A 139789-nucleotide genomic window follows, 5' to 3' on the forward strand; every position below is an offset into this window, starting at 1 on the left:
AAGTAACTAGAAGGAAAAAAAAGTAGTAACAATCAAAACAAACCCTTCAGAACACTTCTCCTCCCCCCACAACCTTTTCTTTCCCACTGACAATGTAAAGAAACCATACCTAAGATTTCCAGTCAGTTTACCACCTCTAAAATAGTCTTTCTTCAGTTCACTGAGGGAGAGAAGTCCCTCTTGTTTAGGTTATGGAGACTTCTCCACAACTGGAAAAAACAGTTCTCTCGTGGTTCTCAATGTTGTCACAAATAGCAGCCGCCCAGGGAACCCTGCCATTGTGAAACCCTTCCCATGTCCACAAGCCTTCCCACAGCTTGTCAATGGGCCACGTCGACTTACGGAGTATTGTTTTAAATATGAGCTGTTCAAAGGCAAAAGTTCTCATTGTCTGTTTCTAAAATCATCTTCATCCCTGGGAACAGAGATCTTCTCTGGGAAGCACAGGACTGCCCGCTTTCTCAGTTCAAACTTCTCATGGGATCACAGCTATTTCACCATCTGCTTATCTTAGCATGGAGGCTTTTGCTCAATATCAGTTTGAACACTTTCATCTCCCCATAGTTTTGTTATAGATGGATAATGAGATGATTGGATCTTACAATTAAGGAATAACTATTGTGTGACGAGTAAGAGAAGCTTTATTGATGTATAATTACGTTATTGTAGTTTAGATGTCCTCTGTCCTCCCCATAGTCCCCTTTCCCCCCCCCCGTATTGTTCCCACCAGACAGCCTGGGTTGTCTAGGACGGGTAGAAAGAAGGTGAGCACATGTGCCCCTTCCATTGGGCAGCTGGGAATGGAAGAGCTTGTTGCTCAGGGGGTGCGGCATGACAACACCTGACCTCCAAGCAAGTTACAAGAAAGCAATCTCCACTGATAAATGGCAAAGAGCTGCCTGACAGACGTCAGGAGGGGCCAGGCTTGGCTGGTGCAACCCCCAGGGGTATAAAAGACTGAGCATCCCTCTTGAAGATGAACTGACCACGTGGTGTCCACGAGGGCAGTTCCCAGCGCTGCAAATTTTTCCTTATGTAGTCCTTTTGTTGTATTTTTGTTAAAGTTTAATAAACCTTTTACATTTTTCAAAGCGAGCAGTTGTTTCTCACAGTTTCATGTGTTATAAGGAAAAAAGAGTCTTTTCTCCATAGCTTACAAGAGGATTTCAGCTCCAAAGCAAGCCTGTCCTCATCCCTCCCATCTGGGACTTAACTCCTTCGTCACTGACCACGACGTCTTCATGCTGTTCTTGTTCTTCATCTTGTTCTTTTCTCTCAGTCGAGGAAGGATTGAATCACTGAAAGGGTTAACATCCCCCCTGAGTCCTACCTGACCGGCCTCAAAGTTGGTCTTTGGTTTTCTGCACGGGCTGCAGACGTCTCTGGTCTCAGCCGCGCTGGGGGAAGGGGGTCTGATGATCGTCACAACCGCAGCCAGCCTGGCTCTGGCCAGGGCTCCGCAGCCTCCCCCGCCTTCCTGCCCGGCAGCTGCTGGGGCCCGGCCCGGCCAGACTGGCGAGCGGCCCGGGGGAAGGCAGGGAAAGGGGCCCGGCCCACGGCAGGACCGCCCGGCGCAGCGTGGCCGAGACGGAGGGCCGGTGCCGGCCGGGGGCCCGCCACCTCCTCAGCGACCGCAAAGGAAAGAGACAGGTCCCGGCTATTTTGTCTTCAACATGTGTGTTTCACAGAGGAGTGTCCGGCTTCTCAGTGGTTCAACAGACTGGCAGTTACACAAAAAAGCTTTGCATCACTTCCCTGCATTTCCTCCCATTACCAAACCAGGACAGACACCTTCTTCCACAGGAAGGCAAAATCTACTGAAATCATAGTTTGTATCAAAATTCTTTAGGATACATTGCTAGTTCTGTTTATTCACACTAACAAAGACTGTTGTTGTGTAGAAAAGAGGAAGAGCAAAACAGTGTTTGTGGTATTTGATTCAAGTCTGGAAAGACTCCGTCCAAGTCAGAAGCACCTGGAACGTATATATTGAGGAGCCAGAGTGTGGGAATCCTTAAAATTAGAGGGTTTTGGGCACGTTGCAAAAGGCAGGCCTCAGAGACAGCAGAACTGCAATTAGAGCTAAGCAGTAGCCGTAAGATTTGTCAGCAGAAAAATTATATAAGAAGTAGAAAAGTAAGGATAAATAGAACAATGGTCAGTGTATTAACACTTGGCTAGAATAACTCCCTAAGCTACAGAAAAGTATATCTAGCGAGATATTAGGAAGTTCTAAGCTTAATAATGGAGCTCTGTGCATTGTATCTTAAGGCTTACAAACAGGTATTGTATTGGAAAGAAGCGAGCATTGTTTTAACCAAAGGTACGTGTGCTCATAGTGGTTGGACGGAACTACTGTCAATATGCTTTTGCTTTGTGTGATTGGTCAAAAAGCTTTTAAAGTAAGTTGTAACATTGAGTTCCGTAACATTGAGTTCCTTGTCTGCTGCCGGGGATGTGAGCTGCTGGCATCTTCCCGTTGTCATAACCATATAATGAGGCTGATGCTGGAAAATAAACAGCTCGAGACGTGTTCCTCAGCAGTCTCATCCTGTTCGTGTTTTGTACACAGTCCCCTGGTTGGCGATACCAGAGTATCATCTGACGTGTGATATTCGTGGTTTGAAACCCACATCATGTCTCCTGATGTAATTGGCTGGAAAACAGGGAAAATTTGATCCTTTTTACACACTGCCTCTGAACTATGTGGCTTTAAGGTTATCTGTACAGAAATTATAATTTAAGAAGTTAATTAAAGCTTTTTGCAATACATTTTCAGAAGTAGTTCTTTCCTTTTTTCATGGAGAGAGGCTATTTCTTTATTTGTAGGGTGGCTTGTTGTCTTAGGGGTTCTTTGTAGGTAATTCTTGTTACTAGCTCTTATGGGAGTTTCATCTTTGCTTATTAGGTGAGGTAATCTTCTTCTTGTATAGTCCACCATTTTAGTAGGAGCAGCAGGGGTAATACCTGATGGTAAGGGGATTTAATTAACAATGGAATTATTGAACAAACAACCACTTTGTAACTGACATTGGAACTTCACATAATGTTAGAGTATCTAACAGGTAATTAATATTGAAACTTTATATCGACTCTCTTAACAATGTATTATGTATTCTCTACAATAGGAGTGTAAAAATAGCTGGCTATGCCTTTCGGAACAAAGGGCAGGACTGAGGATGTGCAGGTTCCAAGAGGGTGCACACCAATGGTTCCCCGGGAAGGATCGAGCCCCTCGGAGCCCCCCCGGTACCTGCATGGAGCGGACGGTGAGCAGCAGGTGCAGCCGCCCCCCTCGCACCACAAGCGGCAGCAGCACGGTGGCTCTGGGCAGCGTCAAGCAGGAGAACTTGTCCCTGACATAGAACTCCCTCAGGCGGTGTTGGGCATTCTCCATTACCCCCTGCTTAGGAGTGGGCAGAGCGGAGCACCGGCACCCTCTGACCATACCCCGCTCATCCCCCGTGACCCCTGGGCAGGGACAGGGACAGGGGCCTGGCTCCTCTTCCCGCTCTGCCGCCATCTCTGGCACCGCCAGCGGCTGCGCCCTGCCCGGCCCCCTCCCCGAGCACCGACGTGACTGACTCTGCCAGTCAGTGCTCGATCGTTCCCTTTCCCTTTTCTTTTCCCTTTCCCACACCCGGGTGTGTCCCTGGGCTGGGAGCCAAGGGGCCGCTGGCTTCCTGGCCAACGAGGGGCCCCACTGCCCCAGACATGTGGTGGTTCCATTGATTCCATCCAGTCCTGCATGAACTCCAGGACCAGAGGAGCTTGCGGTGGGAGAAGGACCGTGAAAGTGCTGCATTCATGCCCAGTCACAGAATCATAGAACATGGAAGGGACCTTAAAGATCACCTTTTTCCTCCTCCATGGTGCTAGAACTGCACTAACTTTTAGATACAATTCAATGGGAACAAATTGATGAAGCAACACAAAACTCTTTTATTAGTAACGATTCTGCTGAGCCAGCTGTTGGCCTCCCTTCCCCAAGAGACGAACACACACCCCCTCTGAGAAAATGGTTTCTTTTTATATCCTTTCCTGGCTGGGGTGGTCCCTGTCCCCTTTCCCATTGGATGGGTACGCGGGAACTTCCATTCTCTCCCAACCGCCAAATTTTCACAGAATCACAGAATGAATTATGTTGGAAAAGATCTTTAAGATCATCTAGTACAACCTATGACCTAACACCTTCTCACCAACTAAACCATGGCACTGAGTGCCATGTCCAGTCTTTTTTTAAACATGTCCAGGGTTGGCAACTCCATCACCTCCCTGGGCAGGCAATTCCAGCATGCAGTCACTCTTTCAGTTTTTTTTCTAATGTCTAACCTAAACTTCCCCTGGCACAGCTTAAGACTGTGTCCTCTTGTTCTGTCAGTTGTTGCCTGGGAGCAGAGACCGACCCCCACCTGACTACAACCACCTTTCAGGGAGTTGTAGAGAGTGATGAGGTCACCTCTGAGTCTCCTTTTCTCCAGGCTGAACAACCCCAGCTCCCTCAGTCGTTCCTCACAGGACTCGTGTTCCAAGCCCCTCACGAGCCTTGTTGTCTCCTCTGGATGCGCTCAAGAGTCTCAACGTTCTTCCCAAACTGAGGGGCCAGAACTGGACACAGCACCCAAGGTGTGGCCTCACCAGTGCCAAGCATAACGGAAGAATGACCTCCCTGCTGCTGCTGGCCACACTATTCCTGATCCAGGCCAGGAGCCATTGGCCTTCTTGGCCACCAGGGCACACTGCTGGCTCATGTTCAGCTGGCTGTCGGCCAGTATCCCCTGGTGCCTTTCTGCCTGGGCACTGTCCAGCCACTCTGTCCCCAGTCAACGTGCAAGCCAATGTGAAGGACTCGGCACTTGGACTTGATAAACTCCATCTCAGCCCATCTATCCAGCCTGTTCAGGTCCCTCTGCAGAGCCCTCCTACCCTTCAGCAGATTGACATATGCTCCCACCTTGGTGTCATCTGCAAATTTATGGTCCCCTCCTGTGGCAGCCACTCTCTGGCCACAGAGAGCACCACTTACCCAGGCATTGTCCTGGGGAAGGCTGTGAGAAGAACAGAGAAAAGAATGAGAAACAATTCTTATCTTCACTTGCTGCACCTGTTGTTGTGAACATGTGGAATATGTTATGGAGATTTTTTTACCAAAGGGCGATTTCATAATTGGCCAATGGTGATGGTGTTTGGAATCAAGGACCAATGAGGTCAAACTGTATCGGACTGTCTGTAAGGGCTATGGGTTTCTTAATAAGTATAGTATAATAAAGCAATTGATCAGCCTTCTGGAATCATGAAATCAATGCTCATTATTACCCGGCCAGGGACACTGTGCTACGACACCCTCCCATCTCCTACTTCTTTTTTAGTCACTTCTTCAACTCTGCCTCTCTCTCAGCTCATGGCAACACTCAGCAAATCAACCAGAAAAAATCCAAACAATCCAAACAACAACACATAGGACCAACAACTTTAATTCTTTAACCTAATAACCTTTTGGCTTCAGCAAAATATCACCTCATTTCTCACAATCCACCCTTTCCTTTTATTATCCTTTCTAGCTGAAGCACTTGATTTAATTATCCTGTCTGGTCAGCACAAACTGACTCCTTTTGTGAAGCAGTTATAAAGAAGATTAATCAGTCTTTATCAGGTCGGTGTTAAATTCAGTCTATTTAAAAGTTCCTGATTTGTCAGTTTACGTTGCTGTCCATAGTTCTCCTCCAACTCAAGTAAAATAAGTTGTAGATACACTTGTGTGCAGTGCCTCCCATCAGCAGTTCCATCCCTGCTTGCTCGGACGATGCAGACCTCAGAGTGTAACTGCAGCATCAAAGATTACCTTCTGTGTTACCCATACCTGCTTCCTGTTCTTCTAGATCTGTGCACTAGAACAGCACACTGCAGGATGTAGAGGTGAAGCACAGAAGCTGTGATCCTCCATCCAGCAATTTCCAGTGTCTTAGAACATAATTTCCTATTCCTCTTTTATCAAGGTCTGGTTTGATTTATATTCTTACTGCTTAACACCTGAGGTATTGCAGCCCACACTGGAGCAAAAGTCTCTCTGGTGGCAAATACAGAGGTCAGTCCAGTCGTGCCCATGACTGTCTACTATTAAATCATCTTTTGAGTATTAACTTTAAAGGGTCACTTCCTTGTACCACTGCCCAAGTTTGGGGAGGAGCTTCCACTGGTCCTTTGACTTGAGAGGCGTGAGACCGACCACTCCTTTTCTGCAGTCCTGGTAACTGTTTCAGTTGTTAAAAGTACCTGAAAGGGACCTTCCCATGCTGCTGTTAAGGTATCATCTTTCCAGGATTTTATTAGAACCAAATCTCCTGGTTTTACCTGGTGTATAGGAAAGTCTAGAGGTGATGTTTGGGGTAACAACTCTTTTATTCTAAGATCCATGAGAGAAAGTCTAATTGCCTGCAAATAATTTCTGAGATTAGTTTCAACCATAAGAATTTCTGAGAATAGTTTCAGCCATAGGCTGTCGGTGCTGGGATGCTGTAAGAGACAGTCTGAAGTTCCCCTCATTTTTGCCTCACGTTTGCTGCAATGGCAGAGACTGAGATCCTGGAGACCTCGATTGGAATTCTGGCTTGGATGAGGTGGTTGGCAGGTGTGTTTGCTGTGCCACCATGGAACACTGCTTCGAGCAGGGCCTGGCAAGGACCTGGCAAGGAGCAGCTTGTTCTACATGCTTACACCTGCTACATGATACCTGCTCAACCCACGAATTTTCCCACCTCTTGGCCAAATGAACTTTCTGGGGTAACTCTGGTGATCTCCCATGGAAGACCCCTCATGTGCCTCATGACCACTGTGATGGACAGAGATTGAAGCCCCTCCCAAGGACTGAGACTGAGACCCCGATCACAGGGAGGAGGGCTGGCCTGATCAATGCGAGATGTTTGCCCGGATGTGGTTGTTGGACCAAGAAGACAATAGCTCTCGCTCACTGCTGATAACATGACCTGTTCCCCCTCAACGATTTCGATAGACTTTCATTGTCTTTTGCCGGTCACCCCCCTCAACAGAGGACTATAAAAGACCCCTGAGTTAACCAAGACTTCAGGATTCTCCCTGATGCGACAAGACAGATCTCCATTGTCCAGACCAGTGAGGATTTTGTCTGTGTTGGTAGCCTTACCCTTTCCCCCTCTTTCTCTCTCTTTCTATCTTTTATCTCCTTTTCTAATCCCTCTATCACATTTGCTGTTGGCCCTTAATAAAGGTGCATTTGTCATGATTAAACTGATGGTCCCCTGCTGTTTGCCTTTTGCACTTTTGGGATCGGTAAACGAACCATCATGACACCCCGCTTGTTCCACACATCCAGAGCTTTGAGGGTGCCACAGGGTATGAAATTTCCAATTTATTCTATACAACACATAGAATGTAAAATTTTTGAAGTAAAGTGTGTTCCCTTATCTGAGTCCATTCTTTCAATTGTCCCATATCTGGGAATGATTTGTTCTAATAGCATCTTAGCCACTTTGGAGGTAGTTGCAGTTGAGGTAAGAAAGGCTTCTGCCCAGTGGGTGAGGTGATCAACTGTTCCAAGAAGATATTTCCATCTCTGTATTTTGGGGAACTCAGTTTAATCTATTTGCATATTTTGAAAGGGTCTAAGGACTAGGGCTCTTCCCTCACTAGGGTATTTTCTCATCACTTTCTTATTTATCTTTTAGAAACTCAAACATTGTTCAGTCACTATTTGGCTGCTGTGTAGACTCCCTCACAGCAGTAAATTCTTCAGAATTGATCACACAGTGCTTGAGCTCTCCAGTGTACTCCTTGGTGTAGCTTAATTAAAAATTCTCTAGCAATTGCTTTATTCATTATTTGCCTCCCTTCCCTGCCTGGCTGTGACCAGAACTACACTGAAGGGGAAGGGCCTGCAGCTGAGGGAAGGCTGTGGTCGGGTAACTGGTTCTGTTTGTTGTTGCTGCCAGTGTTGTTGTTTGTTTGCCTTGTTGTACATAGTGGCAAAGAACTGTTACTCCTTTTCCCATATCTTTGCCTGAAAGCCCCTTAATTTTGAAGTTACAGTAATTTGGAGGGAAGGGGGTGACATTCTCCATTCCAGAGAGGTCCTGCAAACACCTGTCTTTCAAACCAAGACAAGCTGACACGTAGGGATTTATTAATGATTGTTTATCAACAATTAACAAATAATTGACAATTATTAATTAACTGTCAATTAACTATCAATCTAATGAACAAGTAGGTAATTAATGTAGGTAATTAAAAGATGAGCTAGAGGTGTTCACTGGAGCTTGGCAGGGTAGCTGCAGAGGTCTCTGGTGTAGGGTGGGAGACCATCAGCAGCAGAAGGTACGATGTTGCCAGCTCCTGCCAGATGCTCCAGCTGACACAAATGCTCTCTCTCGGGTGTTGGTTTTCAGAGCACCTCCTTCTTGGGTCCCTGGCCTTTCCCTGTCTGCTGTAATGGTTCACGAAGACTCTTCTGCTCCAAGGCTCTGCCTTTCAAAATCACCTGCCCCATCTTCTGAGCCGGATTCAGGTTAGGAATCCTAGGAAGAAAGGAACTGGTATTAACCAGACGAACATTCCCAGCCAGCTGCTTTTTTCTCTCCTTGCAGAGCACGCAGTGTTGCATCCTCCCTCTGTGCAAGCAGCAAGCAGCAAATTAAATAACTGCACTCGCTGCACAGAGGCTGCAGAGGTACAAGGACAGGAACATGACCAGTTAAGTGCCTGGGGACCAACGACAGCACACGGGGTTCCATGTAGAGAAGCAGGCCTTGCTTGTTCCAAAAGGAAGCAGAGCTAGGGACTGGCTGGTCCCCAGACCTCTCGTTCCAGATTTTGCAACCCTCCAGGAGACTGATGCTTCATACAGTGTCTTTTCCCAGTGTCTCCCTACCAAGGCCAGGTGATGATCTTTCTGTGCTCCTGTGGGTGTTTCTGCCGTCTCTGGGGCTGCCTGTCTGCAGGCCCACCTCCCCATCCCAGTCAGAGGGACTGATGGGAGGGTGTTAGGGGATGAAGCAGGCTGTGCTTGGTGATGCCCAGCAATAGGATGAGAGGCAATGGGCAGAACCTGAACAGGAAATGCCACCTGAACCTGAGGAAGAACTTTCCTGTGTAGGTGACAGCTTGCCCAGAGAGGGTGTGGAGTGTCCCTCACTGAAATTATTCCAGAGCCCTCTGGACACAACCCTGTGCCATGTGCTCTGGGATGACCCCGCTTGAGCAGGGAAGTAGGACCAGATGACCTACTGTGGTCCCTTCCACCCAGTCCCACCCTGTGATCACTCAGTGATACCCATCAGAAGCATGAGTTGGCAAGTGTGTAGACATTTCCCACCTGCACAGTATGGTGGTCTGAAACATCCCCGCGCACTTTGGGGAGAACTGCACGTGAAAGGTCTGCTTCTGGCCAGGAGCAAGGATGCCATGGTAGGGGTTGATGGAGAATAGTGGCAGGTCATGGATGACATCTGCGAAGATTTCCAGGGAGGAACCGACATGCTTTGAATAGAATAGGTTCTTGGAACAGTCCTGCTGCTCAGGCTGCTGCAGCTGCTGCTTGGAATCCTGCTGCTGCTTGGCAAGCTGCTGCAGCTGCCGCAGCTCAGAAGGATGAGTTTCAAAAGGATGCTTCTTCTGCCACCCAAAACGATGCAGCAGCTTTATGCAACGCCTTACAGCAGCAGAGAGGAACTGACCTGCAGAGAGGAAGAGGACACCTTTCAATGACAAAATCCTGTGTTCCCAGCAACTCTGCCTCCTGTGCAGGTAGGTGGAAGAGAGCTGGGATGCACTTGGAGCATCCCTGGCCAAGTACTTTTAGCAGGAAATAGAGCGTCTGGGAGCAGAGTCTCTGCCTGCAGCACACACTCCTGCACCAAAGCACAGGAGAGTTGGTTTTAGACAGTGACTTTGCATTTGCCCTGGAGTGGGGAACTGCACACAGACAGTGGCTACAGGTCAGCTCACTTGTTACACCATTGTTTTTCCCAGTCTCAGACTTCTCAAAGGGATGACATGACGTCCCCCTTCCCAGTCCTGACCCAGCACATGGCTCTCCCCAGAGCCTGGCTCAGTCCTTTGCAGAGCAGAAGTGGCAGAGCAAGAACAGAAGGGGCTGAAAGGCAGATGGGGACAAGGAGAAAACTCTCCAGCTGTCGCTGGGAAGATGCTGATGAAAGTGGATGTGTGGACAAGGATGAAAAAGCAATTCATATTTTGGAGTGAAGTGGCAGAGTCTTCTCCCCAGGCCCTCAGCTACCAAGTGAAATGCCCTTACTTGTCAGAGCCGTTGAGGATGACTCCTTCACTGCTTCACTGTCTGCAGCTTTCTCCCAGGAGTATTCCAGGGCTACCTTCCCCGTGTTGCATAGTCTGAAACTGAAAAGCAAGAAGGAGGAATAACAAAAAATATCCAATAAATATAAACAAATAGTACAGTAACATTGTCTGATGGACTCCTGGTACTACTTTCTGCTGAGGAGCATCTTCTTCCCCAGGCAACTCTGCCATGCTCAGACTGCTGTCCTGGGTGGCCCAAGAAAGTATTTCAAAGTCCAGCAGTTTAAGAGGAAGGGGCCAACATGGTGCCCAGGACATCAAAGCTAAGGGGCTTACTCTGGACTTTAGGTCTTGGTTTGACTGCAGACACATTCTTGAGCAGATGAGGACAGGTGACATGCAGTGAAAGCAAACCCATGGCTGTTCTCAGCAGAAAGGTATGGCAGCATTGAGCCTCTCCTGCCCACCATCTCCCGCTTGGCTTTGCGTGCACGTAAAAGGGCCTGTGTCGCTTTGGGCTGGGGGAGAGTTCTGGGAAGCAGGCACTGGGCCAGCCCTGGGCAAAGGCAGCTCCCGCTCGCAGGGCCCTGCTTGGCCTCCAGTACTCACATGGCTGTCCTTGTCTGGAAGGGCGAGGTATCACCGAACTGAACCATGGTCGTGTTCAGCTCGAACTGGGTGTAGGTAACAACGGCACTGAGGTACACCTCGACCTCCTGGCTGCTCTCCTCCATCACAGTGTGAGCCGGTTCTGGGGCTATCTTGACCACCTGCAAACAGAGAAGGGAGGAATCACTGAGCAGAGCCCAGAAGGTCAGGCTGAGAAGGGAATCTTCTGGCCTCCAAGATCAGCCTCATAGAGGGACTAGAAAGGACCATTCACTTTTACTTCCCTGGAAAGATGACAAAATTGGGACTGCTCTGCTACAGTAGTTGTTTCTACCCACTGATCAAAGCAGAAAAGAAGAGACAGAGTGCAGCAGACTTAACTCCTTGTTGGTGAAAAGGCACCAAATGAGGTGAAGAGATTCCTAACACCATAAAATGGGATAAAATAATAAAACATTGCCCCCCATTCAACATGGGCTGCAACACTTGTGCTTGTGGCACAGACTGATGGTTTGTGCGTGGCTAAAGGTCTCTTGTCAAAAGGCTTCCCCCTCTCTTGTGTGAGTGTATCTGGTCACTGTGCATCCACCTCTCCCCTGGAATGCACTGCTGGTGAACCTCACAGCTGTCCAGTGTCCACAGGAAGCAGGAGCTGCTCAGCCAGCAGTGATGGTGTTCTGGTGGTTCTTTTTGTAAAAGCTGGATTGGCTTTTTTTTTGCCATTTTGCTTCTTACCTTCTCTTTTTTAGGCCACCTGGCTGCCGGGTCTTTCCTGGTGGTATCCTTCCACGTGACAATGCACATTTGGTCATCCCAGTCAGGAACCTTCTTTCGTGGCAGCTCAAAGTTGATCCTGGTCACTTTACATTTCACAAGGTGCCCCCTGAAGGTGGCTGAGTCATCTGATTTCAAGATCACTGTGATGTTCTTGGCACAGCCAGGATGGAGGTGTCCCACCTAGGGAGAATCAGGGAGTCAAGACCAAACTGGAAGCGCTGCCAAGGCCAAGACTGTCAGCAAAAGGGATTGATGTGGTGAGCAGCTGTGCCAGGAATCTGCACCTCAGAGTGGATTTATGTGAAGTTTGATAGACAGAAGTATGAACAGAAGGTGCCACCTCCCATAACATGAAGCCTTTTCTGCAAGGCTGGCAGCCTTGGCCCAGCCAAGCCAGGGGCTGCATTTCCTACGTGGCACTGCAACGGGCTATCACTGGTATGTGAGGGTTCCCTGTCAGCTCCCGGGAACACCAGGGCAGGGCTTGAGACACGGGAAAAGGCAGAGCAGTCCACGCTCACCTTGGGGGAGAACTGGAATGGGGCGTCTGCCTCCCACTCAAAGCGCATGACCTTTGTACGGGTGTGGTTGGTGATGGTGAAGGTCCTGCGGCAGGGCTTCCCGATATGACAGTGCCCAAACTGGATGTGATTCACTCTGACAGCTGTTAAGGAGGAGAGCAAGAGATCTCAGCATTCAGGGAGCTCCACCTGCTCCCCTCACGTGCACAGACACCTACATGTTCAAAGCTTCCTTGCTCCAAGCCTTCCTCCCTCTGGAGGGAGTTCCCCAGGCAGTTCCCCATCCCACCACTTCCAGGAAAACACCCTGACACATCCCTAAGCCAGTGACGTGCAGCACAGCACACACTGCTCTGCATGCATGGCTGCCACCCCCACAGGCCACCAAGTCCCGTGGGTGACAGCCCAGGCCTGGCTAGAGGGAGGACACACATGATCAGACATTTTCCTCTTCCTTGCTACACCTTGGCAGCCTCTCCTCTCTTACCGTCAATGATGTCTTTCTTCAGACTGCTCTTAGCATTCCTCTCCTGGGTGTCTTCCTCTAATCCACTGAGGGTGAATTCATCCTTGTGGCCTTCACCAACCAGCTCTATTAGGGTCATGCAGATGTCCCCCACTAACAGACAAATCTTCCCTTCCAGACGTTGAGCCAGGGTGGGTTTGAAAATGACATCAAACTTTGTTGATTGCCCGTGACGCAGAAAGAAGAAAGACTTCTTTGTGGGCTTGCTCTCTGCACAGCAATGGAAATCAGAGTTAAGTGATACAGCTGCACAGAGGAAATATTTCCATAGGATAGATGAGGAATAAGAGGTTGAAACCCGCTGCCTTCTAAGCACAGGTTCTACCCCCAGTGGCTCCAGACCTTCTTCCTATGTTCACAAGACTGCCACCTCCAGACACAGCACCACTTAAGCAGCTTAACCTCAGGCTGATGCCCAGCCCTCATTCCATCTGCTTCCAGCCAGCTCCAGCCATATGCAAAGCTGAGCCAAAGAGTGCTTTTGGTTTCTGCTGGCTGGCTGTGTGCTTAAGGGCTGTGTCTGTTCAGGCTGGTACCTTCCCACATGCAGCAAATACCTCAGAGGGTCCACTGAGGTAGTGACAGTCGCCCACAACTCAACCCACCATGTCTAGAAGAACAGAACTTCCTACAGCTTGCTCGGAGGAGACCCTGCAAAAAGTCCCCAAGAAAAGCTTGGGAGACAGAGAGCCCAAGAAAAGAAACTGTGCCTAACATCTGGCTGCTGCTCAGAGAAGCCAAGAGCAGGGCCCACATTTTCCCTCTGTGCATGATCACACTTCATGGTTAATGAATTTACCGTTTCCAATGGAGTCCTCCTCTTCCACATCTCCAGTGTGGAATATCCTCTGTGTGGAGGTCCTGCCTTTCAAGAAGAACGCTCCATGCTCATCCTCCAGGTGTAACATAAACTGAGAAAAGGGAACCCAGAGCACAACGATACTGGTGAGTACAGGATGGCACAGGAACTGACACCGCAGTGCTGCTGGTCCCACATGGGAACCCAGCACCTCTTCCACTACAAGCAGCACTTAGCACAGAAGTTAAATCAAACCAGCCTGGAAAAAAGGGTGTTCAGAGGCATCTGGATAGAACTGATACACAAGCAAACAGGACAGAAAGTAATGAGCAGAATGTAACCACATGAACGAAACCACATCTAAGTCTACTTAAAATGTAGGAAACGGGGATCAAATACAATCTAGTGGAACTGGGAAATCACACATGTCCATGAGAACAGAAGGAGACCTGAGAGACGGGGGAAAATACTCCACCACCTTTCTTGTGTTCAACTTAAAGAAGAAAGACTGGATGGAAAATTTCCAAGAACTCCCTTCTTGGAGAACAGATGTCAGTTACTCGCTTAAAAAGAATTTCTGACACCTCTTCCCAGCTCTGTCATGTTTTTTGGGAGCCTTCCCCTGTGCCACAAGCACTTGTTCCCAAACCAGACCATTCCTTGAGCAGGTCCTCCTCACCTTGACAGGTATGATGCCATTGTTACGGACGACCAGGGGCAGCGTCTCTGAATCCCCCAGCCGGAGCCTCTTGAAGCGCAGCACGGCGTTTCCCCTCTTGCTGCGAGCACTCGGGCACACGACTGTCAGCTGCGGCTCGTGCCCCTTCCCGCTGATGGTGAAGGTCAGGATTTTGGGTTTAATTTCCGCAGAGCTGCAGGAGAGGCACAGAAACAATTTCAGCTGGCACTAACCCATTTCTCACTGGGCAAGTGAAGCAGCAAGGGCCACCCACAGTGTTTTCCCTGCCTGGTGCTCCTGTACCCCACAACACAGCCCCCCCACCAGCCTCTTCCCAATCCGCTCAGGGCCATTCACAAGAGGAATCTGCTCCAAAGAGCCAGAGCCTTCCACAATAACCGTTAAAAATAATTTCACTTAATTGAATCATGCAGTACAGCAGGTAAATAGTGAGGCACCAGATGAGATATGGCAAATCTCTTGGCTGCAGCCAGGAGAGACTTATGCAACAAGCAAAAGTACAGCATGAAACCAGTACAAAAGCAAGAAGGCAAAAATAAATCATCGTCACCATCAGTAAAGATCATTTCCAAGAACAGTAAAAAAGCAATTGCTTATTAGCAATTAGACTTCTCTTGTTCCAATTCAGCCACTAAAGTGTTGATGAAGGGCAAGTCAAAGCCCCAGTACACAGGTCCCAGGGCAGAGGAACTAGGCTCCTCTTTCATACCAGCTCCAATCACTGACATAAAACAGCTCAATGAATGCCAGGGAATCACAAAGGATCACTTAATTTTACAGAAACAAAGAGGAAAATGTGCCTGCTGACTTGCTGGCACAGAAACTGCTTCATCTAAGCCTTTGTCCTTGGAAACGCCCAGCTCAGCTGCAGCACATCTCAGTAACTTCCAACTGGCTACCTAGTATTTCCCTGTCTTCATAGTTTCTCATACAGAATAAACCATCAGCCTCATTTTTCTGCTCTATCTAAGAGTTACTCCCAGATCATCTCATGCCAAGTACTCTGCCTAAGGCTACTGAAAGCATTAGAGCTAACAAGAGGTCTGTGCCTTCCCAGTGGAGAGGCAGCTATCAGTGAGGCCTCCCCCATTATTTCACAGGGTCAGTTACCCATTTGGGATGTCAAGGGAAGCATTGAAAGTGCAGTTGTAGTTCTGCTCGTCTGGTGGGGTGAAGGTCACCCTCGCAACAGCACAGGATGAGCCAGGAACGGACGCCTTGACTGGATCCAACTTGAAAATGTTGTTGATAGGGCTCTTTTCCTTGGGGGAACCCAGAGAGCAGTGTTAGGAGAAAACACCTTTCAACATGACACAGTTTTATACATAAATGCATTACTGAGAACAGCCCCAGACACTGTGTCTTCCTTCCTGCTTCCCTGGGCAGGCTCTCTCCCTCCCAGGAGATGCTAAAGCATTGTGTGTTTTGAGTGTTGGCAGCTGCCCTAGCCTATATGGGAGGTAGGCACTGCATGGAAGACCCTGCAATAACCTAGAACTGGCCTTCAAGGAGAAGGAAAAGCCAGGGAGCCTGAGGAAATGCTCTGCTTTGAGCCCTGACATGTCAATTCATAACAGCCCCTCTCCGAGTGTGCTTCCAAGAGAGGTTCTGAAGGATTCACTTCTCCCACCGAAGACCCAGAGGTGTGAGCCAAAACCTTGCCCGAGACATGCAGAATTCCACACAACTGTTCCCTGGCTCTGCTGCTCTCTCCTGCAGTTCGACCTGCACTGAGCTAGCCTAGTCTGGGCCACAGGAAGCAATGCATCTGGAGAACAAAGCAGGCTCTCACACAGCCTTTAGAGGGCAACCATCACCTTGGCCTCCTGTTCTTACCTCTCCAGGCAGGGGTTTGATGGAGAAGACCACGTCACATGGCAGATGGCTTGCATTGTAGATCCTGAAATGAGCTTCAGCCTCTTGCCCAACCAGAACCTTGTTGAAGATGAATCTGTTCTCATCTCTGACGAACAGGCCGGTGCCTTTCACCGACTGCAGCTTGTGGCTGAGGTCGGTGCTGCTGCAGATCAGGTACTCCTTGAAGATTAACGTGACATCTTCAACAAGTGCTGTGGACAGACCAGAGGGATGAGCATGGAGAAGCCTCCCTGATGAATTTGTCTGGACCCTGCTGGCCTCTCAGAAGGCTTGATAAGCCCTTTCTGCCTGGGTGACTGATAAACCCAGCCTTGGGTGGGGGAGCTGGCTGTGAGGATGGAGCTCAGTCAACCTCAGCCTTAGAGAGCATTGCTTTCCTTTTATCCTTCCATGCATCCCTCTCAGCCTGGGAGGGATGAGTCCACTGGTGGACCTGAAGAGGGCTGGAACCTCTGAGGATTTTAAGGTGGGACAGACACCAGGGCTAGCATGCCTCTCTATCCAAGCAGCACGTTTAGGTGCTGATCAGCAGCAGGTGTGACCAAGGGAACTGTGGGCAGTAGGTACCTGGGAGGCAGGACTCGGCAATCAGGGTAAAGGGAATGCCGAGGGGATTGTCCTTGGGGTCTCTGCCCGTGATGTCAATGTAGAGCTGCTCCTCACATGTCCCCTCCTGCCCTGCGAGGCATTCCACTTTGATCATCTGCTGGCCCCACGGACCAATGGAGCCGGAGCAGGGGGAAACCGTGAACATGCCAAGATTGAGGTGACCCTGCAGAAGAAGTTCCAGGAGAGGCTGATGGCTAATAGCTGTGCCTTGAGCACCCCAGCAAGGAGTATGTCCTGCCTTGGCCTCCAGCTGGGCCCAAGCACCCCGTCCCAGGGCAGGGAAGGATGACTCCACGGCCCAAAGGCAGCCCCAGGCTGAGAGCCACAAGCCAAGAGGAGCTGCAAGCCTGTCCCAAGTGGCAGAGAGAAAGGAGTTTGAATGTAAAGAATGAAGGTGGTAGCTGTGATCCTTCAGCCTCCAGAGGTATTACAGGAGAACAGAAATAGCTGTGAGAAATGATAGGAAAGAGGTAGGGGACCGGGAAAAAGAAAAAGCAATGTTGTCTGAACTCTGTGGACTGGGAGTTCAGTGGGGAATGTTTTTGCTTCTGAGGTGTTCACAGACCTATGCTGGCTCGCAGCTACCAAGCACAGGACCTCTGTTGACCCTACAGCTCCAGGTCAGAGCCAGGGTACAGGACTCTCAGTGGGACGGAACAGATACTGGACTCCATCCTGCAGACCACGTCCCACCCTGTGGCAATGAGCCCCCAGCCTGGGCACAGCAGCATCTTCTCACATCCCCTGCAGCAGCCCTGCTGGGGAGCAGGAGTCACTCACCTGTGTTGAAGAGCTCGATTTCCTTCCTGTTGAGAGTTTTGTAGCCAATGGAGCAGATTCCCCTTGCTTTGAACTGAGGGGAGAAAGCAAAGATATCTGTCACGCTGAGCTCCCCTGCCTTTCTCTGAGGCCAAAGCTGGCCTTCCTCCTCACAGAGGAAAGCCTTCCTGCTCCTGATGGCTCCCAGAGAGCAGCCTGCAGCTCCCATTGCTGGACAGAGCAGCTTTATCACCAGCTTTGCACTACACATTGGGATGCCGAGACATTTTTTTGCTCCCTTTCCCCAAGCCAGGGATGCCAATGGATGATAGCTTTGGCTGCCTGCCATATACCAGCTGTGGGGTGGTGCCTCCTCAGACAGGAAGGGTGGTGCAGGGCTTCTCCTACCTTTTGCTTTCCAAGGCAAATGCATCCTCGGGTGCTTGGCGGATGTGGAATTTGAAGTTGACCATGCCTTTGTTCTTCAGCACAAGAGTCCGGGTCTTCTTGGTGCCCTTGATCATGCTACCAAAGTCGGTGGGTGAGGCAGGCTCAATGCTGTACTTGCTGTACTCAGCTTTTGCTGACACCTTCACTGGGATGTTGGCAACAGCCCGGCCTCCTTCACCTGAGCTGGCATCTATCACCTGTGTCCACAGGAAGGGTGGTAAACAAAGCAAAGAGGCCAGCCTCTACCCCAGCCCCCAGCCTCCATCTGTTTACCCCTCCCTGTTTAAGGACCTCCTCCAGAGTCAGATTCTCAGCTGCACTAAGGAAGCCTCCCAAATGGTTTTGAAAGCCTTTGTTTGTGTACGTAGGAGAGGGATTCTCCAGTTAAAGCTCTCCTTCCGTTAGACACCTATCCTGTATATGCTCCCAGAACACCGTGTGATAACGCAGCCTGGCCCAGGCAGCTCACCTGGCAGTACAGGATGGGCTTGTTCTTGAGGAGGATTTCACTTGTGGGGTGGAAGAGCATCTCAATATTCACATCAGGCTGGGAGGCAGTCAGCATGCCTGACTGAGGCTCAACAGTGAAGTAGGATGCCACGTTTTGCATCCTGGGACCTGCACCCTTCAGCATGAAACTGGGGAGAAAGGGAAGGAATGGAGATCTCTGCAGTTAAAAGTATAGGTGCCACCAGCACAGCCAGGACTTTGCATAGGACCAGAAAAAAAGAAAAGGGAGAGTCCATCTCTGCTCAGGGAATCCTGGATCTTGACAGAGAGTGCAGACAATCACGAGGTTACTGCAAGAAACCTTGAGACCCAAATTTTTCATTCACTCCTTTACAGAGTCTCAGAAAGAGAAAGGAGGTGACCATCAAAGAAAGGCAATGAATCTCAGCATTTCAGTGGCTGAAATTTCTGGGGCTCTCCTTTGGGCTCCAGCTGAGCTGTGAAGAACTGCTGGTTTGGGGCTAGATTCTCTGGTAGAATAATTGAGATTAGAGAGCCCAGGTTTTGTATTTACCATGAGGTAGCCAGCATGGAAACAGGTTCTAGCCATTGACAGAGGGAGAACACAGGCCTGGGAACCTGAGGAAATGCTCACTACCAGGCAGCTGGACTCACCTGTACTCAATGTTGTATACCCCTTTGTTCTTCAGACTCAGGACCTTCTTCACATTATCCAGGACGTGAATGGTTCCAAATTCCAAGCTTCCATCTGGACCTGCAGAAAACCCACAGACCAAGGTCAAACACAGTTTTTGTGGCATTTGTGAGCTGCTGCAGAATACACCAGGTCACAAGCTACATGGAGGTCTCGGCACAAAACCCTTTTCAGCAAGTTTCCATTCTTGGAAGTGTTTTCCAGCTACTTGTCTGCCCTTTCTCTTCCCACTCAAAATATCTGCAGGCTCAGCAGCTAATGAGCTCGGCTCCCATTTCCTCACTTCCAAGCATAAATCCAATTACTTTATACGCTGTGCTGAGCCTGTGGGGGTTGCCAACTGCCTGTTCACGTCACTGTTGCTTCAAAGCCCCCAAATCCAATCTGCACATGGAGCTGCACACTTCAAAGTTCAGAGGGGAGAGACTTAAGGCTGTCAGTGCACTGACATCCCATCCCATCCCATCCCAAGTGCTTTGGTTGCCCACCTCCCAAGGTAATGCAGTGCACCTGGACTGCTTTGTTTGGGAAGTATCCACTGACCTTCAGGCATATCGAGGCTCAGAGAAATGTCATAGACCTCTGCAGAGATTTCGATGTTTTCAGTTTGAACAATCCCCAGGATGTTTTCTGTATCTGAAACCTGAGGCAGCAAGAAACAAAGACTGGTCAGATTATTCTTTTGGTAGACAGCCTGTAAGTCCTTGTCTCTGCTGGCTGCTTCCCCTATGGCCTCCCCGGCTTCACAAGCGTTGGAGGACTCCCAAGCTTTGCTAACCTGTTCATCTCATGGGCTGCCCCAGTGGGATTCTGCTGCAGTAAAAAACCCTATCAACCCAACTCTGCACTCTCACAGCAGGGAATGTTGCTGCTGAAGCATCCTTGAGAGGCACAGGGATGTAAGAACAACCACAAGAAGTGTGAGATGTCTCAGAGCAGGTGGCATTGACAACCCTCTCCAATCACCTAGCACCCTCTCTGAAATGCAGCCCATAAACCATGGGGAACAAAATCCCACAGGGAGAGTTTGTTGCACTGTGCAAGAGCTTTAGACAAAGTCCAGGAGGAATGTAGAGAACACACTGCAGTCTGTACAACCACACAACAACCTTCAACCATTCACAGGGACAAGGTGGTTGTGGTACAGGCTCAGGATGCAGCGTCAGGTTATCTGGGGGGATGTGGATGCACTGCACGTTTTGGCAAACGCTGTGTAGAGGCAGAAGCACCCTTGTGTCTGTCAGGTGCAGCTCTTCCTGACCCTGTCCCTAGGAGCACACGGCTGCTCACTGTGCCCTGCTCTGCCAGGCAGGGCACAGCCCCTCTCACCTCTAGTCGGAGGCTCTTCTTAATGCTGCCAATCTGCCCGGCCTCGAAATGCACTGTCACTTCAAACTCTGAGCGGGGATCGATGGTGCCGTTATCTTGTGACAAGGAGAAGTCCTCAACAAGGTCATCCAGCCCACTGAGCTGCCAGGCCATGGGCAGCAGGGTGTTGTTTCTCAGGACCAAGGTCCTGCTGTCAGTCCTGCAGAGACAGGAAGGCACTTGGCATCAGCTGCTGGATGCTCACACCAGCCTCGCCACTGAATGCACCTTGGAGCAGCTCCATCCGTGCCCTGGAAACCAGAGTCAAACGTTTTCTCTTTGTCACAAGTTTTGGAGTGCTTGTGGGATGACTGACCTGTGCAGAAGCAGCTTGTCAAAAGACAGCTCCAGGGGGCTGACGTCCAGCTTCATGTGCACCCCGCGGCAGCACAGGCTGAAGACCACTGGGTCCGGGTTCTTCCCAATGCTGCAGATGAGTCTGTCTTCCAGGAAGCCAGGGGAAGTGGGGTATGCCCAAATGGTCAGCTCCTGGGCCCAGCCACACAGAAAGAAATCAAAAGAGCTCTGTGTGAGAGGAGGGGGAGCAGCCTCTGGGTACTTCTATGGCCCCAGGCCACTGCTCTGCCTGCCCTTCTCCTACCTGCTTCTCCTTTGGTTTCAGTGCCATGCTGGGAGGGTCCAAAAGGAACGTCTCTGCTTCCCCAGCATTCTCAAAGGAGAACTGGACCTCTGCGTCCACGGGGGAGTTGTTGAGGATGGTTATATTCTCCGAGTTGCTGGGACAGTTCTGGGCCTCGTACCTGTCCACAAAAACGGAAAAGGCTGCAGAGCAGACTGTTGCCTTTGCCACACATCAAGGAGAGCACCGTGTGCACCCGAGGAAGTGGTGCTGCAAGACCCTGCTCTAACAAACAAGTGAGGGAAATGGATCCCAGTCAGGGGCATGGGCGTGTGCTCATTCTTGCCTTACTCTGATGCCTTCCCCTGGACTTGGTGCCTCCAGCCCAGAAGCCTGATGATGCTCAGGCCACTTTGAGAGTTTTTAATACAACATAAATTCAAAGGTGCCTAGAAAAATAACAGCACACCAGGCACATGGGTTCTTTCCCCTTCTTTCTTGGGATGCCTTCCCTGCAGGGTATAAAGAAAGGCTTTTGGAAAAAGAGGTTAGCTAATCTTTTTCATAAAAGTCATGAAACTGCTTTGAACTTCATGGGTTAGCTCAAAGTCTGAGAAAGAAATATAAAGCAACAATTCCCAAGAGGATAGCAAAAAGATAACAAATGACTCTTCTCTCAGGTGTGGAAATGACTTTGGAGTGAAAGGGTAAAAGAGGCAAACAGAAATCCCAGACCATCCATCAATCTGGCTAATGATTGTCTGTTTTTTTAAATTATTTTGATTTCATTTCCTTGGGTTGTCAAAATAGACCTAGCCCTCCAGAGTTCCTATAGAGACAAGAACTTAAATATTATTATAAAAACGAGTGACAGTAAAAGTAGAAATACACAATAGCTTCAATGGCAATATGTTTAGGCAGACTTTATCCAGCAGTGAGGATGCAATGTCATTACAGGAAAATGTAATTCCTGCTGTACGTTCCCTCCAATGTCAGAACCCAGAATGTCCCTTGGACACTCTTGGATGTTCCGGGCCCAGGTCAAAAGCATTTGAGACCCTGGAATGCAGCCACAGACCCCTGTGGCTTTGAACCTGATCCATGGAACAATTTACCAACTTTTAAGATAGAACAAGAAATCACAAAAGTTTAGATATCATAGTAGAAGTAGTCACAAAGTGAGAGGAAGAAATTTTGAGTGCTGTACAGGGGGATTTTAGGCCTTGTACAGAGGGGTCTGAGTTTTGTACATGGGGGGCAGAAGTTCTAAGATGGAGGAATTTGGGTGTGCCCTGTCCTCTTTCTTTCTCCTTCCTAACCTCCATGTTCTTGGTGATGTTGGCACTCACAGATTGGTTTAGAGTAGAAAGTCACCGTTCAATATAGGTGATGGGCATTGGGGGAAAACTGTAAACATCTAATACGTAATATATGTTATAAAAGAGGGCACCAGCCCCCTGGGTGTCGGAGTGTGCCTTTGCCTGACTGCTGAACGGACCGCAGCAGCTCAGGGAGAAATCTTTTAGATAACATACAATAAACTACCTTGAGACCGGACGACTGAAGACTACTGAGCCTTTCTTTGGAAGCTCGGGTTGGAGGAGAGACTTTTCTACCTTTCCGGGCCATCCCAATCAGGGAGTGAGGCCCGACAACAACAGACCCCCGCACCCCAACACCCATTGGCAGGTCAACCATAAAATCTTATTAATAATTACAGATTAATGAAAGGTTTACAAAACCATCTACAGAATAATTGCTAGATCAGGCTACCTGCAGAGCTCAAAGCACTTCAAAAATCACCAAGTTAATTTCCTAAGGGGTGAAGCTGAGATGTGGAGGGGGACAGAAGGTGCCCCTGAATCACCTTTGGACTGGCAGCAGCATGCGGCTCTGGCCACCAAGGCAGCCACCAAGGCACCCACTGGGCAGGGAGAGCAGCTCCTCCAAGGCTCATTTGCCTCTTATCTGTTCAAGTTCACATCTGTGGTCCTTCAAACCCATGTGTCTCCCAGGACTCTGCCCGGGACTGCCCTGGATGGTGCCACCAGGACAGCCTGTCTCTCCAGGCATGTCCAGAAAAGTACAAGGCCCAGCAGGGAGCACATACCATTCTCTTGATTTCCCACACAGCAGTGGTCCAAAGTGGAATTGCTTTGTGCTCTCAACATATTCCTTGAAGATGATTTCATCTTCCTCCATGGTCTCCCTCCACTGTGGAAACACCACCCTGGGCAGAGAAAGTGGGGAAGGAGGAGCTATGAGATGCTCTGAGTAGGAAATGTAGTCAGAAAGCCATAACCCTTCCTGGTGGCTGAGGTACCATCTGCCTTCCCAGCTCCCAGCACAGGAGGAGGTGCTGGGCGACCTCAGGCAGCACGATCTGCCCAGGCCAGAAGCCCCAAGGGGCAGCCCTGGCTGTGGTTCAGGAGCAGCTGTGGTGTGGGAGGCTGCCAGGGGCCAGCCTTACCGTGGGTTCAGGCTGATGCTGGGGTACAGGCCAGTGCCACTGCAGGGCAGCTCGTACTGGCGCTTCGACTGCACGAGCTCAAACCTCAGTGTCTGCTCAAACATCCTTGGCTTTTTGGCAGAGAAGTGGACCTTCAGGTCCACCTCACCGTGGGCAGGCACTATCCACCGGTACCGTTTCAGCCTGGCAATTAAAGAGGAGGCTTCAGACATTGCTGAGGAGCAAACGAAGCGAGGAGGGTGCACTCGCCATCCCATGGAGGCACTGGCACCGGGTCGCTGTGGAGCTGGGGACGATGGACCTTGTTTGGCAAGAGGACCAAAGAAGCAGAGACATCACCTCCTCCTGTGTGGCTCACCTGAGGAATTCTGTGGGGACTGAGGCACTTTCCAGTGCACTTCTGGATATTGCTGCAGAGGAATCCTGGGGACTTTCTGTTCTCTGTGTGGAGATCTGCTTCTCCTTTGCAGAGCTGTCTCTGCTGGCTGCTTTGCCTGTCTTTGGTTGGCCCTCAGCAGAACTGCCCTTCACATCAGAGGCCTTGGCCTAAGGGGAGAGAGAAAAGGGAGGGAGAGGTGAGCCCTGAGACATCCCCATCCTGGAAAGCAAAATGGGGGTTTCTTCACCAATGGAAGAGAGAATAAATAAATAAGTCCACCTGCCCATGGACTTGGTCTTCCTTATTGGTGCTTGTTTTGCCTAGGACACTCCTTCTCACTCACACCCTCTCCTCAAAGGAAGTTCATGGTTGTAAGTGATTTTTTACCTCTTGTCTTACAGAACTGCTCTGTCTCCAGCAGAGCTGCCTCTTTTGTCCCATCCCTGACAGAAAGGAGACCTGCAGACACGAGGCCCCATCACATCTTCACTACCTCTCCACAATGCTCTCTTTCCATCCAACCTGTGCCCCTTGTCCCCATCTAGCCTGGTCCCTGCCCTGGCACCTTCGGTGCCGGCACCACTGGAGCACCCACCAGATTGTCTTCCACAGCAGCACCTCCCGGTGCCACAATGGTGAAGGGCTCCACACGCTCTGCAGGGCCCAGCCACTCCTCTGGGTACTCGACTGTGGAGAGCACAGCAGCAGGGGGAAGGGGAGGGCTGTTGGGATGCAGTCCCAGATGTTTCAGCATCTAAAACAGAAGAGAAAATGCTGCTTGTACTTCTGTCACCTTCATCCTCACAACTCCTTCTTTAAAGGCACTGAGCTTTTGGCAATGGGGTTTTTGACCTTTATGAAGTATAAGTGTTTTGTTATGCCCAGTGGGGTGAGCAGGCTCCAGAGCAGAGGCAAGAGCTACAAGCAGGACCGGGAGAGAAACCTCTCCCAAGTGACTCAGCTGAAGAAAACAATGACTATGAGCTGCCCTGTCCTGGAACTGTTTATAATGATTTCCAGGCTGGGAAGCTCTGAACAGATGGGATACTTGTACACAAAGCACTCCCACTTCCTGTCCAGCTGAGGGATGGTGATAACCTCCCCATCCACACAGTTGCTACAGAGTCATTGTGGAACATCATCAGGGGCCAGGACAATGCTCTGAGCCATTATCACCTGGGGGGACACAATGCTCCAGGGCCCACGACCACGGCAAGCTCAAGATCTGAGCCTTGCAGGGTTCTACCTGGTCTTCCGTTGGCAGCTTCCCATCCCACAGGATCTCCCCGATCATGGCCTTCGGATCTGAGACCTGGATGTCCAGGCATGGCACCCCGACATGCTCGTCTCTGACTGCCCCTTCTGCAGCTTCACTTTGCGTCCCCAGCTGAGATGACTGAAGACTCCTTTGGCCTCCATGTTCATGTTCAGGCTTCTTCACCTTCTCCTGAGGCTTACTGGTCTTATTTAGACCTTTGTTTTCACCTGAAGGCTGGGACTTGTGTCCCTTTTGGATCACAGGTAACTGCACGGTACCCTGAACCCTGTCCCAGTAGGAGAAAACCTCTGCGACGTTCTGCTGTGATGACTCATAGATCTGAAACCTCAAGATCAAGTTCTTCTCCATCTCAGCTGGGTCCTCTGGGATTTCAGTTCTCCCTTCCTCTGGGGCTTTCGTTTCCCCCTTCTTTGGGGCTTTAGTTTCTCCCTTCTCTGGGGCTTTGGTTTCCTTCTTCTCTGGTTTTGCAGGCTGCTTCCCCACGGAGACACCCTTCTTTTCCTTCTTCTGCTTCTCTTCCTCCTTCTGCCTCTCTTCCTCCTCTAAAGGTTTTGCCTCCTCTTCAAGCTTTTGGGCCAGCTCCTTCAGCTCCCTTCAGCAAACAAAGTAGAAAACATTGCTGAGAGTCACTGTTGTGGTGTGTTTTTATTTCATAGCTTGTTAGATGAGTTAATATCAATGGTCTGTTCCGGTTCATCCCTGTATTTTACTTTTCCCCAAGTTAGACGGTTCCCAAGTTATATACCTCCCCTTTTTACCCTTCAATCACCGTAATCCCCACCCTGTATTCTAGTGCCTTCCCTATTCATCCCTGTAAACTCTGCCCCTTTTTTAGACCCTTCCCTGTTAGTCTCCTGTAAACCTTTCCCCTGCCAGTTCTGCCCCTCTGGAATTTCCCTAATGTAGGACACCCCATTGGTCCATGTGACCTACCCTCTGCATCCCTTTATTCCCATTGTTCCCTGAATTATATTCCCCTCCTTTCACTCCCCACTCCTTTCACTCCTCCCTCCCAGATTCCCTATTGGTTCAGAAATTGTACCCACCCCCGGTCCTAGTGCTGTACAAAATCCCGAGCACACCAGTGTTAGGGCTCTTTGGTCCCTGTTCCCTTCAAGGAATAAGTCTTCCTCAGAATTACACACCAAAAGCCTCCCTCTCCTCTTTTGTCTGCTCCCTGATGCTGACAACCATTCGAGCTGTAGATAAGGTTCAGCTCTCCTCATTTCAGGGGGAGGCTGTTCCCCACTCATGGCACCGCGTTGCCCCTGAGCTAGCTGTGGACTCCACCGCAGTGTCAAGTCACCACCGGAAACTTGGGCTCGCTAGTCCTGGCTGGCCCCGCACTTCATTCCTTGACCCTGAGGCCAGGCAGAACCATGAGACCATTTCCATGAATCTTCCTCAACCCACAGAGGTTGGGAACATCCCAAGTGAGCGCAATGGTGGAAGGGGACCTCCAGGACCAGCCAAACCTAAGCCTTGCCATTGTAAAGTCTTGACTGCAACCTCCCTCTTAAGGCACAGCCAGACACCCCCAGCCCACTGCCAAAGGCTGATCCACCAACTCTGCGCTGATGCCTGAAAATGCTCTTGGTCTCTTGATTTCCCAGTTTAAAGCAGAACACAGATTGCTAACATCTGCTTATCCCTCCTACAATTCTTCCTCTGCTCATTCAGCCCTCTTCTCCCTGGGCATAGCCTGCTCCTTAATGAGAATAATCCTATCAGTCAGAAAGCAAAGGCTGCAGGAACTCCTCTCCTGCAAGACAAGCTCTTGTCAGCCTGATTTCCTGCTGGAACCCAGCTGTGACTGAGCCAAACTAGTGCTATCTGCCATGGAAACGATTTGAAGCAGCCTCATCCATCTCCTCCCCATGAAACCAACTTCAGCCTGGGCTGAAAGAAGTCCTGATGCACAGGCTTGCTTTAAGCAGCCTCCCCTCCCAGCTCCACACTTTGCCTATGTGTCCTGAGCTGGGCTGCCTGGCTGGAGCAGAACTTCTCCTGTCCTTGCCTACTGCTGCAGCTGAAGGGGAGCCTAAAGGACATGAGCTTTTATGGGTGGTGTCCCACCATAAGGAGAACCCTGGCAACTCAGCATTGCAAGGACTTCATCTGTGGCAGGACCAGGACCCAAACCAAGGGTTTGTCTGTGCCCCACACCTGCCCATAGCACAATCCCGCTGTTTTGGGGAAGAAGGGAGATGATGAAGAAGGCACGAATCAGCATAGTGGATTTGAAGAGACTTCTACAGGCAGTGCCAAGGCAAGCCCAGAGCCCAGCTCCCTGCAGGCAGCATCTAAGCTGGGAGGCTCACCACTAAAATAGAGAAGATGATGTTCTGTCTCAACAGAAGAAGGTCCTTTCTCTCTTAGTAGCCAGGGAGCTAAGAGTGGCCATCCTTGTGTTGCTTCTGACCTTTGCTATCCAACACCTCTGAGCTCAGAGTCCTTGGAGCAGGGAGACCCTCTAGGGACCCTGAGCAGTAACCCATGGAAGGCTTACTCACCCCTCTGGCTGTATACTCTTCATTTCCAGTATTATTTTATCCACTTCTGGGTTTTTCTCCTCAGGGAGGATGTCATACTCGTCCTCATCCATTTCCAAGACACGTTCTGTGTTCCTCATAATAGCTTTTTCCTGCAGCGGTTCTTTAGCACAAACCAGAAGAGAAACCATGAGTGACTGCAAGCAGAGCTGGGTGCTCTGGGTGAGCTGTAAGGATTCACAGCTTTTCCTGACCCAGCCTATCATACCAGGAGATATTGGGGAGCTCATATCCCTGCTCCAGAATTCAGACAATCCCCCAAACTATGGCTGGGCAGTGTGGTTCCTGGGCTTTGCCTGGCTTAAGTGCACCAAGGCTGAGGACAGTCGTTTGTCACTGAGCTACAGCAGCTGACACTTGTGCCCAAGATTTAATGTTAGAGATTAAGGTGAGTCTTTAAACCTCAGATCTCCTGCAGCTCTGAGATGAGTGCTGGTTACACTGAGGCAGAAGGTAAACAGATTAATAAAAACATTTCTTACAAGCTCTGCTGCAAATCCAGATACACAGAGATAAGGTTGAGGGCTTGAGAGAGAAGATTTGAGAAGAGATATCTCACCTTCCTTCTCTCTTTCAGCTTCCTTCCTCTTTCTTTCAGCTTCATCCTTGGCTTTCCAAGAAGCATAATCCTGATGCAGGTTCACCATGTAGATATGATGACAATTCTTGACAGCTCTGAGTACACAGAGCAGAGAAGATTCCAGGCTGCTTGCAAAGAGGGTCTCCAAGCCATCAAAGACCACTCCCTTGTAGCAGTCTTTACACTGTGAATAAAGGGAAGAGTAAGTCAGCCACTGCACGCAGGGGGCTCGCAGCTGCACCGTAAACCCAGATGACACCAGCTATCCTTGTTCCAAGTGCAGTAGCTAAGAGCAGCTTGGATCTGTCCTTAGGCTCTGCCAACTAAGGGCAGCTGCAGCTTCCCCCAGGGCTCCCTGCACACAGTCCAGGATCCTCCAGCAGCATGTACAGACCTCCTCCTCCTCCTCCTCTCCAAGTTGTACCCCAGTGCTGTCTCTCCGAAGCAGGAATGTCTCCATTTCCCCCACCCCACACACCTTCAGCCTCTCACAGAGGACGTCCACCAGCAGGTCCTTGGGCAGCACACAGCTCAAGCAGTTCAGCTCTTCCCCATGACTGCTGATGATGTTCAGCTGCTGCGGCGCAGGAGCAGTGGAAACTGTGAACTGCAATGTGAACCATTGTAAGGAAAAGAAACCATGGTGGAAAGCCCTGAACAACTCCCACTGTTGGGCTTGGAGCTGGGGTTCCTCCCTGGTGGAACCTAGAACAACCCTGCAGTGCAGGCTGGGGGCTCCAGGGGATGGTCCTGGAGGGACCATCCCTTGGCCAGCAGACACCCAAGGTTGCAAGCCCCCAGTGCAGCCTCCCAGCACTTTGCTCGCTGCCTGCAGCCACACTAGCCAGGACTGCACTTTGCCAGCAAACCACTGACAACCAGCGGAGCTGTCTGCCAGAGCACATTCCCAGCCCAAGTCACGGCACTATGGACCAGGCACTATACCAGGCCCTGGCTGGCACAGAGCCTCTGCTCATCTCAAAGACAATGCAAAGGTCCCAGGCATCAACCAGGGCAGATCATGTTTACCTTGGTGTCCTTTATGTCGGGTTTGCTGGCTGGCTCCTTCTTTTGTGCTGGAAGGTTCTTGCCTTTGGCATCATTCCTGTTGATCTTTTCCCCAGAGGCTTGTTTATTTTTAGTCTGAGCAGTGAGCTGAGGCTTTTTACCTGCACAGGGGACAGATGGCTCAAGGGAGCTTTGTAAAGCAAATAGGCACCTTTCCCTACAACAGGCATAACCTTGGGCCCTGGAAGGAACACAGCACATTTTCCCCAGTCTGCTGGGCACTGGCAGCACTGTTTCCCAGAAGCATCTCCTTCCCTGCTTCTCCTACCAGCAGGTAAAGCACACCATCCCATATTTGATTTTAAAGCCAGCACCATGTCCTTCCTAACAACTGTGCCCGCAGGTGATGCGGCTCGCATGGCAGCTCCCCTGCGGATCAAGCCAAAGATTCGTCCTCCAGGAGTATTGTTTCCATACACTGCACCCATCCAGCATTCTCCTGTGGAGACCTGCAGCCCTGCCCCACTTGCATCACCCATCTCCACTGAAGCTAAATCCTTCTTGTGGGAAAAGCCCAGTTGGGACCCAGACTCTTCTCCCTTCCACCAGCTCCCAGCCCAGCCAGGTTCAAAACTGAGCAATGCAAAACTTCCCCCTGCACTGAGCCAGGTCTGGCCTCACCCTGCAGGGCTCAGGGTACCAACTGCCCAGGAAGTTTCATAGAAGTCTCCAGTCTCACATGGAGAACAGCCCAACGAGCTGTGTAACCTGACAGTGGCCATAGGTAAATCTCTGGAGAAAAGAGCTCATCTGGAGCATGTCTCTCATTGGAAATTCCTCTGGGAGGCTGTCCTTCCCTTCCTCTCGTTTGCAAGGTTACACTCATAGTCAGTCTTCCTGTGGCTTAATGAGCCACTTCAGAAGGCTTTTTCTTTGTTAAAGTGGGCAGCAGTTCTGCCTGCTGCCCATGAGGAGCAAGCTCGATTCAGCTTTGAGGAAATACAAATCCTTGGGAAAGAGACAGGTTCACTACCCCTAGAAAAACAACCATGTGCCAAGAATGGCAGCAAAGGGGGCTACAAAAGAACCCCTGACTGAGCCCTTAAAATTGAATTTTTTTCTTTTTTAGACAAGCCAGAGATGCACTTCAGCCATGTTCCCTAAGAGACCCAAGGACTGAAAAACTGCTGCTGTGAGTAAGCAGAAGTGGACAGTCATGGTGGGTTTCTGAAGCACTGGCTCTGGGTTCTTAGCAGCATTACCTTTGTCTTTGCCTTTTGGCTCCATGGCAGCCTTGGTGCAGAGCTCCCGGGCACAGAGCCCTGCTGGGCTCCCATCGTTGGCCATGGCCTCTTTCACCACGGTGTCAATGGACACGTAAGCAGCATCATAATACTGACACAGGCCTGCTGCTATCTCTGTCTTTCCTGAGAGAGAGAGGGGGACTGCTTGGTGACACTGGCACAGGAGGCACTACAGGGACAGGCCCTGGAAAACTCTCCAACAAGACTTCAAAGTTAAAAGGGCAGTGGGAAAGCAAGTGTCCCTCCAGGGGAGGCCATGGGGGAGGCAGCTGGAGTGTGGGTACAAGCTCTGAATTCTAAAGCCAAGAGGATCTACTCCACCTCCTGTTCAGCTGAGGACTTTGCCTTAAGCACCATGGCCCACCAGGACGCATTCCTCCTGCTTCCCCCTCTCCCTGCAGCCCTGGGCTGCAGCTGACGTACCTGCCCGGGGTGGCCCATGGACGATGACAACAATCCCTCTGTGCTGCTGCGCTTCACGCCTCTCTGAAGATGGGTCAGTGCCCAGGTGGCGCATGACAGCCCGAGAGACAGGACTGCCAGTCACGTTCACCATGGACTCCGTCCTGTGATATGCTGCAGTGCAAAACCAGGGGGAAAAGTCAGCTTCCTGCCTACCTTAGATCCTCACCATTTCCCCCATCTCCTCAGATCCCAGAAAGGAAACTTGGTGAAAGTAACATGTGCTTATTCTTTTGTTGCTAGGAAGGTGCAAATATCAAAGAGCCGGTGATATTAGACCTGGTCCTACTGGCTGAAGAACTCATCCAATCCTGGTCTTTGTGACTAAGGGACACAAGGGAATATCCTGATTATTTGCCCAGTCTGTGGCAGGCAGATAGGAGCTTGTTTTGGCTACACTCAGGGTTGGTAAAGGATGCCACAGCCCCTCACCCAAGAGCTCCTTCACCAAGCTGGGAAACAGGCAGCTGCTAAAAGCATGGGCTTTCCCTGGAGAGCAAGGTGACAGAGAGTTCAGGGTGTGTGGGCTGGAGTCCCAGCTGTGACCACAGTCAAAACAGACACGGCCAAACCCTCACTGTTTTTCTGACCTGCTGCTGCCTCGTCCTTGGCCTCAGCCTCAGCCTCAGTCCTGGCCTTGGCCTCTGCCATGGCCTTGAACTCTGCCTGTTGAGCCTTCAGCCTCTTCTGTGCTTCATGGTCCTCCAGCACCTCTGGTGACAGCGTCTCACCCATAGCACATGGAGGCATTAAAAAGCTCTTTTGGTACTCAGACCCCACTGCCATCCGCAGGATCTGTGTGTGTAGGGAAGAGAAGCCATACACAAGATTCCTCTTCTTGCCTTTCATCACACAGACTCAACAAACCCATTTTCTGTCTCCTCCCTTCCTCCCAACAACACAAACTATTTAGGTCCTCCCACAGCATGTCAGCAGAGTTGGCTTTGCCCTGGGGATTGCCTCCATCCCCTGGCACAAGCCTGGGAATGCTGGAGTGCTGTGAAGCTTGGGCAGCATGTACATGGGGACCAGACCTGCCTCCTCACCTCCTCCTCCTCAAGGTACTGCTCATCAAAATCCAGGGAGTAAAACTCAATGGGGAAGTTGCATGGGTTCTTCACCACCACTGTGGCCTCGACCCCATCGCTGTCCACCAGCACCCGTCCCATCTTTAGTGCTGGGGGGCTGAACTCCAACCGTGGCTCCAGACTTTGTCCTGACAGGTGCAGGTTTAAGTGATTGCTGCTCCCACGAATGTTAAGCTTCAGCTCATTCTTGTAAGACCTCTGAAAAGAGGAAAGTGCAGGAAACTCATCCATGAAGTTCCAGGTGACTGGACCCCAAATACAACAATGCTTGCCCCACGGTCAGGGTGTTATCAGTCCCTCCAAGGTGAATGGAAACCAGATATTTACTTCTGCTAGGGACTACAGCATCTCTAGTAGTCTGGGTCTGAGTGACTGGGATGAATCCTGGTGTGCACTGTAACTGGGTATTTGGTAGCAGGTGGATGTACAATGGACTGTCGGGTGTTTTCACCTAGTCATGCAGTCCTGGCACTGCTGCATCAGGCAAACACCAGCTCCAGGAGAGAGTCAAATGAGCTCTCGCTGGCTAGAAATAAGGGTCATCTTCTCTGCTTAGTGTTTGGCTCTGGTCCAAGCCAGACACAAGATGGTTATGCCTCTTGAGCAATTAAAAGATCCTTGGGACTGTTTGTGAGCACAGAAGCACTTGTGTCCATGCTGGTACACACTGCCAGTTTCCGAGACCCAGCGGCCACAGGCAAACGACTTTTGGGAATGCTCCATCCTTTAAAAGTTTAATCTCCAGCTGCATGGGAATGTGCAGGCAGGCCAGAGCCCCAGGCACTGCTGGCAGCACACCACTACAGGTGTCTGTCCCGCTGTGCCCAGGAAGGTGTCTGGTGGCTGTTTTGTCTGTCAGTCCTGCAGCAGGATGAGCCTAGACTGGCCATTCCAGGATTATACTCTGCGAGTGGGCGGCTGCTCTGCACCGAGTGTCGCAGCTGCAAATACAGCCAGGCAAGGGGGAGGCTGAGGGGAGTTGGGCACATCCCCCCCATGTGCTGAGAGGCAGCCCTGATGCTCTCTGTGCAAGCTCCCTGTGGGGATTTCAAAGCACATCTCACAGGAGTGCTCTGTGGGGTGAACTGAGCCACGCTGGGTATGGGCCTTGCAGAAAGCTCCCTGTGAAGGCAGAGCTCATACCCCACACTCTCTGCACCAGGCCCTCATTTCCAGATAGCCCTGACAGACCTCCCGGGCTGACACCTGCCAATCTCACCTCCTCCTTGGGTGTAAACCGGATTTGCAAGTTCTGCCACCTTCCTGCACCAAGGGTTCCTTTGGAGGGCGTCACTTCAAAGGGACAGGGCTCATCCTCCAGCGGCTGCCGCTTCTGACGTACGGCTGATGTCATGTATTTGAGGTGATTGTTCTGGGCACAGAAACCAATTGTGTGAGGTCTCCTCATGCTCTGAGACACTGATACGGTGCTGAGAGCACCCACAGCCAAAGCAAGTGTGGCCCCAAAGCCCAGAGCTGGAGGGAAGCCCTGTAGACAAGGCAGGCAGATAGGGAACTACTGTCCTCAGAGGAGGAGGAATGGGTGAAGATGGCAGAAAAGCAAAGCATCAGCTAATGGAACAGGTCCAGGCAAACCAGCCTTGACCCAGACCCTCAGAAGCTTCCTCAAACACGCTGTAGACCCAAGTGCTCAGGCAGCCACAGCAGCAGAAAGGGCAAGAGTCACAAAGAAAACGCAACCAAGAAGTTACATGTTCAATGTCGCCTGTGCTTTACCTTCAGAACAGGCTTGATGGACCATTTGCAGGGTACTCGGAACCAGTTGTAGAGTTGGATTGTCTCAGCCTTGCACTGCCCAACGAGGATGTCAGAGAAGTGCAGTCTGTTCTTGGAGAGTTCGAGCAACAGTTCAGACACAGTGGCATGGAGGCGGATGTTATATGTGGGGCCTTTTGTCAGCTGGAGAAGGACAGAGAATTCAGTGGAGGGTGCAGGTGACATCTGTTGCTGTGCCCAGCCTGCTGGCAGCCCCAAGAGCTGTGGTACCTTTAAGGGCAGCAGCACATCCACATCACCCCGTGGCTGCTGGGCACTTTCAAAGCGCACATCAAACGTCTTGGTGTAGCTGTGGGGCAGGTCCTGCACCTGCTCCATGCTGAAACCTTGAAGAGGTGAAAATAAAGCAGCTGAGATGCATGAGAAACACAAAATGTGTCATAAGCATGTTAAGGCCTTACAGGTGTCCTGGCCGAGAGGTCTGGGGAAAAACCCCATGCCATGCTGGGACCTGGACAAAAACTTAAGAGTGCACCTGAACACCCCTCAGACACAGTGAGCCACTGTGTGATGGAAGTGCAGCCTTGCCTCAAGGCCTCTTTTGGAAGCCTCTTTTGATCCACCAGAGGATCTCACAGGCTGTTTCCTCAATAAAGGCTGAATACAGGAGCTGTGACAGTGTGAACTCCAAACAAAGCACTTCCAAAACACAGCAGACCCCACTGGTTGCCAAAACAAGCCCACGGAGTGCTCATAGAAACTTGATGCTCACGGGAGCCAAGGGCAGAAGATGCTGAGAGGTGACCAGGGTGATGAGCCCATCTGGCCTCTGCACAGAAGCATCAGGGCAGCCACAGGCAGGCCAGGTCCCTGGGCATGGCCGGCCAAATGGAGCCTCTAAAGCTCCCAGCAGGGGCACTGAGAAGAAAAAGCTCAGAAACCTCCCCAAGTTCAGTGGCTTAAGTTAATCTGTCTGAGACACCTCCTTCAAGCCCGCAGGAAGTGTCTCTAGCATGCTTACCTGTGTCCTGCAGGACAGACAGATCAACCTGGAAGGACACTGGGATCTGCTCAGGGTTGGTGATCTCCAGAGTTCTTCTCTCAGTGTAACCTTTATGGACAGCGCCCATGTCCAGGACATACTCGGGCGGCTCAACTCTGCAAGGAGGAGTAAGGACAGTCCTTAAACCACAGCCTGGCTACACATCCAAGTGGATGGAGGATACAAATACAGTGGCTGTTTCTTTATTCACTGCTGCAAAAACTTAGCTCAAACCCATGAAACCCATGGCCTGACCACCTGGCAATGACTTTGGGAAGTAAGGAGGAGTGCAGGTCCTAGGTTTTATCACCTACTAATGGTACCTGAAAATAAAATTAGTTTAAAATGGACACTGGCCACAGCTGCTCTGCCATGAAAAGCCAGTATAGGCGAGTCCACTGGGCTTCCACTGGTCTCAATGAAACTGCTTAGTCTGGTGTACAGCCTGAGCCTGAAATTGCTTTGGGGCCTAGGAACAAGATTTGCCTGCACAGGAAATCTTCATTGCTCTGCAACCAGATCACATGATCTGTTCTGCAGAGCATCTTCTTCCTGAATTGAAGCCTCCCATGTTTGTGCTGCATCATGATGGTGCAAAGAGATGGACCAAGTTACCTAGATAAGCCCTGCCACCCCACCAGGATTCAAACCATCTGATTTTGGGTTTTAGAGGGTTTGCTGACGTGTGCAGTTCCCTTCTGCTTTTGTTTAGTGTACTCTGTTAGTTGGAACCAAGACATCAGCAAGGAGCTGTCTCTTTCAGAGCTAGTCAGCAGGGACAGAATTTATGCTGTCTGGAAGGGCTTGAAGGTCTGCACTGGGTCCCCCAGCTCTAAGGACAGAACCCCACACCTGTGGGGAGCTGAGCAGTCCAAAGCTTCAGCGTGGTGCTGGGGAAGGGAGGACACTCTGCTGCTCCCATGTAGCGTGTCACAGCCACTGGGACCAGACCCTTTCTTGAGTCCAGGCTATTCCCAGCTCTGCAGACACAAGGAGCTCTCAGGAGAAGGGGACATGGCTGGGTGTTCCCCACGGGGCACCTGGAGATGGGGATGGGAGTCCCTACTCACTTGACAAGACTCTGGCACAGCTCCTCATCAGGGAACATGCTCTTTGGGGGATGGCATGTGAGCTTTTGCTGCAGCTCCTGAGAAGCCTTCTCTATCAGCATCCTCACCGTGTTCACCTGCAGCTGAGGGCTTGGCTGAGGAAAGGGAAGAGAGTGGCTGCTTAGCAAAGGTCCTTCCCAAGGCCCAGCTTGCACCTGAGAAAGGATCCCACCCTGCTCTCGTTGAGAGAGGGTGTGGGGTCCTCCTGTCCGACTGCTCAGTGTCTGTGACACCTCCTGCTCTCTTAGGTAGGACCTCATCTCCAGGGAAGTAACTCCAGCACCTTTGCCTGCCCAGACACTGTTAGCAAAGCTGATCTGGCCAGGCAGACAGACCAACCAGGAATCTTCCAGAGCTCCAGAAACTTGCCTGCCTCCAGCCAGTACCAAGGCAGCTTGGACAAAAGCTGTTTTGAAAGGGAACCAGGACCAAGCTGGTGCCTCTTGGAGATGAGCACCACCAGCACAGCCCCAGGGCACAATCAGGCAGCTGCTGATGAGGTCTGTAACTCTGGCAGGGCTTGGGTTGGGACCAACAAACTCCCCAGCAATGACCTGCATCTCCTTCAAAGCACCATCAACTCCAACCTTTGAGCATGGCCTTCAGGACCTCTCCCTGGGGTAGCCAGGAAGCTGGTGCAGCCCCAGAAGAGACCATGACCAGAGTGGCAGCCCTAGGGGCAATGCTGAGGCGACACAAGGTTGTAGGTGGGCAGGGAGGTCCCAGGTGCCATCAGGGCACCGGGGAGGTGCTGTGGGCTGCAAGGGGCTCAGGTGACATGGGGAGGGTGGCATGTGCCAAACGGGGCTGCAGCTGTTCTTACTACAATGCCAGAGCCAAGCACACAGGGCTTCAGGTTCTGAGTCTTCGGAATCAGAGTCTTCAAGGTCTGAGTCGTCGGGGTCTGAGACTTCAAGGTCTTGGTCTTCAGGCTCTGAGTCTTCTTCCGAACAACTGATTTATTCCTCTCATTGTAGAGTTGCCGACGTTTTATGAGCTGTTTCGGAGGTTTCTCATATTTTTCATTTCCTGAAAGAAGAAAACATCCCCAAAGAGAAGTGTGAGCAAAGTGCCAGTCCTATTTCAGCTGGGAAGTCCCCGCCTCCCAAAACTGGTTTCTTCCAGAAAGAAATCCCTCAAGCCCCCTCTGGAAAGTGGATGCTGCTGTTCCTCTCTGAATCTCATCCCCTGCAATGTCACACAAATCCAACCCTGCCTGAAGCCCTGCCAGCCTCTCTTAGAGCTTTCCCAAGCCTTTCACTCTAGCCATCATCCTTCAGGACCCTGCCAGATGTGCTGGCAAGCTCTGCAGGATGGTTCCTGGGACAAAGCCCACATGGGATCCTCTGCTCAAGACTCATGAAGCAACCAGGGGGCTTGACTTGGTCTGGGAGTCCCGCAACCCTCCAGGCTTGGTGGAGGTGAGCATGAACTGCCCTATGGGCATATGATAGGGAACAAAACCAGAGGGGCCCTTCCTGGGGGCAGACAGGCAGTGCCCACCTTTGGCGTTCCAGGGCAGGTTCACAGTGATCATGGGACAGGATGCTTCTCCTTTCAGGAGGATATTTTCCAGGTCCAGGTCACCCACTTTAAGCTGGTAAGTCCTGCTGAAGGCTCCTGGTAATCCCGGCATGTAAGAGAATTTCAGCACTTGTTTCTCGCCAGGTGCAATGGAGCCCTGCAGGGACAGGAGAAGAGGGAGGCAATGCATCAGTGTTTGATGGGGGATGGCTCAGGGGACAGACAGGTTCGCATCTAGAAGAAGCCATCGGACCACATCGCCTTCGTGATAAATATATTGCAGTATTGGCTTTCACAATTGTTAAATACTATATGTTCTATAACGTTGACTTTTGTAAAAGAAGTTTTGCTAAAGTTTAGAGTTCTTTTAATGAGAACATTGTGTTGTGATACCAATGTTGGTGAAGAGTTCTTGTAATATTAACATTTAACCAATGAAGGAATGGAAACCTGTTGAATGTGTCGAAGAGTAACAAATGACCATCACTAGGACAACTGCACATGCTCCAAAAAGCTGGGACAGAGGAGGAACTATGTTAAAATATTTCAATATGTATAAGCATTTATAAATATGTATTAGGCTGATGCAATACCCAGGGTATATAAGGGGTCTTGCTGTGTTGACTGGTGTGTGCCTCTGGCTGTGGCTAAGCACCCAAGCGAGGCAGCAAGCACTGTTACTTCTGCTTTGTTGACTTTGTCCCCTATTGTCTCTTATTACATTTTCTTTAAATTTTAACTGAAGAGTGGCCTTTGTTTCTCATGCCTTCTTATTGCAGTATGTTTTAGTATATATTATTATTCCAAATGGTTTGTTCTGTTTCCCCCCCTATACAGCTGGTTTATCCTTAAGCTGTATCCTTCCACCTCCCCTGTCCATCTTATCCCGAACCAGCTTCTTTTCCCAGAATGTTCAACGTTCCTCCTCCCCACACCTGTTAATCCCTCCTCATGCCTATCCCTTTTTCCAGAGACTTCCCTGTCATTTCTGTATCCTTCGAAGCCCCAGTGGTTTGTTGGATCTGTTCCCCTCCCCCCAGTTCTCCCTATTGGTTAGAAGGTTGTAAACCCCATCTTGTGTTTCTCCCCAGCTTTCCCCCAATTGGTTGAAGGTCTGTACCCTCCCCTTGAACCTCCCCCATATATAAGCTCCTGCACAGCTTGAGATTTTGTCTTCTGTCCCTGGACCCTCCTGAGACTAAAGCTCTCTGCAACCCATACAGAAGACCTGTCCCTCATTCTTACCTCCCCCTCGTGCTGGATTACACACCTATGCTGAAGAGCCTTCTCCCCAGCTAAGCTGAACCCTGGATATTAAACTTTTGGGATTCAGCCCACTCCTTGGCCCAGTGCTGTGGAGAAGGCGATGCAGTGCTGCAGGGTTGAGACCAGCACTGTGTCACCTTCCACCTTCCTTGTGCCCAAAAAGTCGAGCCTCTGACCCCAGGGTGCCGTGTGTCGTCCCCAGGGCTCGTAAGGCTGGTGCCCCAGCACAGCCTGATGTGAGCACAGCTCTGCTGCTCTGGCTTTGCCCTCTGCCAGCAAGAGCCCGCCTCATCATAAAAAGGCTCTTCTGCTGCCACTGGGGAAGGGAAGTCCCCGCACTAAGAAGGGCCAGCAGCTCCTCTCGTCCCTTGTAGGAGACAGGCATGAAGAAATGGGAAAGCCAATTAGCTTCCTCTTCCCACTGCAAGGAGGGACGAAGGCAGGAGTGCTGCTTCAGCTCTAAGACATCCAGGCAGGACTGAGAAGCTTGGACTGCAGTGGGATGCTGCTAATTTTTCTCCCTGCTCTTCCAGCCCTGCTGCTCCCTGGCCCCCTCCCTGCCCCACAAAGCCGCTGCACAGCAACAAAGCTGGAGGAGGCAGGGACCAGCAAGCCAATGAAACAGAGTGAAAATTTAACAGGGTATAAATCCATTTGGATTTAGGTGAAATGTGTTGCTTTGAGCTTGCTAGCATAAGTACAATATGCTGTTTAGTCTGGTAACTCTGCAGCACTAGTTAAACTGCCCCAGCTGAAGAGAAAGAATGCGAATTTCTAAGCTGAAGAGATAAGAGAAGCTCCTGGAACCTTGAAACAGACAGGGCAGAGTGACCCAGGAGTTCTTTCTGTACTTTCTGATAAAAAACTAGCTACATATGTAACTAGCTGTAACGCAAAATCAGCAGAATGAATATGCATGAACCTATTATGAAATTCTATGCACATGTAAACTAGTGAAGAAGAATAAAAAGGGATCAGGAGTTCTCAAGGGCATGCATGTCCTTTGAAGGGGAACGATCCCCACATGCGTCCAGCGCTGTAATATACACACCGTCCCTACAAATCTTTATAGGAATTGTGGGGTTGTGATTTTTTGTCCGTGTTTCTCCTACGTAAGGGATATGTGATCACACAGGCGGGGTAAGGTGACCCTCAGAAATGCTCCAGTGCCAGCACAGCCTGAGATCTCAGCCGTCGGGGTCCCCAGAGTGACTGTGAGCAACCAATTAAATTTTTAGTTATGCCACAACATACATTATAAAAACACTTTCTGACATGGGGTGAAAAATTACTATAGGGCCTGTAGACATGTAAAGGAGATTGCTGGGAGACAATGCAGGCAGGCTCCGTGTCTGGGGGGCTGCAAGAGACCTCCCCCTTGGAGGCAGGCAGACCCCAAAGCCCAGGAAAATTTTGCCCATGTGACCAATCTTCTAAAAATTTTGCCCGTGTGACCAATAGTCTTCCTAAGAGTTATGGGAGGAATCTTAGCATATACAAGCAGTTAACATTGCCAGTTTTTCCCTGCCATTTTTGGTTTTTTGTTGGGCTGGGAGCACCTGTGAAACATGGGGTCAGAAACTAGAGGATATATATATATTAATCACAGAAATTAGAAGGTATTGATTAAGAGCAGGCACATACATTATGGACATTGCCTAATATTTGCTGCATACTTAGTCACGTGAGAAAGGAAAGGACTAGGTGCAAAACAGCAAGAAAGAATGCAAGGATGCTTGATAAGGGGTAGGATGTTTATCAAGAATAGGATACAGTATGCAAGGATACTGAGATAACGAGGCTCCTTGGGCCCCTGAAACCAGATAAATCTGGACTCCTGGCTTGGACAGCAGCCAAAAGATCAGTAAGCATGCGCAGGGCATCAAGGTCAGAAAGTCAACCCTGAGGAAGACAACTTTACTTCATCCCCTACAACCCCAGAGACGACCACCAGAGACAACTGTGTAGGCACAAAGGACTGATAAGATGATTAGCATACGAAGTGGAGGGGGAGGGGAGCCAGGAAATGATCTATAGTGAAACTTGATACATATGTACCATTCTAGGGGATAAAAAAAAATGTGTGTGTACAAGGGGTACGCATGTCTTTGTGGAGATATCCCCATGGGTCCAGCCGAATAAAAGCATACCTACTTTAAAACTCATTTTGTCTTTGAGTTTTAGAGTCTCCCTCCACGTGTCACCTGGAGGATCCAGCTCCCTGCAAAGCCACTTCTTCCCTGTCTGTCTATGCTGCTGTCGCCGCTTCCCGCTCGGCAACCCAGTGCTCCGCTGCTTCCCCAAGGGAACAGCCGCCACGCCCCAACCATGACAAGCCGCAGCTGCTGAACCCGGTGGCCGCAGCCCGCAGGACAGCTGCAGCGCTGCCACTGCGGATCGCGCCTGCCCCGGTGCAGCCCACGGGACAGCTGGCCCCGTTGCCGGCGGATGGAGCCCGGCCCGCGGGACAGCCGTGCCGCTGCCGGCGGATGGAGCCCGGCCCGCGGGACAGCCGCGCCGCTGCCGCTGCGGATGGTGCCCCTGCACCGCACGCTCGGTGCGGCTGGCAGCACACTTGCTCCACCAGCTGCTGAGCAGGACCCGACAGAGCGGACCAGCATTCTAGCAGTAACGCTCTGCCCCTCTTTCCATTTCTCATTTTCTCTCTCTGCTCTTTTCTATCCCCTTCTGGTTGGGACCGTACCCTTTTTTCTTTATCAATAAATAGTTTTCAGATATAACACTTGCTGCATTTGTGCCTTCTTTTCATCTGAGAAATCTATCAAATAGAATTCTCCTCTACAACCCTTACAGTGAGACCAGTGACCAACACACTTGTGCCTCCCACCAGTGACTGCCCTGTGACAGCAGAGCCACCCACCAGTCACGGCCATGGGGGAGTCTATCAGGAGAGCCCTTGTTTGACCTTCTCTGCCCCCAGCAGAAATTGCTTACAGCCCTGTCTCTCTCATGGCTGGGTTTGTGGTTTTCCCCTCTGACTTTTTTCCCCCTTTCTGCCCCACCCCCTCTTTCTTCCCTTTAACACTCCTGGGCCACCTGGCACAGGGCTAGGGTCAGTCATTTGTGCTACTTACAGCTGTGGGCTTGACCAGAAACACACCAGGCAGATGCTGGTCTGCAGTGCTAGGGTTTAGCACCCAGTTGAATTCAATCCTGCCAGTGTTCTCCAGGGTGACTGTGCTGTGACCAATTTCATTAAACATCTGGAGAGAAGAGACAGGAGTGGGAAGTTACAGACCCAGGCCTGCTGCTGGGAATCTCCTTCCTCTCTCCTGGGCTTGGAAGCAGACACATGATGGGAGAAGGGAGCAGGGAGCAGGGAGGAGATGGGGGCACTTGGGAACCTGGGGAACCCCCAGGCACAGGGCACCTGCACAGGACCAGGGAGCTCTGGCAGCACACAGAGGTGTGGTAACAACCATGTGAGGGTCAACAATAAATGAACCAGGGGACACAGGCCCTCTGCACTCTGAGGGGTCACCAAGAGCCAGGAGAAACAGAGACAGCACTGAGGCATTCCAGGAGAAAAGGCACCTGCATGCAAGTATTGGCAAGCAACATACATGCAACAAGGGAGTCCCACAGGGCAACACACACAGGGCCAGCAGCTGGAAATATCTGTGGGCTTTCAACTGGAAAAGAGTGAACTGGGGATTATTCTGGGACAGTCTCTCTAAATATAGTGACTGGAAGCCTAACTTCTTCCCTTGATTGTTGTGTGGATTAAGCAAGAGCTTTTGACAAGAGCATCTCCTTGGAGGTCAGGCTTTAGGAGAGGATCAGCAGAGGGATGTCTCATGGACACACCCCTCAGAGCACCCCCACTGGGACCCTGCCTGCCCCAGGAGGCACTGTTAGGTACCCTGAAAAAGAGGCACTCCCAGCATTTTGGAGAGGGTTGGAGATGGCCATTGTAAACCAGCTTGGATGTCAGATGTGTCTTTCAAAGGTTGGACTTCCAAGCCCCAGGGCCAACAAAGGGGCTGGGAAGGGGAGGGAGCCCTGGACCGAGGTGGGCAGGAAACTGCTGGCCGTGGTCCCAAGGCAAGGAGCTGTGCCAGGGGACATGTGTGGTACCTGAGAGCCACAGTTGATCTCCCGGAGGCTCAGGGAGTAGCTGACACGTGAGGCCTCCCCGGTCACCACCACCTCATAGGTGGGGCCTCCCTCCACGTGGCACAGTGCTCTCACGCTGGTGATGGTGTTGAGGTGGCCAAAGAAGGTGAAGGAGACCTGCTGGCTCTCTCCTGGCTGCAGCACACCTGACACTGGCACAATACTGAAAGCCTGGAGGAGGACAGGAGAGATCGAGGTGTTGAGCATGGAAATGGATGCAGAAGAGCATCTTGGAACAAAGTGCAGCTGTAGCCGCTGCACAAACATGGCCACAATCACCCTAATCTGATCCTGCATCTGTGCCACTGACCAATGGAGGGACCATAGGGAAAATCTTCTCCCATACTCAGAGATCAATGCATTAATTAATACATTACATTACAGTGAACTGGGATGTCTCCTGGCAGTAGAAATTCTCTCTTCCCTTTAAAAAGCATTTCTTAACTGCTTTTAGAAAAGGAGAAGACTCAGAATGAGAGCTCTTGGAGCTCAGGGAAGGACTCCAGCCCAGCTCATCTGACTCCTGAGGCTTTTCCCCTCTCTCTCTGATTTAAATGCTGCTTTCTCAAGGTGCCTCAGCAAAAGCTTCTGCAAAAATTTCCTATGAGATTAGGTCAAGGGGGAGCAATGCCCTCCACAGGTGCTGCACAGCATCCTTGGGCAGCCCTACAACATGTCCTGCACGGCCCTTCCAAGAACCAGTTGCTTCAGCAGCACTTTGTGATGGGCCTGGAGGGACGTGAGGCCCCTCTGTGGGCAGTGCTGAGGGCCACCAGTGGGACTGGGAGCTACAGCCCTGCTTGCCACACTGACAATGGGCAAGTGAGACAGATTCCCTCTTACCTTCTCTGTTTCAAGGGGAGTGTGAGGTACATCCACGGAGCTCCTGAATCCCTCCAAGCCTAGTGCGAGTTGAGGGTTTTCAGGAGTTTGTGGTGGCACCTGAAAAACAAGCCATTTTCTATGCTAGGAGGAAGAGACAGCCACTTTGCAAAGTCTCAGTTTGTAAGACAGCTTCAGGGCCACCAGTGCAATACCAGCTCTTGGGTGAAAGCAGAGACTTGGAAACAGGTAGTCTGGCTGGGTTGGGAAAAGGGTACATGGAGATCAGCACTCATCACAGCTTGCTATGGGAAGGAAGCTGGAGGTCTTACCATCACGCTGCAGATAAAAGCCTCATCTTACATTGTGAAGGAAACAAGGCAAAACAATCCCACACTCAGTGGAGGCCTGTAGGATCTGACCAAGCTTCTCCAAGGAAAACTCTCCTATTTCTCCCTCTCACACACCTCATTGTCCAGCCACTGGCCCTGCTGCCCGGCCAACTCTCAGAGCACAGGACAGCAGGGCAGCAAAAGGAGAGGTCAGCACGAGTGTGACTTGTTGGTGGCAGGCTGGGGAGGCAACACAAGCACTAGGTGTACAAGAAAATCTACCTCTGCTCCTAAAGATTGAGTAAAATCCTGCACTTCTTTCAGGGCTGTGACTGCCTCCTCCTTTTTAATCTTGAAGTGTCTCCATCGAGATGCCGGGCAATCCAAACAGGTTCTCTTCTCCTTTGGTGGTTGGGGTTTGAATTTAGGTGGGTAAAGCTCATATCTGAAAAACAGCATAACTATGAACAGGGACCGCAGTGGGAAGAAGGGAGGGACACCTGCACGAACAGCTCCTGCTCAGGATGCAGCCCTGGGTGGGTGCTGGCACACTGAACTGAGAAATGGTTTGATCCAGCCCTTCCCAATCCATGCTGGAGCAGGTCCATCCTAAAGGCAGCCCAGGGATGACACTGAGGTAGCAGTAGTGAATGCAGCTGCAACTGCTTGCATTGAGGAACTACAGAGGACAGGGATTAACACCTTGTGGGGATGCAAAAAGCACAGTGGGAGAGGAAAGACAGAGAAGGAAAGCAAAAAGGTGAGATTTGAGACACCGAGGGGCAGACCCGGCCACTGACGAACCAGCACAGCCCCCCGCCAATGCCCAACGCCAGAAACTCTGCAGCTCCACCAGGTATTTATCAGGAATGTTTCCCTGGCAGTGTTGGGGGGGGTTGGTTGATATTTTCCAACACTTCCAGGTGACTCAGGTCACATTCCCCATTTTAAATTGAAGCAGGTGCTCAGGGTAACTCTGCTTGTGTTTCTAATGCCACGTGAGGGACACAGTTGAGCCGTGCCTGCCTGTCACCCTGCTGAGCTGCAAGTGCTCCCCACACAGCCAAACACGACCTGGGTGCTCCATTCCCAGACAAGCATTCCGGGCCTGTAATGACCTGCTCCCCAAAGAATCACTGCCTTTAGCTTTGTAGCTTGTTACCTAAGGCTGGGTTTCATTTCTGGATGAGGGGCTCTCTCATCATAACCCCCAAGAGACCCCTAATCATCTATTCCACTGTCTTTAGTTTTAATGAATGGTTTGAGGCAACTTCCCAGGACCATGGTGCCCAGACAATGACATTTTTCACCCTAAAGTAGAAACTCTCTGGGAGGCAGGGATAGGAGATGATGTGATGAACAAATCCTGCTGCCAAGCAGTACAGAACCCATAAGGGACATGTTGCAGAGTGGAAAAGTCAAAATGAGTAACAAGTGTCACAAAAAAAGGGAGTGAAGAATCACTGAAAGCTGACCCCTGGGAAGGAAATCATCCTGGCAGTAAAGGAGTTGTCTCAGAAAAGAAGGAAAGGGAAGGTAACAAGATGTTCAGCATCAGCCCAGGCACTAAGTAACTCTTTCCCTGGTGTTGGGACTTTCTGGGCATCCTCCAGCACAATGCAAGGGAGGAAGGCAAGGAGCAGAGAGCAGCTCCTGCAGAGAGGACCCATCCCAAAGCAGAGGGGCCAGAAGGGCCTCCAGCAGCACTGTGGGAGCTGGGACTAGGAGCCCTTCATCAAGGTGGACATTGCCTCAGGCCACAGAGGTCTGAGAAAGCAGTTTTCACCCCAACTTTCCTTCCCAGGGGAAACCACTATGGGGGCTACGCAGCACCAAATTGGTGGAAAACCTATTCCCTGAGCATCCAGCCTGACCACGGCTGGTCAGAGTTATTTGCACAAGAAAAAGTCAGAAGCAGTCTATCAGATCCTAGGCAAACAGCTTTGTTCTTTGCCAAGTACAAACAGGACACCAGCAAGAAGAGCTTCAGGGAGAGGACAAAGGTGCACATACCTCAACTTTTTCACCTGGTTGTCCGAATGGAATGACCAGCGGTACTCGACGGGAAGTGGGCTGCAGTTGGTGATCTCCAGAGAACGCACTTCTTCAGTGCCAGCCACAATGCAGCCAAAGTCCAGGGTGCTGGGCTGGATTTGGAGATTTGGGAAGTGGACTTCTCCCCGAAGGGTGATACGCTCCACATAAGGATGGCCCCTGACCATGCCTATCTTCAGAACCTTCTCTGTTTTCCAGCTCTTAAAATCCAGTTCATAGGCTGGATCAAATGCGATGTAGAGATGACAGGTCTCCCCTACATCCACTGTCACAGGCTGCAAGGAGATGAGCAGTAATTATTCACCTGTGAGATGATGTCCCAAGGTCTGACAGCAAAACCAGTAAATGTTCAAAGTGACCCCACCACGGGCTTCTCAGTTCATTTCTTTACAGCAGGGGTCTGACTGCAGGCACCACAGTCTAGTCCAGGATTCCCTCAGGCCATTTCTGTGCTCAGCCCCAATAGAAGGGGGTGGCTTCTGGAGAGCTGGAATGCTTTCCAGGAGAAACCTTTACTGCATGGCTTGCCCAGACCCAGTTGCCTGCTCCCTTCTCCCTGTGCCTTAAAGCCGGGATGGATCTTCTCAATTCAGATAAGATTTTGATTCCTTCAGCAGCTCTGCTGATGCAGCTCAGGCCAGCCCACTGCTGATGCTACAGAATAAACTTCTTGACTCAAGGAGCTCCCAACAGAAAGGCAACACCACATCCCTCCTCTTCAGACCCCACTGCAGGAGTCCAGGGCTGCTCACCTGGCCATCTGGGAGGGGCTTCTGGTCCTCATCACAGACCAGAAATGGCTGCTCCAAGTCCAGCATAAGGTCCAGTGGCAGCAGGCAGGTGTTTTTTAAAGCCAAAGGCTGGTACTGCAGCGTCAGGACATCACTGGGTTTCTATAGAAACAGGAGAGAAGGAAAACAGCCTCAACTAGCTATAGAGCTCCTTCTGCTTCTGCTGCAACTCACATTTTTCAGCCCCAGAAGTGCATACACCTCTATTTACCCTTTCTATTTGTTTCTACCCTTTCAGGAGGTTTTTCTTTATAGCAGATGCTTCTCATGTTTAGAAACCACAGCATCCTCTGGGGGACAGGGAAACACTCCCACGTACAGATGAGGGAATAGGCCCCTGAGAGGAGGTGGCTGCTTGAACAAGATCTAAAGCAGAAAGTGAATCCAGACCATTTGTCTCCAGTTTTGTCCTTCTATTGGGCAGAACAGCACTAGATGGTCTTCACTGGCATACAGTCATTTCTCACAACCTTATTGGCTCTAGCAGCCTCATAAAAGCCTAAGCTCTTCCTTCCTGTCTATGCATTGTGCTGGGCTTCCTGCACGGTTTTAGAGAAACCAGAGATTTGGGAAACTACTTCTGGATGCACTGACATCAAACAGGTGCTGTGCCATAATATGCCATAAATCAGTTTGTGTGAGTGACATCGAGCAGAACCCAGGTAGAACCAGAGACAGCGGAAGAGCTTCTAATTACATCTGAAATGCCTGTTCCAGGGGGGATTCTGTACTTCAGTGGAAGCCTGGGAACCAGAGGAGAGGCCCGAAACTACAGAAACCAAAGGATAAAATGTCTTCTCTTTTTCAGACAACTTGCAGGAGAGGGAAGGATGATGCTGGAGTTGGGATCCAGAGACTAAAGGGCACCTGCTCTGCCTCAGTGTTATCATCACTGCAGCTGCAGGATGTCTGGGGGTCCTTTGAAGCAGGTGAGGCTTAGGAAATGCACAGAGCTGTATCATATGGCTATACCATAAAGCATCCATGCCAACAGCAGAGAAGGCAAAGAGACACAGGAGATGATGGGTTTTTCCTTGTCAGCCTGAGGAATTCACAGGAATCTCCATTTTTCCCAGCTTCCATACAGCATCATTGTACAGACATCACTGTGCTTTGGAGGATCCTCAAAAGCCTCCCTTTACAGTGAGCAGAGAAACTGGCATTTCTCTGGAAGTGCCACGATCCCCCTTGGCAGTGCAGCTGTAACTGCAGTTTTACTTTGGGGAAGTCAAATACCAGTCTCATCTCTAAAAGCATCTTCTCTCACTTTACAGAGTGCATCAGGAAGGGTAAAGAGGGGCTTTAACACAAGCACACAGCCCCCTCAGCCATGCTGTTAAATGCCAGGATGCAATCCAGAGACTTACCTTGTCCACATAGAAAGAGAATTGTCTGGCTGATGCTTCTATAGAGGGGTGAATAAACTTGCAGGTAATGGTTGTTTCTATTATCTTCTGTGTCATTCTACTTGTCCCAATGACAGCTTCACACAACACATAATCCTGCACCTCCTGCATGCAAGAATCACTTGTCACCAGTGGGTGGTGGCAGGGCATCCAGCAAATGCCCTGCATTGGCTCAGCACCCACCACTGGCCTCATTCCTGCCACAGAGTTACGGTCACTGCCCCCTTTTCTTCCTGTGATGCAGCTTATTTATTCTGTGCTCAATTGTCTGCATCACTGCACCCCAATAACCACAAAAGACACTTGTGAGAAACTCCCTCCCTTCACATGGCTTTTGTTTTACTCCATGCTTACCCCAGATAAAACACTTGGCACTTGTTTAATTCTCTTTCTTTTTGGGCTCCTAGTCTAAGTGTAACTTATTTCTCTGCCCTTCTTTGCTGACTAAGCATGCAACAGTGTTTGCCCCAAAAAGTCAATATTTCCTTCCACCCCTACTTTGGGATCAGCACTGGGTTTTGGTAGCTGTGGAATCACAATAAAGTCTTAGCTGGTCTGATGGTGGCCAGCAAGGAAAGCAATTGGTGCTGCCACAGAAACGTGTGGTCTTAAACCAGTTTATTGAAGGCCTCTGCTCATTTCCCCAAGCAAATGTCAAGGGACTGTGGAACAAGCCCAGGGGAGGGGATCTGATGGTTCCCCAGGCTCAGCCCCTGGTGGGCACCTCACCTGCGCGATGCGGGAGAAGCCTCGCAGCACTATGTCCACAGACTCGCCTGGCTGCAGGTCCTTCGACAGTGGCTCCAGCCCAAACACGGGGGTGGCACGTTTGGGGCTTTGGGAATCATCTTTAGGGCTACTGAGGGCTGAGATGCCCTGGCCCTCCTCCTCAGGTGGGCTGCAGCATCCCACGCTCCAAAAGAGCCGATGGAAATGGTGGCCCCCGTTTGTTACTTTGAACCGATGAATACAGGGAAGGAGGCTAGAATAGAAGGCAGGATGGAAAATAATATGGGAATAGCTATTTCCCTGGTCATCAGATTGCTCCCAGTGAGCAACCTGACATGTTAATTGCTTGGAGACTGTCTTAATTTCCAGCTCTTAATGTGGACCAGAAACAGTGTCTGATGAGCTGCCCTTCTGATGTCATTATTGCAAAGGGAAATATGTTTATAATGGTAATGTAGCATTTTCCAGGCGAGGCTAACAGGACCTGGTGTTTTCCTCCAAAATGTTTGTTCTGGGGTGATTCATACTGTTACTGTATTTTGTATTAATCTGTGAAACTGCAACTCAATCTTTGAGATCCTGCACTTGGTGACCTTGTGTGTGGGGATATGATTGCAGGCATTTCGCAAAGCCGGCTTGGAGGCAGTTTCTGGATGATCCCAGCAAGCTGGTAAAAATTGTCTGCCTGCTCCTGGAGAGGAAACCAGGGCAGCAGGGCCTCTCTTGTTCATAGCAGCCTTGGTTTTGCATTGGTAGCCATTTGTAGAAATTTCATTTTGGAATTAGAAACTGTTTGGAAGTGAACTTTGCAAACTCTGCTGGCAGCAAAATATCGAGCGAGATCCTGGGCAGAGCAGGGCAGCAGCAGAGCCCACGAGCAGCATGAGGAAGCAGTGACAGTGGCAGTGCAGACCCCGCACAAACAGAGAGTTTCCATCTGCCTCTGGAACTGCTCTGTGGGCTCCTGCCTTCCCGGTAGGGATTGTCACCCTCCTGTCTCTTTGTTCCCGGGGCCCCTGCTTGCCATTTTGGAAGGGAAGGGTGTGATGCCATCTTCCCTTGGTCCCTCAACCACATGGAGGGACCACTTCACCAGGGCACCCTTTTGGGAACCTTTTGTTCTGGGGGAGCCTGCCATCATCACTTGATCATTACTTACTGTCCTGCTGACAGACATTTATGTCTTCACTTGATCAAGTAATGATCAAGACATTAGAACTAAAGACAATTCAATGGCAATTTAGCTACTTGTTTCCCTGTCAGTGGCTTTTGAGGATGCCTAACAACTATCAACTGGCCATCACATGTTTCTAAAGGAATCTCTCTGCCTTCAGGGAAGGAGTCAGGGCTTTGAACACTGAAGGAGACATTGCCTGAAGGACTACAGCAAACCTGCTCCTTGTTGAGACAGGAGGAGAGGTGGGAATGGAGAGATCTCCTACCTGAATTGGTATCCCAGGTTGAGCTCTGGAGCAAATGGCTTGTCTATGACAATTGTGGTGCCAGTGCCCAAAGCCACGAGCCCACAGGCGGTGCGAAGGCTGTTCCCAATGGACAGCTGGATAGCGCTACCAAAAATCTCTGTGTCATCCAGGCTTGCTGTGACAGTCACAGGCACCTCACCCCTAGCGGGGATCACTCCTTCTCTGGGTTCAATGGCATAGCAGTGGGGTTTGCAAAGCTGTAAGACAAGCATAATATGCATTCGGGACAGAAACAGTACACCCTGCTCTCTTGTGGGATACAAGAAAAGGAAAGGCTAAAGAGGGGACGATAAAAATCATAAAGGCTTAAAATCCCTAAAATACAGTATCGGGCAACAGCAGAGCTCATACAACCTGTATTTTCCCCTCCTTTAACAGACTCACCTAATTAACCCACTTTTGCCCAACCCAAAGGATGCTTATCCTCAGGAGACTGTTCCTTCCCCAGTCTTTCTCTGGAGTGTGGGCCAAGGAAAGCTGCTTTCTCTCTCCTGGCTTCTCACAAAGGCTCAAGGCCAGAGGAAGCTAGGTCCGCTCAAATCCCACTCCAGATACCACACGGCTGGAGGATACTGCTGAGAACCTGAAGAGTATCTCTGCAAAACCAGTTGTGCAAAACCACAGCACCAAACTATTCTTTCCCAAGGGGCCATCAGTGCTTCTCAACATCCCCTAAAGGACTGAAGCCCTCACTTCCCACCAATCATCAGCTGTAGAGAGGTGCCCCAGTGCCCTCTGCTTTGGAAAAGTCACCTCTAAATGCTTATAGCAGGGCAGGAAAGCAGGAAGCAGAAAGAAAACTGGACAACATGTGCTCTTTGGGCATGGGCCACTCATCTGAAAAACTCTTGTCATCTGTTTTCTCACAGACTTGGGCAAGATGGGGCAAGAGAGCTGGAAGCTGCCCCGAGGAGGGAGGAAAGGCCTTGCACCAGCACAGCTGTACAGCCACAGCTCTGCAGGTCTGGCCCTGGTCCGAGCATGTGAAACCCATCTGTTACACACCACGACCACCCAGCCAAGATGCACTGCTCTCTGCAGAGGCTGAAAGCAGAATTCCATTGTGGAGTTAGAGAAAGCTGTCCTGGAAAAATCCCTCACTTTGAGGTTACATTTATCCCCCAGACAGCTGGAATAGCAGCAAGAGGAAAATTCACACCCCTCCTGCTTGGCCCAGGAGGCTGTGGCTGGACTCTCCCACACGACCTGATGCTTTACCCACAGCCACAAACAAGTCCTTAATATCAGGTTTTATCCAACTCCACAAGTTCAACACACCCAGCATGAAGAAGAACAAACCTCAAGCCCCTCACAGATCTCCCCTTCCAGCAGACATCCCACCCAGACCCAGGCCCAGCCTGCAAACCCTTCCTGGCTGCACCAGCCCTGCTTCCCCTGCCAGGGGAGCAGCCCCAGCTCCTTCTGCCCTTTGCAGCCTCCGTGGATTAAACGGCCTTTCTCTGCAGCTGGTCCCCAAAGATTCTCTTCAACGGCACAGAGATCACAGGCTGTGGGGGTGCCCACCCCCCCACATCTTTGTGTGGACAGCCCAGCTGGCTTGACCCCCAGGAGGAGTGAAAATTGCCTCCCCACGAGCAGTCTGAGGACAGACCTCACACCCTGCTCTCTACTAGTAACAGCAGTTTGGCACAAAGCAAGTGTAGATGGAACAGGGAAACCATAGGGAAATCCACATTCTCTAGGGAGCAAAGGACCACAGGTTTCTCTTGATCTCAGAGCTCCAAAAATGTGACACGCACTGCTAAAGACCAAAGATAAAATTAAGGGAGAACTTGTCAACACAATCCAGACTAATTTCTGCTCCAACATCTCTGCACCTGATTTCACTGAGGGGTGCCCCAGCTAATACCACTCCAGAGCCAGGTTCCTCTAGTCCCGCTCAGATGGAGTATTGGAGTATCTTGCCTCCTCTCACACAGGGCAATATGGAAATCTTCCATATAAAAACCAAGTCATGGCTGCTACTGACCAGTCAATTTCCCTGGAAAACAGCCCCACAGATACTTACGATCTCTAGCCTGAAGTCTGTAGGGACGAGACTGTTGTTGAAGAGGGTAAAGCTTTGTGAAGTAGGCTGTAGCGCTGGGATCTTGCCAAACTCTATCAGCCTTGGACTTGGGTAGATTTTTGCCAGCCGTCCAGAGCTCCATAATTCTGTTCTCTGTTCCAGGAAGCAGGCAAGAAAGATTTTTTAAAAAACAAAACAAACCACAACAGGGAAAGCTAAAAAAGCTTAAACAGCTCAACTGTGCTCAAGTTATTTCTTTAGGGACAGCTACCACTCTCCAGCTGAAATGCTGGACTTTTGGGGAAAAAAAAATTACATATTCACCTCCAAATTAAAAAGGATTAAGGTACAAGAAACTTTTAAACCACATATTACTGGCCCAAAGGTAAAAGCTTTGAAAGAAATCTCTAGTTAAGACCAGGTTGACAGTTAAACAACTGGTTATTCTGGTGGGGAGAAACCCTCCTCTTTAAGGTAAGCAGCCTGATAGTTGAAAGCAACTGTTTTGTCAAACTTCAGGCTCCCTGGCACAGCTTGCACTGCCTGTCCGTCCTGTTGACTGATTTACATGCAGTGCCACAATGGCCCAGGTTCAGTGTTTGGTGCCGTCCAGGGAATTTGACACCATCATTTCCTTATGTTTTAATATAAGTTAAGGTCCTTGCAACTACTCTTCAGATGCCTGCTCTCCTTTCTTTTACAGAAAGCTCAAGTCTTTTGAGCTTTCTGTAAAAGAAGTCTTCTGACATTCTCTTTTGTGCTCAGAGAGATGACAAGACATTTTAAAACAAGTATTTCCAGTTAATATCATTTTAAAGATTAATTAACTAAAATTATCCTCGATTCCAGCTTAGATGAGCTACCTTCTGTGTCAGACACTGAGATTACCACCTATAAGGCATGAGCTGTTTGTGCCACCGATCCCTCCTGTCCTTCTCCTCAGCAGCCTGTGTTTCTTTTCCCCGCAAGAATCCCTGTACGCTTTGCAGCCTGCCAGGAGCAGCTGCACAAAGGTACACATCTCCCCTTGCACTCACCAGTGGGTTTCTCTCATCCCCAAACACGCCGATAAGAACGTCGGTGCGATGCTTGACCAGTGTTTGGACTTCAATTATAACTGGAATCTCTGCAACGCTGTGAGGCTGGACAATCCCACAGGGTTTGGGGCTGGAGTAGAACACAGGAGAGTCCTCCTCGCGTTTCTGGAAGGGACAGAATCAAATGCAACTTCAGCGGGACCTCTGAAGAAACTTTAGACTCCTTAACATCCACCGCAACAGCAGCTTACACACATTTTTTAAAAATCCCCAGGACAAAGGTAAGAGGCACAAACAAGATGCAAGAATTGTAGGCTTAGCATTCTCAGGGGGTCCTGCAAAGAGGCTGCCAGCACAGGCGTTGGTGTCTGTGGATGCAGCAGCTTTTCACAACCCTCTAAGATCTCCCACAAGAAAACACCCTGAAGACTAGAACATAAACTCTTTCCTCAGGAAGTTAAACTGCATCCTAAAGTTTACATTCAGGTAGGATCCTGTTCTCAGCAGATCTTTAAGACTGAATAGAAACCAGCAAGGCCTTATCCAAACCCTTTTTTTCCCTAATAATCTCCTCAATAATATTTGAGAGGTGGAAGTGGATGCGATGCCAAACCTGGGGAATAAGCCCATAGCAGCCGGGAAGGTCGGTGTTATTTGCAATAAGGAACTTCCTCTGGTATGGCACCTTCAGCTGGCACTCATCGTAAAACAGGATTCTAGGGTACACTTGCAGCTCAGGAACGAGACACCTGGCCAAAGAGAAGACCCCAAGAGAATCAGAGATACTGAGAGAATGGAGAACGTTTACTCCCAAAGGTTGTGAAATGGAGCATAACACACTTGTCACTGTCAAATGGACATTTAACAGCCCTACAGTGATAAATTGCCTTCAAAGCCTTCCCACTCAAACATGTCTTGTCAAGGAGGGGCAAACCCTGAGAGGCAGCACCCAGAGGCTGCCAGGTGCCCCAGGCAGAGCACTTTGTCCCACAGCTGCCTCAGCCCCTCCTTTACGCGAGAAGGATTTCAAGGACTCCTGTAGCAGTCCCAGTGACCCATGAGCTCTTGGGGAGCCTTCCCAACAGGGATCAGTGCTCACTAGGGCTCAAGGAACACACAACTCTAGTCGTAGTCTCAGTAAAAATGACTCCCTTCTCTCCCACGGTGCTGTTGCCCTGCCTGAGAACTCAGCTGTTTGCCCCAGCCTTGGAGGGCACGAGACACCCCCTGCCCTACAGAGTGGGCGATCACCCCCTCCCAGGTCCTACAGCTCCCTCGGTCCTTCACTCCACAGGTCCATGCACTGACTGCCCCCAGTTGCACTTGCTTGACAAAATGGCAGCCCAGGCACTGACTGGATGGCTCTGCCTGGGACAGGGAACAGCACCAGGGAACTGCATCCCTCTTGTCATTAAACTGACACCCACCGCAGCATAGCAGGATGGAATTCTGCTGCAGCAAGAACGACTTTTGCTTTAAGTCTGAGAACGTTAAAGCTCAAAATGGGAAGCAGAGGGAAGGAGAAAAACTAGAGCTGACCGGCCACATCAAGGGCTGTTTTCCCCTTGTAAGATCTTACCCTCACCACTCTTGCTGTGAGCCACTTCCCCCTGTCACATGCCCTCATTAACAGAAGCAGACCCTGACTCCCAGCAGGCTGCTTGGTGTGTCCCAAACCAATGCAGGGTGGTCACAATCCAGCACAACTCCACCTCTTGCAGGAAGAAGGAGAGGAGGCCCTTGGGAAATTTGTTCCAGCTCAAGCACCAAAAACCAGGCCAATAAATGATATCATTCCTGGTCCCTTTAGAAAAAGGCCCAGGACCGTGCTTGGCTGTGAGCAGGGGTGCTTTTCACCACAGGCTGCTGTCCAAGCACTGCTGTTCTCATGTCCAGCAGGGCACAACATGAGGTCATTAAACAGCACTTCTCCTTGGGAGCTGCAGCCAGCAAACCCTGTGCAAGGCAGTGGCTGGGGGAGGCCAGGGAAGGGCTGGTACCTGGCTGTGATGGTCAGTGATGCCACTCCCTTGCCAATACCCTCCAGGTCCACCAGCATTTTCCGGTAAAATTCCATCACGGTATTGGAACACAGGGTCACCTGTGGAAGAGAAGAGCAGTAAGTTCTTCCTTACAAAAGCCCGTTACCCACGTGTGATATCCTCCAGTTCTTGTATCATGGTAAGGAAAGGGCAGATTTTGCCTTAATTCTTCTGCTGGGCCATGTGTAGAGCACAGTCTCTGAGAGTAGCAAAAGCCTTCTGACAAGACCAGATTTGTTAAACACACCTTGGAATCAGGGCATAGGTCAGCCAAATTGAAACATTAGACTAAAGCTCTACACACCACTGTATTCAAATTAATGGGCCAATTTTTCCTCTGACTGCAATGACATAAATGCAGAGGAAATCTGACTTGAAGAGAATGAGTTCAGCTTTACAGCAGGAAGCTGGGGGCAAAGTGTGACCCAGCAGGTGCTGGGCAGTTCATGGCTGCAGTTTTTTGTCTCCACTGGAGATCCCTGCAGTGAACACAAATCATTCTGCTCCCCAGGAGAGGAGAAATGAGACCAAGAAGAAAAGCTAACTGCTTTTTACAATGACATCCCTCTAACAGCCACCTTCTGTCCTCATCCTTGCTCTGCCCACTTGCAATCAAAGAAATCTCTCTCTAAAACACAAGAAGGGCTTTAGTACTTGACCATATGCTATGTGATCTCAGTGTATGATTTTGGAAACAAAACGGTGCTCCTTGAGGAACGTCCCGAGGAACCCAGCTAGCAGAGGCCTCTCGCCAGTGCAGATCTCTCACTCACACGATGCTCAAAGCTGGCACCAGAGCTAAAGCCCTCCCACACTCCAGGGAAGCTTCAGCCCTGGTGCTGAAGCGTCTGTGGCTGGGCTCTTCCCATACCTCAATATCCTGGTGTCCCTGGGGGAGGATGGTCCCTTGGCTAGGATTCATTGTAAACTCCCTTGGCTTCACGTAAAAATTAATTCCCTCCCTCCAGGATGGGTCACTGTCGCTGCGTATTTGATCAAAGCTGTTCACAGCAGGCTGCGTGCCCTCGTCCAACATGCGGAGCTTGAACGTCACAGGCACCGGGCAGGTGTTAGTCAGGCGACAGCTCTGGGTGTAGGGAAAGCCTAGGAAAGGACACAAATATCCATTTAGGCACCAATTATGGCACGACTCCTGGTGTGAATATCCTGGTAGGATGAAAGTGTCATTGGAGTTTAGCTCTTTATTATCTGAACTACAGCTCACCGAGAAGCTGCATGAGGAATTAATCGTCACTTAGTTCCCTTAGACACTGATTCCAGACTGCAGCCTTAAAAATGCCCACTCCTAGCCCTGCTGAACACTGCAAGCGTCTCTCCTTCAGATGGCAAGGAGCTTCCTCACCTGGCCCAAACCAGCAGGTTATTTCTCAGTGATGAGTGTGCACCCAGACCGAGCATTTACTCGGGCAATTCAAGCTGTAAAATTCCCTGTTAAGGCTGCCAACACTCCTACCATTTTCAAGATCTATAAACAGTGAGTTGTCATTGAGAAGAAGCTACAGCAAAAGAAAGTGAGGATGGAATCAGGAACTAGAACATGATGCAAAGCACCCTAATGCAATTTCTCTCTGCAGGAACCTTAAGGCAGCTCTTGGTTTGGGCCAAACAGACTGAGCACGTGACAGCTCAGAGCCCACTCAACTGGAGGCAAACCCAAGCCTTGCTTCAAGATTAGCAATTAGGAACCATGTCCCACCTCACCCAACAAATGGGGACATCACAGCCATGCTGCTCACTGTGATTGCAAGGGTTTACCCCACTTGAGCTCTGAGATTTGCTCTCCATACCGGAAAGCCAGAGATACAGCCAGGCATGGTGGGGACGTCCTGCAGAGGCCGAACAGCAGCCACAACCTGCTCTGCAGAGGACATCTGGCTGGGCTGGCCAGCTCTGGGGGGAGGAGAATTCTCCCTGGGCCTGCTCACCAAGAGTCATTGGAAACAGATGGGGAGAAAAAACAACTGCAGGTACAGCCCAGAGCTTCTCTGTGCCCATCAACAGTGACCATTGCCAGCTCCAGCAGTGACTTCAGCAGGGAGGCAAGAGAGGCACAAAAAGGATAAACACAGATGTCAAAACCTCAAATGAGACAGAGGTCACCACATGCAGACAACAATCAATAGTTTAAAAGAAGCAGATACAACAGCTGCCTTCAGCTGAAGAGACTTTAGGAATGAAATCGGATTAAGTAGGATGAATCTCCTGTTTCAGAACCATATTTCTACCTGTTGCCTTTCTTGTTTCATTTATTCAAAAGGCAACTTAACAAGTGTCTCAGTGGTGATGCAGGGTGGGGAAGAAGCAGCTCAGGAAAGGCAATTCGTTTTCTTTAAAAGTTTGTGAACTTCATTGTTATGGGTTTAGGCTTTGTACTGAATTTTCCCCTTGGGCTGGGAAGGGGGATAGGGGTTGTGGGGGGTTTTGGCTGCGGGGGTGGGCTTTTCCATTCGGGGTTTTTGGGAGTTGTGGCGTGATGCCGTGGGCGGCTGTGAGGTCGGACCTGACCTCAGGTTCGGCAGGGAGCGGAGCTTCCCTTCCTCCCGCTCGGGGATCGAAGGGCGGCCGCGTGCTGCTGCGGGAGGTTGTGTGCTTGGCCCCAGGACTGCCCTGGCTGCGGCTCAGCACTGGGATCCAGCCCGCCTGCCTTCCCCGCTCCTGCCTGCTGCTGTTGGGCAGTGCCGAGATCCCCACAGCTCCTCCTGCCTGTGATCATAACTACACCAAAGGGGAAAAACACTATTTGGTGGGCTGGAAACTTCTGTTTATTGTGTTGTTGTTTGTGCTGATATATTCTAGTAAAGAACTGCCATTCCTTTTCCCATATTTTTTTGCCTGGAAGCTGTGTAATTTAAAAGGTAAAATAATTTGGAGGGAGGGGGTCATCTTTCCATTCTAGGAAGACTCCTACCTTCCTTGGCAGACATCTGTCTTTTAAAGCAGGACAGAAACACCAGAAAATACTGACTTTCTATGCCTTGGTTCTGTTTGATCTCACAATGGCAAAAGGCTACCTGAGGCACCAGCAGCCCTGGAGTTCACACCCTGATGCTGCTGTGGCAGAACGTGAGTGAGGGATGCTTGTATGTTCAAGTGCTCCATTTTGGAACGCACAGATGCCCCACGCTGTGTCCCAGCCCAGGGAACACTCACCAAAGGAGATGTCCCCGAAGCTGAGCTCATCGACATCGAAGTGTAAAGTTGATCCAGTGACACACCCCCTGCGATGGCGAGACAGAGGAGGAAATGGCTTGGTTAAAGGGAATTGCAAAGGTCTGGCAGTCGTGGCTTGGGGGCATAAAACCTGGCGTCAGGGCACGGAGGGGCTCAAACCAACACACCGCCATGCGCTCAGCACAGTGCCCATGTGGACAGGAGGCAGCTAAAGCCAAGTGGCCAGCAGCCAACAGCCAGTGATGGGGCTTTGGGCACAGGGCAGGCAGGAAAAGCCCCCGGGTTGCTGGTGGTCCCATGAAGGACCCTGAACACACAGCCAGACATGGCTCCGTGCCTCAGTTTCCCCATCTGTAAAGTGATAGATATAAAGGTGTCCCTAGAAACTTCTGTACTTTCCAGCCACAGGTTCCCTGCTTTGCTACTTCTTAGCTGTAACCGCTACTCCCATGGAGGGGCTTTCTCTGGAGACTTTGACCCACACAATCATTACAGAGAGAGTTTTGAGACATGAAGCCAGAGGAGCCCCAAACATCCTCTGAAAAGAGCAGCAACAGTTCTACACAGTGGATAGATGACTCCTAGAGGAAAGGACCAGCTTGTCACCAGTGCACCAGCTGGCACAGCCAAGAGCAATAGCTTAAACAACCAAACAGGGGTGTCCTGAATCTAGCACACCACCTCACGTGTCCTTGAACTCAGCAGACAGACCCCAAAAGTCACCATCTGAAAATCAGCACTTGAAGCTGCACAACACTCACAAGTTTATTTCATGGTTGATGCCAGTCAATGCCCACTCTGCATTTTGGTTAAAAATCAAGGACCTTGATTTTTACTGTGCCTTCTATTGTTTTCACAGAACTGCCACTGGCTCTGCTCTACACCTCTCAACAGAGACACCTGCCCTTGCTCAAGGAGAAAGCTGCTTATGTAATAAAATTCCATGACAGTCTGGAGGAGGGACAGAGGAGAATCAATTATTTGATGGTAAAAGGTTCCCTCTTGATTTCCAAAATAGAAAAGCAGCACTTTTCCTCCAAAAACAAAGCCAGCATAATTGTTTCTCCACTATGGGCAGACCTACTCACCACTTTTCTCTTGCTAATAACTTTCTTGTTCTTTTTTATCCATCTCCCTTATCTCATTGGTATAATTGACTGCAGATTGCTGTCATTTCTTTACTGCCTCGATTCAGTGCCTCCCAACAGCAGCAGCCTAGCTCCAAAGCTCCAGAGCAGCCAGCATCAGCTCTTCTGCTTACCCTACATTATCCTAGCAGCACATGGCTCAGGCTAGCAGGGACAAGCCCTCATGTGCTGTGGTCCTGAGGACTGAGCTCTGCGTCCCCTATTATCAGCCCTTCTCCCTTTTGCTGGGCCAGGATTGTCTCTTGCCGTGGCACCAACCCACGGGATGACACCCCTGTCCTTGGGACAGTTCCTGCTGCACAGTTCCCTGTCTCCCACATCAGCCCTTTCCCCGCTGTGGAAAGGAGGTACCAGAGCACTCTGTGCACAGGAGCTGGGAGCACGGCTTGTGCCCCACAGCATGGCCGTGAGAGGTGAGGTGAGGCTGCTGCTGCCCATCTGGGATGGATTATTAATGGAAGTTTTTACAAACACTGCTGCTGGTGCAGAATCACCCAGGCTGGCCCACCTCCAAAGCCCTGGGGACCTTGCTGGCTGTTCAGGTGGGACATCCCAGAACAGCTACTGCCCAAAGCTGATCCATCCCACTGCCTGCCATGGCCCAAGGCAGAGGGAGATCCCTGCAGGGAGGAGTCATTCCAGCTCCTGGGTACCACACAGGCCAGGAGGCACCCTCACACTAAGGCAATACCAGGATCAGAGCAGAGATTATGACCTCAGGAAACACCTTTTTTCTCTGCTCAACCCCAAAATGAGGTAGGTGGGGGATGTCCTAGAGACAGCTACAGATGTGCCCACCAAGCTCCCACAGTCCTTACTTGATGGTCAGGATTGCAGGCGTAGGAGATCCAGCCACACGGAACTGGAATTCTTCCTCAAACGTCCCCAACACGCTGGCATTGAAGCAGATCTGAATAGTCTGGATCCCACCTGGTGCAATGATGCCTTCCTCGGGTGCAAACTTGAAGCAGTAGCCCGCATTTGTGGTTGAAGGGATATAGGTGAAGGGAGCATCGATAGCTACTTGGTTAATCAGCTTCACCTGCAGCAGCAAGAGAGCAAAATGGAAATACATGTGGAATCTTCCTTTCTTGTGAGTTATTTTCTAATGATGCAATTAACACCCAGAAAAGGCAGAAGATGCTTTGTGCTGCTGAATGGCAGAAGTCAAAAAATACAAGAGGACAAGGTCTGCCTTTGGGTTTTCATGCAAAGCTGTGCTAACTCCACATAACTGCAGTCACCCTGGGGTTGTCCCACGGACACAGAGCAGTCCACCTCTGGTCAGCATCACCAAGCTCATTCAGACCTGGCTCTGAGAGCAACGTGGGGTGATTGCAGCTGCATAGTGAATCACTGTGCCCCAGCTAGCACAGCTCCAACAGTACCATCTACTCATTCACCTTTTCCCATACCATGAAAACAATACATTGATAATGAGGCACCAGCATCTAAATGCATAGACAGCACCATCTTTTGGTAAGAAAACTCAGTGTGTCTTTCCCTTCCACAGCCAAGCTTTTGTGTCTGGCATGATGTAGTGCCTCATTTTCTACCTCTTTCAGTTGCTCTCTCTTGATTTTTTTGCAAACTTGACACTTTTGATGGGGGGAGGCAAATAGGTAGAAAAATCCTTTGCTTTATCCCAGGAACACTTTTCTCTTTCTAGAGTCAGAGATAGACCAAGGCCGAAGTGTGGTGAGGGTGTGACTGGTCAGCAAGGGAAAGAATTCCCAAGTCCTTTGCAAGGGCCAGCACTGAGCCAGGAGGCTGGATGGCTTTCCTGTGACTTCCAGGAATAAGCAGGAGACACTTGACTGGAAGCTGTTTGCAGTGGACTGAAGCGCAAATGCAGCCAGTGTGTTCCAGCTGCTTCTCAACAGCCCAGTACAAAGGTGCCTTGTGTCTGGCACTGCCACAAAAGCCTCTGAACGTGCAGCTTTTTGACCCACTGTTGCTTTCATATGCCAAGGAAGCAGGAAGCCTCCCAGCTGATCCCTGAGGAAGGCTGCCCAAATGCAGGGACCAGGGCTTCATGAACAATAGAAACACCTTTCTGATTCACCCAGATTTGACCAGGATGTCAAATATTCCCTGCTCACAACTGCCCAGGTTGTCAGGAATTCCACAGCTCCACCAGGCTTGCTGCTGCCTCAGGAGCCATCAGGATCCATCCCAAGCCCTGCTGCTCACCTCATAGACATGGGGGGTGTTGACAAAAACGTTCCCAAGGTTCAGTGTATGACGGCTGAGTTTAACCAAAGGTCCTTGTCCTTCCCCTTTGAGGTGCAGGGGCAGCCTGCTCTCACGGCCTGGGGAGAGATGTCCATTTCAGTACAATAATTCCCTCTGTTACACTGCATTTTCCAGGCTGCCTCAGTGCTAGTCCCTGACTCTGAGCTGGATGCAACCAGCTCCTGATGCTGCAGAAGAAGATATGGACCCTTCTCTTCCCTCAGGAGATATCCCTTGGGGCTGACTTGTAGTTTCTAACCCATTCCTTGGGCTGGTTTCCAATTTTAGCCACCAGTCTGCTGAGGGTAAAACATCTCTGAAGTCCTGTAGTGGCAGGCCAAGGAGTAATGGGTATAAATTGAAAGAAAGGAAATTTAGGTTAGATATTAGGAAGAAATTTGTTACTGTGGGGGTGGTGAGACACTGGAGCAGATTCCCCAGGGGTGTTGCGGAGGTTCCAGCCCCCAAAGTGTTCAAAGCCAGGCTGGATGGGGGTTGGAGCTACCTGGTCTAGTGGGAGGGGACTAGATGATCTTTAAGGTCAATTCCATCCTTAACATACTATGATTCTGTGGTTTCCTTCCCATGCACTTAGAGGAGCTCTGAAATCCATTCAGTGCAGGCACAAAGCTCATGAAGAGTTTGCCAATTACCAAACTACCTGGCCCAGTAGTACATGACTTTGTTGCCAAAATCTTCAACTTCTGGCACTCTGGATTGTGTTCTATTTCCACAGACTGAGCTGCAAGGTGACAATTCCCACACAGGGACAGAAGCAGGTGCTGGCCAAGGGTGCTCCTTCTACAAACACCCTGGGCTCAGTGGGGCTCAGCCACTCTGGTCTGGCGGTGTCTGGGCAGTGGCAGGTGATCCAGGGTCAGGGAGCACATTTCTAACTCAGCTGCTAGCACCTGATGATGGAGCCATGTCAAATGGACCCATCCTGGAGGTCAGTGGTCTCTAGAGGGGCTTAGTGCTTGTTCACTAAAGCTGTTCTGCTCTGTAGCTCTTTGGCCTTTGAGGAAATGCTGGCAAAGCCATGGCATGAAAACCTCTCCCTGCACTGCCTGGGTTGTTCTGGAATCAGTAACCCAGACACAGGATTCTGAGCCCTGCCCTTGCACAGGAGACTCCCTGGAAGCTGCAGGGCCAGTGGGGATGTGCCAGCACTGCCCTGCTGACCAGGGACTCTTCCCAGCAGTTACAGGGGAGCCCAGTGGGCTCAGGCTTGCACTGTGGCTGCACTGAGGGTGAGAGAGGCAGGGGAAAGGAGCTGTACCTGAGATGCTGCAGTAAGCCACACTTTGGTACTCCAGTGCCTCTAGGGGTTTGAAGGTCACCTTGATTTCAGCCCAACTATTTGGCCCAATTTCTCCCTCCTAAAACAGAAAGGGACAGCAAAACATTTCTCTTGAAACTGCACATTTCTTGTTTTCAACCACAGTCCTGTAAGCCTTTACTTAGAGCATCAGTGATGAGTGAACAACACAAGGAGCCCAAGGAAACACTCCAAACCCAGCTCAACACACCACTGGAAGCTCTCAATGCTCAGCTGATCAGCTCCCACTCTCCACAATATTGCTACTGCTCTGACACAAGCCCTTGGTCACATCATGCTGCTGTCAGCTACAGTGGGATGTAACTGCCACTGTGCACTGGTGGCTCTTCACAAGGAGGGAACATGATCCCCTTCCTTGGAAATAAAAATCTTAATTTAACCTGCTTTGAAAGAAAGCAGAGGTTGGGATTATTCTGGGGTTTACTCCAAGATGAGAAGGGATTTTGCACTGTGCAGACACCAGGCATTCACCATCTCTCACAATGCCAGGACTCAGAATCGGGGCTCTGGTTGGTGGGAGGACACGGCAGTTTGTTGCACAAACAGAAAAGGAAAAGGTTTTCTGTCTGTGTGTGCAGGAGAACTCAAAAGGCCCATTTAAACCTTCCACCCTTGTGTCCAGGCTCTCAGATGACACTGGAAGGGACACTCAGAAATAGTGCAAGGCGTGGTTACAGGAGGGGATTGGCATTTCTGTGATTAACCTTGGGCTGAATTTGGCATCCTTTTCCCAGAAAACCATTGCAAGCTTCAGGTCAGTATGTGAACTGGCAGAGCTCCAACACCCTCTGCTGAACCCCAGGCACCACGGGGGAGCCTCTGCCTACAAGAACTGCTCCCTGTGGACACTGCAAGGACACGCACGGAGCGCCCTTGAGTTCGAGCCCTGGCAGCAGAGCTCGGCTTTGTCAGGCTCCCAGTCCTGCCCTGAGCCTGCAGGGCAGAAATGCTTTCAGCAGGGAGCTCTGCAGCCGCACCAGAAACTCCGTATCTTCCCCCTCAGCACATCCAGCCAGCTGAGGATCTGCCGAGTGCCCGCATCTGGGGGAAGGGGGGCGGGAATAGGATGGGTGGGAGAATGAAGAGGAAGAGGAGGAGGAGGAAGAGGAGGAAGAGGAGGAAAATGGGGTTCTCCGCTATCACTTACCACTGGCTCAATGAAAAAAATGTCACTGGAGAACAGCATGGGGTCTTGTTGCATCTTTGCCACCTCCTCTTGGAACATGTTCCTCAGGAGGGCAGTGTGATCTTCACAGGAGCGCTTCTTCTTTATTTTTTTCTTCTCTGTGAAGTTTTCTAGCTGCCGCAAACACTGCCTGCAGCCACAGGGAGAGACAAAGCCAGCAGATCGTTTAATAAGCCACATATTTGCAGAGAGAAGTAGAGAAGTGTGAGTGCAGGAGGGCAAAGCACTTGGGGAGGAGCAGCAGCAGCTCCCCAGCAAAGGCTGACCCCAAGCCGTGGGGTCCCACATGGATCAGAGGATAACTTGCTGCTCACTGGCACAGCAGGTAGTTTTACTTCACACTTGCAAGCTCGGGAGACGTTTCCAAAGCCAGCAGCCCTCAAGAGAACCTCCTGGCTCAAAGGCTCTGCCAAAACTGAGGGACAATCCACCAGGCACTTCAAGTGAGCTTTTCCTACCACTGAGCTGCCTGGGAGAGGCAGATAAAGATCATAGAGCAGGACTTCCCTGGGAAGGGGAGATGAAGCTGGGCTGCAGCTACATGTTACCAGCATCACTCTTTGTTTCTGCCATTTTGGACCTGCCCTGTTCCCTACTCTGCCTTGCACAAGAGCATCCCAGAGCACTTCCAAAGGAAATTGATGAATTCAGGCACCGCATCCCTACAGTGACAATCAAGGTTTTATATGTAATATGCATGAAAACAGGGGCTCTGAGAGGGGAAGGGGCTTTGTTGTGCCAGAGGGAGACAGCAAACTCCTGGAGAGGCCTTTTCACAATCCAGAGCTTTTTGGGTCCCATCCCAGTGCATGGTAGTAGAATTTCCTGAGAGGGAAAGGGTCCTGCACTATCTCCTCTCATTAAAAAGTCCTCTCTGCTCTGAGATCTCAAAAGCTTCTCTGACAGCAGGACAGTGGCCTTGGAGCTAAAACCATCCCTAAGACTGGAAGTAAGGAAGAACAAAATGTCCTGGTGACAGTCTAGGACACAAACTGGCATGAAAACAGATGTAATTGGAAGAAACCCCACAAAATCAAAACCAGGTTGAAGTTTACTTTGGGGAAACCTAGTTGCTTCTGAGGGAAAAGTGGATCACCTGGGGTCCAGGCTGAGGCAGGCAAGTGGGAAAAAATGGAAATAAACAGCCCGGGCAAGTAGCCAGAGAAGGAATTTCTTTTAACACACAGAGCTTGTATGGAAGTCAGACACTGTGTAAGGAGATAGAGAACAGAGGAAAACCAAGAAGCCCAGGGCACAAAAGGACCCCGTAGCCAGCCATTCAAGCAGGGAGGGTCGATCTCCTGGCCTTTTGCAGGCAATTTAAAATGGCCCTGGGCAGTGAGAGTGACCTGGCCCGCAGCAACCAGGGGCTTGCCACGGCAGTTTTGGCACAGCAGTTTTGGCACAGCATTTTTTCAGTTTTTGCGTGGCAGTTCACGCAAGCAGGCTGAGCAAAAAGGGTGCAGCCAGCCACCCTCCTTGTGTAGTGGGTTGTGTCTTTTGGCTGGTTGTGAGGCGCTTGCCTTTTTTTTTTTTTTTTTTTCTTTCTTTCTGGGTTGTTTTTTTTTTTTTTCCCAGCAATGGTTTACAAATGATGAAAAGCCATTGCTGCTGCTGCTGCCAGCAGGAGTGTACTAACTCAAACAGAACCCTCCAGGGAGGACACAGCTGTCCAGGCCCCTGGCTGCAGGGAGGGTCTGAGCCTGGTGTTAATATCAGAGGACAGTGTGAAAGACACCTGCGTGTGGTGTGAGCAGGTGAATGATCTGCTCTGTCCGGTGGCAGAGCTTAAGGAAGAAGTGGAAAGGCTGAGGAGCATTAGGGAGAGCGAAACAGAAATAAAGTGGTGGAGTTACACCTGCCCAACCCTGAGAGAAGCTCAGCAGGAGCCAGAGGAGCCCTGCCCTTCTTGTGATCAGGCAGAAGGAGGAGACCTAAGGGACAGTGGGGAATGGAAATGGGTCTCTGCTGGGGAGGTAATAAAATTCTGTCCTGACCCCCATCACCTACCCAGGTGTCCTGACAGAATAGGGTATGAGGCCCTGGATCCAGAGGGTCTGGCAGATGATACTAAAGAAAAAATTCTGTCTGGAGAGTCTCCCAGCTGCACTTGGTCTGTCAGACAGATCACTGCCTCAAGTATTAAGAAGAAAAGAAGGGTAGTGGTAGTAAGTGACTCCCTTCTAAGGGGAGCTGAGGGCCCTGTACATTGACTGGATCCATTCCACAGGGAAGTGTGCTGCCTCCCTGGGATCCAGTACTGGATATCACAAGGGGATTCCCTAATAACTAAATGAACTTCATCTGTTCACCACTGTCTGGGGTACAGTGATCATGAAATAATAGAGTTCTCAATATCTGGTGAAACAAGGAGGGGCATCAACAAAACTTCCACTCTGGACTTCTGGAGGGCAGATTCGGCCTGTTCAAGAGACTGATTTGGAGAGTACCTTGGGAAACAGCACTTAAAAACAAAGGGGTCCAGGAAGGATGGATATACTTCAAGAAAGAAGTCTTGAAGCCACAGGAACAAACTGTCCCTGTGTGCTGAAAGGCAAGCAGATGGGGAAGACAAGTAGTTTGGATGGGCAAGGAGCTCTTGAAGGAACTAAGGGAAAAAAAGAGGGTGTATCACCTTTGGAAAGTGGGGCTAGCAACTCCAGAACTGTTTAAGGATGTCGCCAGATCATGTAGGAAGGCAAAAGCCCAATCAGAACTTGAAATCCAGTCATTGCAATCAACCTTTCCTTCCCAAAATGCCATCCTTGGCTGGAGTATAAATGGAACTGGAATGCTAAGTGCTGAGCTCCTGAAGCCCAGGGACACACACCCTAGTGCCAGGGATGGTTTACTTGGCCTAAACCATTCAAAAGCACCAACACCCCCCTGAGGCCACACGTCAGTTTTAGTCTTGGGCCATGTATCTCACTGAAATGCATCTTTCAAACCAACCTCCTCTTCTCTTCATTCTCGTCTTCCTCAGTAGGAAAAGTCTTCCACTGGAAGTGGGCTGTGATGTTACTCCTGTTTTCGATGAACACGGTTGTGGGGTTTGACATGGTGATGAAAGTCTTCTCAACCTCCACGGAATTTGTGCTCAACCCAATGTTGAGATCTACAGCTTCTCCATGGAGGTTTGTGTGGATACTTTCTTCACCTGGAACAAAGCAAAGAGGAGTCTTTACTCAGCTCACTGGCTGATGGACGCACAAGGAACAGAGCAAACCACAGGTCACAGAAGAAGGTATCACAGTTTTTAGCTGAATGAGCAGTTCCATGGAGCAGTACACTTATCACATCCTGACAGCTCTGTGTGTACAGCGTGAGGATGTCCTGGGCACCTCCTTAAACACCTTATTTCTGAGTGTGTTTCTAGAGATTTGGCCCCAAGGTGACAGTATGTACAGTGAGATTTGTCAATGTGCTCCAGTGACTCACTCAGATCAGAAAGTGGGTCACTCAGGGATTTCTGCATCAAAGTCCTTCAGGTGATGCTGAGGAGCCCTGTTCAGTTCTGGCCCAGAGTCTCCCCTGGGCATCCCACACGACTCGTGCCTCTCCTGATCCCTTGGATCCCTTACTACTGACGAGAACATATGCCTGGGGGCATGTGGGCAGAAAAAGGAGACCCAGAGGAATAAATGAAGGGACAGCCCACAGCAGGAGGGGACACAGGTGAAGAAACACAACTAGCCTGGCTCTGTAATATGACAAACCACTACAAAATGAACACCATGAAAATAATCATCATCATCCTGTCCAAACCCACAGCCACATCAGTCTTGAAGTACTTTATCTTGTTCTGATCTCAAAAACCAAGCTGGAGCATTTCAAATTAAATAAAAAAGGGAAAACAGAAAGATTAGTATGTACAGAGCAGCTTCTCTATGAAGACTGAATGGGATTCCTCAGTCTAGAAATCAAATGGGAGATAGATGTGAGAGGTTTGCAACAGCGTGAACGTCCTTAGAAATGGGGTCGAGGAAAAATTTGTCTTGATTTGTCACCAAACAGGAACTCGAGGGCTTGAAAATGTTACTCGACAGAAACTACATATATGTGTAGAGAGCAACAAGAAAAAGGCTCTGTGACAAGCCAATGGAGAAGCAGCATATGGGATAGAGGTGTGCAAGAAATACATTGCTGTAGAGGAATTTCTCATGGAACAAGGGCATGATATCCTTGATGTTATTTCTTTGCAGGAACTGGACAACCCTGGTCTGCAGATTACAGAGATACTTTAGTTACTTTAGAAGTATTTAGGACATCCTTGAGAAGACAATAAGCTTTGTATGAATACAATAGTCAATGCTGGACGCTGAAAAGTGTCACGTACCATAACCTGATCAGACGCTTGTAGTATAACAGCCAATCAGTAAGTGATCTGTATATGTAATCATATTATGTTAGCCAATGAATGTTAATTAGCTATTGTATTATGTAAGGCAATAAGGTATAAAATATGGATAAATTAGACAATAAAGGAGGATGACATCTAGCCATATTGGTTTGAGTGTCATTACTCTGGCCGGCTCTCCGTGTGGGACCCTCTTCACATTGCATTGGAGAGAGTCTGATGGAAACCTCACACCTCACATACAGCACTACCCAGGAATAAAATAAAACTTCACCCAGGCATAGCCACATGACAGTGGAGAATCAGGGATCCTCCTTCCTCCACTCAGCAACTCCCAGCAAAACAGGAGTCCAAAAATCCCCTGTTAGAGGGGATCCACTTTATCAACCCCTAAACACCAAGGACTTCTCAGTTTTCTCGGGGGTAAAGCTGAACAGGGGAGGTACATCTGGAGGGAACTGAGGGGGACGGGACAACAGGGAGCGACGGTGGAGAACTGTCCTGTGCCCCGTGCAGGGCCGAGCACTCACCTGTGTTGCAGCACAGTGACCCGGAATGGTCACCGGTCGTCAGCGGCTGAAATCCCACTGTCACCCGCATGCTGTCACCAGCGCCCAGAGTTCCCGTGGCCGGAACCACGAAGAAAGGACTGCAACACAGAGAGAGGGATCAGGACTCGGGGGGACACCTGGGGATGATATTCCTTCTGCAGTGCAGCAGCAAACCAACCACGGTCAACAGAAGACAGACAGAACAGACAGGATCAGAAACAGCCACTGACCCACTTCTGAGAAGATCCAGCCCTCACAAGATCCTGCGGGATAAAATTACTTCGTGTCCCCCATACTCTGCATCCAGCCCTCTGCAATGAGACTCAAGGGTCCGACTGCCAGCAATCCCATCAGAGAATGGTTTGTGAAAAGGGTTCAGAGTTATCTGCATGCACAACTTGACACTGGCTGCCTCAGGAATTTCTCTCTACCTGCTGCCTATAAACCTCATCTCAAGAGATGCAAATGTTAGGACGCTACCTGTCCTGTGAGATTACAGCCTAGGAGTCAGACAGGGAGAAGGAGCTTTTCCTTGAAGACCAAGGAATAATTACTGTTGAGTTTGCAGTGTGGTTCTTTGGTTTATTTTACCTTGAAAACGTGCTGTTTTAGCCTAGAAAGGGCACATTTTATCAGCATTTCAATGAAAGCTGCTCTAAGAAAAGGAGCAGCCAAAACTCTGAAAGAGTGCAAATACAGATTAGAGCAACACAGTGACATGGAAACCCAAAAGGAGGATGCCATTTACAGTCTGAAGGATCCAATCCCAGCTAAATGAATCACCATTAGCAGGAGCACATCAAGGAAGCAGAACAGGAGGTTTCTGTGTATTTACCAGCAATGCTGTCTGAGACTCTGGGTTGTCCTGCAGGCTGGTAACTGTTTGCTTGGCCCAGCAAAGAAACTCTGTGCAATGTGTTCTATAATTGCAAATAATTATGCAAATGTGTTGGTGCACTTTGGACTTAACAGGAGCAATTCGGATTGGTCACCAGGTAAACAGCTCTTGCCTGACAAACGCAAGACTCCGTGCTTTGATGCTCAGGGACAGCTCAGGGGAAATGTGCTTCTGCCCAGCAGCAGCGGAGCTTCGTGCTCTTCTACAGCCCCACGGAGGAAACAAAAGTTCCTGGCCTTAGTGCTTTGCCGGTGGTCAATCCGTCACTTAAAAGTGTGTTCTGAGGAGTTTGGTGATGAATGCATCACACGCAAAAATAAAGAGAATATCTGGCAAGCTGAACTTTATTCATGTCAGTAGTGACAGCTGATGAACTTGCTTCAGGCTCAGCTCATTAAGGACCTATTGCTGCAATTATGGGCCTGACCTGTTCCCAATACCACTAGTGGGAACATCACTACTGGCTGATGGAGAAGTCTTGGGCCAGCAATGTTTATGTGCTGGACGTGAGACTTTGGAGAGAGGGGAGGAAAGACAAGGCCCCAGCAGCCCCAGAGCCAGATTAGTGTACGTGCTCCTGCGTCTGCCCCAGGGGTGATGCCAGGACTGCTGCAGGTCTCTGCTGGGGCTTGGGGTGATCAGTGCCTGGTGTGGGCAAGGCACAGGAATTTTTTCCTATTCTCTTGCCAGAAATTTCATCAGAACAGAGAAGCTGCCAGTTAAGGGAATCCCTGGCCACACTTCAGCACTACATTCCATTCCATTCCATTCCATTCCATTCCATTCCATTCCATTCCATTCCCACTGCTGCCCCATGTTACATGCTCCTGCCCTCAGATGGCAGGATGGGAATAACACTCCTGGGGGTGACTTCAGGGATTGCCTGAGAAAGAAGGTGTCTTCTTATTTTCAAATTATCAGGAGAAGAGGATCCAGCCAAGTTCAGGACTCAGTTGTCAGGACTGAAAAACTGACTGCAAATCAGCCCCTGCATCTTCTACATCCCTGGGCTGTACCCAGCAGACTCCTCTGTTACTGCTGTAGCAGTCATCTCTCACACAGACCTGGCTCCCCAAGATCCAAGGACGCAAGCTCTACAGCTAAACTTAACTCCTCTGAATTTCAGCCAACACCACTAAGCTGTTCCTTGAGCCCACAGATAGAAGAGCTGTGACATCCCTGACACTGTAATAACCAAATGAAAACCTCTGGCAAGAGATGGGGCTGGCAGGCTAAATTTTGGCCTTTTATCTGTAAATTGTCAGCTGTTCCTTAAGACAGTTCTCATCCTATTAGATCTGCCCTTTCAGTGAATCACTGCTGTACCAACAGGCAGAAAAAGATAAGGTATGGAGGGGGTTTTAATAGGTTGCTTTCTTCTGCTTTTTAACTAGGTCCATTTGTATGTTTGTTTCCTTGTATGGCATCTAAAGACAGGTCCAATCCAGATCAGATCTCCCAATGGCACCTTGATCCCCCGACACTGGTCTTGCTTTGAGCACTGTGTCTGCTCAGATGATTTCCAGAGGTCCCCTCCAGCAAAAGTTATTCTAGATTTTTATCTTCTAAATCAGCCCAATTGCTTTTCACATATTCCCTAAATGTCTCCTATTTCCTATAGACCTGTGCATGTACCTATGGGCATGTGGTATATTGACAGGCATTAGAGGAGCTCGACCTTCATGAAAGTTCCCAGTGAAGAATTCAAGATCTTCTGGCAAACATTTAACACAAACCAAAATGAAAAAACAGCAGAAGCAGAGGAACTTCAGAGTATTTAAAAAGAAATCTCAATGAAAGGGGGCACAACCTTATTCAGAGATTTAAATCATCTGTTTGAAAGTTTAAACTGGCTTTCAAAGGTTTATCATGGAACAGAAGAGGTGACTGATGCCCTCAGCTGACAAGGGAAATCAGATCAGCTTTAAGTAACAGGAACTGCACCGGCTGCCTGCAGCACAGCTCAGGTTGGGCATCTGATGCGGGGACCACTGGAAAGCCACGTGCCTGTGGCCTTCCAGAGAACGGCTCTATTTGGCTGACAGTGGTGAGTAAGCATTTCAGAAGCTGCTTGTGCTCAGGAGGGTGCAAGCCAGCTACTAACATGTTCCAGCACCCTCCAGGAAATCTGGGACAGAGAAAGCTCAAAGGCTGCATCCTGCTTAAAACATGAGAATCAACAGCAAACCCCACACACCCTGCCCATTTCCAGCCAGGGCTGCAGGGCAGCAGCTGCAATACTCTGGTTCCTTTGCTCCTCTTTCCCAGCCCTGTTATCACCCAAAGGTGTTTCGGGCTGCCTCACCTCTGGGTGCTCAGCTGGTAACGAGCTGCCCGGTTACCGACATTGCGAACCAGCAGAGTCTTCTGGGTGCTGTACTTGACTGGACACACCGGGAAGTCCAGCTGGTCAGGGAAGTCCAGGATAGCTCGAGCAGCAATGGCCCGAATTGGCACAACTATCCTTTCCTTTGCAATGATGCAGACGAGCTCATGGGAATAATCCTGCAGGAAAAGAAACTAGCTCAGCACAGGACATTTAGTGCCATCCCCATGGCAGAAGAAAAACTGTTTCCTGTAACTCATCAATGGCATCCATTTACCTATTCCTCCCTAAAATGAACACTAAGTTCTACTAATATGTCACATTTTAAAGGCACCAGTGCACATCTGTGTGGCATTAAGCTCTTGTGTCACTTGGGTCATACAGAGAACTGCCCTAGGCCACCATATTTTTTACTCTAAATTTTAATGATGTTAAATAATTCCTAAGTCCCTTCTAAGGAACATGGAGCTAGGGAACACAGGACATTCCTCTTCAGGTTTCTATATTCCTGCTGTCTAAGAATAAGACAAAGTGTTAAACTGACTCTAAACAGCAAAAGGAAGATGAGAAAACAGCTGCACCCAAAGAGCTCCTGCACCTCTGGCCTGGTGTAGAAACATCAGTTGGCTCAGAACTCCCCTCTAACTTTGCCACTTTGCCTCTCCAACCAAGTCAGGAGAAGAACAGTGCTAAGAGGTAGCAGGATGCTGTCGGAAAGAGCCTCTGTTTCCCTGCAAAGCTTCCTCCCTTCCATGCCATGTCCTAAACCCTTCTGTATGAACAAGTCTCTGGATCACAGCACTGAGATCAGACTTGCCAGGGCCCCAGCACTGGTGCTCAAACCTCCCCACAAAAGCAGGTTTGGCACGGAATGGATGCCAGTTGACAGAGCCACCACAGTGACAGGCATGAAGACAGAGCCACAGCAGCATCACTGCCACAGGCCCTGGGCTCACAGGTCTGCCTGCAGGTTGTATCTGCCCTACATGAGCTCTTCCAGGCAGGTGTCCAAGTCCCCTGCTGTAGCAGCCAGAGGCCCTGCAAGGCCTCTCTAGCGGTCACTTGCCTAAGATAAGAAATGCCTAGTCATAATGACTGGACCAAAGTAGCCCCTCTTCCGCATTCAAACCCTTGTTATCTCTCTGTAAGACCATAGGTCATATTTGCCTCGACCCTTACTATTGGACAATTTCCAAAACCCCTGTACCCTATATAAAGCCCCATTTCTGCCCAGTTCGGCAGAAGAGCTGTCACTGAAACCCTTTGCAGGAGCTGCCAATAAAGACACCACTGTGGAACCTCATACAGCCTTCTCCTCTCTCTCCCTACACGTCTGCTGAGGCACTTAGCAAGTAAAGAGCCAAAATCACTAAAGAGCTGAATTCACCAAAGAGCTGATCTCACTTAAGAGCTGAGCTGCTTGCTAAGATTGCCCGTGGCTGGGAGCTTGCCTGAGGGACCTGGACAGGTTGTGCTTATCAGCCCAGTACTATCCGGGACACCTACGGCAGCTGGGGTCAGATGGACCCCAGGAACCCCAGGCCATAAGACCCTGCAGCTCACAAACCTCCTGCTGATTTAAGGGCACCTAGAGCCCAGTGTGCCTGTGCCATCACATCACAGCACATCTTCTGCCCTGGCCCTGCAGCTGTATCATGGTCAGTTGTGCTCTGGGACAGCACAGCTGCAAGGCTGGAGAACACACAATGTGAAAAAGCATCATCTTTGCTCCAGCCCAGGGTGAGGCAGAGAAGCTGTTGCCAGTCAGGAAGAAGGAAAGCTCTCTGACCTCTTAATTCCTCTGGTATTTTCCATAATAATTAAGCTCCTTTCACTGTACCTAGAGATGGCTGAGTATCTTGTCAACACCCCTTTGTCATTTTCATACTGCTCCCTGTGCATCTTCCCTTGGGAATGCTCAGGAATGTGCAGGGAGGGCAAGCAGAGCCTGTCAGGCCTGGGTGCAGCACACATGCCAAGGTGTGACTTGGCGGCAGGCTGCCTGCCCACAGCCTGGAGCCAAGCTCACAGCATGGAATGGGGTGTACCCAGGGAGCAGGGAACAGTGGCTTTGGAGATATTTCTGTGTTTGGGCTCCTCCAGTCTCACCTTGTTCTCATCAGGGGTGAAGCGGATGCGCACAGGGACAGACGTTTCTGGTGGCACGACACGGTACGCATTGTTGGAGCACGCGAGCTGGAAATAAGGTGAGCTCTCCATGGAGACCTTCACCACCTGAGGAATCTGCAGGAAAGACATGAAATGATGATTTTGCCACTTGTGGAAACAGGACGAGAGGAGACCTGTCTGTGACCTGGTGACATCCCTCCTTGACCCCTTTCCAAAGCACTTTCAGCTGTGGAGGTACAGGCACATAATTCACAAGGGTGAACTTGAATCCCTTCTGTCTGGGTCCAGCATTTTGGCCAGCATTGGGGCAGTAGGGCAGTGCCTGGTGGGAAGGAAGGGCCAAGCAGGTCAGCATCAGCAGGATGGAGACAGAGCACCTGAACCAAGTCATCTGCATATTCAACAAGGCCAAAAAACCTGCTGGCTTCTGCCAGCACACAGCCATTCCAGAGGGGGAATGTGCTACCTGAAAGCAAACCAGCACATTATCCTGGGGGAAGGAAGAAAATCGCTTCTAGCAGACCAGGTTTGGGTAGGGCAGTTCTGGGGATACGGACAGGCAGACAGACCAGCAAGAGAGGAGACCAAACACTGTGGCCTTACTGGGAATAAAAGCAAACAAAGGAACACAGCAAGACAATGCCTAAAACAGGGAGATGACAAAGAGAATTTAAATGGGCAGTAAAGCAGCAAGGAAGAATCATAAAACCATGAGAGCAATCAGCTTGCCAAAAGTGACAGAAACACAGACAGGCTGTGCCTATCGACTACGGGCTTTGAAGGCATTTTCTGCCTGGATAAACATGACCAGCACTGACTCACAGCGTGGTTCCAGTATTAAAAGCCAATCTTTGCTCTCCAGCAGTTCTTGCTGCCTGTGCAGGCAAGCTGGGCTGCTGGGCATTCCTGCCTGCAGCCAGCAGGCCAGGTTCTGCCCTCTGGGATACACAGACACAGCAAACATGCATTTTCTAGCACACAGATATCAACCCCTGAGCACCAAAATGCTCTCCAGAAGTCTAAACCAGATGCTTTTGACTGGTTCTGCCCTCTGGGATACACAGACACAGCAAACATGCGTTTTCCAGCACACAGATATCAACCCCTGAGCACCAAAATGCTCTCCAAAAGTCAAAACCACATTATTTTGATTCCCTCCTGTCTCTTCCCACCAGCCCACTCTTGGCACAAGTCTCATTTGAGAAAATGTTTCCCTGACTGAAATTCAATTGGTCTCAGTTTTCCTCTTTACAGTGGAACACAACTGCTGACATTTTTCAACTTTTTCCCTCTCAACTCTCCTGGCAAACGGCAAAACAATCACAATTTCTTCAAGTGAACATGAAAACCTCCAGGAGCACATGGCTTTGGATGTGCTGTGGTTCTCCAAAGGAAAAGCAGAGCACCATGTTGCTTTTGGAAAACCTGAGCAGAGCTGGATGAAGTTTAGCAGGAGCCTGAAGTGGCACCTAAAGGCCTCCTGATGCTTCTGCTACATCGGCCCGATTCCAGAGCTGTTTCAGAACACATTTCCTGCAGTGCCAAAGCCATTAATAATAAGGGATTCCAGCATAAAGTGGAGAAGGCTCAGCCCCTGAGCTTTGACTGTGAGCTGCACAAAGGGAGACAAACAGGCTGAGAGAAGCAGAGATTCCTACCAATTTTAGGAGCCAAGATTACCCAAGGAGACACAGGATGCGGTACAGACTCAAGGCAAAGCATGAGAGCAGGTAAGAACTGTACAGTTCTCAACATTCCTATCAATCCAGAGCTTTCGAGAGAAGGAAACTCCTTTGAGATAGATACCATCAACGCATGGCCAAAATCAGGGGACAATTCCCAGCACCAGAAGATTTCCAGCATCTTGCAGAACAAAGGTGCTGAGACATTTTCTTCTGCATGTGCTGCAGCAGATAACTTGCTTTGCTGTACACTATGGGAATCACACCACTCTCCTCTTCCAGCACAGTGTTAAAGCTTCACGTCCCAGCACTTACCTTGTCCTTATTAATGAGAGACAGCACCATTTCAGAGACCTCATGGACGACGAAGTTCTGAAATACCACCTCTGGTGAGGAAATCTGAAACAAGTTCTGCTTCAGGGGAGCTGATGGCAGCTGGAGAGGAAAGAGAGAGCAGGGAGAGGTTCAGCTGCTGGGAGGAAGGTTCATGAAGGTCAATTTTACACTGATCCCCAGTGAAGTACAGACTCTGGGTGAGCACATCTGCCAGCCCACACTGGGCAAACAGTAGCTCACCTACCTCTGCTCTGAGCTGACCAAGAGCTGCTGGGCCACACAGAGTAGGTTCAAGGCAAGCTGCTCTTTTGGCATGTATTTCTCCAGGTTTCCTTCTCCAGAATGCCAGGCAGAAATTACCTTAAGCACAGCCCTGTGCCCATGTGGTCACAGAGCTCTGGGGCACTCATGAAGTAAGAAAAACCCATGGATTTACAAGAGACTCCATGGGAAGCAATTTTGGGATGTCCTTTACTCTGAGACAGGGAAACCCAAGGCCCACACAACTACAAATATCTTTTTTGCTCTAGAACTTGGACATCAGAAGAAGAGAACAGTACTAGAGGAGGTGTGAGAGATGAGGTGATATTTTCCTAAAGCCAAAAGGTTATTAAGCAAAAGAATGGAATTTGCTGATTCTATGTGTTGTTTGTAGATTGGATTTGTTCAGGTTGGTTTGCTGGGTGTCGCAGTGAGGAGGATGGGGTTGAAGACCTCACCAAAAGGAAGTAGGATGAGAGGGGAGGGGACAGAAAAGTTGGTGGTCAGTAGAGAATGGAGGCTCCTGAGTACCCATCCAATGGGAAAGGGGACAGGGACTGCCCCAGCTGGGTTTAGAGGGGATAAAAAAGATTGCCATTTTCTCCGAGGGTGTGTTTGCTTGTCTCCAGGGGGAGGGACACACGCCCAGCTCAGCTGAATCATTACTAATAAACAGTTTTCTTTTACTTCAATGATTTTGTCCCCTTTACTTGTACTTAAAAGATAGTGCATTTCAAACAGAGGGAAAGGCAAGAATAAAAAGACAAATGAGGTGAATGCTGAATGAGGATAAGGTTCAGCGGTTTTCTCAGCAACTTGGGTAAAAGTAGAGTTGGTATGTCCTTTTTCCATGTGCTTTAAATGGGTGCTTTCTGGTAATTATTGCTATCTTATTTAATACCATTATAGATGCACATCTAGAATGACACAACAATGGCAAATGTTTCTGGAGCAGAGGCATTGCTTTGAGAAAACTCTCCCCTGCTTTGTCTGCCTTCTTCCACCACACTGCTGTCACTCCAGAGACACAAGCAGTTCTCCTGTGTGTCTTCACGGGAGGCACAGTCTGCTGATGGGAGTGGCTGCAGCACCCTGTCCCTTAGCTGTGCCCTTCTCTGAGGTGTTCCCAATGCACCTCTCCAGGCCAATCCTTAACCAGCGTGTTACATGTCTCTTGCTGCCAATTTCCTGCTCAACAGCCCACCTCAGTCACCTAACCATTTGGACTGTGCTTTATACTGAGCCAGACCTGCCAGAAAAGCAGCTTTAAACACACCTCTATGTAGGCACTGATCCAGATAAAGCACATCCATTCCCCTCTGCCCAGAGCGAGTCCCCTTTACATCTGGCAGCCTGCAAAATCTAACACCCCGTCAGGGTCCAACACATTGTTCCAACCCAGAGCATAAATGCAATTTGTTTTGTAAAATCTGAAGCAATTACTGCAGGTCCTTGGCCTTCAAAGGCCAACGCTGCCACTCTGGAGGGAATCCTGTGACCCCAAGCATTTCATGGTGACCACACCAAAGCAAGAGGTGGCTATTTCAGTAGGAGAATGCCAAATGGCAATTTTGTGCCTTTGTGTCCCCAGCCTTCCTCCCATGAGCAATGGCAGCTACACTCTAGCACACCCCAGCAGCTTCAGCAGAGGTTATTTGTGTTGGTTAGCGCAGACCAGGACTCCCAGTCCACCACTCCCAGCAGTTTGCAATGACAACAGGACCTGGACACGGAGGTATTTTGCTGAAGGCAAGCCTGTCACAAGCACACACCCTCCTCAAACTTCACATTAAACAGAAAGGAAAAGAGCAGGAAAAGGCTACCTTTCGATGAGGCCCACTCATGTCTAGAAATGCGCCAATTCTGGGCAGAACACTCCCCCCAGTGCTGGCCTTCGTCATGCTGACAAACTTCTCCCTCAGGAACTTCGAGGGAAGCAGCTGAAAGGCAAAAATACACCAGCTAGAGCCTCAGAGATACCCTTGTTCAGAAAGGCTTTTCTTGAACAAGTGGCACTGGTGAATAATTTGTGCTCACAGCCACTAGGACAGTCCTGGAAGTTTCCTGCTGAAATACTTAGCATCAGTAAATTAATAATACAAAGTGGAATACACATATTCCAATCACATGGCTCTGTCCCATTAGCTTCTTCATGACCTGAAGTGACATGTGTGGGGATTTCTGCTCTTTGGGCATTTGTTTCCTCTTTAGTTTCATTGGATTGAAGCAGTGACCTTTCCAGAGAGTGGGGAGGAGCTCTCAGAACTCCCCTAACTCCATCCCTGCACAACACTCAGAACTCACAGCAAGGAGGTAACACTGCTGGATGAGTCCAAGAGAAGCAAGAAAGGAACACTGTACCAAGAGTGAGGTGCACAGGAAGGTGTCCAAATTTTAGTTCTCTCTGTTAATTAGTATTTGTTTTCTCTGTCTGAGCTCACAGGCCCCTCTACAGAAGAAAACAGAGGGTCTCCTTGACAGAGCCTCAGCAGTGGGGCATCTTCAGTCAAGTGAGCTCCAGACACCAAGGGACCTTTGTGGCCCTGACTCCAGTGCTGTCTGCAGGGCTGGATCTGTGCCCACACAGGAGATGAGAGAAAACAGCTGGCTTGGAAGCTCTTCCAGCTGGGACCAGCCGTGTCTCTCAAGGCTTTGGGCAGAGTTTGAGCTTTCCCCCCCTTCTCCCCACCCATGCCCAGGTGCCCAAGGGCAGGTTGGTCAGAGCTGCACAGGTGAGTGCCCAGCCTGACAGGAGGAATTGCTGTGGCAAAGGGAAAGGGACAGAACACACGCTCAGGGCTTCAGCTGCACATTGGTTTAACATGGCTCCAGTGGCACAGCCAGGCAGGATGCTGGACTGTCCCTGAAACATCACACATTGTTCCCTACGGCACCAGGACAGCCCCCACCAACAGGAGCAGGGCACAAAGAGGTGGGGAGGGGGTCTGCAGCTTCACAGGCTGCTGACAACAGGGGCAGGGAGAGGAGGGACACGAGGGGAGTTTCCAGGCTTAACACAGCCCCAGTGGGTACTCACAGTAAAAGATTTCAGCATTTCCCGGGACAAAAGACGAGGTGACGGTGTCTTTCTTGGCAATCCAGAAGCCATTTTCAAGGCAGGAGGTGACGGTGTCTTTCTTGGCAATCCAGAAGCCATTTTCAAGGCAGGAGGTGATGGTGTCTTTCTTGGCAATCCAGAAGCCATTTTCAAGGCAGGATGTCACAGATGAGTGACAATGCCTCAACAAAACTGGAAGGAGCATCAATGGAACTCTGAAAATCCAGAACCCAAGTCATGGCAGATTCAAGGGATATACTGGTGCTAAAAATTTTATCTGATTTGAAAGTAGCTGAGTGCTTGTTTGGCGTAAGTACCTAGTATTGTTAGGCCTCTAGTTGGACTACATTTGAACTATATAGCTATGCTGTGCAATTCAAAGATGCATCATACTGAAACCTGGAGCTAAAAAGCTGAATATTAATAATAGTTAGAACAGACAAAGCTGTAGCTTAAATATTACTTAAAAATAGCTCGAGTGGACCTCCTCTTCTTTAGGCTAAACAACCCCTGCTCTCTCAGCTGCTCCTCACAGGACTTGTGAGAGACTGGAATGTTATGGCTAATGGCTTAAATATCATTATGAAGGACTTTTTGCCCATTGTGACAAAACTGCATAAAGAAGCTGCAACCACCCAAGCCCACCCTTCCCTGAAAACACCTCCTGACTGGAACTTGGGACTGTGAGTTAAGCCACCTAAGGGGACTTGAGACAAGATAAAGGTGACACTATTGTCCTCTTATCACGGGTCTAGGGAGAAGCGAACAAGGCTAAGGGAGAAAAATGTATCCACAATAAAGCCAAAACCAGCAGCTGTCCTGAAAATCAGCTCTGTCTGCCTGCAGGCTGGGGAAGTCATAGCCACAGACTCGTCTGCTGAGGCCAGGTTTGCACACAAACCTCCCATCAACAGAGGGGAAGGAGGAAATTTTGGGGGTGCGGCGTAACCTCTGGTAAGAGGCAGTGGACACCCATCCTCCCTCACACAAACTGGCTCAGCTCTCAAACCCCCACCCCCAGAAGGCCACATCCAGGGCACATTCCCATGAGGGGCAGCTGAGGGGGTGTCATAACCCATCAAAGACCTCCAAAGTGCCCCCAGACCCATCCCTGAGGCCTTGCACCAGATGGCTGCATGGCATGCCACGTAACACAACAGACCTGAAAATCCACAACCCAGTTCAAGGCAGACTCCAAGGATATACTGGCGCTCAAGATTTTACATTATTTGAAATTAGAAAGAGACAAAGTCCAACTTGCCCCACCCCAGGGAGGTACCTGGGCAGTCTCACCTTGCCCAAATCTGCATTGATCCATTGGGGTCTTAAGTCTTGCGAGACCTCACCACAGAGAAGACCAGAAGAGGATTTCATGGTTTCCAGTGGGATCCACGCAATAGTGATACTTTCTACTTAATGTGTCACTCTCTTTCTCTCCCTCTCCCAACTGCCTTCTCTATTTCTCTCTCTTTCTTCCTCACATTTACTGTTACATAAAATCTAGACTATTGACTTTGGCATATGGTCTCGTTTGCACCTTAATTCAGGGGCATCTCCCTAATCATTTTAATAACCAAATCATAACAGCCCACTGAAACTTGAACAGAACTCATTCACCTTTAAGCAGTTTAAGTAATCGCTATAGGAAAAGAAATGCATAAAGTAGTAGACTTAGGAAATTTTGCATTTCTTCAGTGAAAAAAACCCACAATCAGTAAACCATATATGGTTCATCCACTCAGCTGTATATGCCACTGAACTGCTGTAGCAGAAGACTGGCATTATCACATCCTGTATTTCCCTTTGGAATTCTCTTTCAGAGCACAGATGTGACAAAACCAAAAGTACAACTTCAGTCAATCTTTACCTTCAAACGAAATTCAGGACACCCTCGCAGACACCAATGGTCTGCGAGTTCAGGACTCTCTCGCGGAGAACCAATCTCTGCGAACAATTCACTTGGCGAACCGCCGAGTGCAGCCGCCTGCACGAGCCCAGGCTGAGAACAACCAGCCAGGAGAGCGCTCTGCGGCAACTGAGGTCGCGTCGTTGCCACAGACGCTGCGGGCCCGTTCGCGGTTACCCGGCAACCGCGGCACCCGATTGTCGGGGGCGGTGACGCTGGGCGGGCCTCGGTCCCCGCTCGTTCCAGCCTTGGTGCCCCCTCGGCCGCTGGGCGGAATCCGCTCCGGGGCCCGGAACGTCACGGGCCAGACCCTCGCCCTCAGCTCCGGGCTGCTCCTTCTCAACGGGAAAAACCCAGGGTCTCAACAGTTTGTGTTCAGCGCATAGTAGAAGTGGGAATCAGCCAGCTGCAGGTCCTGGGCGCTAACATTTAGCTTCTCGTTCTTCTTAGGGACACACAGGGAGCAGAAGTGATTTCCTGGTGTAATGGTTTATCACCGAATCAGCAGCCAGGAATTAGTGCTCCAGAAGAGGGACGTTATCACATCCTGTATTTCTCTTTGGCATTCTCTTTCAGAATGCAGATGTGCTAAAAGGAAAAAACAAATCTACAATATTTATCAACCTCTATCTTCAAATGAAATGCAAGACTTTCAGTGGTATTCCCAGCATTGTAATAAAAACACACTAGAATCATAATTGTTGCAAGTTTCCTACTTGCAGTAAACTCAAGATTTCAATATTCTTTCCAAGTTTATCTGTAATATATAGGTTTATATATTCTAAAGAACTTAGGTTTGTTAAATTACTGCATACGCCTTCATGTTGCTGAGCAATAGCACAGTTTGTGTCTTCAGCAGAACTGGTTTGTCTTAGTAAAAAGACTTAGAAGTGAAAAACTTTCCGAGTTAACCAGAATTAAGAAAGTATTTTGAAAACAAAGGAGGGAAAAAAGACCAACCCTATTAGTTTATGATGTTTCTAAGTCTACTACTCTGTGCAGCCTAAGGAAGCTGTAATGGAATAAGGGAAAAGAGATCTTACAGCCATGTTATCCGTAAGTGTTATGGAAAACCTTCACAGAGAGTCCCTGCATGGCCGCTTTAAAGATCTGGTGACAGAAAAGCAACACAGGATTGAACTAAAACAGACAAATATCCAATTAAAGTCAAATTACAAGTTATTTTATTTTTTGATGGGGCCGCAGATTGTATCCTGCTCGCTATCCTGGGGGTTCAGAATGTCCTGCAGCATGGCTGAGCCATGAGACTTGTGGAGCAGAATTATGAAAAGGTGAAGCACAAACATTTCTTATGCACCTATATGGCATTACCAAGTCAATTTACATCTCTGAAGCATTCATTAGAGTCAAGAGCATATCCAACCACAAATTTACCTGGAATTTCAAAGCCTGTGTCTGTAAGAAAACACAGTTCTTTTTATACTTCAGTGGTGTAAGTAGCTTGTAAGAGCACAGGTGGTATTCAACACATACTTGAGCTAAGAGTAATAGGCATCATCGCTTTCAGGGTGCTTCCTTAAGAATCTGAGCTGTAAATTGATGACAGAGGTTAAAATCCAAACCATTCCCATGAGTCAGTAATATAATTAAGGTGTTAAGAGAATGATTCTTATTAACAAAATAATTGTTTAAAACCTAGTTATGAGTTAGTCCTGGGAGAGGAGAAAAGGAGTGAGATTCTACTTGAGTGAAAGTAGATGAACTGTGATTCAGTAGGACTTTGCAGTTTGGATACAAGGCAAGTTTAATAACATGGAGTCAAAACAAATGCCCTCTAGGGTCAAAGCAAAGCAAAACACAGTTAAGGTTTGATCCTGTTTCTGCTATCTAAATAGTTAAATTTGTATATCAAATAGCTAAACCTGCACTCAGGCCAACCAGGGGAAAAAAAGAAGGTGGTCATGAGGTCTCAGGATAGCATAGCTGGTCATTAGCTTTTTATGTAGTTTCTCCCCATTTCTCTTGGCCTTCATGAAACTTAGGTGCCAGCTGTCAGATGTGCTGCCTGTTCAGATTAGCAGTGCTTATAATATATGCAGTATAAATGACATCATTTTTTCTAAAATGCACTTTTTCCAGTTTTCTGCTTTTACTCTGTCATCTCACACACACACAGTTTAATGTATTCTTGTATGGCAAAGGTTTCCTTTGGAAATACAGTATTTTATAATAACCCTGCATTTCTAACTAACAGGTTATCATCTTTTGAAAGTGGACGTTCTGCAGAAATCAGGTAATTCCATGTTACCACTGAGGGGCACTGTCAGTAAAGAATATCCCCTGCTCTGTGTCACTGATCACAGCAAAGCTGATCCAGTTTTCCTAACGAGAGTGGCCAACTTTGCCATCAGCCAACAAGTGGCACTAAGACCAAGTAATGTTACTTAGGGCATGAGCACTATAAAACACTCAGCCTCCTGCTGCTCAAGGAGCCACCAAACCATCAGCATTGCTCTGGCAGTACTGATCAAACCAAAGGCTATGAGCAGAGACATATTCCTTACAGTGAGAACTCATTTAAATTCACCAAAGACATTGTCACATTACATGAACCACGTAACCCACAAAACCCCACAGCATTGATTCTTCACAAACCCAACGTGGCAGCCCCTGAGAGCAGAGCAGCAGAGTGACATTCCGCTTTGGAGGCAGAAAGATGCTCCCTCAAACATGCCCCAAGTCCCAAACACAGAAGGCTGATGCAAGCATCACAGCAACCTATTACAAGTTCTCAAAAAATTACTTCGCTCCAGGTAGAAACTTTAAATCAGTGCTGAGTCCAGCTTAATAATGGATTCGTTTTCCTTCTCAAAGTGGAGCAAAGGCTCGAAGCAGAGTCATTGGCATCTTAATGAAGACAGCCAGCCCTGCTTTCTCTTTGGAGTTACTGATCGCCCCCATTCCTTTGCTGCTTCCGTTAGAGAGGGAGAATTGAGAGAGTTCATCTCCCTGCAGCCTTTCAGAAGTGAGAACAGACATGCATTTCATTTTCCTGCAAATCCAACCCTGCCACAACAAGGAAAAGCTTGCGAGCCTTCCTCACCTCTTTTTGTCCTACTGCCACCACCCCGCCAGCTTAAGAAAAAACAAAAGCCACCCAAACAAAAGGAAGGCTGTAAACATGAGTTCACTCTGGAGCTAATTGCATTTCAGGAGAGTTTAATTTAATACATGTTTATACAATTATACAATATAGGAAGCACAAAGGGTTTAAAACTGTATGTATACAAGGACACATCCTGACCTTACCTGATCTTTTTCACTTTTGCAACCTACACAAAACAGTATTTATAAGCCAGCCTACATTAATTAGTTGCAAATACCTCACCTCGGTTGTTGCATCACAGGGCAAGGTGGAAAGATAAGAAACTAGATTTACTTCAACAAACATCGGGCGAATGTTGCATACAAAACTCTTCTCCATCAGTTATGGAAAATAACCCAGTAACATCGCTTCAAACCTCAGAAACCACTCCTGGAGAAGTGCAGATCTGTCCATGTGTTTGCTCAGCAGCGCTAGAGCACATGGCTGGCACGGTCAGACCAGCCAGCCTCGGCGGGACTTATCCTTCGAAACCCAGGGACCAAAGCCCAGAGGGGAGAAGTGCGGGTTGTTAGTGTCCTGTGGAAACCAAACGCCACAGCAGCAGCTGAGGCCGTGAGGACGCTGCGCTGTGGAACAGGACTTGGGAGTGTCCTGGCCTATTTCAGCTCCCTCGCACCCTCCTCCCTCAGATGAGCCGTGTGTGATTTACAGCTCATTATCAGAGCTCCACTCTGAAGTCTTAGCAACCACTCCAGATCAGCCCAAATATAAAAGGGAAAGAACATACGAAAAATTTAAAATAAAAAGGGGCTGGGGGAAGGTAACAGTCTAAAGATGAAACAGCAGCTGCATTCTGTGGGAGGGCTGGGCAGTCCCGAGGGGGGAAATGGGGCACAGCTCACGGGTACCTGAGATCCGGCGGCGCGGGTGGCTCCGGGCAGACCCCAAGGCGAGGCGGGTGCCCCCTGCCGACCGCTGCCTGGCTGAGGGCTGGGATCTGCGGGCTGAGGGGCTGGATCGCCGGGCTGAGGGATAGGATCGCCGGGCTGAGGGATAGGATCGCCGGGCTGAGGGCTGGGATCTGCGGGCTGAGGGGTTGGATCGCCGGGCTGAGGGATAGGATCTGCGGGCTGAGGGGTGGGATCTGCGGGCTGAGGGATAGGATCGCCGGGCTGAGCGCTGGGATCTGCGGGCTGAGGGGCGGGATCGCCGGGCTGAGGGATAGGATCGCCAGGCTGAGGGGCAGCGGAGGCTCCGCCGGGCTGAGGGGTGGGATCGCAGGACTGAGGGGTGGGATCGCCGGGCTGAGGGATATAGGATCGCCGGGCTGAGGGGTGGGATCACCGGGCTCCGAGATGGGAACGCCGGGCTGAGGGGCTCGATCGCCGGGCTCCGAGATGGGATCTCGCGGAGCTGAGGGCAGCGCCCGGCCCGGCCCCTCAGGAGACGCCGCAGCCGCAGCCGCAGCCGCAGCCGCAGCCGCAGCCGCAGCCGCAGCCGCAGCCGCAGCCGCAGCCGCAGCCGCAGCCGCAGCCGCAGCCGCAGCGTCGCCCGAGCGCCTGAGGACTCGGGACAGCTCCGAGCCTCCCCGTCAGCCAGGCGGGGAGCACTTGGAAGTGTAGAACTGTCAGGGGTGATAGAGATCCTTAAGACCATCCAGTTCAACGTCAGCCCAGTACTGCCGCTGCAAACCCTAAACCACTAAACCATTTCCCAGTGTCAGATCCAGAGGCCTCTTTAACACCTCTAGGGATAGCAACTCCAGCACCTCCCTGGGCAACCTATTCCCAGGCCTGAACACTGGAACAGTGAATTTTTTTTTTTTCTAAATCTGACCTGAATTTCCTCTCAACGTGAGGCCACTTCCTCTGGTTCTCACTGCAGGCCCAGCAGCAGAGAGCGGCCCCACCTCACTGCACGCTCCTGTCAGGGAGTGTGAGGTCCCTCCCTCTTCTCCAGACTGAACAAACCCAGCGCCCTCAGCTCCTCCTCATGGGGCATGTTTTCTAGACCCTTCGTGAGCCTTGTTGCCCTTCTCTGGACACACTCAGCCCCTCAGTGTCCTTTTTCACGAGGGGCCCAGAGCTGGGCACAGCTCTCGAGGTGTGGCCTCAGCAGTGCCCAGCACAGAGGGGCAGGCACTGCCCTGGTCCTGCTGCCCACACTGCTGCTGACACAGGCCAGGTGCCATTGGCCCCTTGCCCCCTTGGGCACACTTTGGCTCACACTGAGGCGGCTGGTGACCTGCAGGATGTGCCACTTGGCCTTGTGGAACCTCACCTCCTTGTCCTTGGCCCAGTGATGGAGTCTGTCCAAGTCTCACTGCAGAGCCTTCCCCTCCTCCAGCAGATCCACACTCCCACCCAACTGGGCATCTGCAAATTTACTGAGGGTGCTCTCAATCCCCACCTCCAGATCATCAATAAAGATGTTAACCAGGACCAGCCCCAAAACAGAGCCCAGGAGAACACCTTTCAATGCAGCTCAATTTGCCTACTCTGCAGCTGGAGGCTGCAATGCCCCCACAACAGAAAGAGCTGCCATCCTTTGGCATTGGCCACACACACAGGTGCAGGAAGAAAGCCTTTTACTAGGTTGTTATAAACGCCAATCACTTGGTTTTTAAAATTTTAAAAGTTTAATAATAATAAAATAGTTATAAAAATAGTAATACAATTAGAGTAATGAAAATTTAGAGTTGGGACAATTACAAGACAATAAAAAGCAAAGAATTACGGACGTCCGGATGCTCTCGGGCACTTAAGCCCAATAAGCATGCTTTGTGAACAAAGGAATAACCTTTAAAAGCAATAGCCTGTTGCATATTCATATATCTCATACATGATGCATAAATTCCTTGCAAATTAAGAACTTTGCTGGTTTTTGTCAACTTCTTCCCTTTAATCCTGGTGGTTCCATAAAGACGAAGAGAAGGTGGAAGAATGTTTGTCTTTTCCGATAAGGAGGCAGTAATTCTTTATGGGCCCCCATCATTGTCATCTCTGTGTGAAGAGTTTCTTCATTATCTCATCTCTTGCTTGAGCTAGTAAAAAAAACCCACATACACAGGTTCTATTTTAACTACAAAACTACATTTACCATACTATTAAAATGTTAATACAACACTTCTAATCAATATAACATAATACATATAGTATTCAATTTAGTATTTGCGAAAAGCCAATCATAAAATATGCAGTTTTCACATAGGTGAATATGGCTGACAGAACTGAGCTTTCAGGCACACACTCCCTTTCCCTAATGACCCTGAACTCATTAAAAGATATTTCACCTTCCAGCTCTTTGCACCATTGGATCCTCAGACCATCAGAGCTCCACCAGCCTCTCTCATTCTTTTGCGCCTTCTCCCCACTCAAGCTGATGAGCAGCTTTTATAAGAAAAAATGCAGTTCTACTGCCAACAAGGTGAGCCAATTTGCAAATGCAACCTGCCAAAAACAGCTACTGCCTTTTTCTTTCAGAAATGAGTCATGAGAAGTAATGAAAATGTGTTGCACTTTAAACCAAAGAGGAAAAGAAAGGAAAGCACTCGCAGAGGATTCAGCAAAGCCAATATGGCTTATCCTGCTGGCTGCTCAGTTATTGCTGCCTGTTGCTACCGTTGCTACTTTACCATTTGTCTTGTTTGGAGATTGTGCTCAGATAATTCAGTGATGGGTACAAGAGAAATTAAATAAATCATAGCTGGTCGTGAAATAATGCACCTTAGGAAAATTTAAAGTATTTACATCATGGTGATGACAGTTGTCACATAGAGACCAAAATAAGCCCTTTTAACAAAATTTAATTTATATCCTTGTTCCCCAAGCCCTACTATCAATTTGTTTGGCTGATGCTGTATAATGTAAAAATACTGTTCAATATCTTGTACTGTTTATACTTGCCAGCACTTCTGTTGTGTTTTCTAAAAGCTCTGAGTATTTTTTTAGTTTGAAAAAAATATATATTATTTTGGTAGTGACATTGCAGTTCTGTATTTCCTTTTGGTACTCAGCTGAAGAGATAAAGAAAAAAAAAAGAGCAGAAAAAACTGCAGAGGTGTATAGTAGATCACAAGGAGCAAAGTTACAAGAGATGAGTACATTACTAGTGCCACTGTTTAAGAGCATCTCTCACAAAAAGCAGATTGGCTACATTGTCCCCACTCCATCATTTCAACTCTCCATGACTTGTTTCCTGCTTTGTAAAGCTGAGTTGAGCCATTTTTGCCTAATATGAATAACAACTATAATACACACTTACAGTTCTCTTGTATTACTGCACCAGCACTGGGTACCCTTAGAATTTTTCAGGGTATTGGAATGCTATCCTTTAATTTAAACAGGTTCAAGATATTATTTGTAGCTTATTCTTTAATTTGTAGCAAAAGTAAAAAAATCATTGCCCATGGTCAGTAATTGGACTGTTAAGTGTATGGGATGCACGTGATGATTTAAGTACTGCTTCATTCTGTGTGACTCCAGGCTTTGAGAAAGAGTAATCCCACTTGGCATTTTGACTCAATTTGTTCTCAGTAATTATGGATCCAGAGTAACTTGTTAGAAGCTTGTGAAAAAAATGTCTCTGAAGTTTATAGCAGAGCTGAAGTGTAAAAAAGGATGAGAATTCAATGAATAATTCAATGCATACTAAGTTTGAAAAGCATATCCAGTTATCCTACTGGCTATGTCCAATTGTTACCCAATGTTACAGTACAGTGCACAATATCATCAGGAAAATTGTGAATGTCATCTTCAGACCGATCTATTAACACATTTTAGTTTTGATCAAAGTTACATTCTACAAATTATCAAGCTGTTTTGCCTTTTTGAATCTCTCGTTTTTTTCCGTGTTAAGTATTTACATGTATAATACAGGTGGTTGCTGAATCTTCTTGAGGAACCCAAAATGAGCTTTTAGGTTTTCTAAGCTGCAGTCCAGGAATAGTGACAGAAAGGTTGCTGGTCTGGGAGCAGGGATGCTTCTATCTTGAATTTAAACCTGAAGGCATTGTACCAATTTACAGCTCTTACCAGAACTCTGTCACTGCACAGAATTTCCATAGGCATTACAACTCTCCTTCAACAAAGAACTCTCCTTCCCCCCACAAGCTCTTGACGCAGCTTTCTGTGTCACCCTGGTTATGCCCTCTGTGATGGGCCTCTTGCAGAAAGAAGAAGGATACTTTTTAGCATAATTGTGTTTTCTGTGGAGTGTTTTGTCGCTACTGAGTAAGAAACAACACAGACTCTCCAGAAGGCTGGTTTGCATAAAGCACGAATCTTTACTATGGATCCTCTTTTTATACATTGTTCTGATACAGCTAGACCTGGTTGGTCAATTAATCAATACTTTTCACCTGATTGGCTAATTAACAAGATGTCTTTCTTATAAACAATCTTTGAGAAAAACAAGAAAACAGAGAGTAGGAAAACACCACCTCCAGGTTGTTTATGATAATAAGCTATCATTGCTTCTCTTCAACTCCCTAAAGTCTCTCAGACCGATTCTGGGAAAATTTATCTAGTTTTCTTGCTCTCTGACCAGGCTGTCACATCCACAGGTCTTTCTTTTTGTTTAAAGGAGGAGGCGGTGTTTGTAATCTCCTGTGAGGATCCTTGCAGAAAGGAGAACAAACACAGCTCCAGAGGTTCCTCTAGCAGTTGCTATTTATCACTGAGAACCTCAATCGGACGCCATTTTGAAATTGTCAGAGAGATCAAATCTTGTGATTCCCTCTTACAAGAAATACACTATTAATCTTAAAATATGTTACCTATTCTAATACAATCTCAATACTAAATCTAATACAGTAACAACTTATCATTAATTTGTTCAAAGAACTGACAGTCTTAGCCTGTCAACAGTCCTTTCTCAGAAACAAAGAAAGGATGGAATGTTCACTCCCCACTCGTGGAGGGGCCATCTGATTGATGGTGGACAAACATCTCGATCATCATTCAGAGGTTGTCTGTTGGCCACATTCTCAGAGCTGGATCTGAGGTGGGCTGGCACCCAGCAGAATTCAGGGTACATGTCATCTGTGGTCGCTGAGCAGAAACATCTGCAGACCAGAAGACTTGTGGGTAGTCCCATGGATTCGAAGCCACCATTCCCACGAGTCCACTGGCAAGTCCTGGGGACACATGACTGAAAAGACACAAGTTAAGCAATCCGAGTCCCTGCTGGAATAGTGACGGGGGGGCGGACGTGGAAATCGTAGCACAAATTTGACCTGAAAAGCCAGAGTCAATGACACCTGGGTGAACAAAGATTCCTTGGTGGGTGACACTAGATCTTCCCACCAGCAGTGCACCCAGTCCTTGTCCCAAAGGTCTGAACATATCCAAAGGAACCTTATGTTCATGACAGGATTCTAAGGTGACCATGGACACAGTATGTACATCTACCCTGGTGGAGCCATGGGTGCTGCCTCCGAGCTGGCTGGGCAGACCTGAGCCAGTGCCGTGCCCTGAGGAATCACTTGTGTCAGAACGCAATTCCCCTGTGTGTTCATCCGCCCATTTCCCCAGACCTACCAAAGATTAGCCATTAGTATGATACTTAGACTTATATTGGTTTGCATAGTGACCTGCCTTTACGCATCTAGAGCACAAGGAATTGGTATTGGGCCTGTTCACTTGTGCGTTCCTTGCTTTTTCTTGCCCTTATTTTTGCTCTTCTTCTGTTGTCCACCCCCTGAGGATTTCTGGCCTGGATGTAAAGCAACTGTCAGAGCAGACACTTTGTGGTCTACAGCACCTATTTTGGCACATGCGTTGACCATGTCTGTTAGTGTTGGGTCACCTGGAAGAGCATCTATGATCTTCCAGCACTTACTGTTTGCATTGTCCCGAGCTATCTGCTTGCATAAAACCTGTCTCAAGTCACCATCCTCAACCTGTTTCTCCAGGGCAGCTGTAGGCTTCTCGACAAATGGCAAAAAAGGTTCATCTGCTCCTTGAGTATATCGTGGCTTGGGGGAGGCCATCTCAATAGTTGTTAGCAATACATTAAATCCTACCTTTTGACTCTGCTTGAGAACAGCAGACTCCTAGGCAGCCTGAAAATCAAGATTGGAAAAGGCCTGCTCTCCAAGGAGAGCACCCACCCCCACACAAAACTTAGGATCCTCCTTGAGGCAAATGCCTGTTGCCTGCTGCGACCCTTTCAGCGGCCTGCCCCCAGTTGTCCAGAAAAACCCTAAAATGTACAGGTTGGAACAGTGCCGGAGCTGTATGTCTAATATCAAATGGAGCAAGCAGGTCTGTGTTTAGCACCCTGAGAACGTGCATAACTTGTACGGAGCCAAGGCCATATTCTGCAACCTTATCTTGCAGATCTTGGGCCACCCGCTAGGCAATCACATCATGCCTGTCAGCATGTCCGGAGTTTGGGACAGCTTTATACATGGGATAAGCTTAAACCTCGCCTTGTGGCGGAACTGTCTTCCTGAACCACCTGTGTCTTCTCCACTGATGCTAGATTAACTATCTGACCAGCATATGTGGCTCCTTCCCTCGAACCTAGTGTGGTGTCAGCTTCACACTTCAGCATCCCCACCTTGTCCAACAGGTCCCAACCCCCAGTTTCTGAAGCTCGCATCTTAACTGCTTCCCAAAAGCGGCGAGGGTTCTTAGGGCACATGGTCACCCAACAGGGGGGCAAAGTCCAGCGATTACTCAGGGATGATGATGCCGGCTGTCAGTGCTGGCATTCTGCTGCCAGGGCAGACCCCCGCCAGGGGACTGGCCGTTGGCATTCATTGCTGTCGCTGTCCCCATGCAGGGATGGGGAGCAGAGCCTGCAGGCAGCAGGGAGTGGTGGGCTGGCCGAAGGCTCCGAAGTTGAGGGGCCAACTGCGGACTGCGGAGCTGAGGGGCTGGTTACAAGCCCAGACGCAGGGGTGGCCGGGGGCCCAGCCACAGATGACTTGGCTGGAGGCGTGGCGGCGGGCAGCGTGGCCGCGGCTGGCGACACTGCTGCCGTCACTGCAGGCTGCAATGGCGAAGCTGCAAAAGGGATAACATCCCCAAATCTACCCCAAGAGTCCTGCTATCTCTGTGTTGCAGCACTTTCTCTGTCCTTCCGGCCACGGGAGCTCTGGGTGTCAGTGACACCATGCAGGTGACAGTGGGATTTCAGCCACTGCAGACTGGTGATGGTTCCAGGTCCCTTGTCATGCACTTCGACACAGGTGAGTGCTGGGCACTGCACAGGGCACTCTTTGCATCCCTCAGAGCAGAGCCCTTTCGAAGCAGAAAGGCTGCTGTGGCCATGGGTTTAAAGAGGGAGATGATGATAGTTTTCATGGTGTTCATTTTGGAGTCATCTAGTTTGTAGCCATGTAGTTTGTCATCTTGATCACTGTAGAGCTCCTTATAAATGCCATTTCTAAGAGAGCATGTCTGGTATTTGTTGTTTGCATCCCACCTGGGAAACGCTCACCTGCAACAGGAATGGTGAGCTTGAAGTCTGAGCCCAGATGAATCCCAGAAGTTGGTCGGGAATAATGGAGCTTTGAAAGCTCTGGAAATGAGGGAGCCTTTGGTAGGGGTCTGTTCTAGAGGGTGAAATGCTGGCAGGTTGTCCAGGACATCGTCATGCTGTGCACATGCAGCTCTCAGCTTGTGATAAATGTACTAATCCAAGGAACTGCTCATTCAGCTAAAAGCTGTGACACTTTCTTCTGTTATTTGTGGTTTGCTTTGTTCCAAGTGAAGACACCCACACAAGCCTTCATGCAAGAGCTGTGGATGCCCACATCCGGCTGGACAGGAGTACTGTGACCCTTGAGAAGACATACAGCACCATGTCAAACCACACAGCTGTGCTCATCCACAACCACAGTAATATCACAGCCCACTTCCAGTGGAAGGCTGTTGATACTGGGGAAGAGGAGGATCAGCTGGAGCTGAGGTAGGTTTGAAAGATCCATTTCAGTGACATATCTTGCCCAAGGGTAAAACAAATGTATGGCTTCAGGAGATACTGGTGCTTTTGAATGGCTTAAGGTAAGTAAACCATCCCATCTCTAGCTGCCTCCCCCAAGCAGTTCTGTTTCAGAAAAAGCTGCCTGAGGTGGCTGGTGGATTCTCCCTCAGCTGTGGCAGAGGCTTTGAGCCAGGAGGTTCTCTTGAGGGCTGCTGGCTTTAGAAACCTTTCCTGAGTTTGCAAGTGTGGAGTGAACAAGTGATTCTCTGATCCATTTGGGACCCCATGTCTCAGGGTCAGCTCTTTGCTGTGGAGCTGATCCTGCACTTCCACTTCTCTCTGCAAAGATGTGGGACTTATTAAACAGCCTGCTGGGTTTGTCTCTCCTGTGGCTGCAGGCTGTGTCAGGAGGAAAAGGACAAGTTGTCTGATTTTCTGAAGGAGTGCAGAGTGGACATCACTCGCCGAGAACGCTTTGTGCTTCCCACCTGCAGCCTCCAGAGTGAGAGGGCAAAGGTGCGAGGAGATCCCATGCTGTTCTACAATGACATTTTCTCCCTTGAGCCGAAGGGAAATGATGGCTGAGAACCTCTCTTCCTGCTTCTCTTCTTCCTCTTCCTCCTCATCCCTGAATAAGGTCACTTGACTGATCTCTGCCTCAGCTGGCTTTGTGTGCCAAGAGAGAAGTAATCTGCATTCTGGTGAGGTCAGAGAGCTGGTTGCAAAAAGCGGTTCTGCCCTGTGGGCTCCTGGCAGGCAGCAGGAGCCTGACTAAAGCTTCCAAACTCTGTTCTCAGTGTTATTGGTGAGTGTTACTCACTCCTTGCTTGTCACTGATGCTCTAAAGAACGGCTTACAGGACCGTGGTTGAACCCAAGAAAATGTGATGTCTGAAGAGAAATGTTTTGCTGTCTCCTTCTGCTTTAGGAGGGCGAGATCGGGCCGAATCGTTCGGCTGAGATCAGCGTGTCCTTCAAGTCCCAGTAAGCCCGGGTCTATGAGCGAGCAGTTTACTGTGACATCTCAGGTACGGCTCCTTCCCCTGCCTCTCTCACCACAGTGAAGGTGAGGTGCAAATTATCCCCCAGCTCACTGGGCTCCTGTGTCATTGCTGGCAAGGGTCCGTGGTCAGCAGGGCAGTGCTGGCACATGCCCACTGTCCCTGCAGCTTCCAGGGCATCTCCTCTAGTTTGACTTCTTTCCTTGTAGGCTGTTCTGAATGCTGCCTGTATTTAGTGTGCTCCTCCTCCCTTGGGAAAAACACTCACTCCTCCCAGAAGGAGGAAGAACAAATTTTTCTGGCATTTCCTTCAGTTCTACTATCTCCAAAGTTCCACGTGATTTCCAAATGGCCTTACTCATAATAGTTCTCATTTACTTTTCTTATTGGTGTGTGATTCCATTAAACATTTCTCTCCCGTTCTGGATTACAGACGTTAAACAGAAAAATTTGTTCTTTAAAAAAAAACCCCACAACTTTGCCTATTTCTATAGCTGTATGAAGGGAATGATGTGGTTTCTTCTCCAGTGATACTGCTGACCTTGCGAATTCAGCTGAGGATAAAGAAACTGAATCATTCATATATTCTTCAGAAGAAAAACCTTGAGAAGTTCAGTCCTGAAATTCTTTCTGAAACTGGGACACTCTTTGAAGAACCTACTGAGGGATAAGAACCTTGAGGATTGGCATTGGCACAGCTTGTTTACCAATAAAGCAGGGAAACTAATGTCCCATGTGAAGAAATCTGTGAAGGCTGAGCACTCTACCCAGGTATGGTGCTAATTTCATGAGATCCTGCACAGTCTTTTCCCAGATGACGCTTTTCAGGACAGAGAACTGGATTCAGTCCACCTCTGTTGAGCACCTGGAGCTTTTATAGCCAGCCTTAACTACTACTTGAAGTCCCACCATGTCCCTTTGCCACTGGAATTGGATAGCTAATACTCTAAATCCATATCATGAAGGCAATGACAGCCTTATAATAATCATGGATGACAGTCTGATAGCAAACACATTACCTTGGTGGTACTTTGGCCCAGATAACACTGGGGATTATAGTGGCAGACTTATAGAGAGAAGACTCTTGGTCAGGTGTGAGATGTGTGACACTGATGATGTGGAACATTATGACTAAATGTATTGCTAATACAGTAGTTACATATTGTCAATGCAATAATGTGGTAGTGTGTTTCCGAGGTTTATTTGTTTAAGAGATGGTCTGATGTTTTTGTAATGGTTTGTTCCTTTGTACCCCAGTTTTCATAAAAATGGTTTAGTCCTATGTTAAATCCTTCCCCTATACCTACCCATCAGCCCAAGTACCCACCCCCTTTTCCAGCTTCTTCAATGTCAGTCCATGAAACCCTGCCCCTACTCCCTGTCCATCATTGTAAACCCTTCCCCTTTCTCCAGAACTTACCCTATCAGTCATGTAATTCCTAGATTCCCACTGGTTGTACAAGGATATTCTCCTCCCCTTTATCCCCTTATTGGTCACTGTGGATTTTAGTCACACCTTGTGCTCCTCCCCTGAGACTCCCTGGTTCGTCTGTGTGTAATCCCCTCCCCTGTTACCTCCTCCCTTTATAAATTGCTGTACAGCCAGTTTGAGGCCCCGATCTCTGCCTCCCTCCGAGTGTGCCTCTGTCTGTTACAGTGTGTCATCTTCTCTCTCTCCCCCTGTTCGGGGATGGAATAAAGGCAGCTTGGAGACACAGACAATGGCCCTTCTCTTTTCCTTTACCACAACCCTTGGTGTGAATTGCTTCATCAGCCAACTTCGGCAATATAGGATCCCGACTTGTGGATGAACCGCTACCCTCTGCCAGCCAGTGGCTGAGGCAGGGAGTGGCCACTTGTGACAGGTGTCTGAGGGAGGAAGCACTGGAGCTAGCCGGCTGGAAGGCTTCCTACCCCGGGATCAGACGCAGTGTCACAGTAAAAAATATAAATAGGTCTAAAGGGCTATAATATGAGCAGGTTTGGCTAGAAACCTACAGGTTTACAGATTTTGGCACTGCAGAAACTCACAGGGACAAAGCTACAAAGCTCCTATGGAGCTACTTCAGGATTTTATCTCCAGACATGACTGGATCTTAGTTGGATCTGCAGTCAGAGGCACCAGGAAGCCTGCTGGGGCATGCAAGGAGCTCAAGTGACCCAGGGGGAGGGTGTCATGATGTTGTCAGTCACTCCTTACACCGGACGCTAATTGAATAGAGGGTGTCAGTCTCTTATCTAAAAACTTTCATGCCTTTCCCCTGACTGCCAGTGGACTCAAAAGGCTGGCACCGAAGATGGTAGCAAACATCAGCAGTGTATTAAAGCCTTCTGCCTTTTCTCTGCTGCAATCCCACAAGCAGCACCACACAATACAGACCCCTTCTTCTCACAGCACGACCTGCTAGCTCCAACACCACCACCTCTCTCCTCCTAGCTCTTTATACCTTTTCTCTCACATGCATAACACGTGTGTGCCCCTTTACTCTTTTGTGGTTGAACTGAGGGACCTAGAACTGGACACAGCACTCCAGGCTCTGGCAGACCTGTGATCCTATTTATCTCACTGCAAGCAAGGAAATCTTCAAGCTTTTGAACAAAGCACACTTTTGCTCAGAATAAATCTAGAATTCACCATGTCTACTTTTCTAATGGACAACTTAACACAGCAGTGTCTGTATCTCTGGAACTGATTTCCACCAGCTGCAGATCTGATTCACAGTGCCCAAATCTAAATGAAATGTCTTTATATCCTGAGCTCCACAACCAGCACACATCTCCAGCAACCATAGGACTGCCCAGAAAATTGTGAACCATCTCCCTGCCCTGCTTAATAAGCCTTAATGTTTAGTAAGTAAATGAAGTATTTAACATTTACAGAAATCAGGCTGCACCACTGCCAAATGCAAAATGGCCAACAGAGTGTGCACAGCTGCATTTCTGCCTCTGTAGATGGAGCTGAGGAACTCTCTGATGCCAGACGCTTTCCGCAATCAGTATTTCTTAATGAGCAACCTTCATGAGCAGAAAGTCAAAACTAGGATAAATACCACAGCAAATTCTAATCATTAAAATTATGTTATAGATTTAAATGACAGGAATATATTTGGAAGACAGCTCTAAGAGCAAAGAGATCTAAGTAGCTGTCACCTTTACTTTGCAGCCCTGCAGAGCTCCTTCCGGCTAAGAGGCTCTCACAGATCCAGAGGTCGTAATGCATTTTAGCCCTTTTCAGCCTGACAATTGTAGAGAATGTGCTTCATCCCCTGTACGCACCTTATTTCTTTTCCTAAGGTAAGGAGCCGGTTGATGCCAGCCATATAACATCAATTTCCATTCTTTTAACAGTATTCCACACACTGATGAGTCTTCATTTACATATATTGTTCATTCATCAATTGCTGCATTACTAATTTAATAGTTAATAGCTGAGGTCCACTCAGCTATTCATGCATTTTGTAGGACTTCCATTTTTATCACTGAAACCTGGCAATAAACCATAGCAATCCAATTTTAATAAGTTTGCTTCCCATAAATGCTGCAAGTCAGTACTGTGGGTGATCTAGAAAGATGTTGCTTTTAGATTTAAAGTTACATGCCAATAATTTTAAGAACAATTAAGAATATAGTCTAAGCTTTAAGGTCACTTCCCATCCAAACCATTCTGTGAGTCTGTGATCTTCAGTACAAGTTATGTTCAAATGTAATAGAGTGGAGAGCAAGAGACACAGGCCAATAAATAGTCATCATGGGACACTCTAAATTATTACAGATCCCAAGACCAGAAGAGGCAAATATGCCCAAAATAAAAATTCTGTTGCTACTCAGAGAACAGTGGTTCCCCTTGCGGCGCATTCTGAAAAACAGGATGATTATTCTTCATTAATGTTTCATTAATACTTATATATCTTCCTTCCAAGTAATTGTATTTATATTTTGAAGAGAAAACAAAACCTACACGGAATCTGAAATGCTAAGTAACAGGCAATTACATAACACAGTACATTTAATTAACATCACAACACATAAAGAAATGTATGTTGAAACTCAGAATCACATACACTGAGCATTCTGACCACAGAATGACAGATTCTGCAAGGGATCAGAACCAAATAAGGTTCCTTTTTTCTCTTATTTCTTCAATTACATTTTGCAAGAGGCAAGGTTAGAGGGATAGAGGGGGTTACCTAATGGCCCTTTTTACCATAACTACTTGTCTTGGTTTGAAAAGACAGAAGTCTGTGAAGGAAGGCAAAAGCCTCCTGTGAAATGGAAAAGGTAAACCCCCTCCTTCCGAATTATCACAATTTCAGAATTAAAAGGGCTCTCAGGCAAAGATATGAGAATGGGAATAACAGTTTTTTACTAGGAAGGAAAAAAACTAAATAACAATGCAATTTAGCACAAGCAAAAAAAAAAAAACCAAAAAAAAAACACTGGCAGAGGGAGAAAAACCTGACACCCTGAGAAGTCAGGGTGTTGATAGTAGTCCAGCCAGATGGTGGCTGCTCCTCCTGGAGCGGCAATCTGCAGAAGGGTGTAGGTCCTTTCTGAAGATGCGGTGAAGGAGCAGCTGGGCCTGGTTCCTGATTCCTCTGGGAAATCCGGCGAAGAAGGCTGTCTGTTGTCTCAGAAATGCTTGTTTTATGGTGGCAGGGATGCTTGGCTCCTCCCTCTGGGTGGACCCAGTTATAGGACCCATATTAGTTATTGTCCATGTATGGCACGTGCAAGAGGCAGACAGATCCCCAGAAGTTTTCATAGGTTAACTCAAACTGGCACAAATTACATCAAGTAGTATTCTCTCATTATAGACAAGGCGAAACACAGAAACACACAGAACAAGGCACTGAAACTGAGAAGGAACTGAAACAGACCTTTTGAAAGTCTGTTTCACAAAAAATATTGTGTACCTCTCGCAGCTCTTGAAAGAGATAAAAAATTCTATTAATCTAGGTAGGGATTGTCAACTTGAAGTTCCCAATTCAGAAGAAACTCAAGTGTAGCTTTCAAAAAGTAGGTACAAAGGAAATAAACCAACCTCCTTTTTCCTCTTTCAAAATAAATTAATTGCCAGACCAAGTTGTCACCGATTACTCTTCTTTCTTTCATATATAGATGTATACAAATTAATGTAGTTTTTTTTGGAGGATGAAATTAAGTTGTCAAGATCATAATCCACTTCAAAGGTACGTCTCTCTCCAAAAATTACAAGAGCAAGAAATACAGCAAAGTGGGCAGTCAGTCTCCACATCCTGAATGCCCTTTTATGTTCCTGGTCATCCTATGTAAAGCAGTGTATCTGAGTTAAGTAACCTGAGGAGGTTTTATAAGCAAAGGTGTTGTAATTTAAGGGCTTGACAAAGTACTCCAAAGGCACAACAAAAACCTCGCTCACTTCATCTGGATTAGGAGTGACCTGGAATGTATCTTCCACAAATCCTACAACTGGTGTCACCAAGTTACTCATCTAAAAAGAGGAAAAAACCCAATAAAGAAGTAAATTTTAAAATATCAACAAAACCCTCAAACACTTAGGTTTGTACCAAGTAAAAATGTTCATTATTAAAAAAAAAAAAAATTCATTGTTGCAAAATGAATAGAAGGTGGCTAAGAACTATTTTCAACTGCAGTGCAATTTAGTCCCCCTAATGGCAAGCTGTTTAATTTGACTTGAAGAATTTGAAATCATATTTTTGTATTTGTCAAAATTGTTTTTACAAATATCCTGTTCATCCTGTATAATCACAGAGCAGCTAAAAAGGCTTGCCAGTTTGCTAGAGAAGTAAAAAAGCACGCGTGCTTTCTCATGGGTTGTATCTGCGCGCTGCGGTCACAGGGAAGATGTTCTCCAGCCAGCTCACTCCCCAAAACTGATGTGCAGTCATGAGAGCGGCCGCCCCCGGATCTCTACTGAGACCCGCCCGGGTGGTGGTGCTTACAGGGCCTCGCAGCTTCCTGCAGCAGATGGCTGTGGCGTGGGTGACACAGCAGCAACCCAATACCAGGGACCAAGGCAAAGGAATAGAGAGGGATCACCTGTTTGAGTTCCAAGGAAGGTTTATTTCCCCAGAGGATCCAGGAACAAGCTGACGATAGCTGAGGGCAAACAAACTGCTTTTAAGGAGGGGCGGGGATAAGGGAAGGGCACAACCTTTTACCAGCAGGAAGGCATTAGGGGAAGAATGCAGGGTAAGGGCTATCCAATAGAAGCCAACAAGGGGAAGGAGCAAACCTTGCAATCCAATCTTGCTTCAAGGAAGGGATGAAGGACAGGGAACATTCCAGAAAGGAACTAGGGAGGTACAAGGAGATTGACAGGTGGATTGACAGACACTTGGTGGGAAAATCTTGGGGTAAACAACTCAGGAATGAACCATTACATTAGGGAAGCCAAATGGGGTACATGGAATGAACCATTGCAAACTTTTAACAAGGAATATTTAAAACCTACTACAGAAGAACAAACTGTAAAATATCAGACTACCACAATGGGTCTTCCTTATTTACTTTTTAAAATTCTGATTTTAATCCAGATTTTCCATATCCTTCATCATATTTCTGTATGGTTTTCCCAGGATACATATGAATTTTCCAGAATATGGAAGTATTTTTCTGTAGGTGTAGAAATATTATTGCAGTATATTTAGCCATAAAATGTAACACTTTTTGAAGCACTTTATTTATGGACATTTTAATTTTAAATGTAATCCCTTCTTATTAAGTGAGGTCACCACGTGTCACACGGGGTCAGTGGTTTGAGACAGCGACGACACAAACTCTCAGAGCTCCATGCAACAACATTGAGTTTTATTGTTCGAACTCACTTTATGTAGGGGGTCTGAAACGCCCTGGTCTAAACCACTGATTGGTCTGATTTTCACATAGCCCAGCTCTTTGAGCTGTGAGATGCCTGCAGCTTAGGATGGAACACGATTGTGGGTGAAGTCTCTGTTTAGGTTTGCCTGTATCCTATCCTTATTCACCCAGGGACCAGTTTATGGAACCGGGCTGGTTTCTTATTTATTGCCAAATTAATTGCCAGACTAGCTGTGACACTGTAGTGGTTTTGGCTCGCCAATTTAAGATTTTCCCAATTTTGAGATTTTCCCAGCCAACGCACCAAAGAATGTGGCGAGTTTGGTGCTGGCCAATCACCGATGCACTCACTTCCTGCTGTGAGATAGGATTAGGAGAAAGGCAAAGCAGGCTCAAAACTTTAAAAGGGTATAAAGAAAATGTTGTTATAAGTAACTAGAAGGAAAAAAAAGTAGTAACAATCAAAACAAACCCTTCAGAACACTTCTCCTCCCCCCACAACCTTTTCTTTCCCACTGACAATGTAAAGAAACCATACCTAAGATTTCCAGTCAGTTTACCACCTCTAAAATAGTCTTTCTTCAGTTCACTGAGGGAGAGAAGTCCCTCTTGTTTAGGTTATGGAGACTTCTCCACAACTGGAAAAAACAGTTCTCTCGTGGTTCTCAATGTTGTCACAAATAGCAGCCGCCCAGGGAACCCTGCCATTGTGAAACCCTTCCCATGTCCACAAGCCTTCCCACAGCTTGTCAATGGGCCATGTCGACTTACGGAGTATTGTTTTAAATATGAGCTGTTCAAAGGCAAAAGTTCTCATTGTCTGTTTCTAAAATCATCTTCATCCCTGGGAACAGAGATCTTCTCTGGGAAGCACAGGACTGCCCGCTTTCTCAGTTCAAACTTCTCATGGGATCACAGCTATTTCACCATCTGCTTATCTTAGCATGGAGGCTTTTGCTCAATATCAGTTTGAACACTTTCATCTCCCCATAGTTTTGTTATAGATGGATAATGAGATGATTGGATCTTACAATTAAGGAATAACTATTGTGTGACGAGTAAGAGAAGCTTTATTGATGTATAATTACGTTATTGTAGTTTAGATGTCCTCTGTCCTCCCCATAGTCCCCTTTCCCCCCCCCCCGTATTGTTCCCACCAGACAGCCTGGGTTGTCTAGGACGGGTAGAAAGAAGGTGAGCACATGTGCCCCTTCCACTGGGCAGCTGGGAATGGAAGAGCTTGTTGCTCAGGGGGTGCGGCATGACAACACCTGACCTCCAAGCAAGTTACAAGAAAGCAATCTCCACTGATAAATGGCAAAGAGCTGCCTGAAAGACGTCAGGAGGGGCCAGGCTTGGCTGGTGCAACCCCCAGGGGTATAAAAGACTGAGCATCCCTCTTGAAGATGAACTGACCACGTGGTGTCCACGAGGGCAGTTCCCAGCGCTGCAAATTTTTCCTTATGTAGTCCTTTTGTTGTATTTTTGTTAAAGTTTAATAAACCTTTTACATTTTTCAAAGCGAGCAGTTGTTTCTCACAGTTTCATGTGTTATAAGGAAAAAAGAGTCTTTTCTCCATAGCTTACAAGAGGATTTCAGCTCCAAAGCAAGCCTGTCCTCATCCCTCCCATCTGGGACTTAACTCCTTCGTCACTGACCACGACGTCTTCATGCTGTTCTTGTTCTTCATCTTGTTCTTTTCTCTCAGTCGAGGAAGGATTGAATCACTGAAAGGGTTAACATCCCCCCTGAGTCCTACCTGACCGGCCTCAAAGTTGGTCTTTGGTTTTCTGCACGGGCTGCAGACGTCTCTGGTCTCAGCCGCGCTGGGGGAAGGGGGTCTGATGATCGTCACAACCGCAGCCAGCCTGGCTCTGGCCAGGGCTCCGCAGCCTCCCCCGCCTTCCTGCCCGGCAGCTGCTGGGGCCCGGCCCGGCCAGACTGGCGAGCGGCCCGGGGGAAGGCAGGGAAAGGGGCCCGGCCCACGGCAGGACCGCCCGGCGCAGCGTGGCCGAGACGGAGGGCCGGTGCCGGCCGGGGGCCCGCCACCTCCTCAGCGACCGCAAAGGAAAGAGACAGGTCCCGGCTATTTTGTCTTCAACATGTGTGTTTCACAGAGGAGTGTCCGGCTTCTCAGTGGTTCAACAGACTGGCAGTTACACAAAAAAGCTTTGCATCACTTCCCTGCATTTCCTCCCATTACCAAACCAGGACAGACACCTTCTTCCACAGGAAGGCAAAATCTACTGAAATCATAGTTTGTATCAAAATTCTTTAGGATACATTGCTAGTTCTGTTTATTCACACTAACAAAGACTGTTGTTGTGTAGAAAAGAGGAAGAGCAAAACAGTGTTTGTGGTATTTGATTCAAGTCTGGAAAGACTCCGTCCAAGTCAGAAGCACCTGGAACGTATATATTGAGGAGCCAGAGTGTGGGAATCCTTAAAATTAGAGGGTTTTGGGCACGTTGCAAAAGGCAGGCCTCAGAGACAGCAGAACTGCAATTAGAGCTAAGCAGTAGCCGTAAGATTTGTCAGCAGAAAAATTATATAAGAAGTAGAAAAGTAAGGATAAATAGAACAATGGTCAGTGTATTAACACTTGGCTAGAATAACTCCCTAAGCTACAGAAAAGTATATCTAGCGAGATATTAGGAAGTTCTAAGCTTAATAATGGAGCTCTGTGCATTGTATCTTAAGGCTTACAAACAGGTATTGTATTGGAAATAAGCGAGCATTGTTTTAACCAAAGGTACGTGTGCTCATAGTGGTTGGATGGAACTACTGTCAATATGCTTTTGCTTTGTGTGATTGGTCAAAAAGCTTTTAAAGTAAGTTGTAACATTGAGTTCCGTAACATTGAGTTCCTTGTCTGCTGCCGGGGATGTGAGCTGCTGGCATCTTCCCGTTGTCATAACCATATAATGAGGCTGATGCTGGAAAATAAACAGCTCGAGACGTGTTCCTCAGCAGTCTCATCCTGTTCGTGTTTTGTACACAGTCCCCTGGTTGGCGATACCAGAGTATCATCTGACGTGTGATATTCGTGGTTTGAAACCCACATCATGTCTCCTGACGTAATTGGCTGGAAAACAGGGAAAATTTGATCCTTTTTACACACTGCCTCTGAACTATGTGGCTTTAAGGTTATCTGTACAGAAATTATAATTTAAGAAGTTAATTAAAGCTTTTTGCAATACATTTTCAGAAGTAGTTCTTTCCTTTTTTCATGGAGAGAGGCTATTTCTTTATTTGTAGGGTGGCTTGTTGTCTTAGGGGTTCTTTGTAGGTAATTCTTGTTACTAGCTCTTATGGGAGTTTCATCTTTGCTTATTAGGTGAGGTAATCTTCTTCTTGTATAGTCCACCATTTTAGTAGGAGCAGCAGGGGTAATACCTGATGGTAAGGGGATTTAATTAACAATGGAATTATTGAACAAACAACCACTTTGTAACTGACATTGGAACTTCACATAATGATAGAGTATCTAACAGGTAATTAATATTGAAACTTTATATCGACTCTCTTAACAATGTATTATGTATTCTCTACAATGGGAGTGTAAAAATAGCTGGCTATGCCTTTCAGAACAAAGGGCAGGACTGAGGATGTGCAGGTGCCAAGAGGGTGCACACCAATGGTTCCCCGGGAAGGATCGAGCCCCTCGGAGCCCCCCCGGTACCTGCATGGAGCGGACGGTGAGCAGCAGGTGCAGCCGCCCCCCTCGCACCACAAGCGGCAGCAGCACGGTGGCTCTGGGCAGCGTCAAGCAGGAGAACTTGTCCCTGACATAGAACTCCCTCAAGCGGTGTTGGGCATTCTCCATTACCCCCTGCTTAGGAGTGGGCAGAGCGGAGCACCGGCACCCTCTGACCATACCCCGCTCATCCCCCGTGACCCCTGGGCAGGGACAGGGACAGGGGCCTGGCTCCTCTTCCCGCTCTGCCGCCATCTCTGGCACCGCCAGCGGCTGCGCCCTGCCCGGCCCCCGCCCTGAGCACCGACGTGACTGACTCTGCCAGTCAGTGCTCGATCGTTCCCTTTCCCTTTTCTTTTCCCTTTCCCACACCCGGGTGCGTCCCTGGGCTGGGAGCCAAGGGGCCGCTGGCTTCCTGGCCAACGCGGGGCCCCACTGCCCCAGACATGTGGTGGTTCCATTGATTCCATCCAGTCCTGCCTGAACTCCAGGACCAGAGGAGCTTGCGGTGGGAGAAGGACCGTGAAAGTGCTGCATTCATGCCCAGTCACAGAATCATAGAACATGGAAGGGACCTTAAAGATCACCTTTTTCCTCCTCCATGGTGCTAGAACTGCACTAACTTTTAGATACAATTCAATGGGAACAAATTGATGAAGCAACACAAAACTCTTTTATTAGTAACGATTCTGCTGAGCCAGCTGTTGGCCTCCCTTCCCCAAGAGACGAACACACACCCCCTCTGAGAAAATGGTTTCTTTTTATATCCTTTCCTGGCTGGGGTGGTCCCTGTCCCCTTTCCCATTGGATGGGTACGCGGGAACTTCCATTCTCTCCCAACTGCCAAATTTTCACAGAATCACAGAATGAATTATGTTGGAAAAGATCTTTAAGATCATCTAGTACAACCTATGACCTAACACCTTCTCACCAACTAAACCATGGCACTGAGTGCCATGTCCAGTCTTTTTTTAAACATGTCCAGGGTTGGCAACTCCATCACCTCCCTGGGCAGGCAATTCCAGCATGCAGTCACTCTTTCAGTTTTTTTTCTAATGTCTAACCTAAACTTCCCCTGGCACAGCTTAAGACTGTGTCCTCTTGTTCTGTCAGTTGTTGCCTGGGAGCAGAGACCGACCCCCACCTGACTACAACCACCTTTCAGGGAGTTGTAGAGAGTGATGAGGTCACTCTGAGTCTCCTTTTCTCCAGGCTGAACAACCCCAGCTCCCTCAGTCGTTCCTCACAGGACTCGTGTTCCAAGCCCCTCACGAGCCTTGTTGTCTCCTCTGGATGCGCTCAAGAGTCTCAACGTTCTTCCCAAACTGAGGGGCCAGAATTGGACACAGCACCCAAGGTGTGGCCTCACCAGTGCCAAGCATAACGAAAGAATGACCTCCCTGCTGCTGCTGGCCACACTATTCCTGATCCAGGCCAGGAGCCATTGGCCTTCTTGGCCACCAGGGCACACTGCTGGCTCATGTTCAGCTGGCTGTCGGCCAGTATCCCCTGGTGCCTTTCTGCCTGGGCACTGTCCAGCCACTCTGTCCCCAGTCAACGTGCAAGCCAATGTGAAGGACTCGGCACTTGGACTTGATAAACTCCATCTCAGCCCATCTATCCAGCCTGTTCAGGTCCCTCTGCAGAGCCCTCCTATCCTTCAGCAGATTGACATATGCTCCCACCTTGGTGTCATCTGCAAATTTATGGTCCCCTCCTGTGGCAGCCACTCTCTGGCCACAGAGAGCACCACTTACCCAGGCATTGTCCTGGGGAAGGCTGTGAGAAGAACAGAGAAAAGAATGAGAAACAATTCTTATCTTCACTTGCTGCACCTGTTGTTGTGAACATGTGGAATATGTTATGGAGATTTTTTTACCAAAGGGCGATTTCATAATTGGCCAATGGTGATGGTGTTTGGAATCAAGGACCAATGAGGTCAAACTGTATCGGACTGTCTGTAAGGGCTATGGGTTTCTTAATAAGTATAGTATAATAAAGCAATTGATCAGCCTTCTGGAATCATGAAATCAATGCTCATTATTACCCGGCCAGGGACACTGTGCTACGACACCCTCCCATCTCCTACTTCTTTTTTAGTCACTTCTTCAACTCTGCCCCTCTCTCAGCTCATGGCAACACTCAGCAAATCAACCAGAAAAAATCCAAACAATCCAAACAACAACACATAGGACCAACAACTTTAATTCTTTAACCTAATAACCTTTTGGCTTCAGCAAAATATCACCTCATTTCTCACAATCCACCCTTTCCTTTTATTATCCTTTCTAGCTGAAGCACTTGATTTAATTATCCTGTCTGGTCAGCACAAACTGACTCCTTTTGTGAAGTAGTTATAAAGAAGATTAATCAGTCTTTATCAGGTCGGTGTTAAATTCAGTCTATTTAAAAGTTCCTGATTTGTCAGTTTACGTTGCTGTCCATAGTTCTCCTCCAACTCAAGTAAAATAAGTTGTAGATACACTTGTGTGCAGTGCCTCCCATCAGCAGTTCCATCCCTGCTTGCTCGGACGATGCAGACCTCAGAGTGTAACTGCAGCATCAAAGATTACCTTCTGTGTTACCCATACCTGCTTCCTGTTCTTCTAGATCTGTGCACTAGAACAGCACACTGCAGGATGTAGAGGTGAAGCACAGAAGCTGTGATCCTCCATCCAGCAATTTCCAGTGTCTTAGAACATAATTTCCTATTCCTCTTTTATCAAGGTCTGGTTTGATTTATATTCTTACTGCTTAACACCTGAGGTATTGCAGCCCACACTGGAGCAAAAGTCTCTCTGGTGGCAAATACAGAGGTCAGTCCAGTCGTGCCCATGACTGTCTACTATTAAATAATCTTTTGAGTATTAACTTTAAAGGGTCACTTCCTTGTACCACTGTCCAAGTTTGGGGAGGAGCTTCCACTGGTCCTTTGACTTGAGAGGCGTGAGACTGACCACTCCTTTTCTGCAGTCCTGGTAACTGTTTCAGTTGTTAAAAGTACCTGAAAGGGACCTTCCCATGCTGCTGTTAAGGTATCATCTTTCCAGGATTTTATTAGAACCAAATCTCCTGGTTTTACCTGGTGTATAGGAAGGTCTAGAGGTGATGTTTGGGGTAACAACTCTTTTATTCTAAGATCCATGAGAGAAAGTCTAATTGCCTGCAAATAATTTCTGAGATTAGTTTCAACCATAAGAATTTCTGAGAATAGTTTCAGCCATAGGCTGTCGGTGCTGGGATGCTGTAAGAGACAGTCCGAAGTTCCCCTCATTTTTGCCTCACGTTTGCTGCAATGGCAGAGACTGAGATCCTGGAGACCTCGACTGGAATTCTGGCTTGGATGAGGTGGTTGGCAGGTGTGTTTGCTGTGCCACCATGGAACACTGCTTCGAGCAGGGCCTGGCAAGGACCTGGCAAGGAGCAGCTTGTTCTACATGCTTACACCTGCTACATGATACCTGCTCAACCCACGAATTTTCCCACCTCTTGGCCAAATGAACTTTCTGGGGTAACTCTGGTGATCTCCCATGGAAGACCCCTCATGTGCCTCATGACCACTGTGATGGACAGAGATTGAAGCCCCTCCCAAGGACTGAGACTGAGACCCCGATCACAGGGAGGAGGGCTGGCCTGATCAATGCGAGATGTTTGCCCGGATGTGGTTGTTGGACCAAGAAGACAATAGCTCTCGCTCACTGCTGATAACATGACCTGTTCCCCCTCAACGATTTCAATAGACTTTCATTGTCTTTTGCCGGTCACCCCCCTCGACAGAGGACTATAAAAGACCCCTGAGTTAACCAAGACTTCAGGATTCTCCCTGATTCGACAAGACGGATCTCCATTGTCCGGACCAATGAGGATTTTGTCTGTGTTGGTAGCCATACCCTTTCCCCCTCTTTCTCTCTATCTTTTATCTCCTTTTCTAATCCCTCTATCACATTTGCTGTTGGCCCTTAATAAAGGTGCATTTGTCATGATTAAACTGATGGTCCCCTGCTGTTTGCCTTTTGCACTTTTGGGATCGGTAAACGAACCATCATGACACCCAGCTTGTTCTAGTGGGTGGTGACAGATGCCTGACACGGGAAGAATGATGTCTGAACTCCAATGATTTCAGAAGGCTAATGAAATACTTTATTACACTACATTATACTATAACTATATTACACTAACAAGAACTATCACTAACTACCTAACTCGAAAACCCGTGACTCTCTCCTGAGAGTCCCGACACACATGTGGACCCAATTGGTCAATGAATCCAAAACACCATCACCAGTGTCCAATTAAGCAATGACCTTGGGTAAACAATCTCCATACCACATTCCACATGGGCACAAACACGGGAGCAGTAAATGAGATAAGAATTGTTTTGATGCTCTTTTCTCTCCTTCTCTCACAGCTTCTTGCAGGAGAAATCCTGAGAAAGCTAAGTCTCTCTCTGTTCAGAGGGTATGTGAACACCACAACAGGCAACCCCTCCTCACTTCCCAGATAAGGTAACCCAAGTAGCATTTCATAGGGAGAAACTCCTATGTACTTTCTTGGAACAGTTCTGATCCGTAATAATGCTAATCTGCTTTCAGTCATGGATTTGGCAGTATGGTTCTTCAGGATAGCATTCATTCTCTCCACACATCCAGAGCTTTGAGGGTGCCACAGGGTATGAAATTTCCAATTTATTCTATACAACACATAGAATGTAAATTTTTTGAAGTAAAGTGTGTTCCCTTATCTGAGTCCATTCTTTCAATTGTCCCATATCTGGGAATGATTTGTTCTAATAGCATCTTAGCCACTTTGGAGGTAGTTGCAGTTGAGGTAAGAAAGGCTTCTGCCCAGTGGGTGAGGTGATCAACTGTTCCAAGAAGATATTTCCATCTCTGTATTTTGGGGAACTCAGTTTAATCTATTTGCATATTTTGAAAGGGTCTAAGGACTAGGGCTCTTCCCTCACTAGGGTATTTTCTCATCACTTTCTTATTTATCTTTTAGAAACTCAAACATTGTTCAGTCACTATTTGGCTGCTGTGTAGACTCCCTCACAGCAGTAAATTCTTCAGAATTGATCACACAGTGCTTGAGCTCTCCAGTGTACTCCTTGGTGTAGCTTAATTAAAATTTCTCTAGCAATTGCTTTATTCATTATTTGCCTCCCTTCCCTGCCTGGCTGTGACCAGAACTACACTGAAGGGGAAGGGCCTGCAGCTGAGGGAAGGCTGTGGTCGGGTAACTGGTTCTGTTTGTTGTTGCTGCCAGTGTTGTTGTTTGTTTGCCTTGTTGTACATAGTGGCAAAGAACTGTTACTCCTTTTCCCATATCTTTGCCTGAAAGCCCCTTAATTTTGAAGTTACAGTAATTTGGAGGGAAGGGGGTGACATTCTCCATTCCAGAGAGGTCCTGCAAACACCTGTCTTTCAAACCAAGACAAGCTGACACGTAGGGATTTATTAATGATTGTTTATCAACAATTAACAAATAATTGACAATTATTAATTAACTGTCAATTAACTATCAATCTAATGAACAAGTAGGTAATTAATGTAGGTAATTAAAAGATGAGCTAGAGGTGTTCACTGGAGCTTGGCAGGGTAGCTGCAGAGGTCTCTGGTGTAGGGTGGGAGACCATCAGCAGCAGAAGGTACGATGTTGCCAGCTCCTGCCAGATGCTCCAGCTGACACAAATGCTCTCTCTCGGGTGTTGGTTTTCAGAGCACCTCCTTCTTGGGTCCCTGGCCTTTCCCTGTCTGCTGTAATGGTTCACGAAGACTCTTCTGCTCCAAGGCTCTGCCTTTCAAAATCACCTGCCCCATCTTCTGAGCCGGATTCAGGTTAGGAATCCTAGGAAGAAAGGAACTGGTATTAACCAGACGAACATTCCCAGCCAGCTGCTTTTTTCTCTCCTTGCAGAGCACGCAGTGTTGCATCCTCCCTCTGTGCAAGCAGCAAGCAGCAAATTAAATAACTGCACTCGCTGCACAGAGGCTGCAGAGGTACAAGGACAGGAACATGACCAGTTAAGTGCCTGGGGACCAACGACAGCACACGGGGTTCCATGTAGAGAAGCAGGCCTTGCTTGTTCCAAAAGGAAGCAGAGCTAGGGACTGGCTGGTCCCCAGACCTCTCGTTCCAGATTTTGCAACCCTCCAGGAGACTGATGCTTCATACAGTGTCTTTTCCCAGTGTCTCCCTACCAAGGCCAGGTGATGATCTTTCTGTGCTCCTGTGGGTGTTTCTGCCGTCTCTGGGGCTGCCTGTCTGCAGGCCCACCTCCCCATCCCAGTCAGAAGGACTGATGGGAGGGTGTTAGGGGATGAAGCAGGCTGTGCTTGGTGATGCCCAGCAATAGGATGAGAGGCAATGGGCAGAACCTGAACAGGAAATGCCACCTGAACCTGAGGAAGAACTTTCCTGTGTAGGTGACAGCTTGCCCAGAGAGGGTGTGGAGTGTCCCTCACTGAAATTATTCCAGAGCCCTCTGGACACAACCCTGTGCCATGTGCTCTGGGATGACCCCGCTTGAGCAGGGAAGTAGGGCCAGATGACCTACTGTGGTCCCTTCCACCCAGTCCCACCCTGTGATCACCCAGTGATACCCATCAGAAGCATGAGTTGGCAAGTGTGTAGACATTTCCCACCTGCACAGTATGGTGGTCTGAAACATCCCCGCGCACTTTGGGGAGAACTGCACGTGAAAGGTCTGCTTCTGGCCAGGAGCAAGGATGCCGTGGTAGGGGTTGATGGAGAATAGTGGCAGGTCATGGATGACATCTGCGAAGATTTCCAGGGAGGAACCGACATGCTTTGAATAGAATAGGTTCTTGGAACAGTCCTGCTGCTCAGGCTGCTGCAGCTGCTGCTTGGAATCCTGCTGCTGCTTGGCAAGCTGCTGCAGCTGCCGCAGCTCAGAAGGATGAGTTTCAAAAGGATGCTTCTTCTGCCACCCAAAACGATGCAGCAGCTTTATGCAACGCCTTACAGCAGCAGAGAGGAACTGACCTGCAGAGAGGAAGAGGACACCTTTCAATGACAAAATCCTGTGTTCCCAGCAACTCTGCCTCCTGTGCAGGTAGGTGGAAGAGAGCTAGGATGCACTTGGAGCATCCCTGGCCAAGTACTTTTAGCAGGAAATAGAGCGTCTGGGAGCAGAGTCTCTGCCTGCAGCACACACTCCTGCATCAAAGCACAGGAGAGTTGGTTTTAGACAGTGACTTTGCATTTGCCCTGGAGTGGGGAACTGCACACAGACAGTGGCTACAGGTCAGCTCACTTGTTACACCATTGTTTTTCCCAGTCTCAGACTTCTCAAAGGGATGACATGACGTCCCCCTTCCCAGTCCTGACCCAGCACATGGCTCTCCCCAGAGCCTGGCTCAGTCCTTTGCAGAGCAGAAGTGGCAGAGCAAGAACAGAAGGGGCTGAAAGGCAGATGGGGACAAGGAGAAAACTCTCCAGCTGCAGCTGGGAAGATGCTGATGAAAGTGGATGTGTGGACAAGGATGAAAAAGCAATTCATATTTTGGAGTGAAGTGGCAGAGTCTTCTCCCCAGGCCCTCAGCTACCAAGTGAAATGCCCTTACTTGTCAGAGCCGTTGAGGATGACTCCTTCACTGCTTCACTGTCTGCAGCTTTCTCCCAGGAGTATTCCAGGGCTACCTTCCCCGTGTTGCATAGTCTGAAACTGAAAAGCAAGAAGGAGGAATAACAAAAAATATCCAATAAATATAAACAAATAGTACAGTAACATTGTCTGATGGACTCCTGGTACCACTTTCTGCTGAGGAGCATCTTCTTCCCCAGGCAACTCTGCCATGCTCAGACTGCTGTCCTGGGTGGCCCAAGAAAGTATTTCAAAGTCCGGCAGTTTAAGAGGAAGGGGCCAACATGGTGCCCAGGACATCAAAGCTAAGGGGCTTACTCTGGACTTTAGGTCTTGGTTTGACTGCAGACACATTCTTGAGCAGATGAGGACAGGTGACATGCAGTGAAAGCAAACCCATGGCTGTTCTCAGCAGAAAGGTATGGCAGCATTGAGCCTCTCCTGCCCACCATCTCCCGCTTGGCTTTGCGTGCACGTAAAAGGGCCTGTGTCGCTTTGGGCTGGGGGAGAGTTCTGGGAAGCAGGCACTGGGCCAGCCCTGGGCAAAGCCAGCTCCCGCTCGCAGGGCCCTGCTTGGCCTCCAGCACTCACATGGCTGTCCTTGTCTGGAAGGGCGAGGTATCACCGAACTGAACCATGGTCGTGTTCAGCTCGAACTGGGCGTAGGTAACAACGGCACTGAGGTACACCTCGACCTCCTGGCTGCTCTCCTCCATCACAGTGTGAGCCGGTTCTGGGGCTATCTTGACCACCTGCAAACAGAGAAGGGAGGAATCACTGAGCAGAGCCCAGAAGGTCAGGCTGAGAAGGGAATCTTCTGGCCTCCAAGATCAGCCTCATAGAGGGACTAGAAAGGACCATTCACTTTTACTTCCCTGGAAAGATGACAAAATTGGGACTGCTCTGCTACAGTAGTTGTTTCTACCCACTGATCAAAGCAGAAAAGAAGAGACAGAGTGCAGCAGACTTAACTCCTTGTTGGTGAAAAGGCACCAAATGAGGTGAAGAGATTCCTAACACCATAAAATGGGATAAAATAATAAAACATTGCCCCCCATTCAACATGGGCTGCAACACTTGTGCTTGTGGCACAGACTGATGGTTTGTGCGTGGCTAAAGGTCTCTTGTCAAAAGGCTTCCCCCTCTCTTGTGTGAGTGTATCTGGTCACTGTGCATCCACCTCTCCCCTGGAATGCACTGCTGGTGAACCTCACAGCTGTCCAGTGTCCACAGGAAGCAGGAGCTGCTCAGCCAGCAGTGATGGTGTTCTGGTGGTTCTTTTTGTAAAAGCTGGATTGGCTTTTTTTTTGCCATTTTGCTTCTTACCTTCTCTTTTTTAGGCCACCTGGCTGCCGGGTCTTTCCTGGTGGTATCCTTCCACGTGACAATGCACATTTGGTCATCCCAGTCAGGAACCTTCTTTCGTGGCAGCTCAAAGTTGATCCTGGTCACTTTACATTTCACAAGGTGCCCCCTGAAGGTGGCTGAGTCATCTGATTTCAAGATCACTGTGATGTTCTTGGCACAGCCAGGATGGAGGTGTCCCACCTAGGGAGAATCAGGGAGTCAAGACCAAACTGGAAGCGCTGCCAAGGCCAAGACTGTCAGCAAAAGGGATTGATGTGGTGAGCAGCTGTGCCAGGAATCTGCACCTCAGAGTGGATTTATGTGAAGTTTGATAGACAGAAGTATGAACAGAAGGTGCCACCTCCCATAACATGAAGCCTTTTCTGCAAGGCTGGCAACCTTGGCCCAGCCAAGCCAGGGGCTGCATTTCCTACGTGGCACTGCAACGGGCTATCACTGGTATGTGAGGGTTCCCTGTCAGCTCCCGGGAACACCAGGGCAGGGCTTGAGACACGGGAAAAGGCAGAGCAGTCCACGCTCACCTTGGGGGAGAACTGGAATGGGGCGTCTGCCTCCCACTCAAAGCGCATGACCTTTGTACGGGTGTGGTTGGTGATGGTGAAGGTCCTGCGGCAGGGCTTCCCGATATGACAGTGCCCAAACTGGATGTGATTCACTCTGACAGCTGTTAAGGAGGAGAGCAAGAGATCTCAGCATTCAGGGAGCTCCACCTGCTCCCCTCACGTGCACAGACACCTACATGTTCAAAGCTTCCTTGCTCCAAGCCTTCCTCCCTCTGGAGGGAGTTCCCCAGGCAGTTCCCCATCCCACCACTTCCAGGAAAACACCCTGACACATCCCTAAGCCAGTGACATGCAGCACAGCACACACTGCTCTGCATGCATGGCTGCCACCCCCACAGGCCACCAAGTCCCGTGGGTGACAGCCCAGGCCTGGCTAGAGGGAGGACACACATGATCAGACATTTTCCTCTTCCTTGCTACACCTTGGCAGCCTCTCCTCTCTTACCGTCAATGATGTCTTTCTTCAGACTGCTCTTAGCATTCCTCTCCTGGGTGTCTTCCTCTAATCCACTGAGGGTGAATTCATCCTTGTGGCCTTCACCAACCAGCTCTATTAGGGTCATGCAGATGTCCCCCACTAACAGACAAATCTTCCCTTCCAGACGTTGAGCCAGGGTGGGTTTGAAAATGACATCAAACTTTGTTGATTGCCCGTGACGCAGAAAGAAGAAAGACTTCTTTGTGGGCTTGCTCTCTGCACAGCAATGGAAATCAGAGTTAAGTGATACAGCTGCACAGAGGAAATATTTCCATAGGATAGATGAGGAATAAGAGGTTGAAACCCGCTGCCTTCTAAGCACAGGTTCTACCCCCAGTGGCTCCAGACCTTCTTCCTATGTTCACAAGACTGCCACCTCCAGACACAGCACCACTTAAGCAGCTTAACCTCAGGCTGATGCCCAGCCCTCATTCCATCTGCTTCCAGCCAGCTCCAGCCATATGCAAAGCTGAGCCAAAGAGTGCTTTTGGTTTCTGCTGGCTGGCTGTGTGCTTAAGGGCTGTGTCTGTTCAGGCTGGTACCTTCCCACATGCAGCAAATACCTCAGAGGGTCCACTGAGGTAGTGACAGTCGCCCACAACTCAACCCACCATGTCTAGAAGAACAGAACTTCCTACAGCTTGCTCGGAGGAGACCCTGCAAAAAGTCCCCAAGAAAAGCTTGGGAGACAGAGAGCCCAAGAAAAGAAACTGTGCCTAACATCTGGCTGCTGCTCAGAGAAGCCAAGAGCAGGGCCCACATTTTCCCTCTGTGCATGATCACACTTCATGGTTAATGAATTTACCGTTTCCAATGGAGTCCTCCTCTTCCACATCTCCAGTGTGGAATATCCTCTGTGTGGAGGTCCTGCCTTTCAAGAAGAACGCTCCATGCTCATCCTCCAGGTGTAACATAAACTGAGAAAAGGGAACCCAGAGCACAACGATACTGGTGAGTACAGGATGGCACAGGAACTGACACCGCAGTGCTGCTGGTCCCACATGGGAACCCAGCACCTCTTCCACTACAAGCAGCACTTAGCACAGAAGTTAAATCAAACCAGCCTGGAAAAAAGGGTGTTCAGAGGCATCTGGATAGAACTGATACACAAGCAAACAGGACAGAAAGTAATGAGCAGAATGTAACCACATGAACGAAACCACATCTAAGTCTACTTAAAATGTAGGAAACGGGGATCAAATACAATCTAGTGGAACTGGGAAATCACACATGTCCATGAGAACAGAAGGAGACCTGAGAGACGGGGGAAAATACTCCACCACCTTTCTTGTGTTCAACTTAAAGAAGAAAGACTGGATGGAAAATTTCCAAGAACTCCCTTCTTGGAGAACAGATGTCAGTTACTCGCTTAAAAAGAATTTCTGACACCTCTTCCCAGCTCTGTCATGTTTTTTGGGACCCTTCCCCTGTGCCACAAGCACTTGTTCCCAAACCAGACCATTCCTTGAGCAGGTCCTCCTCACCTTGACAGGTATGATGCCATTGTTACGGACGACCAGGGGCAGCGTCTCTGAATCCCCCAGCCGGAGCCTCTTGAAGCGCAGCACGGCGTTTCCCCTCTTGCTGCGAGCACTCGGGCACACGACTGTCAGCTGCGGCTCGTGCCCCTTCCCGCTGATGGTGAAGGTCAGGATTTTGGGTTTAATTTCCGCAGAGCTGCAGGAGAGGCACAGAAACAATCTCAGCTGGCACTAACCCATTTCTCACTGGGCAAGTGAAGCAGCAAGGGCCACCCACAGTGTTTTCCCTGCCTGGTGCTCCTGTACCCCACAACACAGCCCCCCCACCAGCCTCTTCCCAATCCGCTCAGGGCCATTCACAAGAGGAATCTGCTCCAAAGAGCCAGAGCCTTCCACAATAACCGTTAAAAATAATTTCACTTAATTGAATCATGCAGTACAGCAGGTAAATAGTGAGGCACCAGATGAGATATGGCAAATCTCTTGGCTGCAGCCAGGAGAGACTTATGCAACAAGCAAAAGTACAGCATGAAACCAGTACAAAAGCAAGAAGGCAAAAATAAATCATCGTCACCATCAGTAAAGATCATTTCCAAGAACAGTAAAAAAGCAATTGCTTATTAGCAATTAGACTTCTCTTGTTCCAATTCAGCCACTAAAGTGTTGATGAAGGGCAAGTCAAAGCCCCAGTACACAGGTCCCAGGGCAGAGGAACTAGGCTCCTCTTTCATACCAGCTCCAATCACTGACATAAAACAGCTCAATGAATGCCAGGGAATCACAAAGGATCACTTAATTTTACAGAAACAAAGAGGAAAATGTGCCTGCTGACTTGCTGGCACAGAAACTGCTTCATCTAAGCCTTTGTCCTTGGAAACGCCCAGCTCAGCTGCAGCACATCTCAGTAACTTCCAACTGGCTACCTAGTATTTCCCTGTCTTCATAGTTTCTCATACAGAATAAACCATCAGCCTCATTTTTCTGCTCTATCTAAGAGTTACTCCCAGATCATCTCATGCCAAGTACTCTGCCTAAGGCTACTGAAAGCATTAGAGCTAACAAGAGGTCTGTGCCTTCCCAGTGGAGAGGCAGCTATCAGTGAGGCCTCCCCCATTATTTCACAGGGTCAGTTACCCATTTGGGATGTCAAGGGAAGCATTGAAAGTGCAGTTGTAGTTCTGCTCGTCTGGTGGGGTGAAGGTCACCCTCGCAACAGCACAGGATGAGCCAGGAACGGACGCCTTGACTGGATCCAACTTGAAAATGTTGTTGATAGGGCTCTTTTCCTTGGGGGAACCCAGAGAGCAGTGTTAGGAGAAAACACCTTTCAACATGACACAGTTTTATACATAAATGCATTACTGAGAACAGCCCCAGACACTGTGTCTTCCTTCCTGCTTCCCTGGGCAGGCTCTCTCCCTCCCAGGAGATGCTAAAGCATTGTGTGTTTTGAGTGTTGGCAGCTGCCCTAGCCTATATGGGAGGTGGGCACTGCATGGAAGACCCTGCAATAACCTAGAACTGGCCTTCAAGGAGAAGGAAAAGCCAGGGAGCCTGAGGAAATGCTCTGCTTTGAGCCCTGACATGTCAATTCATAACAGCCCCTCTCCGAGTGTGCTTCCAAGAGAGGTTCTGAAGGATTCACTTCTCCCACCGAAGACCCAGAGGTGTGAGCCAAAACCTTGCCCGAGACATGCAGAATTCCACACAACTGTTCCCTGGCTCTGCTGCTCTCTCCTGCAGTTCGACCTGCACTGAGCTAGCCTAGTCTGGGCCACAGGAAGCAATGCATCTGGAGAACAAAGCAGGCTCTCACACAGCCTTTAGAGGGCAACCATCACCTTGGCCTCCTGTTCTTACCTCTCCAGGCAGGGGTTTGATGGAGAAGACCACGTCACATGGCAGATGGCTTGCATTGTAGATCCTGAAATGAGCTTCAGCCTCTTGCCCAACCAGAACCTTGTTGAAGATGAATCTGTTCTCATCTCTGACGAACAGGCCGGTGCCTTTCACCGACTGCAGCTTGTGGCTGAGGTCGGTGCTGCTGCAGATCAGGTACTCCTTGAAGATTAACGTGACATCTTCAACAAGTGCTGTGGACAGACCAGAGGGATGAGCATGGAGAAGCCTCCCTGATGAATTTGTCTGGACCCTGCTGGCCTCTCAGAAGGCTTGATAAGCCCTTTCTGCCTGGGTGACTGCTAAACCCAGCCTTGGGTGGGGGAGCTGGCTGTGAGGATGGAGCTCAGTCAACCTCAGCCTTAGAGAGCATTGCTTTCCTTTTATCCTTCCATGCATCCCTCTCAGCCTGGGAGGGATGAGTCCACTGGTGGACCTGAAGAGGGCTGGAACCTCTGAGGATTTTAAGGTGGGACACCAGGGCTAGCATGCCTCTCTATCCAAGCAGCAAGTTTAGGTGCTGATCAGCAGCAGGTGTGACCAAGGGAACTGTGGGCAGTAGGTACCTGGGAGGCAGGACTCGGCAATCAGGGTAAAGGGAATGCCGAGGGGATTGTCCTTGGGGTCTCTGCCCGTGATGTCAATGTAGAGCTGCTCCTCACATGTCCCCTCCTGCCCTGCGAGGCATTCCACTTTGATCATCTGCTGGCCCCACGGACCAATGGAGCCGGAGCAGGGGGAAACCGTGAACATGCCAAGATTGAGGTGACCCTGCAGAAGAAGTTCCAGGAGAGGCTGATGGCTAATAGCTGTGCCTTGAGCACCCCAGCAAGGAGTATGTCCTGCCTTGGCCTCCAGCTGGGCCCAAGCACCCCGTCCCAGGGCAGGGAAGGATGACTCCACGGCCCAAAGGCAGCCCCAGGCTGAGAGCCACAAGCCAAGAGGAGCTGCAAGCCTGTCCCAAGTGGCAGAGAGAAAGGAGTTTGAGTGTAAAGAATGAAGGTGGTAGCTGTGATCCTTCAGCCTCCAGAGGTATTACAGGAGAACAGAAATAGCTGTGAGAAATGATAGGAAAGAGGTAGGGGACCGGGAAAAAGAAAAAGCAATGTTGTCTGAACTCTGTGGACTGGGAGTTCAGTGGGGAATGTTTTTGCTTCTGAGGTGTTCACAGACCTATGCTGGCTCGCAGCTACCAAGCACAGGACCTCTGTTGACCCTACAGCTCCAGGTCAGAGCCAGGGTACAGGACTCTCAGTGGGACGGAACAGATACTGGACTCCATCCTGCAGACCACGTCCCACCCTGTGGCAATGAGCCCCCAGCCTGGGCACAGCAGCATCTTCTCACATCCCCTGCAGCAGCCCTGCTGGGGAGCAGGAGTCACTCACCTGTGTTGAAGAGCTCGATTTCCTTCCTGTTGAGAGTTTTGTAGCCAATGGAGCAGATTCCCCTTGCTTTGAACTGAGGGGAGAAAGCAAAGATATCTGTCACGCTGAGCTCCCCTGCCTTTCTCTGAGGCCAAAGCTGGCCTTCCTCCTCACAGAGGAAAGCCTTCCTGCTCCTGATGGCTCCCAGAGAGCAGCCTGCAGCTCCCATTGCTGGACAGAGCAGCTTTATCACCAGCTTTGCACTACACATGGGGATGCCGAGACATTTTTTTGCTCCCTTTCCCCAAGCCAGGGATGCCAATGGATGATAGCTTTGGCTGCCTGCCATATACCAGCTGTGGGGTGGTGCCTCCTCAGACAGGAAGGGTGGTGCAGGGCTTCTCCTACCTTTTGCTTTCCAAGGCAAATGCATCCTCGGGTGCTTGGCGGATGTGGAATTTGAAGTTGACCATGCCTTTGTTCTTCAGCACAAGAGTCCGGGTCTTCTTGGTGCCCTTGATCATGCTACCAAAGTCGGTGGGTGAGGCAGGCTCAATGCTGTACTTGCTGTACTCAGCTTTTGCTGACACCTTCACTGGGATGTTGGCAACAGCCTGGCCTCCTTCACCTGAGCTGGCATCTATCACCTGTGTCCACAGGAAGGGTGGTAAACAAAGCAAAGAGGCCAGCCTCTACCCCAGCCCCCAGCCTCCATCTGTTTACCCCTCCCTGTTTAAGGACCTCCTCCAGAGTCAGATTCTCAGCTGCACTTAGGAAGCCTCCCAAATGGTTTTGAAAGCCTTTGTTTGTGTACGTAGGAGAGAGGATTCTCCAGTTAAAGCTCTCCTTCCGTTAGACACCTATCCTGTATATGCTCCCAGAACACCGTGTGATAACGCAGCCTGGCCCAGGCAGCTCACCTGGCAGTACAGGATGGGCTTGTTCTTGAGGAGGATTTCACTTGTGGGGTGGAAGAGCATCTCAATATTCACATCAGGCTGGGAGGCAGTCAGCATGCCTGACTGAGGCTCAACAGTGAAGTAGGATGCCACGTTTTGCATCCTGGGACCTGCACCCTTCAGCATGAAACTGGGGAGAAAGGGAAGGAATGGAGATCTCTGCAGTTAAAAGTATAGGTGCCACCAGCACAGCCAGGACTTTGCATAGGACCAGAAAAAAAGAAAAGGGAGAGTCCATCTCTGCTCAGGGAATCCTGGATCTTGACAGAGAGTGCAGACAATCACGAGGTTACTGCAAGAAACCTTGAGACCCAAATTTTTCATTCACTCCTTTACAGAGTCTCAGAAAGAGAAAGGAGGTGACCATCAAAGAAAGGCAATGAATCTCAGCATTTCAGTGGCTGAAATTTCTGGGGCTCTCCTTTGGGCTCCAGCTGAGCTGTGAAAAACTGCTGGTTTGGGGCTAGATTCTCTGGTAGAATAATTGAGATTAGAGAGCCCAGGTTTTGTATTTACCATGAGGTAGCCAGCATGGAAACAGGTTCTAGCCATTGACAGAGGGAGAACACAGGCCTGGGAACCTGAGGAAATGCTCACTACCAGGCAGCTGGACTCACCTGTACTCAATGTTGTATACCCCTTTGTTCTTCAGACTCAGGACCTTCTTCACATTATCCAGGACATGAATGGTTCCAAATTCCAAGCTTCCATCTGGACCTGCAGAAAACCCACAGACCAAGGTCAAACACAGTTTTTGTGGCATTTGTGAGCTGCTGCAGAATACACCAGGTCACAAGCTACATGGAGGTCTCGGCACAAAACCCTTTTCAGCAAGTTTCCATTCTTGGAAGTGTTTTCCAGCTACTTGTCTGCCCTTTCTCTTCCCACTCAAAATATCTGCAGGCTCAGCAGCTAATGAGCTCGGCTCCCATTTCCTCACTTCCAAGCATAAATCCAATTACTTTATACGCTGTGCTGAGCCTGTGGGGGTTGCCAACTGCCTGTTCACGTCACTGTTGTTTCAAAGCCCCCAAATCCAATCTGCACATGGAGCTGCACACTTCAAAGTTCAGAGGGGAGAGACTTAAGGCTGTCAGTGCACTGACATCCCATCCCATCCCAAGTGCTTTGGTTGCCCACCTCCCAAGGTAATGCAGTGCACCTGGACTGCTTTGTTTGGGAAGTATCCACTGACCTTCAGGCATATCGAGGCTCAGAGAAATGTCATAGACCTCTGCAGAGATTTCGATGTTTTCAGTTTGAACAATCCCCAGGATGTTTTCTGTATCTGAAACCTGAGGCAGCAAGAAACAAAGACTGGTCAGATTATTCTTTTGGTAGACAGCCTGTAAGTCCTTGTCTCTGCTGGCTGCTTCCCCTATGGCCTCCCCGGCTTCACAAGCGTTGGAGGACTCCCAAGCTTTGCTAACCTGTTCATCTCATGGGCTGCCCCAGTGGGATTCTGCTGCAGTAAAAAACCCTATCAACCCAACTCTGCACTCTCACAGCAGGGAATGTTGCTGCTGAAGCATCCTTGAGAGGCACAGGGATGTAAGAACAACCACAAGAAGTGTGAGATGTCTCAGAGCAGGTGGCATTGACAACCCTCTCCAATCACCTAGCACCCTCTCTGAAATGCAGCCCATAAACCATGGGGAACAAAATCCCACAGGGAGAGTTTGTTGCACTGTGCAAGAGCTTCAGACAAAGTCCAGGAGGAATGTAGAGATCACACTGCAGTCTGTACAACCACACAACAACCTTCAACCATTCACAGGGACAAGGTGGTTGTGGTACAGGCTCAGGATGCAGCGTCTGGTTATCTGGGGGGATGTGGATGCACTGCACGTTTTGGCAAACGCTGTGTAGAGGCAGAAGCACCCTTGTGTCTGTCAGGTGCAGCTCTTCCTGACCCTGTCCCTAGGAGCACACGGCTGCTCACTGTGCCCTGCTCTGCTAGGCAGGGCACAGCCCCTCTCACCTCTAGTCGGAGGCTCTTCTTAATGCTGCCAATCTGCCCGGCCTCGAAATGCACTGTCACTTCAAACTCTGAGCGGGGATCGATGGTGCCGTTATCTTGTGACAAGGAGAAGTCCTCAACAAGGTCATCCAGCCCACTGAGCTGCCAGGCCATGGGCAGCAGGGTGTTGTTTCTCAGGACCAAGGTCCTGCTGTCAGTCCTGCAGAGACAGGAAGGCACTTGGCATCAGCTGCTGGATGCTCACACCAGCCTCGCCACTGAATGCACCTTGGAGCAGCTCCATCCGTGCCCTGGAAACCAGAGTCAAACATTTTCTCTTTGTCACAAGTTTTGGAGTGCTTGTGGGATGACTGACCTGTGCAGAAGCAGCTTGTCAAAAGACAGCTCCAGGGGGCTGACGTCCAGCTTCATGTGCACCCCGCGGCAGCACAGGCTGAAGACCACTGGGTCTGGGTTCTTCCCAATGCTGCAGATGAGTCTGTCTTCCAGGAAGCCAGGGGAAGTGGGGTATGCCCAAATGGTCAGCTCCTGGGCCCAGCCACACAGAAAGAAATCAAAAGAGCTCTGTGTGAGAGGAGGGGGAGCAGCCTCTGGGTACTTCTATGGCCCCAGGCCACTGCTCTGCCTGCCCTTCTCCTACCTGCTTCTCCTTTGGTTTCAGTGCCATGCTGGGAGGGTCCAAAAGGAACGTCTCTGCTTCCCCAGCATTCTCAAAGGAGAACTGGACCTCTGCGTCCACAGGGGAGTTGTTGAGGATGGTTATATTCTCTGAGTTGCTGGGACAGTTCTGGGCCTCGTACCTGTCCACAAAAACGGAAAAGGCTGCAGAGCAGACTGTTGCCTTTGCCACACATCAAGGAGAGCACCGTGTGCACCCGAGGAAGTGGTGCTGCAAGACCCTGCTCTAACAAACAAGTGAGGGAAATGGATCCCAGTCAGGGGCATGGGCGTGTGCTCATTCTTGCCTTACTCTGATGCCTTCCCCTGGACTTGGTGCCTCCAGCCCAGAAGCCTGATGATGCTCAGGCCACTTTGAGAGTTTTTAATACAACATAAATTCAAAGGTGCCTAGAAAAATAACAGCACACCAGGCACATGGGTTCTTTCCCCTTCTTTCTTGGGATGCCTTCCCTGCAGGGTATAAAGAAAGGCTTTTGGAAAAAGAGGTTAGCTAATCTTTTTCATAAAAGTCATGAAACTGCTTTGAACTTCATGGGTTAGCTCAAAGTCTGAGAAAGAAATATAAAGCAACAATTCCCAAAAGGATAGCAAAAAGATAACAAATGACTCTTCTCTCAGGTGTGGAAATGACTTTGGAGTGAAAGGGTAAAAGAGGCAAACAGAAATCCCAGACCATCCATCAATCTGGCTAATGATTGTCTGTTTTTTTAAATTATTTTGATTTCATTTCCTTGGGTTGTCAAAATAGACCTAGCCCTCCAGAGCTCCTATAGAGACAAGAACTTAAATATTATTATAAAAACGAGTGACAGTAAAAGTAGAAATACACAATAGCTTCAATGGCAATATGTTTAGGCAGACTTTATCCAGCAGTGAGGATGCAATGTCATTACAGGAAAATGTAATTCCTGCTGTACGTTCCCTCCAATGTCAGAACCCAGAATGTCCCTTGGACACTCTTGGATGTTCCGGGCCCAGGTCAAAAGCATTTGAGACCCTGGAATGCAGCCACAGACCCCTGTGGCTTTGAACCTGATCCATGGAACAATTTACCAACTTTTAAGGTAGAACAAGAAATCACAAAAGTTTAGATATTATAGTAGAAGTAGTCACAAAGTGAGAGGAAGAAATTTTGAGTGCTGTACAGGGGGATTTTAGGCCTTGTACAGAGGGGTCTGAGTTTTGTACATGGGGGTCAGAAGTTCTAAGATGGAGGAATTTGGGTGTGCCCTGTCCTCTTTCTTTCTCCTTCCTAACCTCCATGTTCTTGGTGATGTTGGCACTCACAGATTGGTTTAGAGTAGAAAGTCACCGTTCAATATAGGTGATGGGCATTGGGGGAAAACTGTAAACATCTAATACGTAATATATGATATAAAAGAGGGCACCAGCCCCCTGGGTGTCGGAGTGTGCCTTTGCCTGACTGCTGAACGGACCGCAGCAGCTCAGGGAGAAATCTTTTAGATAACATACAATAAACTACCTTGAGACCGGACGACTGAAGACTACTGAGCCTTTCTTTGGAAGCTTGGGTTGGAGGAGAGACTTTTCTACCTTTCCGGGCCATCCCAATCAGGGAGTGAGGCCCGACAACAACAGACCCCCGCACCCCAACACCCATTGGCAGGTCAACCATAAAATCTTATTAATAATTACAGATTAATGAAAGGTTTACAAAACCATCTACAGAATAATTGCTAGATCAGGCTACCTGCAGAGCTCAAAGCACTTCAAAAATCACCAAGTTAATTTCCTAAGGGGTGAAGCTGAGATGTGGAGGGGGACAGAAGGTGCCCCTGAATCACCTTTGGACTGGCAGCAGCATGCGGCTCTGGCCACCAAGGCAGCCACCAAGGCACCCACTGGGCAGGGAGAGCAGCTCCTCCAAGGCTCATTTGCCTCTTATCTGTTCAAGTTCACATCTGTGGTCCTTCAAACCCATGTGTCTCCCAGGACTCTGCCCGGGACTGCCCTGGATGGTGCCACCAGGACAGCCTGTCTCTCCAGGCATGTCCAGAAAAGTACAAGGCCCAGCAGGGAGCACATACCATTCTCTTGATTTCCCACACAGCAGTGGTCCAAAGTGGAATTGCTTTGTGCTCTCAACATATTCCTTGAAGATGATTTCATCTTCCTCCATGGTCTCCCTCCACTGTGGAAACACCACCCTGGGCAGAGAAAGTGGGGAAGGAGGAGCTATGAGATGCTCTGAGTAGGAAATGTAGTCAGAAAGCCATAACCCTTCCTGGTGGCTGAGGTACCATCTGCCTTCCCAGCTCCCAGCACAGGAGGAGGTGCTGGGCGACCTCAGGCAGCACGATCTGCCCAGGCCAGAAGCCCCAAGGGGCAGCCCTGGCTGTGGTTCAGGAGCAGCTGTGGTGTGGGAGGCTGCCAGGGGCCAGCCTTACCGTGGGTTCAGGCTGATGCTGGGGTACAGGCCGGTGCCACTGCAGGGCAGCTCGTACTGGCGCTTCGACTGCACGAGCTCAAACCTCAGTGTCTGCTCAAACATCCTTGGCTTTTTGGCAGAGAAGTGGACCTTCAGGTCCACCTCACCGTGGGCAGGCACTATCCACCGGTACCGTTTCAGCCTGGCAATTAAAGAGGAGGCTTCAGACATTGCTGAGGAGCAAACGAAGCAAGGAGGGTGCACTCGCCATCCCATGGAGGCACTGGCACCGGGTCGCTGTGGAGCTGGGGACGATGGACCTTGTTTGGCAAGAGGACCAAAGAAGCAGAGACATCACCTCCTCCTGTGTGGCTCACCTGAGGAATTCTGTGGGGACTGAGGCACTTTCCAGTGTACTTCTGGATATTGCTGCAGAGGAATCCTGGGGACTTTCTGTTCTCTGTGTGGAGATCTGCTTCTCCTTTGCAGAGCTGTCTCTGCTGGCTGCTTTGCCTGTCTTTGGTTGGCCCTCAGCAGAACTGCCCTTCACATCAGAGGCCTTGGCCTAAGGGGAGAGAGAAAAGGGAGGGAGAGGTGAGCCCTGAGACATCCCCATCCTGGAAAGCAAAATGGGGGTTTCTTCACCAATGGAAGAGAGAATAAATAAATAAGTCCACCTGCCCATGGACTTGGTCTTCCTTATTGGTGCTTGTTTTGCCTAGGACACTCCTTCTCACTCACACCCTCTCCTCAAAGGAAGTTCATGGTTGTAAGTGATTTTTTACCTCTTGTCTTACAGAACTGCTCTGTCTCCAGCAGAGCTGCCTCTTTTGTCCCATCCCTGACAGAAAGGAGACCTGCAGACACGAGGCCCCATCACATCTTCACTACCTCTCCACAATGCTCTCTTTCCATCCAACCTGTGCCCCTTGTCCCCATCTAGCCTGGTCCCTGCCCTGGCACCTTCGGTGCCGGCACCACTGGAGCACCCACCAGATTGTCTTCCACAGCAGCACCTCTCGGTGCCACAATGGTGAAGGGCTCCACACGCTCTGCAGGGCCCAGCCACTCCTCTGGGTACTCGACTGTGGAGAGCACAGCAGCAGGGGGAAGGGGAGGGCTGTTGGGATGCAGTCCCAGATGTTTCAGCATCTAAAACAGAAGAGAAAATGCTGCTTGTACTTCTGTCACCTTCATCCTCACAACTCCTTCTTTAAAGGCACTGAGCTTTTGGCAATGGGGTTTTTGACCTTTATGAAGTATAAGTGTTTTGTTATGCCCAGTGGGGTGAGCAGGCTCCAGAGCAGAGGCAAGAGCTACAAGCAGGACCGGGAGAGAAACCTCTCCCAAGTGACTCAGCTGAAGAAAACAATGACTATGAGCTGCCCTGTCCTGGAACTGTTTATAATGATTTCCAGGCTGGGAAGCTCTGAACAGATGGGATACTTGTACACAAAGCACTCCCACTTCCTGTCCAGCTGAGGGATGGTGATAACCTCCCCATCCACACAGTTGCTACAGAGTCATTGTGGAACATCATCAGGGGCCAGGACAATGCTCTGAGCCATTATCACCTGGGGGGACACAATGCTCCAGGGCCCACGACCACGGCAAGCTCAAGATCTGAGCCTTGCAGGGTTCTACCTGGTCTTCCGTTGGCAGCTTCCCATCCCACAGGATCTCCCCGATCATGGCCTTCGGATCTGAGACCTGGATGTCCAGGCATGGCACCCCGACATGCTCGTCTCTGACTGCCCCTTCTGCAGCTTCACTTTGCGTCCCCAGCTGAGATGACTGAAGACTCCTTTGGCCTCCATGTTCATGTTCAGGCTTCTTCACCTTCTCCTGAGGCTTACTGGTCTTATTTAGACCTTTGTTTTCACCTGAAGGCTGGGACTTGTGTCCCTTTTGGATCACAGGTAACTGCACGGTACCCCGAACCCTGTCCCAGTAGGAGAAAACCTCTGCGACGTTCTGCTGTGATGACTCATAGATCTGAAACCTCAAGATCAAGTTCTTCTCCATCTCAGCTGGGTCCTCTGGGATTTCAGTTCTCCCTTCCTCTGGGGCTTTCGTTTCCCCCTTCTTTGGGGCTTTAGTTTCTCCCTTCTCTGGGGCTTTGGTTTCCTTCTTCTCTGGTTTTGCAGGCTGCTTCCCCACGGAGACACCCTTCTTTTCCTTCTTCTGCTTCTCTTCCTCCTTCTGCCTCTCTTCCTCCTCTAAAGGTTTTGCCTCCTCTTCAAGCTTTTGGGCCAGCTCCTTCAGCTCCCTTCAGCAAACAAAGTAGAAAACATTGCTGAGAGTCACTGTTGTGGTGTGTTTTTATTTCATAGCTTGTTAGATGAGTTAATATCAATGGTCTGTTCCGGTTCATCCCTGTATTTTACTTTTCCCCAAGTTAGACGGTTCCCAAGTTATATACCTCCCCTTTTTACCCTTCAATCACCGTAATCCCCACCCTGTATTCTAGTGCCTTCCCTATTCATCCCTGTAAACTCTGCCCCTTTTTTAGACCCTTCCCTGTTAGTCTCCTGTAAACCTTTCCCCTGCCAGTTCTGCCCCTCTGGAATTTCCCTAATGTAGGACACCCCATTGGTCCATGTGACCTACCCTCTGCATCCCTTTATTCCCATTGTTCCCTGAATTATATTCCCCTCCTTTCACTCCCCACTCCTTTCACTCCTCCCTCCCAGATTCCCTATTGGTTCAGAAATTGTACCCACCCCCGGTCCTAGTGCTGTACAAAATCCCGAGCACACCAGTGTTAGGGCTCTTTGGTCCCTGTTCCCTTCAAGGAATAAGTCTTCCTCAGAATTACACACCAAAAGCCTCCCTCTCCTCTTTTGTCTGCTCCCTGATGCTGACAACCATTCGAGCTGTAGAGCAGGCGACTCTAAGGTTCAGCTCTCCTCATTTCAGGGGGAGGCTGTTCCCCATTCATGGCACCGCGTTGCCCCTGAGCTAGCTGTGGACTCCACCGCAGTGTCAAGTCACCACCGGAAACTTGGGCTCGCTAGTCCTGGCTGGCCCCGCACTTCATTCCTTGACCCTGAGGCCAGGCAGAACCATGAGACCATTTCCATGAATCTTCCTCAACCCACAGAGGTTGGGAACATCCCAAGTGAGCGCAATGGTGGAAGGGGACCTCCAGGACCAGCCAAACCTAAGCCTTGCCATTGTAAAGTCTTGACTGCAACCTCCCTCTTAAGGCACAGCCAGACACCCCCAGCCCACTGCCAAAGCCTGATCCACCAACTCTGCGCTGATGCCTGAAAATGCTCTTGGTCTCTTGATTTCCCAGTTTAAAGCAGAACACAGATTGCTAACATCTGCTTATCCCTCCTACAATTCTTCCTCTGCTCATTCAGCCCTCTTCTCCCTGGGCATAGCCTGCTCCTTAATGAGAATAATCCTATCAGTCAGAAAGCAAAGGCTGCAGGAACTCCTCTCCTGCAAGACAGGCTCTTGTCAGCCTGATTTCCTGCTGGAACCCAGCTGTGACTGAGCCAAACTAGTGCTATCTGCCATGGAAACGATTTGAAGCAGCCTCATCCATCTCCTCCCCATGAAACCAACTTCAGCCTGGGCTGAAAGAAGTCCTGATGCACAGGCTTGCTTTAAGCAGCCTCCCCTCCCAGCTCCACACTTTGCCTATGTGTCCTGAGCTGGGCTGCCTGGCTGGAGCAGAACTTCTCCTGTGCTTGCCTACTGCTGCAGCTGAAGGGGAGCCTAAAGGACATGAGCTTTTATGGGTGGTGTCCCACCATAAGGAGAACCCTGGCAACTCAGCATTGCAAGGACTTCATCTGTGCCAGGACCAGGACCCAAACCAAGGGTTTGTCTGTGCCCCACACCTGCCCATAGCACAATCCCGCTGTTTTGGGGAAGAAGGGAGATGATGAAGAAGGCACGAATCAGCATAGTGGATTTGAAGAGACTTCTACAGGCAGTGCCAAGGCAAGCCCAGAGCCCAGCTCCCTGCAGGCAGCATCTAAGCTGGGAGGGCTCACCACTAAAATAGAGAAGATGATGTTCTGTCTCAACAGAAGAAGGTCCTTTCTCTCTTAGTAGACAGGGAGCTAAGAGTGGCCATCCTTGTGTTGCTTCTGACCTTTGCTATCCAACACCTCTGAGCTCAGAGTCCTTGGAGCAGGGAGACCCTCTAGGGACCCTGAGCAGTAACCCATGGAAGGCTTACTCACCCCTCTGGCTGTATACTCTTCATTTCCAGTATTATTTTATCCACTTCTGGGTTTTTCTCCTCAGGGAGGATGTCATACTCGTCCTCATCCATTTCCAAGACACGTTCTGTGTTCCTCATAATAGCTTTTTCCTGCAGCGGTTCTTTAGCACAAACCAGAAGAGAAACCATGAGTGACTGCAAGCAGAGCTGGGTGCTCTGGGTGAGCTGTAAGGATTCACAGCTTTTCCTGACCCAGCCTATCATACCAGGAGATATTGGGGAGCTCATATCCCTGCTCCAGAATTCAGACAATCCCCCAAACTATGGCTGGGCAGTGTGGTTCCTGGGCTTTGCCTGGCTTAAGTGCACCAAGGCTGAGGACAGTCGTTTGTCACTGAGCTACAGCAGCTGACACTTGTGCCCAAGATTTAATGTTAGAGATTAAGGTGAGTCTTTAAACCTCAGATCTCCTGCAGCTCTGAGATGAGTGCTGGTTACACTGAGGCAGAAGGTAAACAGATTAATAAAAACATTTCTTACAAGCTCTGCTGCAAATCCAGATACACAGAGATAAGGTTGAGGGCTTGAGAGAGAAGATTTGAGAAGAGATATCTCACCTTCCTTCTCTCTTTCAGCTTCCTTCCTCTTTCTTTCAGCTTCATCCTTGGCTTTCCAAGAAGCATAATCCTGATGCAGGTTCACCATGTAGATATGATGACAATTCTTGACAGCTCTGAGTACACAGAGCAGAGAAGATTCCAGGCTGCTTGCAAAGAGGGTCTCCAAGCCATCAAAGACCACTCCCTTGTAGCAGTCTTTACACTGTGAATAAAGGGAAGAGTAAGTCAGCCACTGCACGCAGGGGGCTCGCAGCTGCACCGTAAACCCAGATGACACCAGCTATCCTTGTTCCAAGTGCAGTAGCTAAGAGCAGCTTGGATCTGTCCTTAGGCTCTGCCAACTAAGGGCAGCTGCAGCTTCCCCCAGGGCTCCCTGCACACAGTCCAGGATCCTCCAGCAGCATGTACAGACCTCCTCCTCCTCCTCCTCTCCAAGTTGTACCCCAGTGCTGTCTCTCCGAAGCAGGAATGTCTCCATTTCCCCCACCCCACACACCTTCAGCCTCTCACAGAGGACGTCCACCAGCAGGTCCTTGGGCAGCACACAGCTCAAGCAGTTCAGCTCTTCCCCATGACTGCTGATGATGTTCAGCTGCTGCGGCGCAGGAGCAGTGGAAACTGTGAACTGCAATGTGAACCATTGTAAGGAAAAGAAACCATGGTGGAAAGCCCTGAACAACTCCCACTGTTGGGCTTGGAGCTGGGGTTCCTCCCTGGTGGAACCTAGAACAACCCTGCAGTGCAGGCTGGGGGCTCCAGGGGATGGTCCTGGAGGGACCATCCCTTGGCCAGCAGACACCCAAGCTTGCAAGCCCCCTGTGCAGCCTCCCAGCACTTTGCTCGCTGCCTGCAGCCACACTAGCCAGGACTGCACTTTGCCAGCAAACCACTGACAACCAGCGGAGCTGTCTGCCAGAGCACATTCCCAGCCCAAGTCACGGCACTATGGACCAGGCACTATACCAGGCCCTGGCTGGCACAGAGCCTCTGCTCATCTCAAAGACAATGCAAAGGTCCCAGGCATCAACCAGGGCAGATCATGTTTACCTTGGTGTCCTTTATGTCGGGTTTGCTGGCTGGCTCCTTCTTTTGTGCTGGAAGGTTCTTGCCTTTGGCATCATTCCTGTTGATCTTTTCCCCAGAGGCTTGTTTATTTTTGGTCTGAGCAGTGAGCTGAGGCTTTTTACCTGCACAGGGGACAGATGGCTCAAAGGAGCTTTGTAAAGCAAATAGGCACCTTTCCCTACAACAGGCATAACCTTGGGCCCTGGAAGGAACACAGCACATTTTTCCCAGTCTTCTGGGCACTGGCAGCACTGTTTCCCAGAAGCATCTCCTTCCCTGCTTCTCCTACCAGCAGGTAAAGCACACCATCCCATATTTGATTTTAAAGCCAGCACCATGTCCTTCCTAACAACTGTGCCCGCAGGTGATGCGGCTCGCATGGCAGCTCCCCTGCGGATCAAGCCAAAGATTCGTCCTCCAGGAGTATTGTTTCCATACACTGCACCCATCCAGCATTCTCCTGTGGAGACCTGCAGCCCTGCCCCACTTGCATCACCCATCTCCACTGAAGCTAAATCCTTCTTGTGGGAAAAGCCCAGTTGGGACCCAGACTCTTCTCCCTTCCACCAGCTCCCAGCCCAGCCAGGTTCAAAACTGAGCAATGCAAAACTTCCCCCTGCACTGAGCCAGGTCTGGCCTCACCCTGCAGGGCTCAGGGTACCAACTGCCCAGGAAGTTTCATAGAAGTCTCCAGTCTCACATGGAGAACAGCCCAACGAGCTGTGTAACCTGACAGTGGCCATAGGTAAATCTCTGGAGAAAAGAGCTCATCTGGAGCATGTCTCTCATTGGAAATTCCTCTGGGAGGCTGTCCTTCCCTTCCTCTCGTTTGCAAGGTTACACTCATAGTCAGTCTTCCTGTGGCTTAATGAGCCACTTCAGAAGGCTTTTTCTTTGTTAAAGTGGGCAGCAGTTCTGCCTGCTGCCCATGAGGAGCAAGCTCGATTCAGCTTTGAGGAAATACAAATCCTTGGGAAAGAGACAGGTTCACTACCCCTAGAAAAACAACCATGTGCCAAGAATGGCAGCAAAGAGGGCTACAAAAGAACCCCTGACTGAGCCCTTAAAATTGAATTTTTTTCTTTTTTAGACAAGCCAGAGATGCACTTCAGCCATGTTCCCTAAGAGACCCAAGGACTAAAAAACTGCTGCTGTGAGTAAGCAGAAGTGGACAGTCATGGTGGGTTTCTGAAGCACTGGCTCTGGGTTCTTAGCAGCATTACCTTTGTCTTTGCCTTTTGGCTCCATGGCAGCCTTGGTGCAGAGCTCCCGGGCACAGAGCCCTGCTGGGCTCCCATCGTTGGCCATGGCCTCTTTCACCACGGTGTCAATGGACACGTAAGCAGCATCATAATACTGACACAGGCCTGCTGCTATCTCTGTCTTTCCTGAGAGAGAGAGGGGGACTGCTTGGTGACACTGGCACAGGAGGCACTACAGGGACAGGCCCTGGAAAACTCTCCAACAAGACTTCAAAGTTAAAAGGGCAGTGGGAAAGCAAGTGTCCCTCCAGGGGAGGCCATGGGGGAGGCAGCTGGAGTGTGGGTACAAGCTCTGAATTCTAAAGCCAAGAGGATCTACTCCACCTCCTGTTCAGCTGAGGACTTTGCCTTAAGCACCATGGCCCACCAGGACGCATTCCTCCTGCTTGCCCCTCTCCCTGCAGCCCTGGGCTGCAGCTGACGTACCTGCCCGGGGTGGCCCATGGACGATGACAACAATCCCTCTGTGCTGCTGCGCTTCACGCCTCTCTGAAGATGGGTCAGTGCCCAGGTGGCGCATGACAGCCCGAGAGACAGGACTGCCAGTCACGTTCACCATGGACTCCGTCCTGTGATATGCTGCAGTGCAAAACCAGGGGGAAAAGTCAGCTTCCTGCCTACCTTAGATCCTCACCATTTCCCCCATCTCCTCAGATCCCAGAAAGGAAACTTGGTGAAAGTAACATGTGCTTATTCTTTTGTTGCTAGGAAGGTGCAAATATCAAAGAGCCAGTGATATTAGACCTGGTCCTACTGGCTGAAGAACTCATCCAATCCTGGTCTTTGTGACTAAGGGACACAAGGGAATATCCTGATTATTTGCCCAGTCTGTGGCAGGCAGATAGGAGCTTGTTTTGGCTACACTCAGGGTTGGTAAAGGATGCCACAGCCCCTCACCCAAGAGCTCCTTCACCAAGCTGGGAAACAGGCAGCTGCTAAAAGCATGGGCTTTCCCTGGAGAGCAAGGTGACAGAGAGTTCAGGGTGTGTGGGCTGGAGTCCCAGCTGTGACCACAGTCAAAACAGACACGGCCAAACCCTCACTGTTTTTCTGACCTGCTGCTGCCTCGTCCTTGGCCTCAGCCTCAGCCTCAGTCCTGGCCTTGGCCTCTGCCATGGCCTTGAACTCTGCCTGTTGAGCCTTCAGCCTCTTCTGTGCTTCATGGTCCTCCAGCACCTCTGGTGACAGCGTCTCACCCATAGCACATGGAGGCATTAAAAAGCTCTTTTGGTACTCAGACCCCACTGCCATCCGCAGGATCTGTGTGTGTAGGGAAGAGAAACCATACACAAGATTCCTCTTCTTGCCTTTCATCACACAGACTCAACAAACCCATTTTCTGTCTCCTCCCTTCCTCCCAACAAAACAAACTATTTAGGTCCTCCCACAGCATGTCAGCAGAGTTGGCTTTGCCCTGGGGATTGCCTCCATCCCCTGGCACAAGCCTGGGAATGCTGGAGTGCTGTGAAGCTTGGGCAGCATGTACATGGGGACCAGACCTGCCTCCTCACCTCCTCCTCCTCAAGGTACTGCTCATCAAAATCCAGGGAGTAAAACTCAATGGGGAAGTTGCATGGGTTCTTCACCACCACTGTGGCCTCGACCCCATCGCTGTCCACCAGCACCCGTCCCATCTTTAGTGCTGGGGGGCTGAACTCCAACCGTGGCTCCAGACTTTGTCCTGACAGGTGCAGGTTTAAGTGATTGCTGCTCCCACGAATGTTAAGCTTCAGCTCATTCTTGTAAGACCTCTGAAAAGAGGAAAGTGCAGGAAACTCATCCATGAAGTTCCAGGTGACTGGACCCCAAATACAACAATGCTTGCCCCACGGTCAGGGTGTTATCAGTCCCTCCAAGGTGAATGGAAACCAGATATTTACTTCTGCTAGGGACTACAGCATCTCTAGTAGTCTGGGTCTGAGTGACTGGGATGAATCCTGGTGTGCACTGTAACTGGGTATTTGGTAGCAGGTGGATGTACAATGGACTGTCGGGTGTTTTCACCTAGTCATGCAGTCCTGGCACTGCTGCATCAGGCAAACACCAGCTCCAGGAGAGAGTCAAATGAGCTCTCGCTGGCTAGAAATAAGGGTCATCTTCTCTGCTTAGTGTTTGGCTCTGGTCCAAGCCAGACACAAGATGGTTACGCCTCTTGAGCAATTAAAAGATCCTTGGGACTGTTTGTGAGCACAGAAGCACTTGTGTCCATGCTGGTACACACTGCCAGTTTCCGAGACCCAGCGGCCACAGGCAAACTACTTTTGGGAATGCTCCATCCTTTAAAAGTTTAATCTCCAGCTGCATGGGAATGTGCAGGCAGGCCAGAGCCCCAGGCACTGCTGGCAGCACACCACTACAGGTGTCTGTCCCGCTGTGCCCAGGAAGGTGTCTGGTGGCTGTTTTGTCTGTCAGTCCTGCAGCAGGATGAGCCTAGACTGGCCATTCCAGGATTATACTCTGCGAGTGGGCGGCTGCTCTGCACCGAGTGTCGCAGCTGCAAATACAGCCAGGCAAGGGGGAGGCTGAGGGGAGTTGGGCACATCCCCCCCATGTGCTGAGAGGCAGCCCTGATGCTCTCTGTGCAAGCTCCCTGTGGGGATTTCAAAGCACATCTCACAGGAGTGCTCTGTGGGGTGAACTGAGCCACGCTGGGTATGGGCCTTGCAGAAAGCTCCCTGTGAAGGCAGAGCTCATACCCCACATTCTCTGCACCAGGCCCTCATTTCCAGATAGCCCTGACAGGCCTCCTGGGCTGACACCTGCCAATCTCACCTCCTCCTTGGGTGTAAACCGGATTTGCAAGTTCTGCCACCTTCCTGCACCAAGGGTTCCTTTGGAGGGCGTCACTTCAAAGGGACAGGGCTCATCCTCCAGCGGCTGCCGCTTCTGACGTACGGCTGATGTCATGTATTTGAGGTGATTGTTCTGGGCACAGAAACCAATTGTGTGAGGTCTCCTCATGCTCTGAGACACTGATACAGTGCTGAGAGCACCCACAGCCAAAGCAAGTGTGGCCCCAAAGCCCAGAGCTGGAGGGAAGCCCTGTAGACAAGGCAGGCAGATAGGGAACTACTGTCCTCAGAGGAGGAGGAATGGGTGAAGATGGCAGAAAAGCAAAGCATCAGCTAATGGAACAGGTCCAGGCAAACCAGCCTTGACCCAGACCCTCAGAAGCTTCCTCAAACACGTTGTAGACCCAAGTGCTCAGGCAGCCACAGCAGCAGAAAGGGCAAGAGTCACAAAGAAAACGCAACCAAGAAGTTACATGTTCAATGTCGCCTGTGCTTTACCTTCAGAACAGGCTTGATGGACCATTTGCAGGGTACTCGGAACCAGTTGTAGAGTTGGATTGTCTCAGCCTTGCACTGCCCAACGAGGATGTCAGAGAAGTGCAGTCTGTTCTTGGAGAGTTCGAGCAACAGTTCAGACACAGTGGCATGGAGGCGGATGTTATATGTGGGGCCTTTTGTCAGCTGGAGAAGGACAGAGAATTCAGTGGAGGGTGCAGGTGACATCTGTTGCTGTGCCCAGCCTGCTGGCAGCCCCAAGAGCTGTGGTACCTTTAAGGGCAGCAGCACATCCACATCACCCCGTGGCTGCTGGGCACTTTCAAAGCGCACATCAAACGTCTTGGTGTAGCTGTGGGGCAGGTCCTGCACCTGCTCCATGCTGAAACCTTGAAGAGGTGAAAATAAAGCAGCTGAGATGCATGAGAAACACAAAATGTGTCATAAGCATGTTAAGGCCTTACAGGTGTCCTGGCCGAGAGGTCTGGGGAAAAACCCCATGCCATGCTGTGACCTGGACAAAAACTTAAGAGTGCACCTGAACACCCCTCAGACACAGTGAGCCACTGTGTGATGGAAGTGCAGCCTTGCCTCAAGGCCTCTTTTGGAAGCCTCTTTTGATCCACCAGAGGATCTCACAGGCTGTTTCCTCAATAAAGGCTGAATACAGGAGCTGTGACAGTGTGAACTCCAAACAAAGCACTTCCAAAACACAGCAGACCCCACTGGTTGCCAAAACAAGCCCACGGAGTGCTCATAGAAACTTGATGCTCACGGGAGCCAAGGGCAGAAGATGCTGAGAGGTGACCAGGGTGATGAGCCCATCTGGCCTCTGCACAGAAGCATCAGGGCAGCCACAGGCAGGCCAGGTCCCTGGGCATGGCTGGCTAAATGGAGCCTCTAAAGCTCCCAGCAGGGGCACTGAGAAGAAAAAGCTCAGAAACCTCCCCAAGTTCAGTGGCTTAAGTTAATCTGTCTGAGACACCTCCTTCAAGCCCGCAGGAAGTGTCTCTAGCATGCTTACCTGTGTCCTGCAGGACAGACAGATCAACCTGGAAGGACACTGGGATCTGCTCAGGGTTGGTGATCTCCAGAGTTCTTCTCTCAGTGTAACCTTTATGGACAGCGCCCATGTCCAGGACATACTCGGGCGGCTCAACTCTGCAAGGAGGAGTAAGGACAGTCCTTAAACCACAGCCTGGCTACACATCCAAGTGGATGGAGGATACAAATACAGTGGCTGTTTCTTTATTCACTGCTGCAAAAACTTAGCTCAAACCCATGAAACCCATGGCCTGACCACCTGGCAATGACTTTGGGAAGTAAGGAGGAGTGCAGGTCCTAGGTTTTATCACCTACTAATGGTACCTGAAAATAAAATTAGTTTAAAATGGACACTGGCCACAGCTGCTCTGCCATGAAAAGCCAGTATAGGCGAGTCCACTGGGCTTCCACTGGTCTCAATGAAACTGCTTAGTCTGGTGTACAGCCTGAGCCTGAAATTGCTTTGGGGCCTAGGAACAAGATTTGCCTGCACAGGAAATCTTCATTGCTCTGCAACCAGATCACATGATCTGTTCTGCAGAGCATCTTCTTCCTGAATTGAAGCCTCCCATGTTTGTGCTGCATCATGATGGTGCAAAGAGATGGACCAAGTTACCTAGATAAGCCCTGCCACCCCACCAGGATTCAAACCATCTGATTTTGGGTTTTAGAGGGTTTGCTGACGTGTGCAGTTCCCTTCTGCTTTTGTTTAGTGTACTCTGTTAGTTGGAACCAAGACATCAGCAAGGAGCTGTCTCTTTCAGAGCTAGTCAGCAGGGACAGAATTTATGCTGTCTGGAAGGGCTTGAAGGTCTGCACTGGGTCCCCCAGCTCTAAGGACAGAACCCCACACCTGTGGGGAGCTGAGCAGTCCAAAGCTTCAGCGTGGTGCTGGGGAAGGGAGGACACTCTGCTGCTCCCATGTAGCGTGTCACAGCCACTGGGACCAGACCCTTTCTTGAGTCCAGGCTATTCCCAGCTCTGCAGACACAAGGAGCTCTCAGGAGAAGGGGACATGGCTGGGTGTTCCCCACGGGGCACCTGGAGATGGGGATGGGAGTCCCTACTCACTTGACAAGACTCTGGCACAGCTCCTCATCAGGGAACATGCTCTTTGGGGGATGGCATGTGAGCTTTTGCTGCAGCTCCTGAGAAGCCTTCTCTATCAGCATCCTCACCGTGTTCACCTGCAGCTGAGGGCTTGGCTGAGGAAAGGGAAGAGAGTGGCTGCTTAGCAAAGGTCCTTCCCAAGGCCCAGCTTGCACCTGAGAAAGGATCCCCCCCTGCTCTCGTTGAGAGGGGGTGTGGGGTCCTCCTGTCCGACTGCTCAGTGTCTGTGACACCTCCTGCTCTCTTAGGTAGGACCTCATCTCCAGGGAAGTAACTCCAGCACCTTTGCCTGCCCAGACACTGTTAGCAAAGCTGATCTGGCCAGGCAGACAGACCAACCAGGAACCTTCCAGAGCTCCAGAAACTTGCCTGCCCCCAGCCAGTACCAAGGCAGCTTGGACAAAAGCTGTTTTGAAAGGGAACCAGGACCAAGCTGGTGCCTCTTGGAGATGAGCACCACCAGCACAGCCCCAGGGCACAATCAGGCAGCTGCTGATGAGGTCTGTAACTCTGGCAGGGCTTGGGTTGGGACCAACAAACTCCCCAGCAATGACCTGCATCTCCTTCAAAGCACCATCAACTCCAACCTTTGAGCATGGCCTTCAGGACCTCTCCCTGGGGTAGCCAGGAA

General features: G+C 49.4%; 3 protein-coding genes and 3 long non-coding RNA genes across 6 annotated transcripts in view; 1 reads left to right on the plus strand and 5 right to left on the minus strand.

Moving 5' to 3' along the window:
- Nucleotides 1–3397, minus strand: part of LOC137467912 (peroxisomal coenzyme A diphosphatase NUDT7-like) — a 5898-nt gene extending 2501 nt beyond the window's left edge. The window contains exons 1-2 of the mRNA XM_068179330.1: nt 3207–3397; nt 1331–1397 (exon numbers count right to left, since the gene is read on the minus strand). Coding sequence (XP_068035431.1) covers nt 1331–1397; nt 3207–3397 — 258 coding nt within the window. The remainder of the gene's footprint in view (nt 1–1330; nt 1398–3206) is intronic.
- A 4846-nt stretch (nt 3398–8243) lies between these two features.
- Nucleotides 8244–79249, minus strand: LOC137467913 (hydrocephalus-inducing protein homolog). The gene is made up of 61 exons (XM_068179331.1): nt 79157–79249; nt 77052–77171; nt 75034–75168; nt 72904–73103; nt 69680–69798; nt 67736–67949; nt 64754–64922; nt 63547–63646; nt 62226–62344; nt 60851–61074; nt 58864–58931; nt 56564–56796; nt 55651–55751; nt 54264–54399; nt 53651–53815; nt 52614–52766; nt 50543–50781; nt 49101–49353; nt 46133–46449; nt 45994–45998; nt 44402–44580; nt 43809–43907; nt 42927–43136; nt 41924–42052; nt 37542–37719; nt 36817–37067; nt 36211–36355; nt 34158–34273; nt 33888–34070; nt 33370–33522; nt 32109–32348; nt 31653–31857; nt 29318–29457; nt 28767–28895; nt 28268–28472; nt 27670–27811; nt 25124–25748; nt 24473–24631; nt 23857–24044; nt 23499–23681; nt 23139–23258; nt 21050–21209; nt 20765–20937; nt 20410–20608; nt 19624–19723; nt 19041–19140; nt 18385–18553; nt 17874–18112; nt 17487–17559; nt 16665–16869; nt 16056–16288; nt 15330–15481; nt 14199–14391; nt 13500–13631; nt 12682–13069; nt 12195–12337; nt 11632–11853; nt 10897–11057; nt 10286–10386; nt 9344–9704; nt 8244–8546 (listed from the first exon to the last, which is right to left on the minus strand). Exons 1-61 carry the CDS (start codon nt 79232–79234, stop codon nt 8414–8416), a joined length of 10764 nt encoding a protein of 3587 aa, XP_068035432.1. The 5' UTR covers nt 79235–79249; the 3' UTR covers nt 8244–8413.
- LOC137467918 (uncharacterized) lies at nt 30636–31162 on the minus strand. Its single transcript, XR_010995662.1, has 2 exons — nt 31024–31162; nt 30636–30723 (listed from the first exon to the last, which is right to left on the minus strand). It is a non-coding gene; the product is annotated as an uncharacterized lncRNA (long non-coding RNA).
- A 3251-nt stretch (nt 79250–82500) lies between the features above and the next one.
- LOC137467919 (uncharacterized) lies at nt 82501–84180 on the plus strand. Its single transcript, XR_010995663.1, has 2 exons — nt 82501–82548; nt 83382–84180. It is a non-coding gene; the product is annotated as an uncharacterized lncRNA (long non-coding RNA).
- Nucleotides 84181–111359: 27179 nt separating this feature from the next.
- LOC137467914 (hydrocephalus-inducing protein homolog) overlaps nt 111360–139789 on the minus strand; it is a 71016-nt gene continuing 42586 nt past the window's right edge. The window contains exons 28-63 of the mRNA XM_068179332.1: nt 139120–139253; nt 138029–138165; nt 137278–137393; nt 137008–137190; nt 136490–136642; nt 135229–135468; nt 134697–134977; nt 132438–132633; nt 131887–132015; nt 131388–131592; nt 130790–130931; nt 128232–128856; nt 127581–127739; nt 126965–127152; nt 126607–126789; nt 126247–126366; nt 124158–124317; nt 123873–124045; nt 123518–123716; nt 122732–122831; nt 122154–122253; nt 121498–121666; nt 120986–121224; nt 120599–120671; nt 119777–119981; nt 119172–119404; nt 118446–118597; nt 117315–117507; nt 116616–116747; nt 115798–116185; nt 115311–115453; nt 114748–114969; nt 114013–114173; nt 113402–113502; nt 112460–112820; nt 111360–111662 (exon numbers count right to left, since the gene is read on the minus strand). Coding sequence (XP_068035433.1) covers nt 111530–111662; nt 112460–112820; nt 113402–113502; nt 114013–114173; nt 114748–114969; nt 115311–115453; nt 115798–116185; nt 116616–116747; nt 117315–117507; nt 118446–118597; nt 119172–119404; nt 119777–119981; nt 120599–120671; nt 120986–121224; nt 121498–121666; nt 122154–122253; nt 122732–122831; nt 123518–123716; nt 123873–124045; nt 124158–124317; nt 126247–126366; nt 126607–126789; nt 126965–127152; nt 127581–127739; nt 128232–128856; nt 130790–130931; nt 131388–131592; nt 131887–132015; nt 132438–132633; nt 134697–134977; nt 135229–135468; nt 136490–136642; nt 137008–137190; nt 137278–137393; nt 138029–138165; nt 139120–139253 — 6828 coding nt within the window. The 3' untranslated portion in view covers nt 111360–111529. The remainder of the gene's footprint in view (nt 111663–112459; nt 112821–113401; nt 113503–114012; nt 114174–114747; nt 114970–115310; nt 115454–115797; nt 116186–116615; nt 116748–117314; nt 117508–118445; nt 118598–119171; nt 119405–119776; nt 119982–120598; nt 120672–120985; nt 121225–121497; nt 121667–122153; nt 122254–122731; nt 122832–123517; nt 123717–123872; nt 124046–124157; nt 124318–126246; nt 126367–126606; nt 126790–126964; nt 127153–127580; nt 127740–128231; nt 128857–130789; nt 130932–131387; nt 131593–131886; nt 132016–132437; nt 132634–134696; nt 134978–135228; nt 135469–136489; nt 136643–137007; nt 137191–137277; nt 137394–138028; nt 138166–139119; nt 139254–139789) is intronic.
- Nucleotides 133756–134282, minus strand: LOC137467921 (uncharacterized). The gene is made up of 2 exons (XR_010995665.1): nt 134144–134282; nt 133756–133843 (listed from the first exon to the last, which is right to left on the minus strand). It is a non-coding gene; the product is annotated as an uncharacterized lncRNA (long non-coding RNA).

Source organism: Anomalospiza imberbis, unplaced genomic scaffold (genome assembly GCF_031753505.1).
Source record: "Anomalospiza imberbis isolate Cuckoo-Finch-1a 21T00152 unplaced genomic scaffold, ASM3175350v1 scaffold_87, whole genome shotgun sequence".
NCBI classification, from domain to species: Eukaryota; Metazoa; Chordata; class Aves; order Passeriformes; family Viduidae; genus Anomalospiza; species Anomalospiza imberbis.

What these genes read in the sequence shown, in the direction of transcription:
- LOC137467913 (XM_068179331.1), bottom strand. Translation starts at nt 79,234, where the DNA reads ATGACGAAGGCCAGCACTGGGGGGAGTGTTCTGCCCAGAATTGGCGCA. An exon ending in AACCTGGGATACCAATTCAG is followed by an intron (nt 49,354 to 50,542) that starts GTAGGAGATCTC and finishes CTTCTATTCTAG; the next exon opens with CCTCCTTCCCTGTATTCATC. An exon ending in TTCTGGTCAAGCCCACAGCT is followed by an intron (nt 37,720 to 41,923) that starts GTAAGTAGCACA and finishes CTGTCCCTGCAG; the next exon opens with GGCTCCATTGCACCTGGCGA.